The 141,165-nt window shown below is 57.6% G+C and overlaps 2 protein-coding genes across 5 annotated transcripts in view; one reads left to right on the top strand and one right to left on the bottom strand.

The window, feature by feature from the left end:
- The window catches only part of AGPAT4 (1-acylglycerol-3-phosphate O-acyltransferase 4), a 78,786-nt gene extending 37,834 nt beyond the window's left edge, over positions 1-40,952 (top strand). For all 3 annotated transcript variants that reach the window (XM_045843538.1, XM_045843537.1, XM_045843539.1), the window contains exons 3-9: positions 18,770-18,939; positions 27,919-28,080; positions 28,406-28,559; positions 29,911-30,013; positions 31,679-31,754; positions 37,635-37,833; positions 40,538-40,952. In XM_045843538.1, coding sequence (XP_045699494.1) covers positions 18,770-18,939; positions 27,919-28,080; positions 28,406-28,559; positions 29,911-30,013; positions 31,679-31,754; positions 37,635-37,833; positions 40,538-40,632 — 959 coding nt within the window. In that variant the 3' untranslated portion in view covers positions 40,633-40,952. The remainder of the gene's footprint in view (positions 1-18,769; positions 18,940-27,918; positions 28,081-28,405; positions 28,560-29,910; positions 30,014-31,678; positions 31,755-37,634; positions 37,834-40,537) is intronic.
- A 5,638-nt stretch (positions 40,953-46,590) lies between these two features.
- MAP3K4 (mitogen-activated protein kinase kinase kinase 4) lies at positions 46,591-130,723 on the bottom strand. Of its 2 annotated transcripts, XM_045843077.1 has the most exons (27): positions 130,379-130,723; positions 101,320-101,510; positions 94,128-95,491; positions 83,667-83,909; positions 81,473-81,619; positions 77,251-77,408; positions 75,709-75,825; positions 74,300-74,399; positions 74,109-74,192; positions 72,842-73,102; positions 71,381-71,530; positions 69,270-69,431; positions 68,651-68,784; positions 68,067-68,145; positions 67,245-67,311; positions 63,759-63,855; positions 62,877-62,969; positions 59,635-59,735; positions 58,934-59,014; positions 56,063-56,254; positions 54,906-54,976; positions 53,661-53,777; positions 52,762-52,921; positions 51,031-51,153; positions 50,350-50,456; positions 48,676-48,855; positions 46,591-47,131 (listed from the first exon to the last, which is right to left on the bottom strand). In XM_045843077.1, the coding sequence occupies exons 1-27, from the start codon at positions 130,507-130,509 to the stop codon at positions 47,111-47,113; spliced, it is 4,731 nt and encodes a 1,576-aa protein (XP_045699033.1). In that variant the 5' UTR covers positions 130,510-130,723; the 3' UTR covers positions 46,591-47,110. The 2 variants fall into 2 exon arrangements, with proteins under 2 accessions (XP_045699033.1, XP_045699034.1); XM_045843078.1 differs by lacking the exon at positions 62,877-62,969.
- Between the last annotated feature and the right edge of the window lie 10,442 nt (positions 130,724-141,165).

Below are 141,165 nucleotides of genomic sequence, written 5' to 3'. Positions count from 1 at the left end.
CCGTGCTTGTGCACGGAGGGAGAGGCTGACTCGGCGTCGGGCAGACGGCCAGAGGGAGGGGCGCGAGAAATGATGTTTAAAACAGCGGACGTAAGCCCTGGCTGGTGCGGCTCAGCTGGAGTGTTGTCCCGAAGCTGAAAGGTTTCGGGTTCGATCCCCGGTCACAGCACCGGCGTGTGCCATCCCCGGTCCGGGCGTGTACAGGGAGGGGGCAACCGACGGGTGCTTCGCTCGTGCATGGGTGTTCGCTCTCTCCCTTCCTCTCTCCCTTCCTCGCCCTCTAAATGCAATGAAAAAAAAAAGTCTGCTGGTGAGGACTTAAAATAAAGCTACAGAAGTAAAAACTTTGGACAAGAAAAACAGCCTTGTGGACTGGCCAGAAGGTGAGGAACGGGAGCTAGGAACGAGGCTGCTTGGAGGCCCCTTTGCCCGATAGTGTTCTGAGAGGGGGGAGGGGCAGAGGCTCGTCCCCTGGATAAGATCCCCCTCCCCCCTGCCTACCTCTTCCTCCTGGGGGGCTCCTGTTTGACCCGGAGGGACTTGAGGTCGACCAGCCTTCCCAAGACCTGGGACTGGCAGCTCTGAAACTGGGACGGCCCCAGGCAAACTGGCAAGTCAGCACCTTGACTTTGCCCAGTGCGCGTGCGCAGGCCAACCCGGCCCCGGAGCTGCGGACTCAGCCAGTGCTCATTTTCTGCTCCCGGGGGTGGGGGGGTGGGGGGGTTGATGCTAAGTCAAGGGCCACACATGTTACAGCCATGCACGCCCCCAGGTACGAATTTTACATTCAGTCTGGCTTCTGTCCTCACGATTCCTCACGTCTACCCTCAAACGGAGCTTCTCGTGACAGACCCTCCAATGTGACATTGTCGTATGGACATGCCCTGAGTACACACCACAGCTACACACCCTGTGGTCCGTGACGTGGCCCCGCAGCTGGTAGTTCTTTCTCGGTGGAAAGAAAGGAGCTGTAATAATTCACTGATAGTTCTTTTTTTAACGAGGTTGTCCTTCAGAGGGCGGACGTGCCCGCTGGCACTGCACTTGGAGGTCATGTTCGTGCTGCACACGGGACCACAGAGGCCACGGCAGCACCGTGGATGTGGCCGTCTCAGGTCACGGTATCCAAACAACCGGGTTGGGGCTTGTGGCCGTCTTTCTGGAATCATAGAGGGACCGGAGCACCCGGGGAGGGGTGGCGCCTTCCCCAGAGGCACCGGGCAGGGGCAGGGTACGCAGCTCTGAGGGGCACTTTGCTAAGCCCCTGATGGCCGGGACAATGGGCGGTCACCGTTCACGGAGCCTGTCCCCTCCAGCCCTGGAGCGAGCAGAGTCACTCCGTGCCCGGCCCCCCGGCCTCTGCCTCTGGCAGGACCTGTCCTCTCACTGCTGTCAGGCTTGTGACCTCCCTGGGGGCAGCCGGGTCGCTGAGGGTCACCCTCCTGCAGCCGGCAGCCAGCACTGCCCCGGTGCACTGTCCCTCCTCTGAGGGACTGAACGAAGGAGCCAAGGGCTCACACTGCGGGCCGGGCTGGAGCCCTTGTAACACGCAGACTGTGCCGCTGGGCCCTGAAGATGATTTCACGTAGCCTGCAGGGTGGGTGACTGGGAGACCCGGACGGACCCGGGGCATCTTGCTATTTCTAAGTCATCACTATTTAATGGGCCCAACCCTGTTTACTGATTACAGGTCTAGTTTCAGACAGGAGACTAAGGGTCGCACACGGGGGTGGAGACGCGAGACAGTGGTAACTCATTCCTGACGAATGTGGTAGAGACCCAAGTACTGTATGCAGGACTGCGGAGGGGGGAGAAGTTAGTATAGACTAAAGCAGTCAGGGGGCTTCAGCGCAGGAGTGAGGTCAGCCAGACCCCAGAGAGCAGGGCCTGCGGGTGAGGGTGAGGGGAGAGACCCAAGGGCCAGCAGGCCGGACTCCCGGCGGCCTGGGGCCGGGGACCGCTCGCTGAAGCACAAACCGGGACTTCGTTAGCGCACAGAGGAAACCACCACAGGGGCGTGGCGAGGGCCAGCGCCCACTGTCTCGGGAGCTCAGAGGCTGGCAGACACTCCGTCATCGTTTTTCGGGGCGGACGCCCCTGGTGCTTTGCTGCTGCAGGTGCACTCTCCTCGCCGAGGGCGGGGGGCGGGGGGGGGGCGCTGCCTGCAGCTCGGACCTGCCCTCATCGCACCTGCTCTCATGAGGCGGAGGGGTGTCCCCGCCCGGCTCCCCCACCCCCGCCCTCACCGGGCCCAGCCGGCGTCCCCAGCCTGCCTGTATCGCCGCCTTCTGCAGGGTCAGCAGTGCCCCACGTCAGTGATTAAACGCGGCCTCTGTAAACCGACGACACGTTATGTCCGTGCGCACAGGTCGTGTCGCGCCCCGGGGCACCACGCTTCCCCGTGGGGCCGGTCGTGCAGGTACAGTCGGGGTGCTGCGTAAGTCTGCCTTGGGCGGTCCCAAGTTAGCCTCGAGCCATCGAGGGCGGTGGGGCAGGGCCACCGCGGAAGCCAGCACAGCTCAGCATCGGGGCTTCCCCCTGGGGGCGCTGGTTGGGAAACACTGTCCAGCACCGCTCTCTGTGCAGCCGCTCCGGACAGGGAAGAGTCCTGACATGACCTAGTCCAGGTCCCACGGCCGCCCGGAGTGTGGCTCTGTCGCCCGAAGAAAGGGGGACCCGCCTGGTCCACACGGACACCGGTCATCTCGGAGGGGTCCAGCAGTGGACGGTCAGAGCCCGTGTGGGTGTCAGCAGAGCACGGGCTCCAGGCTGAGAGTAGCTGGGAGGGGAAGGGCAAGGGACGGAGGGACTCGGCCTTGTCCTCGGCCCCAGGGCGGTGGGAGAGAGGCCCATGCCCTGTGATAGCAGCAGCGAGCCCCGTGGGAGCGCGGGTACACGGGCAGCGACCGTGCCCTGACCCGGCCGTTCCGAGTGCGCTCCAAGGAGGATGCCTTGGAGCAAGGACAAGGTTACAAAGGAGCCCTGTCCATCGGGAGGGATGCACACTCTTGGTAACCTGCTGAAAGCAGCAGCGAGCCCCGTGGGAGCGCGGGGACACGGGCAGCGACCGTGCCCTGACCCGGCCGTTCCGAGTGCGCTCCAAGGTTACAAAGCAGCCCCGTCCATCGGGAGGGATGCGCACTCTTGGTAACCTGCTCGAGGTTACCAAATTCCCTTTCTGTGTTTAATCCCCGCCGCCGACAGGACAGGGGGCAGTGGAGAGGCGAGCAGATGTGAACCGCGAGCAGGTTGACAGCCCTTCCCAGCACAGGGCGTCCTGCCCGCTCCTCCCACTGCGCGGTGTGTACGGCGCAGCCGCGTGGCGGTGACAGCAGAGGAGTGAGTGGGCGTGTCCACTCCCAGGGCGGTGCATCGGCCACTGTGTGTTGGGACCGTTCGAGTTTGAGCCACCAGGAGAAAATTTGGGAATTGCGGGGTTTTTGGAGGTGGTTCGAGTGAGGGGACCTCCGAGCTCCGGCAGGCCCCGGCATCTCACAGGAGTGTTTGGCTCCGGGGCCGCAGACTAGACTGTTTGGAGACCAAAAAGAGCCCATCACGGGTTCAGAACACGCTCTGTGCCCACACTGCGTGGGGAGAGACGCGGGCCCGCGAGGGGCGTCGCGCAGAGATACATCCGCGGTATCCCGGGAGCGGTCTGGGCATGCGCGCTGCCGGCTCCCGGCGCAGGAATTGCAGGCGCGGAGGCGTCACGGCCTCAGGAGCCGGCGCTCCCGAGCACGTGTGCCCGCTGGGTTGTGCAAACACTAACTCACAGCTGCACGGGAACCCAGGTCCGTGAAGACGTGATGAGAATGCGGGGCTGCGGAGACTGCAGCAGTGGGGTCTCGAACAGGATTATCTGTGTGTTGGGCTGTATTGGAAAGTCTCATTCAACATTGCTCACCGTGCACTCGGGGCTGCAGCAATGACGAGTGTCTAGATAGTCCCTTCCGGGGGGGGGGGGGGGTTCAGTCGGTATTTAAAACATGTCACGAAGGGCTCAGCTGTAGCCTCACCGAGGGAACAGCGGTGCGCGTGGGATGCAGACCGATTGCCCGCAGGTGCGGGCAGCAGACCTGCGGCCTTGATCTCCGTGCTGTCCCAGGAATGCAGACAGCTCAGAGTCGCCGGCGCCAGCCCACAAAGGCAGTGTGTTCCAAGACGCCGGCTTGAAACGGGATACAGTACAGTTTGGAATGCTCGTGCAGTCGCGTTCCCAGGGAGACTTGCGGGGGCACTCCTGGGGGCAGGGGCAGGCACGGCGCTGCAAGCCCGGGGCTCACCAGGCCTCGGGCAGCTCCCCTGAGGCACGGTCGCTGGAAGCTGACTGGCGGACCTCCGCGGTGGCCTGGGCACAGAGCAGAAACGGGACCTGAGTGCCGCAGGCTCGGATCCCCTGGGGCAGACACACCGGGACCTGCAGGGCCCGGCCTTGCCGGCGGGGCCAGCCTCTGCCTCCACGCCCCCTGCATTCTGGCCTCCAACCACCTCCAGGCTTCTCCGCGGGTCTGCTCGGCCCCCAGCCACGGCCTGGATTTGACAGACTTCCTCCGTTCACTGCACCCACAGCTGGGCCTCCGACCCTGTGCGAGTCGGTGGTTCTGCCATGGAGCGCTGCTGCCTGAGCAGCCCGCACGGCCCTGCCCACGCGTGGGCTGGTCGCAGTCTCTCCTGCCTGCACCTCCAGACTCCCCGGCCCGCTGGGCCCAGCGCCTCACCGGGCCTCAGCTGCCTGCAGGCTATCCGGATTAGTGACGGGGAAGCAGAGGGATTCCCTCCTCCCTTCCTCTGTCAGCATCATCCCGTGTCTTCTAGTTCAGTTTGCAGAAACTTTTCCTCGTGTCTCAGCAGCTCTTCCCACATCGATGAGGGATGATGAAACCCTTCCTTCCAGCCCCAGAGCAAGGCTCACAGGAACACAGCGGGGAGCTGGTGGAGGCTCCCAGGCCGAGGCGGGGCAGAGCCCATCATCGACCTTTCTGTGCAGCAGTTCCCTGGGGGAGGGGTGCGGGGCGCACCTCAAGTTTCCCCCTTGCCGAGGGCTGCTGCGTCTCATCCTAGCCCCTTCCTGACCTCTTACTGCCAGGCCTCACGCTGACTGACGGGCTGCCCAGCTTTTCCGTTGGGTCTGCATTTCTGTTTCCTTCCCACGCCGCCCTGCCCTGCCGGAGGCACGGGGTGATGGACACCCGGCCAGGGGGGCGTCTGCGGCGTGCCTCCACTCGCCTGTGTTCCCAGGGGCGGTTCTGCTGACAGTGTTGCATCTGATCAGTCATTCCGTCCTGTGGGGCAGCTGTACTGTGCACGCTGGCCTCTGGTTGCATTGTTCCAAGTTACAAATGGATAGCATTCAAATTCACTTTTGCTCCTATTGTAAATACTTGGGAAAAGGAATCTTCATTTCAATCAATCAGCGCCAAATAGGTTCATCTGGAGCATGTAGAATTATTTTCTCATGTTTTCTAAATTTTTCCCCCCCGTAGCTATGAATCTTGAAAATCTAAGCGAGGAACTCTTTCCACCGAGTTGCTCATTGCCCGCATTTTTCTGTTATTGTCGTTCTGAGTGAGTTCAAACTTGGCCTGTGGGGGCAGGAGTCGTGGCCTTGCTGGGTTTTGTCCTAACACTTATGTGTTGGGGGAAATCCCCTCACACCTGCAGGTGTGGACACTGTCGGCGCGTGCGTGTCCGTCCGTGTGCGTGGCACTGAGCTGCTGAGGACAGAGGAGCTCCAGGTGGGAAGAAAAGGAGGTGTGGCCAAAGTCGCCGACAGGGTGACCCCCGAGAACAGATTCTGAGGGCAGTTCCGCGGGGGCACATCTCGAGAGATTTGTCTGAACGTCAAGGGGCTCACTTTTTAGTGCCGTGGTGGGTTTGTGGTTGGGGGTTAGCTAACAGTCACATAGAAAAGAAAGACCGAAATATAAAATGTACACCTACTTTTCAGGAAATCTGTTTTTAAACTAACTCCAATAGTTTCTTACTGCAACCGGCGGCCGGCCTGCCCTGGCCGTGAGCAAGGCGAACAGGGCTGTGAGCGGCGGCAAATGATAGAGCTGAGGCAGCGACAGCCCAGGTCCCCTCGGGCTCTCCCCCTTCTCCCTCCCGCATACACACACGGCGCACAAGGCAGAGACCCTCAGGCACCCCTGGGTGGTTCTAAGTCTGGTCCCCCATTGTACTGCAGATGCGTGCCCACCCCTGCCTGGGGGCACTCTCGTCACCTGTCCCCGCACATCAGCCTGGTGCCCAGCCCCTTCCTGCAAGGCTTCCGTTGCTCCGCCAGCGGGTCACCATCGTTGCTCTGAGTGACGTCACATTCACTGCGCCCCACATTGGACCCCCACTCCGTCCTCACCCGCCTTACACTAGTCTACCCTTCTTTTTGTTTTTGACCAGAGGACTCTCACTGTCTAATGGATTGAATGGGTTGGCCAAGAAGGTCGTTCAGCTTTTCTCCTGTAAGACGGCTCCAGTAGTGCTCAGTCGTCTTTAACTTCATCTGAGACAGTTTTGTTAGATTCTGTTGTGACAGCTGTCACACCAGCATGCGTTGCTAAAGAGCTTAATCAAAATTGGTGAATTTTTGTGCAGCCATTTTAATATTAAAGGTGGAAGAGGATACACAACATTTTTGGTGTGTTATACTTTATTGTTTCAAGAAAGGGGAAAATGCAACCGGAACACAAAAAGGTGTTCCGGTGCAGTGTGTGGAGAAGGTGTGGTGACTGAAGGAACGTGTCAAAAGTGGTTTGCAAAGTTCCACGCTGCAGATTTCTCGCTGGACCATGCTCCACGGTTGGGTAGACCAGCTGGAGTTGGTAGCGATCCAATCAAGACATTAATTGAGAATAATCAGTGTTCTTCTATGCAGGAGATAGCCGACATACCCAAAATATCCAAGTCAATAGTTATTAGTGAACATGAAAAATGTGTCTTTTATTTTACAGAAAAAAAAAATGAAACAAACTTTTTGGTCAACCCAACACTAATTTACTTAATGTTACAAGTTGGCTGTTTATCGTCATCTCTCCCCTTCCCCCACCCACCCCGCCCCCCATCTCTGGATTCGAGCTCATTCCAGGAACCTCTGCCTCGCGTTCACACGCGTGTCTCAGCCGTGCACGGCAGGGCTGGGCCTCCAGCAGCGCGCATCCACATTTCCTGAAAGAATGGACTCGTTGCATGACAGTTGTTTTATCTTCCTACGGTGTGTGTTTACCCAGGTCTGTAGCATCACAGTGGCACAGCCTGGTGTCCTGAATGACAGCGGGTACAAAAATTGCCGGGAGACTGGCCACGTGACCCACCTGTGTCAGGAGCAGACAGGGGCAAGCCAGCCACCGGGAGCCACAGCACAAAGGCATTTTAGCAGTTTTGCCCCCAGAGGATTCCTTGAATTACCGATCGATTGCTCACTCCTCTTTGCAGGGGACAGGTGAGCTCCGCTCACGGTTATTTTGTTGGAGACGCGGGACTCTCACATTCACACCTGCATTGGAAACAGTGCCTGGACAACAGCTTTGCGTTTTCTGGGAACGCAGGAATTCCGGGACTCTTCTGTTGAGTAGCTCCAAGGACTGGCTCCCGGCCCCTGCTGTCTCTCTCTCTCTCGCAGGACGGCTCGTCTCTGCTGTTCCGTCTCTGAGCCGTTCCCTGTCCTGTGCCTTCCGCCCCGCTCACCCGCTGAGCTGCTCACTTGGCTTCAGGCTTTCCCAGCTCCAGCCTGTCCACAGGGCTCCTCTTGGTCCTGTCCCCTGTGTGCTTGCCGCGACTTTCTCCTTCCCATCTACTGCCAGCATGTCTGCAAGTGCCGGCTGAACATTCGGTGGTGGCCCCTTGACGATTTTGTGACAATCCCACACCGTGGCCATCTGCGTGCCAGCGTGTGTCATTGGTCTTTTCTCATTCAGGCCGACACCTGCCAGGTTCCTGGCACGAACAGAGATACTTCTGTTTCATCCTGGGCACCAGGGTACTGTGAGCCCCTAGAGTCTGTTTACACCCATGTTAGCAGGCTTTTGGGGACACTGAGGGGTGGAGGTGCAGGTTCCCTGCCATACCCCACGGACACCCTGGACGGAGGGAGCGTGCCTCGCTCCTGCTGCACAAAGGTGGCGTCCAGACCACTCCCCCCACCAGGCTTCCGCCACCCAACTCTGGCTGGGAGGCGGGGTGTCCTGTCCCATGGGGCGGGAGCTCCTTACCGCTGGAGGCTGGTGAGAGTTTCAGCTCCCGGTCAGCCTTCCCGGACACCGTCCGGTGGGCGAGGGAACTGCCACAGGCCCCCCCACTGGGGCCCTGCAGGCGGGGAGTGGGGTCGGGCTGCAGGCTTCCCCGTGATGTGGGGTTGGAGCAGGGCAGTCAGTGTCCGAGGGTCCCCTGTGTTGTAGAACAGCCCTCCCCCTGGCCCTTCAGCCAAAGAGAGCAGGGACTTGTGGGACTTGTGTTTCATGTGCAGCCCGCCAGCATCTGCCGGTAGCCGGCCACCAGCGCGCCCAGCCTGGGATGTGTGGCAACACGCATGCGAACGCCAGGGACCTGGCTGCCGTGCCCGACCTCCGATCCCCGCAGCCCGAGGTGGCCCTGCCTCGGTCCTCGCCTGTCCTTCTCTCTCTGAGTGCTGGCCCCGGAGCTGGCGGGGCGGGAGCCAGGGCACCGCTCCCTCCCGCCCCGGAATGGAGGCCTGGAAGGGCTGGGTTAGTGTCTCCCCTTTGAAAAGGAGGCCAGAACAGAGGGGGAGGTTTTATGTTAGCATGTTCGTCGTCATCTCAACTCTTCCGACGGCTCTTTTCCTCTGATCTGTTTTCCAAAATTGATTTACCTTCCACTCATTTTGATTTTTGATTTTTTGTTACCTGCCCATAGGAAGGTTCACGCCCTTTTCCCCCACCCTGGGAGCACTGTTGCTTCTGGCGTTAGACTGGGCGTTTTCCTAGCTGGTCTTCCACGCCGGCTGGGGTCCTTCTGAGCAGCGGTACGCTGGACGCGGTCTAATCGCCCGCCGAGAGGTGCCACCGGGCTCGGCCCTCCTGGACGCACGAAGCTCTTTCCGGCGTTTGACCCGAGAGCATCCGGCTCGGTCATTCTCGATGGCTCCTGGGTCACTGCAGCCACTGCGCAAAGTGGACTCGGAAACACCCACCCCCCACACCGGCAAACAGGAGGTGCGGCCGCCCTTGCCTCCTCTTCGGGCTGGTTCCGCCCATTTGGCTTCACGGCCTGAGTTTCTCTGGCCGAGCGGAGAGCAGCGTGGCACCCGCCCCGCGGTCGGTGGGCCCTCCGTGCCCGTGGCGGGTGGTCGGGGGCCGGGGGATCGGTGAGTGGCGATGTCTGACCCGGGGCAGGTGGTACCGCAGGGCCCCTCACGCTTTGCTCCGGACACAGCGTGTGGGTCGCACGGCTCCGCTCAGCCACCAGCGGAGAGCCGCCTTGGTTTCTCTGCACTGCTCTTCCAAAGACGGTGAGGGGTGGGGGCTGCCGAGTGTTCTCCCCAGGTGTGTGGTCAAACCTGAGCATCTTTCCAGTTTGGGGGAGATCCTGTTTTCTTTCTTTCTCTCTTTTTTTTTAACCTACAACTGAAATTAACTCCATACACGGTAGTGCCACGGGGTGGGGCAAGAATGAAAAATCGTTTGTGTTTAATTCTGGAAACACAGAAGCCCCGCCCCCCTCACCAGCCGGGTCCGAGTCTCCCCCCGGGCCCAGCACACGGCACACACTTGGTCTTCGGGTGGGAAGGGAGCTTCTCAGCAGGTGCTGATGGCAAACAGCTGGAGATCTGTTTTGACTGACATTTCGTTTGCTTTTTAAGATCCGATTAGCATGTGTAAAATTTGGGAGCATTAAGCTTAATCATGAGATAATAAGATGATGAGATCTGAGTGCTGTTTCTAGATCAGCTTCTTTGCCGGCAAAGACAGAGTTTGGGTGTGGGGGCGGTTAAGGAGTGACTAAAGTATTTACTTTTCAGGCTGGAGCCAGTTATAAAGTTGAACAGTGAATATTCATATTAACAAATTAATATTCATATTAAAACGTAAATATTAAATGGGAGGCATTCACTGGCATTAAATCCGATAAAATCATAGGCAAAGGGGCCGGACCAGCTGGAGGACCTTTGGGAGGGCAATGGCTGAGACGTCTCTTCAGACCGACTCAGGGGTCATTTTCTCAAATCTCGGACCTGTTTAAAATATACTCTGCATTTATATAGAAAGATAGACAAAATGTTAATAAGCAAACACTTTTGATCCCCTTTGAATGTACGCATTTACTGGTGTGAAGATGAAATGCACCTAACCTCTCTAAATGCACCTGAGAACAATTTAAACTTTTAAAGTGTATCTCCCAGCCTAATATACTTAGAACTGAGAAGGTCAAGTGAACTCAAGAGTCTGAACTTGTTTTTCAAACAGGTAACGACCTAAAGCCAAAATTAAACATAAGCATCTTTTAGGTTTGAGGTCACAATCACCGTGTGATCATTAATTACTGTTTATTTATGCTAATGATATGCACGTCTTGGCACCACAGCAAAAAGAGTCCCTGATTAAGTGCCTTCCCGGTGAATTTAGGTCAAAAGAAGGGGAGAGAAAATACACTGAACAAAAGATCTCTCCAAGAGGCAGGGGTCTGAGCTGGACAGGAACTAACGGTGACCCCACTGCGGGCCTCAGGCCGGTGGCCTCACGAATTCCGGCCAGTGGGCACTGTGCCGGCGGAACTCCACACACTCGCCCGTGCACCGTGCTGGGTGCAGGCTTTGTAGGAGGGAGAAAGACACAGCCTGACACCCTAGCAGAGCCTCAGTCTAACAAGCTGGTGGGGGAGAGAGCACGAATAGACAATTAGGATGCAGTATGTGTCCCAGTCAGCAAATGCTGTGTAACAAACTGCCCCCACACTCAGTGGCTTCAAATGATCACCCCGTTACACCTGTGGGCTCTGTGGTTGGCGAATCGGAACAGGGCCCACGGGAGAGGCCAGACCCTGCTCCTGCGTGTCTGGCTCTCGGCGGGAAGACACGGAGCTGGAGGCTGCAGCCAGCCGCCGGTGGGTTTACGCCCCGCCCTGGTGGGTGGTGTCCGCTGGGAGACAGGCCGGCACGTCCGTGGTGCGGCCAGCTGCAGCCCCGGCCACGGAGTCTGGGCTCCCCTGCGGCACGGCAGCCTCAGGCTGCAGGATTTCTTAGCAGGCTGTTTCGGGCTCCCAAATGAAGTGTCCTAGCCCGGGGGGACCAAGGTGCTCTGTCTCTGACGCCCTGGCTGGGAAAGTCCAGTGGTGTTCCTACCGCACTCTCTCGGGCACGAGCAAGTGAGCGGCCCTCCCAGAACGAAGGGGGAGCGTGATTCGGCGTCCTGATGGGGCCGTGCCATGTTCCGGAAGAGCACGGGGCAGAGGAGGCGCCGTTACAGCTGTTTGGAAGATGCAGTCTGTTGCGGGATGGTCATTTCAAATATGTCTTTGGAAGTCCTCCCTGTGAACCGTGCGCCCTAAGTCCTCTGACTCTCCAGTGTGGGCGGGGCTTAGCGATTCTCTTCCAGCAAGGAGAGCCGTGGGAAACCATGATGCTCGGGGACTTCTGAGGCGACTCATGGATGACCAGCGGCCAACCCTGACTGACCCTCTGTCCGATGGGACCGTTCAGAGAATGACTGCAGCTAATAGTGAACTTGAAGAGCTGAGACCAGGGCCCGCCGGCCCTAGGTTGGGTGCAGTGATTCACCCACCCCTCCCAAAGTCAGCCCCAGCCTCGCCCTGGGTGTGTTAAAAATGCAGGTCCAGCCCTGGCTGGCGTAGCTCAGTGGATGGAGCGCAGGCTGTGAACCAAAGCATCGCAGGTTCGATTCCCAGTCAGGGCACATGCCTGGGTTGCAGGCCATGGCCCCCAGCAACCACACATTGATGTTTCTCTCTCCCTCTCTTTCTCCCTCCCTTCCTTCTCTAAAAATAAATAAATAAAATCTTTATTAAAAAAATGCAGATCCAGACCCTGCCCCACACCAGGCCTAGGAATCTGCATTGTCCCGCCACCTCTAGATGGTGCGAGGGCACGTGGACATTCCGAAGCTCCGCCACAGAGGACAGAGGCGCCCACCCGTCCCGGGCCTCACGGGGGGAGCTCACGCCTGGCAGGTCTAGGCGGCAGCCTGGAAACCGGAGTGGCTAAGAAAAGACACAGAAAGCCACCTTTCCGGGTTGTTACAAATGACTTTCTGACTTCTGTGTTCTATTTTTAACCCGAAGTGCTCTTTGACTGAAAATAAGACTAAAGAAAAAAAAAGTAAATTAGTTCCTGTCATTTCCTTTCCGTTCGGCACTTCAAGCATCTCCCTGGGGCCGCAGCCCTCGTTAATCCAGTCCCGGGAAAATCAGTCCTTTTCCATTAACGACGTCTTTCCCGTCCCCTCATCCGATTAGACGCAGAATTAAGTCCCCCTCGAAAAGCCCCCGATCCCCGCCTCCCTGCCCGCTCATTTCCCCGGGGAGGACCACGAAGACCCGCGTGGCCGAGGAAGCCGCGCTGAGCAGGGAGACGAGGTTTCCCTGCAACGCCGGCCGCTCAGTTGGTGTGACAGCTTCCCCAGCCCAGCTCCGACCTGGGCGGCCGGCCAGACGGAGACCGGGAAGCCCGGAGCCGCCTCGGCAGGCAGGGGGCTGCCGTCCTGCTCCCGCTCGCGGGAGGGGGCGCCTGCTGCCCAGCCTCGCCCCGGCCTGTCCCCCAGGCCGGACTGTGTTGCGTCTGTGACGTGAGTGACCTGACCCGTGACAGGAACCATCGGCCTGAAATGAGGCGCCAGAAGATCTCTGTGTTCACGACGTGGGACGGGCCAGGAAGTCGGGCCAGACGGGACACTGTCTCGGAGACCGAAGCCCTGTGACAGCAGCACGCCCCGGGGCCCGGGGACGGATGGCTCCTCCTCTCAGTTCACACGTGTCCCTCGTTTGTCCCGGTTCCTTACCAGGGGGGCGGGAGGGGTGTCTGCACAGGGTCCGCATGATGAACGGGACCGTTGGCGAGGACGCACGGAGGGCTTCATCGTCCCGGAGCGCTCCCAGGCAACCCGGGGCGAGGCCGTGCCGCCCCGTGACACCTGCCCGGAGGCTCCCCCTCCGCCCCTCCCCTCGGTCCCAGGGCCCTCGGCTCGGGCCCCGGGGGAGATGGGAGAGAGGGAGAGAATGCAGGTCCCCCCCTCCAACGATGTTTGGGGCTTCACTGCAGCTCTTTGGGGACAAAATGGCTTATTATTTACGATAAAACTTTCCGAACCAGACAGCCCACTCTGTTACTGACTGGCCTGTCAATGCCTCACTACGGCGCTGGCACTCAGAGCTTCATTGCACATATTTCATAACACGCATTGAATGCCTTCTGCGTGAGCAGTAACTACACGAATGTCCGTGCCGGTGTTGTTCCCGCTGTTCTGTCGTGGTTTCCTTGTAGAAGGGAGGCACAGCTTTCCATGGCCCTTCCTGGCCCAGAACGTCTTAAGCTTTTCTCTTTTCCTTCCTTTCGTAGTTCTTCCTTCCCCTCTGCGCCCAGATTCGTCGCAGCTCACAGCTGGGCTCCCGTAGGGACACTCTCGAGAAGTTCTTCCTTTGCCTTTTTCTCCAGGAAACCCGGGGCCACGCTGGTGTTCTCGGAGGCCGTGGCGCCGTGTGTGCGAGAGTTCACATAGCGCACGTGGGCACAGCCCTGGGCCCTCTCCCCACCCCGGGGTGACGACCGCAGTCACTGGTCATCGTCCTCTTGCTCTTGGCCAGCCACTGTCATCAGCCAGGGGCTGGCTGTAGCAGCCAGGTCCTTTAAAGGATATGTATCTCCACACCCACAAAGAACCTTCACGGCAGTGCCCACGTGAAATAGCCAGGTGCTACGGTGTGGCCGGGTTGACACGTGCAGCTCACAGCCATCACACCAGCTGTGGCTGGAGCCGGGGCAAGGTGCCCACATGCGGTTCGAGCCCTTACCTGTGGCCTCGGGAGCCCTGAGACTTGAACAGGGGAAGAACTGGGGAGGGGTGGGCGTGGCCAGCTGCCGGGAGGAAGCAGTCCCCCAAGCAGCGCCTGCCCGAAGGGGTCACGGTCACAGTCCTACAGAGAGGTTTCTGTGGGTTTCTGCAAGTCTGCTGAGTAGTGCTAAGAAGCCAAGTAATGGTTTTTATAATTTCTCTATAATTACCAAGCTAGAATCTGTTTAAAACCCGCATAGTTAGGCGCGCCGTATCCAGATGTTCGACGCTGGGCCAGTGGAAGCTGTTTACAGTGCAAACCCTCTGTGCCAAAGGCTCACTGCCCCATGGATTCCACAGACCAAGCCCAGGACCTCAGAGCAGGAATCCCAATTAGCAGTAGTTCTGGTAGACGGTGGACTGAGGATTTTCTAGAGCTTAAAATCATGGATGATATGGGCAAGGTTTTGTCTTTAAACAAGCTATGGACTGTTGTGTTTGTTTGAAAATGTATGCGTGATCCGTGCAGGTCAGGGCCCCTGTTAACCTTCACAGCCTTGGCCAAAGTAAAGGGAAAAAGTCATAACGGACAGGAAATGCCAGGCCCAGCTGTGAGGTGCAGGGACCCGTCCTCCGGCCCTGTCGTGGGCTTCACTGTTTGACCCGGTGAAGCGCAGGCAGACCCCAGCAGCATGGCTTCCGGGGGCCTCTGCAAGCGTGGGGTGCGAGCGAAGCGCAGCCTGACCATTTAACCCGTGCCAGCCTTCCAGGAGACACTGCCTGGCACCGTCACGAGGTGAGTGCGGCTGCGGCTCGGCCGGCAAACATGTTCCCGAGAAGCTGAGTGGCCTTGGGAAGGCCACTAGCTTCCGCTGTGTCACCTGCCGCATGGGGAGTGAATGGCCGTCTCTCCAGCTGGCCGTCAGGGTGACACAAGGGGACGTGAGAGCCACAGGCCTGCCCTGGGCACTGAAGCCCTGACTCTCAGCGTCCAGCCCTTCCGAAGCCACATGCCTGTTGCCGTGGCGACCGCCGGGTTGATAAGCACTCAGACTGCCAGATTTAGCAAATAAAAATTCAGGACCCCCAGTTCAATGTGCATTCCACATAAACAGTGAATAAATGTTTAGTATGCATGTACTCCAGACATTGCAGGGCTCATGCTTTAGAATATCTTTTATTTGGTTTTGCACAAGAGGCACTCATGCTACAAAGTCACTGGTAGTGGACCTGGTGTTCAGATTTCCCTGTGTGCTCCATCGCTCCGTCGGGGACTCAAGAGGGACAGCATACCGCCCTCTGGACACACTGGTAGGAAGTGGCGCTGGAACCAACGGGTGTCGGGAGTTTCAGAGCCGCCTGCTGACCTCGCCGGTCCCAAGTCTGAGAGGACTGAACAGTTTATATGTTGCCCTCGACAATTAACAGCTGCCCTAGCAAAGAAGTCGGTCCTGTTTTAGAAAGAGCAAAACTTAATATCCCGTGGACTCCTGGGCCGAGGGCGGGAAGCCGTGTCTCGTGTGAAGAGGAAATGGTTTTCAGAAACACAGTTTCAGGGCAGTCTCTCCTTCACGTTTCTGGCCCTAAAAATTATTCTGGGGATTGTTTACAGTTTAGCATCTTATTGTTTTTACCCTTTTCAAAACCACAATACACGTCTTTCTCAGTGAGTCATGAATTGGAACTATGAAAACAAGCCTAACTGTATTCCGATGAGGGGAAGGTGAGGAAAGACATGAAATAGATGGAAATTTAGAACCAGTATTTACCTTAAGTAGATTATAGTAGTTTATTAATGGTGCTTTTAACATTTTTTAAAAAAATTGATGGGTGTGAAGACCCTACTGTTGTCAGCTGGCTTTTGACTGGTGTGGATCTCTGTGAATGTTCTAGAATGTAGCCGAAACTCGGGCCACCTGCCAGGCGATGGAATGACAAGCATCTGCTGTCATGTGTGTGAGCCCCGGACAACAGGGCGGGCACTTACTGTCCCCTGGGCACTGACACTTGGAGTCACACCCCCACCCCCGCGGTGGGATTGTCCCCATGCCAGACCGAGGTAGGGGGAGACCCGCTCCCCCAGGTCGCTCTGCCGGGAAGGGAGGGGCGAGGCCGGGTCCTGCCTGTGTCACTGATGCGCATCAGAGCCCAGTGAGACACAGAAGGATTTTGCAGCAAAGAAAGGAAGGGGTTCAGGACATGGCCCGCCCTAGAGCCACAGGTGAGCTGATGCTCAGAGCCCTGGCCGCCCCCGCCCCCCCATGGCTTCCAGGGGACGGGTGATGTAGGGGAAAGGTCACCCACTACCATGGGGACTCAAGGAGTGAGGGAGGGTCCTGGTTAGGGGTGTGGTCCCTGCCGACGGGTCTGCACTAGGGGAGGGGTTCTCGAACTCCATGCCCATGTCCACGGCTCCCTGACCCGGACCCGGACCCTGGCTGCTGTGTGCGCGAGCGGCTGGGCGCCAGAGCTGCCACTCACTACTCACCCTCACGTTTTCATTCCAGTCTCTGTGCGGGCCGAGTGCCCGGCGGGCCCCTGGGACGGAGGCGCAGGGCACCGCCTGGGTGTAAGGACTGGGGAGGGGACGGAGAGAGATGACAGCCCGGAGCTGGAAATGTCTTCATTTGTGCATTTTGGGGGGCTTTTCTGACGACGAGAGGCTTACTTGTTCACCTAAATAATTATCAGTGAGAAGTCACATTATAAAAAGCTATTACAAACACATAATTACATGTATGCCTAATGTGAGCGAGCTCGTGCGATTACACGTGTGATCGTAGAATGACTAAGATTAAGTAACGGTCATTGCAAAAGTGCCGTTTCCCTCCGTCGCCCCGCCCGCGTCCGCACGGAGGTGGGAGGCTGGCCGCTGCGGACGCGTGTGGGCCGGCGGGGGGGCTGCGGTCAGTGGTCAGGTGCCGAGGCCTCTCCTGTGGGAGGCGGGGCCTCCCCACCCGCCTGGCGCTCTCCTGGGCACCCCCACCGGGCGGGCCACAGGGTGGGGGGGGTGGCGGCAGTGCTCCCGGGCTGGGCGGGACGTGGCCGGAGGGGCTGGTAGGGAAGGAGGGCCAGCCGGGCCGCGGAAGGCCTTGGCTGTGGTTCGAGCACTCTCGGGGCGGGGGGTCCTCCGGGGGGCGTGTGGGCTCCTGGGGTCCGGCCCAGAACGGAGCCCCAGCTTGACACCATCTGTGTCTGCAGAAACGTCCGGTCCGGGGACAGGGCGGGTCTGGGGGTGACAAGCAGGAGCCGCCAGGCATGGACACCCAGCCGGCGGTGTCCCTCCGCCTCTCCCGGCTGCCCTCCGCTCCTCGGTCGTCCCTTCCGTCCTCGTCGCTGGGCCGGCGGCCGTGGCGGCCCCGGTCCTGGGACTCGTGGACTGTGTCTCCTGCTGAACCTTCACGGCGAGCCTTTGGGCTGGGTCTCTGTCTCGCAGAGAAGGGCCTGCACACTGGCCTGCCTGCGACCTCCCGGGCGTCCCCCCCTCTGTCCCCAGCCGCCCACCGCCCCGCCTCCGTGCGTCCCCGCCCTCACCTGTGGCCCGGGGGCAGTGGCAGCCGCCGTCCCGGGATGGGCCCCGAGCGCTAACTCAGTAGATGCCGGCGTTGCCAGTTTGCTCCTCCTCGGCCGCCAGCACACACTCGGGCGGGCGCCCCTCTGCCATCTTCCCCTCGTGCCCCGGCGTGTTTCCTGTCGCACAACAGCGGCCACGACCAAGACAAGTCCCGGCACAGACGGGGACGGGGACGGTCCTTAGCACCCCCAGGCTTGCTTCCTCCATTGCCCCAAATCCTCGGCAGCAGATGGGGGTTTTGCACTGAAGGTCGCTCCTTGGGCCACGCACCCTCCCTGGCCTCGACCTGACTGCCCTGACGGGAAGTTGTTCCCACACAGAGTCGGGGCCACAGCTGACTCTGTGTGTGTGTGTGTGTGTGTGTGTGTGTGTGTGTGTGCAGGGGGTGATGCATGAGTGAGCCCTCTGCTAAGTGTGTACCCCACTAGCCAGTGGTGAAAACGGGGGACAGCCTACCCAGAGGGCTCACACCCGTCCGCCCGCCCGCCTGCCGAACACCCTCGGCCTGAATGATTCCTCTCAGAGCCGCTCTGTACCTGTGGTTGTGGTCACCAACGTTTGTCCAGCCGTGCTTCTGGACACTGGGTACACACGGGCTCTTCCAGACCATGCCTGGTTGCCCTCCGGGTAAGGTCCGGTCGATCGCTGTGGCCCGGAAAGAAGACTTTCCCGTCTTCACCGGCTCCTAGAAAGACTGCTCTCATACTTGCACGCAGGCCCGAGGTGCGGGGACTCAAATTGACTCCCACCCTTCAGGCGCTGGGGCGTCTACCTCCTCGCGGCCTCGCGTTTAGCTATTTCTGGGGCACCCGAGTGTCGTGAATGGGGGAGAAAAATTGGGTACTCAGTGTCCTTTGATGGAGCTTCTAAGTATCCCAATCAGTCATCTCCCAGGACATTAAGGATTCTGTCTGCCATCTCGCTGCCTTTCGGAGCTCCGCAAGCACAGGGCACACGGACTCCTGGCGGATTCCTGATGGATCCACCCCCCCCACCCCCACCCCAGGCCCTTCCTCAGGGAGGGCCAGCCGCTTGTCCTCTCACCCTTCCGGCCCCTGCAGAGGAGTCGCTCTCGTTTTCCCTCCTGCTCCGAGACCCCTTCTGGGACGGGGGTCTGGGGCGGGTGACCCACCCCTTCACCCCCCGGAGGCGCTCTGTGCACAGCCCTGCTCCCCGCCAGGCCCGGCAGGGCGGCCCCGGTCTCGGAGGATCAACGTGTGTCTGCCGTGGTCTCTTGCAGAGCTGGTCATGCTGCTGGAGTGGTGGTCGGGCACCGAGTGCGTCATCCACACGGACCCCCGGGCCTACCCGCGCTTCGGGAAGGAGAACGCCATCGTCGTGCTGAACCATAAGTTCGAGATCGACTTCCTCTGCGGCTGGAGCCTGGCTGAGCGCTTCGGGGTTCTGGGGGTAAGTCGGGCGCCCCCGTGCACCCTCCCAGCACCATTCCCTGGCTCACACCGGGACGCGCCCTCTGCCCTCTCGGGCATTCAGAATGTGCAGGCGCCGGAACGGGGTTTCTGCCAGATCAGGCGTTTTTAACCGTCTGCCCTTCCCTCCAGCCCGGAGGGAAGGTGAGCCCCTCCCTGCGAACAGGGACAAGGTCTGTTCCCTCAGCCGTGCCGCGCGCCAGGCATTGTACACAGAGTCCGTCCGTTCCGTCCTCACCGACACATCTATGAGCCGGCGATACACACCCTCCGTTTCAACTGTGTTTTTATTTTTTAATCCTCACCCGAGGTTATGTTTGTGGATTTTTAGAGAAAGCAAAAAAAAAAAAAAATGATGAGAGAGAGGAACATCGATCCGTTGCCTCCCATGCGCAGGACTCGAACTCGCAACCTTTCGGTGTAGGGACGACCCTCCAACCCACGGGCTCGCGCGGCCAGGGCGCACCTGGCTTTTCAGAAAGCTCGGGGTTAGCCCGTGTGCTCAGGGTCCCGCGGCCGCCCGGCAGATTTCGGTGTGAGTCCACCTTACCTGACGCCGCCGCTCCACATCCTGCACCCCCCGCCGTCTGGTTCCGCGGCCAGCCGGCGGCCCTCGCCTCTGAGCTTTCATCCCCGGGGCCTGGGAGAGTCGAGAGTCGGCTCCCTCAGCGAGAGAGTTTGAACGGCGGAGCTCAGAATACACAGGAAACTCCGTTTCCCTCCACCTGGTTCGACCCCTCGCCCGCCTCTGGGTCTGGGTCCCCAGCGTGGACGGTGGTCGCCTTTAGGGGCTCGAGGCAGCGCGGATGCGGGTGACGGGTCGAGTCGCCCGCGGGGTCCGGGGGTGCCAACAGGAGCCACGGGTGCCTTGGCCTAGGGCTCCGAGAGGCTGTGGCGGCAGGTCCCTGACGTGGGGGCGACTCCCCGCAGACAGACGGGAGGGCTGCTCTCCTCGCGCCTGTCTTTGGGGGCCCCTGCGGGGGACATCGGAGTGTCGGGGCGCAGGGAACGGAAGACCCAGCGAGCAGATGGGGCCGGAGCCCGTGGGGCCGGTGCCCGGAGGTCCTGGTGCGCCTGGGCCCCGCGGTGCCTTGGCCGAGGGGACGAGATGCCCGTGGGACTCGTTTCGTGAGAGCTTCTCACACACGCGTATTTTCTTCAACTTGGAGCAAACGGAGAGAGAAGGACATTTGCCACGAAACACATCCCGCTGACGTCTGCGGGACAAACGATGGTCGTCACTAGGCAGTTTCGCCACCCAAAGGCCGAGAAGGTCTTAGTTTTCCAGGAGGTACAGCCGCTCCCTAAGTCACCATCACCACCCCACAGCTCCTAGCAACCTGGGCGCCCATGGGTGCCGGCGCCGAAAGGACTTCCAGGAAAGGGCCGGCCCTCCAGCCCTCCGGCCCGCAGTCCCCCTGCCGGTGCTCTGGTCGCCACTCCAGCCCTGACCCGGTGTCTGTGACGTGGGTGTGCTCGCACACATTCCCGGGAACAGACCCGAACACGCCCCTGTCGACCCGTCTCTGCCGCGGCCTTCACTCCCCAGGGGCACCCGTGCCGACAGGGCCTGGTGGCTTCCTCAGACAGAAACCAGACGGCTGAGGCCACGTGTAGAAGGGTGTGCGTGCGTGGCCGCTGCACCTGGAGCCCGTTCTTGGGTGCGGAGGGGTTTTCAGGGACTCCGCCCAGCGCGATGCAGGCAGGCCTCAGCCCCTCGGCCGGGACGGCGCATCTGCCCTGCTCGCCTGCCGGAGCCGGGGAGCCCTGGAAGCCGCAGAACTATGGTGAGGGGACAGAGGGGCCGCACGTGCCACTGTCCCCGGTCCCCAGGCACTGGACAAACAGCCGGGGCTGGGGCCGCACGACCTCTGCCGAAGCAAAGTGCAGAGTGGCAGCGGGTGCCATCAGGGAGGTGCAGGGAGAGTGGGGGGACCTTGCCGGGGGCCGGGCAGCTCAGGGGGCAGCCATCCGACTCTGGGCTCCAAGGGACACGTCCTCTCCACGGGCCAGGAGCAGTTCACCCTCTGTGTGTCTCCAGGAGCAGCCGGGGTCGGGCCAGGGCGTGGCCACCTCCCAAAGTGACCCACCCTTGGGAGGCGTGGGAAGGCCACCTTGTTATAGTCGCGGTCCAGCAGCACCTTGTGTCTCCGATGACCTTCACGCAAGTCACCCGCGTCATCTCCCTGCAAAAATAACGCGTGACGGTGAGGCTGCCCCGGGGTCAGGAGGGCTTGCTCTGCGAGATGGGGCGGGAGGCAGGTTCCTGACGGGGCGTTTTCCTTCTTCACCTGGAGCAGCCCAAGCGGAAGTGCATTTACACTGGAGCGAGTGGAGTCTGCATTCTTGGGGCGTCCGGCCTGGGGCCCGTGGGCCGCAAGCAGCCCAGGATGGCTACGAACGCAGCCCAACACAAAATCACACGTTTACTTAAAACGAGAGGAGATTTTTTTTGCCATGCATTTAATGCGTGGGCCAAGACAACTCTTCTTCTTCCAGTGTGGCCCAGAGATGACAGAAGGTTGGTCACCTGTAGGTTTCCAAGGGCCCATGTGGTCCCTGCAGGCTTTGGTCCCCTCGGAGCAGTGCCTTCACGGTGCGGGCCAGATCTGTCCTGATGGGCTGAGGGCGATGCACAGACAGGGAGAGCGTGTCTGCCTCCGTGCGCATGCTCCCGGACCTGCATGTCTGCTCTGGGCCCGCCCCCCGCCCCCAGGGCCTCTTCTCGGGGTTCCCCCCTGACCTGGCACCTGGCCTGGCTTCCCCTGGGGTGCGTGCTGCAAGAGAGAGGAGGAGGCACCCGGGGCCGAAGCCACAGCCTTCGAGTAACTGCGTGGGTCAGACTCTGTGCATGAGAACAGGGTCCAGGAGCCCTCGGGGCAGGGGCACCAGGAGGCAGGCTCCTGGGACCAGCATGGGGCGGCTCACACCACAGTCAGCGGGAGGCTGACATGTTCCCTGCTCAGGAAAGGTCACCGAGGGGATCCGTTCCAGCTCTGCCTGGAGACAGGTGGCATTGGTGCTGCGTTTCTTTGTCCCTAGAGGCGAGTAGTGTGACTGTCCCTAAGCGGAGGGCGCTCCGTGGGGTGTCATGCACTGCAGGCCGCCTTCGGCACCGGAGGGTGAGAGCCGCGGTCGGTCGTCATGAGTCCTCGGGATGCGTCTCCAGCAGGAGTGCCTGCAGGTGTATGCTGCGGCAGGCCCCGTGCTGGGCGCTGTGCAGATGCCGCGGTGGACTGAAAGATGCAGTCCCCTCCGTGCGAGGACGGCAGAGAAGGGCGCTGGGCCTGCCGCACAGCGGGGTCACCGAGGGCCACGATGAAGGGGGCGTGTGTTGGCTGCAGGACACAGGGGTGGGAGGACGGGGGTGACACCCAGCTGGCCCCCAGCGGCACCCAGAAGCGTGAGCACGGGCCTCACCGAGAAGTCCCGGGGAGTCAGACCCGCGACGACCCACCCTGCTGTTTCGCCGTCTGGACTCCCGGCAACGCGTCCCGTGAGCCAAGCCGGTCCCCCGCTGCAATGCACTCCAGGCGCTCGCTGCCCTGGCGTCCTCCACTCTTCCCACCACCTCCTGCACACTGGCAATGCCACCAACGCCCCCCTTGTCACACCCGCCGCCGTCCCCCCTGCCTGTGCTGCCATCGAGCCATGACCGTGTGTTGGAGCCCCACAGTGGAGACGACACTGGGTGGGGAATGCCCCCCCATTGTCCCCTGCACTCGGGGAGCCCGACCCCCCACCCCGCCCTGGCATGTCTTCTGCCCTGTGGCCCTCGTCCTGGGCCACCCCGGGAGGGACTCGGGCTGCCCTTCGGAATAGAAGGGGTCACCGGGGTCTGCGCCCGGGGACAGGGAGTCTGGGTCTGTGCCCAGGGACAGCGGGGCCTGTGCAGGGAGCACCTCTCTCCTCTGTTTGGTTCTGGAGCCCCGACCCAGCGGCCCGAGACCTCCTGGTGGTCCCCACACGGCCCTCCGCTCCCCGCCCCTCCTCTGCACCCAGGAGGAGGCGCTGGTGGGGAGACGGGAGCCGGACCCAGAGCCAGAGTGCCCAGGACATTCTGCCGGACTTCCACCAGGATTCACGTTTATCTCCAGTCTGCGAGAGGTGGATTCTCTGGGCGTTCCACATTCCCTCGTGGCCATGACTCACTGTGGAACGTCATTCATTCTGTTTCCAGCTCTTGAGACTGGCTGGGTGGTGTCGGGTCTCCGAGTTTCCCCCCGCAGCGTCAGCAGAGGGAGGAGGCACGAGAAAGACGCGGCGTGAGCAGAGTCGGGCCGCGTCTGCGTTCCCCTAGTTGGCACGAACTGCGTCTGTCACCTTCCGGTGTGCACGCACACCCCTGGTGAGTCACGCTGAGCTCCGGTCTCGTCCCCTGCACTCGCTGCGGTGAAGGACTGCCAGCTCCGGTCCCAGCCAGCTCCCGTCTCGGCCGCTCCGTCCCCGCCCCTCCTCCTGATGGAGAGTGCCTCTGTTCAGCCACCGAGTCACAGAGTTTGGGGCAGAGACGTAACACAGACGTCGCTGGCTTCCTGTTCCTTTCTTCCCACGAGACTTGGAGCAAGCACCTCGGGGCCGGGGATGATCCTGTCCATCTCTGGGCACCAGCACCCGGCACACGCCCAGCACAGGGGAGGGATTTAACAAATACCCGTTGCACAGACAGGACAGTTTCGAGGTTCACGTATCACGTGTCCCAACAGAGGCTGAGCTGCGGTCGGCTTGCTGGCCCCCAAGGACCGCTGGCTCACACATCTGCGACTGTCTCTCTAGCTCACGGTCAGGAAGAAATTCAGAGGTGACGTGTGGATGTTTCAGCCCACTTCGTATTCGAGTCTCCGAAGTTTCACTGAAGATGCCCCATTCAGATATTTTGTGTGTTTAGTGGAAATAAGTAAACCGGGCGAACCCAAGTGACTGACGCGTGACCACGCTGGTGACGCTGCAGGAGCGGCCACCGGTTTGGGAGGAGGCCGCAGCTGGAGGTGGGGCCGTCTGGCACACGAGCGTCTCAGCCCCCGACAGTGCTCCCCGCCATCCCTCGGGGCGGTCAGAGGAGGTGGGGGCGTCACGGAACGGGGACTGATGGGCGTGCCCTCCCCGTCCCAACCATGTCACGAACCCACCACCAGCACTTCATAGTTCCATCCTGTCAGTGGGCGGCGGCCCTGTTAGAGCCGTCCTTACCCGGAGGGTCCCGATCCCACCCAGCGTCCTCACAGAGACGAGAGCCACGCCGTCTCGGGGTGGAGTGGGCGGGGTCTCCGTGCTTTCTTAAAGCAGCTCTTTCCAGCAGCCTCTGGCCACTGCATGGGGGTTGACCAGTTGGCTGGTGGTGCCAGCTCCAGGGTTCGTGACAGATGCAGCCTGTTGCTGTCACCACACACGGAAGCGTGGCTCAGGGAATGGGTGGAACTCAGAAACGTTCAGCCGTGTGCTCACCCCGGGGGGGTAACAGTGGCTGCACATTATTTAACACCCGTGTGTAGGGTCTCAACTCCGTGCTTCAGCGTGTTTCCATGTGTTATGAAACCTTTACAGCCACACGTCGAGGTATGATTGTCCTGGCAACACAGCCACAAAAACTGAGGCTCGGGAAGGTTAATGTCCCCAAAGTCACACAGTCAGCTGGGCCATGGCGGAGCCTGGTTAAAAGAACCAGGACCGTGTTGATTCAGAAGCTCTTCACGAGGTCCTGGTGAGGGAAGGAAGCCCAGCAGCGTTTCTGGGACTTGGGAGCCCTCGTATTTCAAAAACCTCGCGTATCACGCACACGTAACCCACGTCAGGGCCTAGGCCTAACGGTAACACCCGGGAGTGTGAGGCGGAAAGACGTCTTAACGCGACACAAAGGCAGAGACAAGCCTGGTTCCCCTGCCGGTCCCCCTGGCGATGCAGAGCCTCAGCTGGGCTCCAGAAGAAGGACGTGCTGACGCCGGCCACTCCTTAGAGGTGACAATGTGAGGGGGACACGGAGAAGCGGTTTTCTGATGGACTCCAGGGCCCTCTAGTTAAACCTGAAGGTTGCTCCTGCTGTGACCACCGGGCTGGAGCCCCTGCTGTCCCTCCCGTTTCACCCTTTCCCCGTCACCGGGAGACCGAGCTGCGGCCACAGGTCCTTTAAAGAGGCGGCGTTACGTAACGAGCGTTTCCGCAGCCACTCGTGCTCGCGGGAAACCCACGGAGGCGGCTCCCAGCCCTGGGCTGGCAGACGTTGGCTGCGACAGCTCAGAGAGGGCATAGTTCAGCCTCGGGGAGCCACGTTGGGTCGCCTGTCACCACGACTCGCCCGTTGTCGTGTGACACCTGCCGGAGGCAGTGCGTGCGTGAAACGGGCCCCGGGAATGCAAGGAAAGTGCGTTCACGAGCACAGGTGGCGGGGCAGACGGGCCCTGGGGCCCAGGCGCGACTTCGCCCTGCAGCGGCTGCGGTTGCTCGGGCGGCTCCCCTGGGGGCATGCCGGTGGCTTCCAGTGAGTGGGCCTAATGAGGCAAAACGGTGACAGGCGTGTGGGCCCTCGAGCTCCCTCCCTCGGGGCCGCACTTGGACGCACATCCCTGTCAAAGCCGCCGTGTCCTCTCGGCGGGTCAGCGAGGGTCCACCCCTGAGGCCCCCGTGGCTCACGGAGACGGAGCCGCGGGCAGGACCCGCCCGAGAGTCCTCTTCCCCGGCAGGCAGGGTGGTGTGGCGACAGCCGTGGCCCGGAGCACGTGGTCCCCTCGTGGCGATGGAGCGGGTCATCTCTCACAACTTTAACAGTGCCACGTGTTATTTTTGGAATGAGTTCAGGCACATGTCATTTTTAAAAATAGCCTTCCCCTATGAGGAAGGCGAGTCTAGTTCTCCCTGGTGAAGATTCTGGGTTTTGTTTCCATCGCAAAGGCTGAGAGCAGGGAGGCGGCAGGAGTGACGGAAGCAGGGCCCACGGGGCCACCCCTGCTGGCCGAGGGGGGCTGAGGGGCTGGGCGGGGGACCTCCCCACCCCCCATGGCCGGAACCCCCCAGTGCACACACAGGGGATGAGCTTTTAAGTGGCCGTGGCGGGGGGGCCAGGGCACGTCCCAAGGCCGTGTGTGTCCGTGCACTTGAGGGACCGGCCTTTCCTTCTCGTTACGGCGGGAGACCGCAGGATGACGCGGCCACCTGTCCGACCTGAACCCCGAGCTGGAAGGCCAAGGCTGAAGACAGGGGAGAGTCCTCGCGGTCACGTGGCTGACGCAGTCCCAGCCGTCCTGCAGGCCCCGGTCGGCTCCAGGCGCCACGCACCTGGATCGGGGGCTTCCGCCCTGAGGACGTTCCTCACCTCAAAGGACCGCGGGGCTGCAGCCGGGTCCCTCCGTGGCGGCGGCCCCGATGGCCTCAGCATTTCTAGGCTGTCGTCTCGGGGTTGCCGCGTGACCAGCAAACCATGTTCACGGCGGAAAACCCAGCCAGGCCTCCCGGCCATCTCCCCTCTTCTCGGGGATCCGAGTCTTCCCAGAGGCCCCAGGACACTCGAGACCCCCCCCCCCAAGCAGACCTCTGAGCCGCCTCGCCCAGGACCGGGTCATTTGTCCACACTAAGTTAAGGGGCCCAGGGGACCCTGGGCTGCCCTCACTCGTGGTCACCCTGGTACTGGGCATGTTGCCTTTGGAACTAAATGGAGAGTGCGATCAAAGAGCAGGAAACGGGGGCTGTCGGGGCGGGGCCCGGCATCTGACCCAGGGACGCTCGTTAGTGTTTGCCGTGGACTTCGGCCTCTGACAGCCCGCCCGGCCTAGTGTCTCGGCTTCCCCTGCTGCAGCTGTGTGACGCTGGGCAAGTTACTTGACATCTCTGAGCCTCCATTTGGTTGTCTGTGCTCGCACGAGGGGAGCCCTCGCCTCACTCACGACGAGCCCTTGACCCATGGGTACCGCAAGGCTTGGTTCTCGAGAGAATTTGCCTGTTAGATTTTTTGGGGGGGGGACAAAAAGCCATAAATAACATGGAGACACTAAACCTGAATGGTGTCTGTTTTTTCTTCCTCCTTTGGGGAACACATTGAAAAAAAACGGTAAAAAGAGCAATGGCTGTTTGCATCTTCTTCCCATCTACACAGGGGGCATGCGTGGCCTTGTGCCTCTGCGAGCTGGGACTTTGTGACTGTCGCCGAGGTGACCGGGAAGAGGAGGGAGGGCCATGCTGGAGCATCGCTCTTCTGGCCTCTGGGCCCAGCGGGTTCCATAACCAGACACCTGTCACCAGGAGCCCAGCTTGGGCCACCCTGACTGTCCATGTCACCGCCTCAGTCACCTGTGCCATTGGCCAGGGATGGCTATTTCACGGAGCATCTTGGCCAATTCCAAAATTAGGGGTGAAAATATAGAACCCAAATCCACTGTTACAGAGCTGCTTCAGTGTCTCCCCTGCCTGCGCCCTGCCCCCACTGGATCCTGGTCTTCCCAGTCCGGGGGCAGCCGTGCAGCCTGGCGCAGCTGGCCGGGGGCCCGTGCCAGCAGCCCGGGGCGCCAGCCTCGGCCTTCGGGAGATGCTGGCAAAGGGACACGTGGTGAGCCCCCTGGTGGCCGGGCACCCCTGTTCCCTCGTCTCTGAAAGGAGGGCAACGCTGGCCCTGCAGAGCACGCAGGTTGCCTGGGGGTCGAGGGAGTTGACGGAAAGGGTTGGTAAAGTGCCATTGCAACTCATGACGGGCTCAGCGCGCAGAAGCGACGGTGACCACCCGAGACCCTTAATGTTCCTGACCGCCCCTGGTGCCCACCTGAATGCCCACCCTCCCCACCCCACACGGGGCTGACTTGGCAAAACCTTGACCTCTGGCTGACCAGCGGGGGTGCCTCTTGCTGTCCTGTGCTCCGGACTGCCCCCTCAGGCTCTCCCGGTGGCAGTGCATCCTCTCTCTCCGGGGGAGCGAGAGAGTGCGATGCCCACTGTCCTTTCCCTGACACCCTGCCCCGGGCCCCTCCTCCGCTCCAGGGCTCCAAGGTCCTGGCCAAGAAGGAGCTGGCCTACGTCCCGATCATCGGCTGGATGTGGTACTTCACGGAGATGGTCTTCTGCACGCGCAAGTGGGAGCAGGACCGCATGACCGTCGCCAGGAGCCTGCTGCACCTCCGCGACTACCCCGAGAAGTACTTCGTACGTAAGGCCCCCGGCAGCCGCCACCCCTGCACCCGTCGGCCCGTGCGCCCGCCCCAGGGTGCTCTCGTCACCCCCCCCCACACACACACACACACACGGACACTCACACACACACTGGGCAGCGCCCAGCTGTCGGCAGAGGTCGGCGGCATCCGGGTTCACCGGGAGGGCAGGGGCAGGCACAGCTGTCAGGCCGTCCCCCCTCTGGCCACGCCCCAGAGGCTTCTCCGGGAACACGCGTGGCTCGGGCGCGCGATGGGGGGCGCAGGGCGTGTGCGTGTGGCACCCGGGGCGCCGTGTGACCCTGGCCTGTCCCCGGCAGTTCCTGATCCACTGCGAGGGCACGCGGTTCACGGAGAAGAAGCACCAGATCAGCATGCAGGTGGCCCAGGCCAAGGGGCTGCCCAGCCTCAAGCACCACCTGCTGCCGCGCACCAAGGGCTTCGCGGTCACCGTGAGGAGTCTGAGGAACGTAGGTAAGGAAGACCCCGGGGCGCGGCCGCCCCACTGCAGCGAGGGCCACGAGCCCACACCCCGACAGGCACTGCACTGCTGGGTCCCCGTGGGGCTCATTGGGAGGGGAGGGGGCGAGGATGGCGTGTGCACACGTGGTTAGCCAGGGCCCCCCCACCCCCCCCACCGCACCTGGGGTGGGAGGTGTGGCTGCTGCCTGCACGCGAGCACACACAGGCGCTCACACTCACACTGAGGCAACACTGCCCCCCACTGCTCAGCACCGGTACTGCATGGCTGTGCACCGTGGGGAAGCCCGGGCTCTGGCCTGGGTCCGCGGTGGCCCCACACCCGTTTTTGTGTGCATTGCCTGCTCATCTGCTGGCCCCACTGCCCCCAGAGGATGCACTCTGTGACCCTGTCATGTGTGGCAGCTGGCCCTCTGCGCTGGGAGCCCTAAGTCCCTGTAGGTGAGAAAGAAAGTAGCAGCCGTAACTGCTGCTCAGCCTGTCCCTCCAGGTCAGAAACGCCATTCTTTGCTCTTTTCCTGCCGGGGGACCAGCTCTCCCCCCCAAAAGGCCCCCGTCCCTCCTCTCCAAAGGGGCCAGAAGGGTGGAGCTGGGGGGTCTGGGGCGGCTCAGCCTCCCCCGCAGCCTCCTGGTGTCTGGCTGTGGTGTGTGGGTGCAGCTGGGTGCTACCCCAGAAAGAAGAGACGCAGCGGTCAGCCGTGGCTCTGTCCATACAGCCTCACCCTTTGGCCTGGCCCTCAGGTCTCCCCTGCGCCCTGGGAGCCCCCCAGTGCTCGGGGGTTGGGGTCAGAGGATGGGGTGTGGACGGCGAGTGGCCTTCTGTGGCACTGCCCCCCCCCCACCGCCAAGCGTCAATGCCCTCCCTGTTTTTTGGCCACACGTGAAGGGGCCATAGCTCCATGCCATATGGACGCCCATCACCCTCCTCCCGTGCCTATGCCCTGGTTTAAATCGCCCCTCGAGGGCTGTGCTGCCCCAGCCTAGACACGCCCTGTGAGAGCGCACTTCCGACCGACCGGTCGTACTGTCGGCCCGTTTAAGCACTGGCGTTGGCTGCTGGACTCCCAGGCGGGACATCGAGGTGCCGCTTCCCACACCCCCGACCTCAGCAATGCCCTGGTTTCCTCCAGCCTGAAGCCCTCGTGTGCTTTTCTGGCCCCACAGCGGGGCGCACGCGGCCGGGGCACTCGGTCACGGGCAGACGGCACGGAGGAGAGGCCGGTTGCCCCCGGCTCGGCCGCGACCCACTAGCACCCGATGACTGTGTTCCAATGTGTGTGTCTGCAGAACCGGCCTCGGCTCACACGCTCTATACTGCTTTGTATTTGTTTTATTTTTTTTATAGTTTCAGCTGTATATGACTGTACACTCAATTTCAGAAATAACGAAAACCCCACCCTGCTGGGCGTCCTGAACGGAAAGAAATACCACGCGGATTTATACGTCAGGTGAGTGGGGGCGGTTCCCGTCTCCGCCCGCAGCCCCCCTCCCGGGGGGGGGGTTCTGTCCAGTGTCTTCCCGTCCGCAGTCCGCTCTGCGCCGAACATCTCTGAGGTCTGCATTATTCACGTTGTGCGCTCGAAAGGCACACGCCCTGTTGGGGACACTGGGGTGAGCTCTGCCCCCTCCTGGTCCTCTCTCGCCGACGCCTCCAGCTCGTGGCACCCAGGCTAGGCAAGCGGAAGTGGGTGTTTTGCCATCATTTTAAGACCAGGTGTAAAGGGGTAATTTCCCAGACCCCCCCGTTGGACAGAGAAGCGCATGCGCAATTCCCGGGGAGGCCTGGACGCCGAGAGAACCGCCCTAGTGGTGTCTCACCCACGGGCTCCAGTCCAAGCTGGCAGGGCTTTGTTGGAAACACCTGGCAAGGTGTTGGACAAACCAGTTCCCTCTGCCTGTTTATCGGTTCGAGAATGTCTGGCCCCGGAAACCAGTGGAAGAGGACATCGGACAGCGAGGGAACGGTGACTCATTCACACGCTAACACCCCACGGGACGGGGCTCAGACTGGTTTTTTTAATGACTCGACACGCCCACTGTGGGAGAGCTGGCCACGTGTTCCGTGACATCCTGATGATGTAAGACCCCAGAGATGCTGAGGGACAGCACAGCGTAAGGGAAGTCCAGTGGCTGGCCACCCGCCCGGGCTGCGGGGAGAGCTGGACCTTGCACCAGCAGGCGGCAGCCTGAGTTACATGGCTTTCTACCTCGAAGCAACGCTGGTTCCCCCTTAAAAACAGGAAAGAAGCATCATAATCATTATTGTTTTCTCCACCGATGCCGCAGTCAGCTGTCTGCCCTGTCGCTCTGTGCAAGGAAGGCCCGGGGACAGGAAATGCACCCTCCTTCCCAAAGGGAAGTGAGGCTGCCCCCTGGGGTCTGACAACACGCGGCAGGCACTCCGCTCAGGGGGCCAGCGGGGCCGGGGTGTTTGGGGGGACCCAGAGTGGTCAGTATGCAGGAGGACCTCAGCTCCACCAGGCCCTGCTCAGGCCCCTGCCCCCTGGGCGTTCAGGTGCGCGCTGGGGAGGGGCACCGCAGCCCTGCCCTGTCCACCCTCGGGGGCATCCACACCTGAGCCCTTGCCAGCACCCCAAAGGCTGTCTCGAACCTCTGGGCCTGGGAGGGTCCCCTGGTTTCTCCCACCCTGGGGGGCGTTCGCTCCCCAGGACACAGGCCACGTCCCTGTGCTCTGCAGAACCCTCACAGACAGTCTGCCCCAACGCTGCCCCGAGGCCCTGGACCGCTGATGGGGGCCACCTGGCCACCAGCGTCAGGTCGTTACCTGGCGGGGAAAAGTACCTGCACGTGGTCAGCTGGACTCGGTGCTTCCCCGGCTGCCTCGTGGGGAAACCGAGGCAGCTGCCCTTGATGGGCCTCTCTGTGGGGGGACGTGAGGGGGTAGAGCCCACTTGGTCCTTCTGCCCTGGGCCAGGATTTCGCCCCGCCCAGGTTCCCCGTGCAGATGGGGCCTCCCCGTTTCCTAGCACCTGAATTACCCCCCTCACAGCCCCCACGACCCAGCCACCTGCAGAGAGGCCGGAAGTCCGAGGCGCGTTGGGAGGGCGGGGCCTGGCGCCGGGCTCCTGCCAGCTCCGCCCTCTGCCTTGCAGGCGGATCCCCCTGGAGGAAGTCCCGGAGGATGAGGACGCCTGTGCGGCCTGGCTCCACCGGCTCTACCAGGAGAAGGTCAGTGCGGCGCGGCGGCTCTGCGGGCTCCGAGCACCCACTTTGGGGGGCAGAGCGGGTGTGTGGGGGGGCCTTTCCCTCCGGGGGCGAGGTCTCACGGCCCCGTTAGTAACAGCCCTGGAGCTGACCCTCGGCTCAGCAACAGGGCAGAGAGCAAAGTGTGCTGGGAGGGGCGCCACTGAGAGCGCGCAAGCACGTCACGGGTTTAGTGGGCAGAAAAGGCCGCGATGGCCCCGGCAGCCCTCGCCCGGAGGCAGCGTGTTCCTGGGGTGGGGTGTATCCCTCCGCGGTCACAGGGGCTTGCTGGCGCCTGGGTCCGCAACCCGGCTGCCCGTGTGGTCTCCAAGCACCGCCGGCACGAGCAGGAAGGCGCCCACGAGGTCCAGCTGGGCCGGTTCGATCTCTGCAGGGCCCCCCCCGCCCCCGGCCTGGGGTGGCCCAGGGCCCCCCACCCCTTCCTCCCTCTGAGCACGGCCTCGTCTCTCCCTGGGTTCTCTCCTCTGAGACGTGCGCAGGGCAGAGGGAGCCCAGCCGTGCTGGGCCCGACCGCCCGACCTCACGAAGGAGGCAGGTGTGGCTTCCACCTGGCGAGGAAGGCATTTGGTCGCCCAGGAAACGCTGAATTCTGGCCCGTCGTGCACGTGAGGCCCAAACGGGCTCGTTATCTAGAACCAAACACATTCGGCGGCTCTGCCGCCCCTCCCCCAACTTCCAGACGCCCCGGCTGCTGGGGCACGTGCTGTCTTCTCTGCCCGGTCCTCGCTCGGGACGTTCTGGGCCCCCTCGCCGGGGGAACGAGACCTCGAGACCGAGCTTGAGGAGGTTTCGGGGTCTCGGTCCGATCGCCACGGCCCGATGAAACAGAGACGCTCTCTCGTGAACGCACTCAGTGTTCTGCATGAAGCTGCGGGATTCTCGCAGCGAGCTGCGGCTGTCTTCCCCAGGGGAGCGATTTTCCCATGATGCCTCTGGCACGCCGCTCCGGAACGAGCCCTTTGGGTCTCTTTTCTGGGTGGTTCTGGGCACAGCTCTCCCGTCCCCTCTGGCACCAGGAAGCAGGGACTAGTCACGTGTCGGCGGAACACGTGGCCGCGTGAACGCCTGGGCCTCGCGCTCCGAGACTGTTCGCAGGAGGCCCGGGCGGCGCTAGGGGATGCGTACTTCCTCCCCTAGGGGGGCTGCCTCGCACCCGGGGCTGCGAGCGCCCACGTTTTTAACGAGGTTCCAGGCTCTCGGGGTCCCGTGCTGCTGCTGCTGCTGCGCGCCTGGGCCCGGACGGAAGCACGATGTGAGTGCTTCCCCGCCGGTTCACTCACGAGGCGGCATTCTCCTCGTGCCGGTTTCCCGTGGAATCATCGAGGGCAGCGATGCTCGGCAGGTGCGCCGCCCGAGTTCCTAAAACACGCGGCACCTGGCTGGTTAGTCGGGGGCACCGAGCTCTCCTCCCTAGAGTGTCAAATAGAAAAATGACAACAGCCAACGCAACGGTAGCCACCTGGTGCGAATGAATCAAAAGGATACTTTTTTTTGTCAGATCAAAAAATGTATATGTTAGTGTGCCACAGAATTTTAGTAATTAGTTTACGTGTGTTGTGAGATGACAATGGTTGAAAATCGCTGGTCTAGGTGATGTAAAAAATATCACTATTAGCAAAAACAAAAATATGGTCAGAAAAGGCCTAAGAAGTGAATCCTTTTGTAAGGAGCCGCAAAAACCAACAGCAAATGCAGCCCTGGAACCCCTCAAAGCTAAGGGGCTTGTTGTCCACTGGCGCACCTGTGTGGAGGCGGGAGCTTATTCCTGATGGGCCCACCTGCGTGGAGGCGGGTGGAGCGTGGTGACTGCGCAGGGGGCCCTGGGCTTTAGTGCAGGGGCTCCCCCCCCCCCATAGTCTCAGGATGTTTTTCTTGCAACTGCATTTGCATTAAAACGACAGCCTTCAATGTGGAAGAGGCTCCCCAGGCAGCCACCCAGTTCACAGCTCTCAGGTTAGTTAAATCAAGGTCTGGAAAAGGACATGATTTGCCCACGTCTCCCAGCTCTTCCCTCAAGGCTGGGGGCTGGCGGCCAGGTCCTATCTCCCGACGAGGGCCCGAGGCCCGGGACGGCTGCCCGTTCCCTGCGAACGGACCCAGGGGGCTGGCTTTTCCCTGTGGGCACAGCCACTGAGCCGTGGGTGCATCGGCTGTACCTCCGGGAGGGAAGCTCTGTCGCTCCCGGGCCCGCCCTGTTTTCCCAGGAGCCTCGGTGGGGCTGGGACCTCACGTCGTGCCCCGGGTGTTGGTGCCTGCCGAGCTTGCTGCCGTGGGGTTCCGTTTAATCCTCACGTCCCTTCCGTGCCCAAGCGAAGTGCCTGCCAGGTGCAGGAGGGGTGGTGGGCGCCAGGAGGGGTGTGCGACGTTGCATGCTCGTCCGAGCAGCGACACACACAAAACGAAACCCGCTCTCTCCCACCCGCATTCAAACACTCTCTTCGACAGGACAGCCCCGTTTCTGAAAGCAGGGCCGGCCTCTAGGTGGAGCAAACTCGGCCTTAGAGGTGCGCGTGGGGCCCCTGCTGGCCAGGGGCCTGGGCTTCAGGGAACCGTGTTCACCCTCCCCTGATCCTCAGGGACCCAAGTGGTTCCCAGGTCGACTCCATCCCAGGTTGAACCCGTAACCCCAGAACCACCTGGGGACGAGAAAGGGGTTCACCAGAGAGTCCACCGTAAACTCCTAACGGGGCAGGTCCCGTGGGTGCTCGTGCCTCAGAGCTCCGACGTTCAGTGAAAGGTTCGGCCAGAGGTCCGTGTCTGCCCTGGGCTAGCCCTGCCTGTCGTTTCTAGCAGCTAGGTCAGCGCACCTCTGAAGGAGCCACCCTCTGGAGCACAGGCGGCGAACACAGGCCCGCGGGCAGAATCCGGCTGGCACCTAGTTTCTACCCGGCGGCAGCGCCGAGCTCCTTGCCCCTGGCTAAGGAGCAGTTACATGTACACAGTAGTTACATGTACACGGTCCTCAAGTTGCACTCCACCCTTGGAAGGCCACCGCGAGGCTGACATGGCCCCCGGTGACAAGGAGTTTGGCACCCCTGCTCTAGCAGCACGCACTGCTGTTACCTGGGATAATCCTGCCCCCCAGCCCCGCCCCCACTTTCTCCCACCTGCCCGTGAACTTCCCTCCCTTCCCTCCTTAATCCTAAATGCGTGACAGCTGTGGCGGCACACCGCCGCTCTCCGAGGCGCCTTCCGTCTGCGGGGATCCTGCTTCCAGGCCCGTCCCGTCTGCAGGCACCTCCTCTGCAGGTCTGGGCGTTCTCCCCTCAGCACGCCTCTCCCCAGGCCTTCCTAGTGTAACTCCTCGTTTGCAGCTGCAAGCACCTCCTGGCGGGCAGCCTGCAGCCTGCGGGAGGGGTCAGGCAGGAGCCGCTCGGTGACAACTTGAAAATGGGCTGCCGCCGGGCGTGCAGGGTCCCAGGAGGCCGGGGTGGCTCCGGGGTGGGGGGGGACGCAGAGCCCGGGCATGGGGAGCAGAGGCTCACAGACAGAAATTCACTTCTCTCAGCTCTGGAGGTGGGGTTTAGGAGTCTGTGCTCAGGGAAATAGCTCAGTCTAACTCTGGTCACAGCCCCAGTCCCGGCTGCTGTGTCCACACACGGTGGACAGAGGGAGGGGGCTCTCTGGGGTCGCAGGACCAAAGTACTAACCCCGGTCATAAGGGCTCCACTGATGCAGACCCCGACCCTCGAGGTCCGTGGGTTGTGGCTGCGCTGGACAAATGCACACGGACTAAAAGGGACGGCATGGCCACTTTCTGAGTGAGAGAGGGGGCCCTGATCCCTGCCTGGACAGGCTGTTGTTGCTTTTCTGGATATATTACATTGGGGATGGTCCTCATTTACCATGCACAGGTTCCCTGTAGGGGATTACCTTTTACAGATAACAAAGGAAAGAATGTTGCTAATTACTTCAAAGAGAAGGATGTTGCAGACCAAGGGGAAAAGTGGTTTAGCTGGTTACACTCCATACTTGGGAGATTTAGCACAGATTTTAGGGAATTTCCTCAGATTCACAGTAAACATTTGCTGCTTCAATCCAGGGTGAGGAATTTTAGCAAAACCAAGCCTCATAGCAGCCCAGGTACAGTGCAGGTCTGATTCCCCACAGGAGAAACTATCTGTGGGCGTGGGTCCTGTGTGCCCGACCTTGATTCCCACTGGCTTTTCCAAGTGGGAGCTGGGCCACATCCCCCACGCCACGCAGAACGGTCCCCTACACTCCACCCTCCTGGCCTAGTCACCTTCCAAAGGCCCCACCTCCTAACACGGTAACCTCAGGACTCCAGTGTCAGTGCGTGAGTTCTGAGCCCGCTGCGCCCCTTCACTGGCGACCAGGCTCCTGGTGGCCCCAGCCTGGGCCCAGCACAACCAGCCTCCTTTCTGGCAGGGAGGAGACTCTGGAGGCCTGGTCGGAGGCAGGTGCCCCCCCAACAACACCCCCAGGCATGCCCACCAGTCACTGCCACTTCCACATAAGATTTCCATCCAAGTGACCAGCTCCATCTCCCTCAGTCCTGGGGGCTGGGGGGCAGGCACTGGGCACACGGCCACATTGGCCAGCAGTTGCTTGATTTCTGGTTTCCCCGAGAACCTCCGTGCTTCCCACAGCTGCTGTCCTCCCGCCCTTGCAGAGGCCGCGGCGGTTGGGGGGCCGGGCTGGGGAGGGCGCAGGCAGCTCCGAATCTCTGGGGGAGAGGCCAGAGGTTCTTCTAAAATGGCCTGTTTCGTGGACCAATTTAAAAAGGAATGACTCTGCGTGGTATAAAAAGCATATTATTCCGTTCTCACTGATTGGGAAAGAGAAAAGTAGGATTGATGTGCTTTGGCCATTTCCATCTCGGCACTTGAAGCAGGTGGAAGCTCGTTTCCCAGACACGGCCGGGGTAAGCCGGGGTCAACCGGGGTCAGCTGGGGTAGGCCAGGGTAAGCCAAAGTAAGCTGGGGTAAGCCGGGGTACACCACTGGTGTGCTGTCAGCCCAGGGTGCTCTGACGCCTTCGGCAGGAAGAAACAGGGAACCCCCCAGGGCCGGCCGACTCTGATCCAAGAAGGCTGCCTGGCCCTGTCCTCCGAAGGCTGGGACCCACTCTGGGGCGGCCTCGTCCTGGAGTCGCAGCCTCTGCCCTGGCTGCCCTGGCCCCGCCCGGCTGTGTGGTCAGCGGCGTCAATCACCCACAGGCATGCCCTGTGAGTCCCACCCTGGAGCCCCTGCAGAGCCTGGCCTGGCACCCTGGTGCCCCTTCCCACCCACCACACCCAGCCTCCTTCGGGGCCTGTGCTCTGCGGTGTTTAGACACCGACAAGCATTATTTCTGGAGTTCAGTGGTGGGTGGGTGACCGCTTTGGCCTTCTGGGTGGTCACTCAGCAGTCACCTGCTCCTGAGGGAGGGAGGAGGCCTGGCCAGCAATCCTGTAGCGTGGGCCTGGCCTCCTCCCTGCGCCTCTCCCCCCACCTCTCCCCCACCACCTGGAGCCCACGTGAACCCGTGCGGGAGGACACCCACAGGGTGGTGGGGTGGTGGGGTGGTGGGGTGGGTGCCGCGGGCTCCTGTCCGAGGCGCAGGTCTCCACCCTGCTCTGGCGTCACCCAGGGCGGGACTGGGGCAGCGTCCCTCCACCTTCCCCGCCAACCCGTGCGGACGGCGCTCCTGCCCAGGAGGCTGGGCCTTGGGCTGCTCGCCTGCCCAGGCAGGCAGGGCAGTAAGCAGCCGGCGAGGGGGGGCGCCGGCTGGCCTGGACTCGGTGAGAGGCTACGGCGGCCCCCTCAGCGGCGGGGCCTCGGGTGGGGCCCGCGGGAGCCGGGGTGTCCTGGGAGAGCGCTGAGAGCCCCCCTCTGTCCCCAGGACGCCTTCCAGGAGCAGTATTGCAGGACGGGCACCTTCCCCGAGACGCCCATGGTGCCCCCCCGGCGGCCCTGGACGCTGCTCAACTGGCTGCTCTGGGCCTCGCTGCTGCTCTGCCCCTTCTTCCGCTTCCTGGTCAACATGGTCAGCAGCGGGTCGTCCCTGACGCTGGCCAGCGTTGTCCTCGTCTTCTTTGTGGGTGAGTGGCGGGGCAGGCCACAGTGCGGGCCCGGTGGGGACAGGCCAGCCGCCAGGGGGCGGACTTCACTCCCGGCCTCGTGCTCCCTCCCCCGGGTCTGCAGGCCCGGGACTCCCACCGGCTGTCCAGCCTCTCGCCCCCTCCCCGGCTGTGGGGGTGGCCGTGTCCACTGGAGTTGGGCCCCCAGGGCAGGTGGGTGGTGACTGGCGTCTCCAGGTCTTGGCACACACGGGTACAGAGCCACAGCCTTGGTCTGGGGACTTGAGAGGGGGAGCGGCTGAGACAGGGAGTCCCCGGCCAGTGAGGCCACGCGCCCCACGGGTCCGTGCAAACCGGCAGATGGCAGCCTGGTGTTACAGAACGCAAGGGGCCACGGAGGCCGAGGGCAATGGACTGTTACCGAAAGGAACCCCCCAGGTTCGTTATGTCCGCCGCCTTATAGGGAAGACATCTCTCAATGCCATAGATTCGTGAAAAGGAAAGGAAATGTTTGTTTAATGCTATACAGACTTAAAGTAGTGACCTAATGTCTTCATCAAAATCCCAAAGTCCTTTAAAACACCCACAAACACACACAGTCCTTCCTTCCTTCCCCCTTTGCCCAGTCTGGGGTACCGTGGCTCAGGCAGCCCCCGGTTCTTCCCAGTAATCCGTCTCGGCTGGTAGGCCTCCCTTGGTTCCCGGCACCATCAGCTGTGTCACCGGGATGTCTGCTAGAGCCGGGTGGTGGTTCCCCCTTCTAAACCTGCGGGGGTCCCCACTCTGGCAAAGCCGCATGGTCCCCCCTCAATGGCTGCCACGTCTGGGTTTAAATCCCCGCGCCAGTCCTCCTCTGCAGCCCCATTTCCGACTCCGCCCACAATCAGCTACACCTGCCAGCACTCCCCTATCCCTCCAGCTTCCCTGGGCTGCCGTCACGGGTCTGGGCAGGCGTGACCCCATGTCATGGAGCCAGTCTTCTCCAAGCTCCCACGCAGGCGCTGTAACTTGGGGGAGTTGCCTTCCAGTTACTTCTTGGGGGGAAGTTACTTCCATCCCCCTGCCTCAGAGCATGGCCACAGCTATTTAACATGGCTGTGTGAACAGTTAAAGGTTATAGATGTGTTAAATGCCCGTGCCAGAGGTTAGCTGCAAAGCTGTTGCTACGTAAAACAGCCCTCAATGGCCCTGCTCCATGTGTCCCTTCCCCCAACCCACACCTGTGGGGAGCGGGTGGGGGGGGTGGTGAGGACATCCTAGTATTTCCTGGACACCCTGAGTTCTGGGGCCCGTTCCAAATCCCTGTTTGGGGTCCCCCCCTCTTGGCTGCACCCTGTCATACTGGGGCCAGCTCTGGACGGACGGAGCCCCGCCCCGCTCCCGTGCCGGGGAGATGGTGAGTTCACACTGCGGGGGGTGGAGAGGAGCTGAGGCAGGGGCTCGGGGCACTGGGCTGCCCCAAAGCCCCTGGGAGCCCCCTGGCCCAGTCCTCGGTCTCGGACATGTGCGCCCACACACGCTCACCCGGAGTCGCCGCTGACTCTGTCCCCTCCCGGTGGGTCGTGGCCGCCCCCGTCCACCCCACACACACACCGACCTCGCTCCCCTGGATGGAGCCCACCATAGTGGGGCTGCAACAGGCGAACCGGCCACTGTCCCCGAAATGGACCCCAATGTTGCCTTTCCCGTAACTGATCCATTTTAATGGTAAAAGTTAAAATAGCACCACGAGTAGGGGAAGCACAAAGACGAGGATGCAGAAACCCCTACTGACGGTGGTCACCCGGGCTCCTGGTGGGGGGGGCAGAAGGGGGACGCAGAGCCCGGTGCCCCCTGAAGGAGGCTCCCTGCTGTGTGGTCAGGGCCTGGGCAGAGGCTGAACATGCTCCCCAGGGGCCCTGGGGGCTCCCCCTCACCAGGGCCCGGGGCCCCGAGCCCCTGCCTCGGCCCCTCTTCACCCCCCGCAGTGTGAACTCCCCGTGTCCCCGGCACGGGTGTGGGTGGGGGCTCCGTCCATCCAGAGCTGCCCCAGGCTGCCATCTGCCCGTTTGCACAGACCTGTGGGGCGTGTGGCCTCACTGGCTGGGGATGCCCTGTCCCAGCCATTCCCCCTCGAGTCCCCAGCCCAGGGCTGTGGCGCTGTACCCGTGTGCGCCAACCTGTCCACCCTCACACCTGCGGTGCGGGTTGCTGCCGGGCGCTCCAGCCAAGCGAGGTGTGCTCCTGCACCTGGGCTGCCGGCCGAGCCTGGCCCTGCGAGGGGCAGCGGCCCCCCGCGTCTGGGCGGTCGGGCCTGCGTCTCACGGGGGGCTGAGCCCGTCCACCACTCTCATGCTTACCCTACAGCCGTGTGGGGCTGTGCTCCACGCTGAGCTGGAGTCTGGGCAGCCGCGCTCTCCAGGCTCCGGGCGTGTGGAGCGCCCCGAAGGGGCCCCGGCTCCCACCCTGCAGCCTCGGGGGTCACGGGGGGGGCAGGAGTCCCTGGAGCCCAGGTCCGGAGGGCGGGCTTCCCCGAGGTCTGTCCCCGGCTGCCGGTGCTGAAGGAGTCAGGCCTGCCAGCCGAACAGCCTCGTGGTTCCTCTCCACGTCCCCAGTCCAGCGAGACCCGGGCCCCAGGCCCCCAGCCCCGCGCTGGTGCCCGAGACCGACACGCAGACCCTGCCTTCTGCGGAGCCCCCCGCCCCCCTCGGCGGCTCCTCCTGACGCCCGCCCCCCGTCTCCGCAGCGTCCGTGGGGGTGCGGTGCATGATCGGCGTGACGGAGATCGACAAGGGCTCTGCCTACGGCGACGGCGACAGCAGGCAGAGACACGGCGACTGACTCGGGACCACGCGGCCGCCCGAGGGGACCTTGGGGACCTGGTGGGGCCCGGGGGCCGCGCTGGGAGAGCCCCCGCTGGGCGCGGGGGGTGTGGTCTCCACACCACCGGACGGGGCTGGAGATGGGCTTAAACCTCTTCCTCGCCACTCGCTCGCGTGGGCTCCGGTTCTTTCTGCGTGTGTGTGCGCGTGTGCGTGCGTGTGTGTGAGAAACAACGCAGCGCAGTGAGGCTGGCTGACGTGCAGCCTCGGGCAGGCCTGGCCCTGTGATCGCCGACGTGGGTGCGGCGTGGGGAGGGCAGCCGGGGGACTGTCCCCTGCCTCCTCCGGCCCTGCTGTCTGTAACCCTGACGGCCAGAGAGAGAGCGAGCGGGGAAGACCCTGTAGGTCAGACGACTAAATTATGCCTCACAAAAACAAAATTAAAGTGTTTGGCTCCTTCAGTGTGAGTGAGCACAGACGCACCCCCCTTCCGCCCTGCACTTGCCGTGGGGCCGGGAGTTGGGGCCTGGGGGCTGGCCAGCAGAGGGCGGGCTCACTCGGCATGTGGAGGTGCCGACCACTGACAGCACACGTGAGGCCGGGGCCCCGAGAGTTTGAGGGGGGCGGTGGGCGCTGGGGGTCGGCTGGGCAGTCCCTGTGGTGGGCAGTGATGGCCCCGTAAGGCGGCTGTGGTCTTCCCAGTCTCCCTGCCTCGGGGTCTCTCCTCCCTGAGCCTCGGAGACGTGCCCAGCTCCCTGCAGGACCCGACCTTGAAACCCGGGCTCTGCAGCCTCGCAGAGCTGCTCTTACCTCCCCGCCACCCGGGCAGCAGGCAGACACGGCGCGCACCGACACCACGCAGGCCCCCCTTGCACGTGCACCGCACAGGCCCTCCAGGGGCTCCCCGGCCGGGTCCGACTGCAGCCGGCCGGGGAGCCGGGGGGCCCTGGGCTGCTGCCTTCCTCCCGGAAGCCCAGACTCCTGCTCCGGGGAAGTTCTGCTCTGCGGCCCCCGGTCTCTGGACAACGGCCCCCACGCAGGACTTCTGCCTGCGAACTCTGCCGTCGGCAGACACCAGACGCACACCCAGAAGGCAGAGCGGCATGTCCCGGAGGCGAGCAGCAGGGACAGACACGGTCCTCTGACCGAGGGGCAGCGGCACTGGGACTCACGGGGGCTCACGGGCACGAGCGCTGGCGGGAGGGGCCTGTCCCCGGAGCACCTGCGCCCAGGGCAGGCCGGGCCGGCGGAGGCGGGAGGAGCGTGCGCACGGCAGCTGGCCGGGCCCGCCGCGGTCAGAGGCGTCTTCCACTCAGAGCCGTGCGCTCAGGCGTGTGCTCAGGTGTGCGGGCGCGCCCATCACAGACCCGGGTGCCAGGGCTGCAGCCTCCCCCGCACAGCAGAGTGTGCCGAGCGCCCACGAGGACCTCCGTCTGGGTTCAGGACGGGCGGGTCACCGGCACCCGCCTGCGGCCGTGAAACACAAACTCTGGCCGAGCTGTGGGAGGGGCTACCGGTGAGTCCAGGGCCTGAGCCCGGACACCCACTAGTGTCCCCGAAGGCAGGGTCGCCTCCCATGAGAGGTCGTGGCCCAGGCCGGATGCAGCCATCCACAAAGCACACAGGACAGATGCGGGGGCAGGAGCCCGGAAACGGGGAGCCCCCCAGGCTGCCGAGGTCTGCACCCTGTGGCTGCCTCGCACCTGGAGGCGGGGCTGTTCCACCCTGGGGACCCCGAGGCCGTGGGGGTGCCGGCCACGCTCTGAGCTGCACCCCCACCCCCACGGGACGAGCTCGGAGCAAGGCCTGGGCCCAGCTGCCTACGGAACGGGGGTGACACCCCCTCGTGGCTTCTCTGGGGAAGCCAGGCCACCTGTGTGCACGCACTTCCGGACCCTAGCCCGTGACAGGGGAGGGCAAGAGGCCACCTCCATGGTGCTGCTTCCCAAAATGACCAGGAATTTCCTCCAAGTGCCCCAAAACTCGCCGTTTTCCTCACGGCCGTGCTGCCATTTGACACAGTGCAGTCTACGTACTAACCACGCACTCCGCTACCCACTGCCGGGCAGTGCAAGGGGCCCACGGACATCTCGCTCTTCCCCGAGTGGGCTCTGAGCCAGACAAGACCCAGCAGGGAGAGACCCACGCATGCGCACACGCGACGCCCCAGGGCCGTGTCCAGGGCGGAGGGCGGCGGCACAGTCTCCCAGTGCCTGGGGGGAGGCGTCCTTCCGTGCTGTCTCCAGAGGGACACGCCGGGGTGGCAGCCTTACCCCCCCCCACCCCCAGCTCTCAGTCCCGCTGCACGGGCCGCGGCACCTGGGTCACCACGAGCTGGCTCCTCCTCCGTGCAAACAGGGTGGCAGGGACAAGCCCCGCCCCCGCTGAGAAAGGGTTCTAGACGCGGGGCGAGAGCTGGCTTCTGTGTCTGGAGCCCGGGACTCGTGCTGGCCTTCCTCACTGCCGCCGGCTGCACGGACGTCAGTGGCCGGCCCGGCGTCCCTCACTGAATTGTGAAGCAGTCCCCTCCCCCACGTGCGGCCTCTGCCAAAGAGTCTTTCAGGGACGGCAGGCCCACTGCCTGAAGCCCTCTCTTCTGGACTCTGCTGCGTCTGCTGAGAGACACGGTGCCTGCACGGGTGAACGAGGAGTTGGCTGCAGCGCAGTAGGGAGATTCCCTAAAAACACCGTCAGAGATTTAATTGGAAACCATTTTTAAAGCATTCTTTTTTGGCCAGGACGAGTGAGGCTCAATCGACCTCCCTGATGAACATGCCAGACAAAGGGGTGGGGGGGAGCATGGCAGGCAGTCTCCCCAGGCCCCCCACCCCTACCCCCTACAGGCCCCTGCGCCGAGGGGCGCTGTCACCACCTCCGCGCGAACCGGTGCACACGCCCGTCTCTCCCCGTCCCACAGGGTGTCGCAGAGACGTGCACCCAGGGACGGCGGAGGGCCGGCACGCTTCCCTGTGTCCCTCGGCCCGTGACACGCACGCGCCGCCACCCTCAGCATCCGTCACCAGCGGGCGTCTGTGGACAACCGCCAACCATGGGAGCCGCCACGGCCTGGGGGAGACAGCAGAAGGGAGCACTTCCCCCCGGGGGGCGTCCGTGTCCTGAGCCCAGGACCCGGGCCCCAGCGGGCTCAGCGGAGACTGCCTGACGGGACGCTGACTGAGAGGCTGTAACAACGAATTCCTCCTGCCGTTGTCTCCCCACCCCCTTTCCTGAAGCAAGAACAAAACCTCCCTCAAGCCCAGGGTGGCCGAAATGAGCTGCAGCACTGCGGACACGCCCGGCCCCCTGGCTGTGTGCGCTGGGGGGGTGGGGGGGGCGTGTCCAGGCCAGGCGCTTCTCCGCCCCACAGCCTGTCCTGCAGCAAGGTGGAGGCTGCAGGCTCATCACAAAGCACTTGTCAAGCTCTGGCCGGTGCAGCTCAGTTGCCCGGAGGGTCACTCCCGTAAACCAAAGGGGCCAGGGTTCGAATCCCGGTCAGGGCACCGCCGAGAGTACGGGGCCAGTGCCTGGTGGTCAGGGTGCATGTGAGAGGCAGCCGATCGATGTCTCTCCCCCGCCTTGCTCACTCTCTTCTCCCCTCCCCCCCCAGCTCTCTGAAATCAGTCAGCAAGGCCTTGGGTGGGATTTCTTATAAGCATTCAGGAAGCACCTACTCAGACTCCTCCTGCATCTAGAAATGAGGTCCTGGGGCTGCATCAGGAGGGCCTCACGCTGAGTAAGACTCATGCAGTCTCTGCCTTGAACGTATTTCTTCTACAGAGAAAGGCGCAAACAGCCGCGTTTCTCCCGTGGGAGTGACTCAGTACTCTTTCAGTTTCTGGCACCGGCTCGTCCTGTTGACAAACAGGCCGTGACTGCTAGGGACACAGAGTCAGGGCTGCCCAGTAGCAACCCTCTGGGTTTCTGAAGTGGGTTGAAACTGCACTTTCCCTCCTAACGGCCCAAAGTGCCAGCCGCAGCCTGGGCGTCGCCCACCACGCCGGGAAACGAAGGGACGGCATGAAGGAGTTTCGGGACGCCGCTCCAGCCGTGCGTCTGCACAAGGCGAGGAGGGAAAGGGGCAGAGTGTGTGCACAGAGCCGACCTGGCAGAGGCGCGCACAGTGTGAGCCTCAGGTGTGCGCGGTGCCCCTGCCCCGCCCGAGGGTGCGGCGCCCAGAAGACGCCGGCTGCTCCACGGGACCCCTGCGGCCACAGGGCGGCCGTGGTGGACGGAGCAGCGGCTCCCCCGCCCCGTCTCATCCCAGGCGACGGGGCAGAAGGGGCGGCCCCACCTTCGCAGCGGCCCCCCCATCCGACACCGCGCACAGAAGCGCACTAGCAGGGGGCAGACCTGCGTGTGGGAGCCCAGCCCCCAGGACTCGGGGAGGAAACCGCAGGGAGCGTGTCCACGACCGGGGGGCAGGGGGCGACTCCGCGGAAGTGAGCTCGAGAGCACGCACGTGGGCCACCGAGCAGACCACGGAGATGCCGTGGGGAAAGGGAGGACACGCCACAGGCTGAGGGAACACGTCGGCAAGTCACGCACCCGGGGGAGGACCCGAACGCAGAATGTATCCAGTTTTCTCATGGCTCGATCGCCGGACGCACAACCCGAGTGACAGACGGGCAAGAGGTTCGACCCGACGCCTCGCCCGAGAGGGCAAACCCACGGCCACCGAGCCCCGGAACACCGCTCGCCGCCGTCGGGGAGACGCAGAGCGGAGCCGCCACCCCGCCAGGCGCCGCTGCGCGGACAGCACGGGCTCCCATCGGAGAGGACGGCGGCGCCAGGTCCTGGCCAGGCTCCGGAGCGGCCGGGGCCGCCTGTGCGGCTCGTGGGAAGCAGGTCGCACAGCCCCTTTGCAGACATTTCCTAAAATACCGAACCCAGCCTCCGCCAGGCCCAGCAGTCCCGCTCGCGGGAGAAACGAGGGCAGGTCCACGCAGAGACCCGTGCATGGACGTTCCCAGCAGGGCTCTTCGGGACGTCCCCGAGGAGGCGGCAGGAAGTGGACAGAGAAGACGTGGGGCCGTCCACGCGCGGGGCCGGCGCTCGGCCACGGGAAGGAGGGGGCGCCGGCACGTACCACAGCGCCAACGGGCCGCGGAGCGACGACTCGGGTGACACAGGCAGACGCACGAGGCCACCTGCCGTCAGAGCCTCCTTACCTGGGCGTCCAGAGGCGGCGAGTTCCTGCCGAGACGGGCAGTGGCTCGGTGACGCCCCCTGCTGGGACGGGAGGTTCCTGCGGGTGGCGGGCACGTTCTGAGACAGACTGTGAAGACGACGGTTGTGCCACAGGAACGACACGAAACGCCATCGAAGGACACGCTTCAGACGTTATGTGAATTACGTCTCGAAGGCTGTTTGAGGAAACTGGAAGGACACAATCCGTTCCGCGAGTCTGTATGAATCCGCGACGCCAGCCAGCGTCCTCTGGGCGCCGGTCCCTGGGGCAGGCGGGCGCAGAGCCTGTGGGAGCAGCTCCTTGTCCGGAGAGTCGCCGCCACGTGGAAGGAGGGGGTCCACGATCTTGTAAACGGATCTCAGGAGGCCGGCTCTGTGACTGACCTTTAAGAAAGTTTGGTCGAGAGAAATCAAAGACCACCCCAACGGACGGCAGGTGACTGGAGCTGTTTCGGGGAGCTGAGCGCGCCAGCACTTACCTCCCGAGAAGCTGCTCTACGGCCGCGTGGCTCTGGCATGTGGTGTTACCCCAGCCCGGCGCCTCCGAGTCACGGGAGGACACCCGGGCCCCCAGTGCGGGGCAGCGGGGCCAGGGCGTGTGCCCCCTGCCCACTCGCTGGCCGACGGAACGTCCCCTCTAACCCTCTGCGTGCCCCAGCACTGGCGTCCCTCGCCCCTCCCCCCCCACGGTGCCCCCTCCGCCCAGGAACACGGCGCTGCAGGGAACGGCCTCTGGGTCAGGTCCCGGTGGCCCTCAGCTGACAACCACGAAAAAACAATGCAACTGCGCTTTCCTAAAATAAACCATTTATTGAAAAAAGAACCTTTTCCTTAAACTGCAAGAGTCTGCCTTCTGCGGGACAGACCCGCGGCGTGCCGCTACCGTTGCCGCCGCCGCCGCCGCCACTGCGGACGGGGAGCTTCACAGTGCACTCGACAGGCGGGAGGGGACGGGGAGGCCAGGACGGCTGGGACGGCGGCACCGTGACGGCAGCGGCTTGGAGACCCGCGAGGCCCAAACACAGCGCCGACGTCCCTGGTCTCGGGGTGACGGAAGCGGCGGTCCGTGTACAGTAGAAATGGCACTTAGCACGCAGCTCATTACCGCGGGGGCACCGCCACCGGGAGGCCCGCGCAGGCCACACCCACAGGAGCAGCAGGAGCCGTGAGCTGGCCACGTGTGCAGCCTTCAGGCCCGGACGGCGGGGGGCCCGCGCGGCGTCCCGGCGGGCGCCACGTACGTACTACATACAGCAGTGGTTGAGGGACTCCCCGCCCCGGGCGCCGCTCCTGGGCCGCGGCGGCCCACCTCACTCCTCGTCCGTGCAGACCTGCGGGGAAGGCGAGCAGACAGGTGAGCACCCCGGCATGTCCCGTGCCCCCCGCCCAGCGTCGGGTGCCCGGGGTGGGCTTCGCCGACACGAGGACACAAGGGCTCCGGCTGGTGCCGAGTCACTGCCCCAGGAGGGACGGCGGAGAGCCCCGTGAGGGGGCACGTGGGCGGCAGCACGTCAGCGCGGACCGCACATCTGCCTCTCAGCGCCGACCTGCGTTCCCACTGTGCACCGACCGTGTATCTGCCTCTCAGCGCCAGCCCACATTCCCACTGAGCACAAACTGTATACCTGCCTCTCAGCGCCGACCTGTATTCCCACTGTGCGCCAACCGTGTATCTGCTTTTCAGTGCAGACCTGCGTTCCCACTGTGCACCGACCGTGTATTTATCTGCTTTTCAGTGCAGACCTGCGTTCCCACCACGTGACCAGCCCTGCAGCAGGTCCAGGGGTGCCGCCACCCCCAGGCCCCATCCCCCCCTCGAGGCGGGGGCTGCTCCCGGCCCGCTAGTGTTCCCTCCATGGCCCCATCCTCCCTAAATGCCCTCCCAGCAACACCCGGTCCCCAAATCTGCACCCTGCCCCAATTCTCCCCAGTGCCAGCCCAAAGCACCCAAGGCCCCTCAGGCACCCCCGGCAGCGGTCCCAAACCCACCTCATCTCCCTGACCTGGCTGTCGGCCAGCGGGCCTCTGCACCACGCTGACTTCCTGTCACCCAGTGACCCCGGCCAAGCGCCTGGGAACCAGCCGAGATTCCGCCCCTCCACTCACTTCACAGTGAGCTCTCATGGCCACTGACCGAGTATCACCAGGGACGCACACCTGACCCCCACTCCCACCCTGCCGGCTCCATCGGCAGCTCCCCGAGGGGCCTCCTGCCTCCGTCCGGAGCGACAGCTCCAGAACACCCTTCGACCGCGTCCCACTCCCGAGAGCTGCAATCCCTCCCGCGGCCCTGCCGCCTGCCCAGCCTCACCCGTCCCGCACTCCCCCCGTCCCGCGCTCCGCCAGCGCCCACCCGCGGCGCCCACGCCAGCTCCTGGGCGGTCTGGCCCTGCGCGGTGAGCCCTCCGCGTGTCTCCCACTGTCTGCCACCCCCACCCCTTCCTGACTGGGCTGACCCCTCCCAGAGAGCTCCCAGCGTGCTCTGGGGGAAGCGCCGCGGGCTCCCCGGACCCGACAACACAGCACACGCCCCACGACCCCGGCTCCCACCGAGCGCCCCGTCGGCACGGCCCCATCTCCACGGGCTCGGTGGTGGGGACCCGTCACCAGCCGTCACTCGCAGAAGAGAACCGGCTTCCCCCGGTCCGTCCACTCAGCATTCCCTTCAGCTGGCCCGAGGGGGCCCCCCCCCCCGCCCACCACCCAAATGGATCAGGCCAGAGAACCACAGTGAACATTTTCAGGGAGAAAAAGCCACGGACAAGACCCCCAGGCAGAAGTGGGTGCCCCCCCCCTTCAGCTGCGGTGCAGGCGCTGGGCACTCAGACACTCGGGCCCCCAGGCCTCCACGAGCAGCCGCCCGCCGCCGCCGCACCTTGACGAAGGGGTGGTCGAGGAGCTGGCTGGCCGTCCACCGTGTCCCGGGCTCGCTCTCCAGGCAGTGGGACAGGAAGTCCTTCCCTTCCGGGCTCAGCCTGTCGGGGATGGGGGGCTTGTGCCCCATCCCCACCTTGTACATGATCTGGAAGTTGTGCTCGTACTCGTGCCAAGGCCTCTGAGGAGAGAGACACCAGTGGTAACTAATGCTGCGTGTCCAGGAAGAGGTGCCTCCCCGAGCTCGTCCTGGACACCCTGACACCAGGGGCACCCCGACGTCCTGGGCGGGCAGACTCTGCCCTGAGGGCCTGACGGGAAGCACCTCAGGCGCTCAGGGCCCGCAGTCTGGTCCCAGCTCTGCGGGTCTCCCGCCGCAGCGGGAGGGCGCCTCAGACCCTCTGACCGCAGCCCAGTCGAGCTCTAGGTGCATGGCCAGCACATGGCACGGCCTGCCTGCCCCACCCCCCGTCTGGGGTCAGGTCGGGCCAGCACTGCACAGATGCCATCACCACACACACACAAGCGGCAGGGACAGCGAGGTGGAAGTGCCAATAAACCAACTCAACAGCCATCTCCAGGGGCGTGGGATGCGCTGCCTTGCTGAGGAACGAGCACCGCCTTCTATTAGCGCAAAGCTTCACAAGGGTCGCAGGGACGGCCAGACTCTCGGGGAAGAGACCCAGGGCAGCACCCCGGCCCGTGCACCCCTACCCACCGGGACGCACGAGAACCTGTTCTCTCTCTCTGACGCCGGCCCGGCCGCAGTGACGGACCCCGAGGCCACCCCTGCATGGGAGTGCTCACGGGGACGACGCTAGCTGGCCCTCCCTGGGCACTGACGTGCCGTCTTCCACAGCTGCAATTACAGCTGCGTACTGATTTAATTCCCGGCTTGTCCACCTACGAGGTTTCTAACACTGCTTTATAAATGATGCCACACACACACACGCACAGCCTTTGCACACCTGTGTAACTGTTCACTAATCGTACCTTCATCAGAAGGTAAACTTCCAGACATGGTATCCCACAGGACAGCGACACTGCCTGCCAGTCCCCCCCTACCTCCCCCGCACCCCCGGCAACCACGGGTCTCGCCCCGCCTCAGCGGTCCGGCCTCTCCTGGGAGGGGGTCCTGCAGTGGGGGTCGTGCCATCGGTGTGTGTGGGGCCGTTTCAGGCGGCCTCCTCCACGCAGCACCGCACTCTGAGGGTCCCCCCTCGTTCTACAGCTCAATGGGTGTGTTTTACCGCTGCGCAGCCCTCCCCTGTGCGGAGCGCTGCCGTGTGGACACCCCCAGAAGGACAGCCTGGCTGCCTCCAATTCGGGGGGCAATCACGCATCGAGGTGATTCATGCGCCAGTTTTGGTGCAGACACAAGTTTTCAGCTTCACATTTCTCTTTGTAGCTGCTTGTTTTACTCCATGTTTTAATTCAAGCTTCATGTCTTTATTTACTTTTCAGAGTTCTTTAAATGACATATCTCATAAATATCTAACTCCTCGTGGTCACCTGTCTCATCCTGACTGTATTTCTGACAGGTCACATTTTTCATCCCTAGTCACGGTCCGCAGCGGAAGCCGTGCCCACAGCGTTTCTGATGATGACAACCCCCCGGTCACGCCCCGTGCACGCAGGTGCCTCCTGCAGTCCCTCCCCCGTGGCCTCTGCTCACCTTGCCGGTCACCATCTCTATGACCACACACCCCAGACTCCAGATGTCGGCCGCACGCCCGTGACCCTCGCCTTTCGCACGAGTGATGACTTCCGGAGCCATGTACGCTGTAAAAGTCACAGGTGGGGGGTGGGAGGGCTTGTTGTCAGCACAGCACCCGTCAGAGCCGGGCAACCACACACTCTCCACTCGGACAAACAGTAGCATGTCCAGGGGGAGCTTTTTCTGAATCACATCATGGGAGGGAGGGAGGGAGGGACACTGGAAAACAGGTATTTCACATCAGTTCCCTGAACGGACATTTCAGGGGTCCAATCATCTTCTGAAAGAGTTTTGAACATGCAAACTTTCAGACTAATTGCATTCACAACGGAAACATAAACTTAACCTGCTAAGAGGGTGTAGAAGTCTCCGACGCTGGGCTAGTTCGAGCAACCCAGCCGAGAGACGGAGTTTCTCTCAGGGGGGAAAAGGCAAGGCCGACCCTCCCTCCTTGCGCTCTGGGGGAAGTCAACCTCCCAGCCTGGCCCGGGCTCCCAGGGGGCCGACCGGAGTCTGCAGACGTGCGAGCACACGGGAGTCCAAGCCGGGTCGCCTGCAGGTCGGTGCCGACGGGAGGGGCCAAGGGGAGCCCGGTGCCCGGAGAGCAGTCGGCACAGGACAGACGCCGCCAGCGCCCACCTGCGGTCCCCAGGGTGCTGTTCACTTCGCCCGGCATGGTCTGCGCGTTGTTCTTGAGCTTCACGGAGCACCCGAAGTCTCCCAGTTTGATGAGCCCCGAGGAGGTGAGGAAGATGTTGGCACCTAGTGAGGAGCGGGCAGCCGTGAGCCTCTGACGCCCCAGGCGGGCGCTCCGAAGTTCACACGGACGCCCCAGCGACAAACGGGCGACGCAGGGCTTCCCAGAGCTCGATGAACGAAACGCAAGGGTCAAGGTTTTAAGCTTTACTCACAAATACTAATGCAAAGCAAACGAACTTGAACGTCAGTGCAGATTACGTGGGCCAATCTTTCCGAACTGAAACGCAGGTACAGGTTCTGACGCTAGGACCCAGAGGCTCTCCGAGATGCTGACACCCGCCCACCCGCCCGTGGTGGCGGCCCTTGGAGGGGAGCGGCAGCCATCAGGGCCGCAGAGCAAGACACAGCGCGGTGGTGAGGACTGGCACACAGCACCCCTCAGCACCACGCCGAGGCCCACCGACCTCAGACGGGCTGGCGAGTGTCCTGTGACTGTCTCCCAGCTCGACGAGCGCGCGCCTGCCGCGCCTGCGCTCTGCTGCAGTCTGAGGCTGCCGTGCACCGGGGCCACCGTGCCTCTGCTGCAGCGTGCCGCCCTCCCAGGCCACCGTGCACCGGGGCCACCGTGCCTCTGCTGCAGCGTGCCGCCCTCCCACCGGGCCACTCATCCCTGGTCCCCGCATCCCCGGGTGCCTCCTTCGGAGAGCAGTGCTGAGCAGCCACACGAGGGGCTGTGCTTCCCGAGTTGACCGTCATGGCTCGTGCTCCCAGCACAGGTGGCCCCCCCCCCCGGGTCTCCCAGGGCTGGCCTGGTCATCTGGCGCACCCATGCACATCCTCGGCCACGCTGAATTAATGAGAGCATCACAAGGATGCAAGGGAACGGACATGATTCAAGGGATCCCTTGGAGGAATTCTCTTTATGGCCACTGCCAATGCCACGAAGGTACCACTTCGTGACAACGGACAGCAGCTGAGTGTGGAGTTTGTGGGAGAACTGGAAATCAGCAACACCAGTGCCTGGCTGAGAGCCAACCAAGCAAACGCCAGAACGACCCCCGACAGCAGAGCAAGGTGGACGGAGGTGGGCGGGCAGGCAGCACGGCCACGTGTGCGGCAGGTGCAGGGGGCGGGGGCCGACCCCACACCCAGGCCCCCACGGGCTCTGCTGCCTGGCAGCAGTCAGGCCGAGTCCCGAGGGAGAAGGAACGTGTTCAGGCCGGCCTCCGGCTGTGACCGAATGGGATCCCCCAGTCGGGGGCCAACTAGAGACAAAAGTGATCTGTTGCTTTATCACCAAGACTCCCAGGCCCAGAGATCAGGGCCTCGGTGTGGGAGTGCTTAAGGCACATGCACGCGGGGCAATTCCGAGGCAGAAGCACGGCTACTCCCCTCACGCCAGGAAGCGAGGACTCCGAAACCCCGCGCCCCTGCGGGAACCTGTCCGTCTGGAGCAGAATTCTACACACGGCAGGGGCCCGCCGAGTCAGCCTGTGAGGCCACGCTCACCTCTGACCTCAGCAGAAAGAGAGAGACAGGGCCGACCCGCTGCTCACAGACGCACCCACGGTGTGCCACGCGGTGTCCCCAGACTGGCCCCTGGGGGGGGAGTCCCTGAGGCAGGCACTTCCTGGGGGCGAGGCGCCTGGGGGCGAGGCGCCTGGGGGTTACCTTTGATGTCGCGGTGGACGATGCCGTGCTCATGGAGCACGTTGATGGCCACGGTGATCTGCTTGGAGTACAGCCGGATGACGTGCTCCTGGAGGCCCAGCCTGGACACCTCCTCCAGCGTGCCCTCGTCGCAGTACTCCATGAAGATGTACATCTCTTCCTGTGGGCGACCGACGCGGCCGCGTGGTCACGCGCACGCCCAGCGCGGGCACCGGGGGCGCCACGGGCCGTGCCCACCGGGACCACCTCTCCAGCGGGCGGCTACCCTGCCGTCCTGACACAGTGCTGCCCCCCTGGAGGCATCTCTGCCTCCCCCCAGTGCTGGCCGCCGGCCTCCGGCCTGGGGCTGCACAGCTGGTCAGTGTCCACCCCCCTCCCCCCTCCACAGTGGAGTCCGCCATGGGGCCTCCCTCCACATGCGGCGGGCGGTGAGGGCTGGAACCCGTCCTGCCCACGCGAGAGTCTGAGGGTGAGGGCGGCCCCCGTCACCAAAGCCCGCCTTCCTCAGAAGCCCAAGTCCTCCTCCGCCCCCTGCGGTTCGCCTCTGAGCCCGAGCGGGCCGACGAGACGGACGGCCCGATTCTCCCATCCCGCCGTGGTTCCCGAGCACGCACACACGAGCAGAGGCGGGCTCACTCCCCAGCACACTCGGCAGTGCATGGCTCAGCCAGAGCCGGAAAAGGAAGGAGGAGCGGGCGGGGCCTTCTGGAAGACCCTCTGCTGGGAGGGTGGGTGTCGGCGCCCTGTGGTGTGGGGGAGCGGCCCCCACCACCACGCACACGTCAAGAGGGCCCCTCCGGCCTCGAGGGGCAGGGCTGCGTGGCCCACAGAGGTCCCACAGCTGGGCCAAGCTCCTCCGCAGGGGGAGGGCCCCCCCGACCGCTCGCTCGGAGCCTCACCCTGTGCAGCTCCACGCCAAAGTACCGGACCAGGTTGGGGTGCTTGATGCCCTCGAATATCTTCAGCTCGTCCGCGGTCTCCTTGATGGTCTTATGGTCGTTCGGCTGGAACCGAATCTGTGAGAGGCAGACTGTTGATTACTGCTGGCACCGTCTCGCACTCGCAACGGGCCAGCGCTGACCACGAGGCGGCACGGCCGTCTCCGGACACGGGCCCTGCGCCTGCTGCCGGCGTGTCTGTGCCTCTGCTCCCAGACGTCCTGTCCCCTGTGCTTTCGAGCGAATCAGGCAGGCCCGCCCTAGAGCGTTGGGTGCGGCCACAGCTAGCGGGACCCTTTCACAACTGCACACTGAATCGGCACACACTCGCTGCACGTCCAGGAAGCAGTCGCCGCCGTTCAGGTTCATGGCAGGACGACGAGCCGAGACGGGATTCTGTCCTGGAGCTGACTGCCGGGAGGCCGGAAGGAGGCCGTAAAGGCAGGGCGGGAGGTGCCAGGCAGGGCCAACAAGAAATGCCGCAGGCACCCGGGACACAGGGCCTCAGCCGGGTGCCGGGTGTGTCTGCTGCTCACGGGGCTGCCGGGGGCACTAGCAGCCCCAGCAGCCCCAGCCTCTTCCCCCACCAGCCCCGCTCCCCGCTCCCCGTCCCCCGCTCCTGAGCCTCGAGGTGCCTCCTCCTCAGTGACACCAGCCTCGGTGTCCACACCGGGCCTTCCCCAGGCTTCCCCTGCCCGTCCCACCCCACCTCCAGCTGTGGACACGCTGCTGTCTCTGCAGTGGGTCACAAATGTCCCCTTCTCCCCCGAAAGCCCCCCAGGAAGATGCCACCCTCCGCGTCCTGGAGGCTTTCCCCCAGCTCCACCTCTGTCTCCCTCTCCATGGTGCTGACCACACCCGCAGGGAGGGGGGCCCCTTGGGTTCTCAGCCCCTTCCTCTCTCAGCCTCACACGGCTCTCTGCAGTGCTGAAGCACACGCCTGGGCGGGTGGCTCAGCTGGTTAGAGCAGCATCCCGATGCACCGAGGCTGCAGTTCAATCCCCAGTCAGAGTACATACAAGAATCAATCAGTGAACGCATAAATAATTGGAAGAACAGACGATAGTTCTCTTTCTCTCTCTTATAAACCAATAAAAAAAATTCTGTGCTAGCAAAAAAAAAAAAAAAAAGAAAGGCGCTGCAGCAGCCCTGCGCCCCGAGACCCTGGTTACCACCGGCAGCTCTCCCGGCCCTCCGTCCACTCACCTCCTTCATGGCCATCAGCTCGCCCGTGTCCACGCTGATGCAGGTGTAGACCTTCCCGTACTGCCCCTCGCCTGTGAACACACACACACACACACACACACACACACAGAGCATACAGTTACCACGCCGGGCCGCTGTGTCTCACTCCCGTGTGTGCTCGCCCTCCTCGTTCCGCAGCTGCCCTCCTGCTCTGTGACCGCACTCGCCGAGGCGGACTGCTCAAGACCCAGGCCTTTCCGCGCGCTCCCTAGTATCCGAGACCCAGGCCCTCCCTTCACTGCACATGTGTGTCAACAGAGCAGGAGTGACTCTGGGAAGTCCCCAAGGAGGCATGAGAGGGTGAACACGAGGCCCCCTGGCGTACGCTTCACAGCCCCCGCGGCCCTGGAGGAGGCCGGGGCCAGCAGGGCGGGGGGTGGGAGGCAGGGGGGAGGTGGGCGTGGGGGTGGGCAAAGGGCGTGGCCAGGAGGAAGCTTGGCCGCCACCTAACTGCACCTCACTGCTTCAGGCCCAGGGGTGTGTGGGGTGGAGAGTCTGCTGACACACCTTCAGGGGACGTTAATTAAGGGGGCAGAGGGCTGAATAAGACAGATGACAATCAACATAATCAAGAAGTGCTTGACTGCTTCCAGCATTTTGTGCTCTGAGAGCAGGTTCCGGCTTCCCGAGGCTCGCAGAGCCCCGCATCACAGCCGGTCTGCCTCCCCAGGCCCCGGTGCTCCAAGGGTAAGCAAGTGCACGTAGGCGGGGGAGGCTCCTTCTCACCCCCAGTCCACCACCCGTGTTTCAGAAAAGACCGTCCTGTCTCTACCTGCACCTGGTTTCTCTTCAGCACGTGCTTGTGGGGAGAAGATGCAGGCACTCGGACTCAGCAAACGGGCACAATTTATGTGGCTCCCCAGGGCAACCTCTGGAGTCATCAAGCCAAACTATTCTAAAATCTAAAATCTCCCTTTGTTCACCCTCAGAACACAGTTTACACAGGAAGCAAATAAACAGCAGCAGCAAAAGCCCTGAACCCTCTGCAACACGGGCGGGGGGGGCTCTGCCGCACGTGTACGAGAACGGGTCCAACAACATCACCCTTAACCTAGAGAAGCGTAGCTGCTGCTGCTTCTCGGAGACGGTCTGGGCGCCCCGCGCCTCAGCGGCCTTACCGATCTTGTTTCCTCTCTGCCACTTGAAGGTCACCTTCCTCAGGCCAACGTGCATGACGTTATCGTAAGACTTGGGGGTGTCGCACACTTGACCGATGATGTTCTTTCTCCTCATTTCCCGATACCGCTTTTCCTCGAACAGCCGGACTGACTTCTGGATGGCCTCCATGGGTCCTTGTCTGGAAGCGGAATCTGCAGGGAGAAGCACGAACCCGGTGGTCCTGGCCGCCGTCGGCAGGCCAACTTCCAGCAAATACCAACAGCAGCACGCGGCAGCACGCCCTCACAGCGACGCTGGCGTGGCCTGCTCAGGCGCACCGCGGGTGAATCGCAGCCCACCGCAGTCCAACGGCCCCCCGGAGCACGCCCCGCACTGCACAGTTGCGCCCTCCACACGGGCCAGTGCGGGCAGACTCCAGCGCCCCCTCCCCCGAGGCTGCGGTCGGGCTGCAGTGCCAACCCGACTGCTCAGCCCCTCCTCTCTCCAGTCCCTCGCGTTGGCGGGATTCCCTTACTGAAATGGGAAATCTGACCCTGGGACCTCCGTGCCCTTCCCATGGGTCGTGAGGTCCTGCCCAGCGGGACCCCAGTCCCCTTTCCCAGCTCACTGTGGCCAAGCGGCTCCCTTCTCTCCCCTGCGTGGGCTCTGAGCCAGTCGCACTGGAAAGCTCTAGGGGGCACACCACGCCGGTTCTCGCCTCCAGGCCTCCGTCCCCACTCTTCCGTTTGCCTGAACGACCGGCTCCCCATCCCGGGGCTGGTGAGGTCAGCCCACCACGTGGCAGCTGCGCAGAAACACGGCGCCTCCCCCAGGAAGCCCTCCCCGAGGAGCAGGCCATGCGGGGCGCGAGCTCTGGCACCAGAGGCCTCAAGTACACCCCGGCCCCACCAGGTCCCCGGTGCTGGACAGCAGGCGGGTCGGCCGACTTCGCTAGTTGTCAATCAACTCCCTGACGTGCGACAGGAAGGAAACACCACCAATTCCCAGAGCTACCGAGACACGTGAAAGAAGCCACGCACGGCCCCGCAGAGCGCTCGGCGCGCCGGCCAGGGTCCAGGCACACACCAGGAAGCTCTCCCGTCGTCGCACGGCTCCTAACTTGCCCCCAGGCTCCACACCCCCGCTTCTCCAGTTATTTCCCCAGAGTCTTTCCCGCGTGGAACACTAAGCCGCCGTTCCGCGGACCGTGACTGCTCTGTTTGCCGCCTGGCGCGGACCCTGCGCTGTGGCTCTAATGCCAACCAGACACCCCACTCGCGGGGCACAACCCACCACCTGGCGAGGACGGCTTTCGACGCATCTCCCTTCCAGCGCTCCTCGAGTGACTCCGCAAGACCCCCCTCGGACGGAGCCTGCAACTCCTGGCAGACAAAGGTCCCTGGGGCCCGGGAAGACCGGGCTGAGGACTCCCCAGATATTTAGAACCTTCTAATGAGTTTCTTAATGCAGCCAGTTCCTAAAACCAGGGACTCCTGGTTTTGAGGGAAACAGGTTCCCTCTGTCTCCACCACTGACACGCCGGCTTCTCTGAGCACCGAGCACAGCCAACTCCACCGTAAGGTGTGTCCAGGAAAGGCTGTTCTTTTCTAACAGAGAAGAGTCCTCGGGATTTCCCAGTCTCTAACATTTCAGTGTGAACAGGAACTCTCCCAACAGTTTCCAAGTTCACCTGACCACCAGGTTCTTGTGTCAAAAACCAGCACAAAGACCTGGTCTCCATGGGAACCACCAGCCACTGGAGAGAGCCTCTGTCCCGTCACCCAGGCCCAAGCCCTGGACACACACCCCCCCACAGGCCTGTCCGCGGCTGCATCACGGCCGTCTCCTGCTTCTGCCCTTCCTTTGCCCGCTCTCTCGCTGCCTCCCACGCAGCTGCACTTCTCTCACTGACCTCCCCCCCGCCCCCATTCAGGCACCCCGTCTCCCACCTCCCCTCACCGGGGACACACCAACTGCTCGAGAGGCTTCAGAGGGGGGGCACCCCCTCGGGGACAGGCCCGCCACGCGGCCCGTCACTGCAGACCAGCCGAGATCGGGCCTCCCCACACCGCTGCGATCTCGCCTCGCTAGCGCCTGCACTCTCTGACCGCCCCGGGCCGGGCCAGTCTTCAGTCCCTGGGTCTCCTCCACGTGTCCCTCCTTCCGTCACTCCTTCCTGGGCCAGCTCCGGCCTCCAGGGCGTCCCTCCTGAGCGCTCTGGCCGCGGCAGACAACTATTCCTCCGACCAGTCGCACACACCTCACAGGGGTGTGACGGTGGGAAGAGGACTGGCCTGGGGCACAGCGTGGGACGCTCTAGCCCGTCACTCACCGCCACGGCCAACCGACCTGCCCTCTCGGAAACTCTGTATCACTCGGGGACAGAGAGCGAGGTCTCTTCTGCCCACCCGTCAGGATGCTGTGGTGACAAGTGCGCAGACACATGCGGGGGGTCACCCAGGACCAGACCAGGGGTTTTCCTGCTAGCTGTTCCTTCGGTGAACAGTGACTGATCACCTACTTCGTAAGCTAAATGCTCTCTCTCAACCTCTTAGCCTAAAAAATGAAGTCATTCATGTGGTAAACACATTCTACTGTGTACAAAGCATTGTGCTAAGGGTGCTACCCAAGGTGACATATAAAATCAACGGTCTTGGCACTTAAAAAACACAGATGAGTAAAGCACGTCCCTGGCCCCCAGGAGCTTGAGACTGGTTGTGAGACACAGGAGGCGCACGTGGACGCAGCCCGTCCAGAGCGTGCGGCCAGACGCGTGAGGGAGAGAGAGCAGGGGCCGCCAGCGGGGCTCGGACCCCCACAGCGGGAGGGTGTGTTCTCTCACCCCCCCCACCCCCGCGCGCAGGCGTCCCAGGCCCAGCGCACCCTCTTACCCTTCGTCTGGCTGATGAGCGTCCGCAGCTCCCAGCTCCTTCGCGCTGACCCGCCGCCATCACCCTTCGGAAATGCTGGTTCTGCAGAAAGTGTTTTTTCGTACATGTTACTGCTAATAAAACGAACGCGCTTATTTCATTGAGCGCAAGACTGAACCAGCGAGCAGCCACAATGAGTTACCACCAGCCTGTCCTTTCTGCTGACTGACTACAGTTCAGTGGGAGTGCGAGAAGCTGTCTCACCAACCAATCCCAGAATATCGCACCCAACTAAGAAGCTGTTGGTGGGGTAACAGAACTCTAATTACTGACAAACTTGCACAAGTAAACACACTACAGCACAGAAACAGGAGGACCTGGGGACCACACGTGTGCAGTCCTGCCCAGGTGCCTGCGGTGACAGTGCGGGCCACCATGTGTCCTGGGCAGAGACGCTTTGGTCTGTGTAATAATGAAACCACAGCAAAGCATCCACAAACAGTCGATTTCACGTATTTGAAGTGAACAAGAACGCTTGGTCACTGGAATATCACGAGTAATGGCTTTTTAACAGCAACAAGGGGAGGCCTAGGAGGCCACACACAGCTAAGAGGCGCCTGCACCAACAGCCGACGGGCTCAGCCCCCGCCTCGCCCCGCCTGTACACGTCACAAGTCGTTCACAGCGGTGCCGGGGGGACAGCGGCCTCCCTCACCACTCACCGTCTCGCTCCTCCGTGGGGCTGGAGTGACGGCTCAGGGACCGAAACTGCAGCTCGGCTGCGATGGAAGCCAGCCGGTCGTTCTCGGGGACGCTGGAACCCCTGCGCGGACATCGGTAGAAGCGGAGCTGTCAGTTCCGTGGGGCGTTCCCAGAGCGGCGGCTCTCCGCTGAGAGCGAGCGAGTCCCGGGGGGCAGCTGGCCCCCAGCGGGTGGAGGACAGCGGGAAGGACAGCCCCAGAGACTCACCCACTCAAAATCAGCGGGGCTGCTTCTGGGAGACCCTCCCTGGGAGTTCAGGAGGAGAGCAGTTGTGTTTTCGTCCCTCCCCAGCCAACCCAGGAAAACCTGACTGCCTGACCCACGGTTCGAAGTTAAAAACAACACAACCCAGAGCCGAACTGCACCTATGGAAGTGCTGGCGTGTGTGGGGAGTTCCACAGCTTCGGCCCGCGGGGGAGAAAAATAGCTAAATCCGGTTAACATTAAAATGACCATCAAATTACACTTATGAGCTTAAATCTTAAAGCACTGAAATCACTACACGACCCGAAAGACTTCAAGCCTCTTGGTAAGAGAGCAGAAGGGAAGACCGAACAGCTTCTCAAGCAGCAGCCAAGCAAAAGTGCAGGAGGGCAGGAAGCTTAACACGTAGAGAGCAAGTCAATTCGCTGCTTTTCCAGAAGAGAAGTTCGCAGTCAACCGTTCAGCAATCCAGGATGAATCCATAAAGAGCAAGACCCAAAATTAAGTAAGGGAGGTGTTACGGATTCTAACACAAATCACCCAAAATGCACACGGCACGGGTTCATGGACGAGTCTGGTGTGAGGCTTCCGAACGGACGCGGCGTGAAGCATGGTAGCATCTGCGCTCCTTCCCGCCGCCCGCGGGGCGGGGCCCGGGCCGCACGGCCTCAGACGCGGACAGGCTGCGGGCGCGCGGTGCCTCTGGCCTCCCCGACTCGCAGATCCGGGACACTGCCCGCTACGTCTGTGACGGGGGGCATTCCCCACCACCGCGCCAAGAAAGGCTCGGCACCACTCCGCGGGAAAACCCCTGACGCCAGCGTGGAGACAGAAACGCTTTCTGCTCCTAAGCGCTGCTGCAGACGGGCGACTACGGAAGAGGCGCTCCACACCTCCGCTTCCTCCCTTTCCCAGAGACGACACGAGTCCACGGCCTCAGAGATCTTCGCCAGGACAAAAGGCAAGGAGTATATTTAAATGAAGCTGTGTGATGGTGAGTTTTTAGTAACTACTGTCGGGGGGTGGGTGCAAGAATGGTTGTCGAGTTTGACAATTTCTGGGGTGTAACAATTGGCTTGCAGAATTCCTAAAAAATTAACAATCGGCCCTTGCCAACCAGTAAGAGCCAGCTCCAGCAAGCAGAACGCTGCCGAAAAGGTTTCACACACATAAGGGAACTGAAGCTCAGGCCATTCTCCGAGTCAGAGCCAGTCGAACGGAGCTAGTTACAGGCTGCGGTGGGGCAGAGCACAGTCCCACCGCGGCTGCGTCTGTCAGGCAGGCAGGGGCTGCGCACAGACCCAGTGTGGGGTGGGGGTGTGGGGGGAGGGGGCAGGGACCCCGGCCAACTGGGGGAGTCGCGGGCATCGCCCCGCACGGTCTCCCCAGGCCCACCCCACAGGCGCCCAGGAAGGGGGCTCAGGCGCAGTGAATCGAGCCCACGTGAGGCTTGAATGCAGGAGCGAGACTCAGCCGTGGGCCGCGCACGGCTCCCCGTGGCGCCGCTGTGTCATCTACGTCGTGGAGGCACTGCCGTAACAGGTACAAACTCCATTCCTTTGTTTTAAAAAAAGGCCTGCAAGGTGGCATGCTATGATGGCAGTAAAACTTCTAACTCTCAAGGACCACCCCAAGGACACACACATTCACGACGAAGAACGCTCGTGAAACGCTGCGCACGTGGCGCTGGGAGCCTGCCAGGCCAGGCCCCAGCCTGAACCACGCTCGCCTCCGTCTCACACCGCTGCTGCCTGCACACACACCCGAGACCGCAGCTCGCCGGCCTTCAGGGCCCGGGACGGCCTCCCCGCCCTGGCTCCGGGGGAATCTCGTGTGGACTCGCACGCCGCAGGCGCTGCAGTCCCCGAGCCTGTGCCCCTCAGCCAGGCGGCATGTCCCGGGGGGCACCCCACCCCCTCTGTGTTGCCCTTATAAACGGGACAGGTCCAGTGAGCCCACAGGGACATGGAAGCATGTGGGATCACAGGCCAGAACATGCTCTACACATAAAAATAAAGAGGGTAAAGGAGCAATTTTTTTCAAAGTTAACTGTTATTTTTTTTTTTAGTTGAATGCTTAAGTTGTAAAATACATTGGTATTTTTTAGGTCATAGATATTTATCACCAAAAACAAGGAGTATTAGTTATTTTAATGAGTGAGAAAAGTAGAAATGCTTGCAGACATTTTAGACTGCATTAAACAAGCGTGAACACATTTCAGTCCGCTTTAAACCCTGGACTCGGTGTCCCCTTCCGCCAGCACCACACTGCCGCCTGCTCCGACCGGGTCCCCCACCAGAACTGCCGTTGGAGCCCACCACCCACCACCGCCCTGCCTGGAGGCTGAGGGCAGAGCCCTCCGCCAGCTGGAAGGGCGGGACTAGGAGCGGCCAGGTGTCCCTGAGAGGAAGTGTAGGCGACCTCGCTGAGACCTCCTGGCAAAAAAAGGGGGGGAACCCGGAAAACCGCCCTGACCAACACAGCGGACTTCCTGGACGGCCCTGCGGGTCTCTGGAGCCCGCCAGGCTGCCGCTGCTCTGTCGGGTCTCGACCTGCTGTCCCTGAGACGCGAGCCCCGGGACTCACTTTCCACTGGACCAACCCCTTCTGGTCGCACCGGTCGGAACCTGCCCGGTTCCCACGGAAATGGCTGGAAAAATGGCGCTTCCGACGGCAGTGCACAGAAGCCGCCTCTGGACTGTGGGAAAGGCACTGTCTACCGAGCTCCCCGCGCTCCCCGGCTGGGGACCAGCCCTCCCCGACTCTCTCCCCAGAGGGTCGTTACTGGCCGAGACCTAGTCCTGTTGGTTCCATCAGCTGCAAAGCAACACTAAAACCAGGCAGATTATCTCCCCGTGCGGGCCGCCCCAGAGCCGAGGGGCCGTGCCCCAAGGGGGAGAAACCCCGCCGCCGTGCCCCGGGACGCGCCCCGGAGCCGCGGTCACCGCGGAGGCGCACGCGAGGGGCAAGGGGCAGGACACCGGCGGGGAGAGGCTACCTGGCGTCATGGGCACTGCCGGCGGGTCTGGGTGGCACGGAGTCGCCGCTGGGGGCGCCGTGGCTCCGCGCGTCCGAGGGCACGCTCCGAGTGCTAAGGCGAGAAGAAGAGCTTCAGGCACACAGACGGCGGGAGGGGGCGGGCTCACAGACGGGTTTCAGCGAGAGAGAAAACAGGGCAAGTGAGAGGTACCTTAAAACGCGACATGTAAACTGTTCACTGAGATTCAGGTCTAGGCTGGAAAAATCATTTTTAAAAAACACCTAATTTCAAACTCGCTGTTTTAAAAATAGCTGTGGCCTTTCCTAGCAAACACCGTTGAGTAAAACTGACTTTTACGAAGTGGAAATCGGGGGGAGAGAAGGCGCCCCCTCCGATAAGACGCAGAAGCGCCGCCACACGCAGGGCCCGTGCTCCACGGGCACCAGGGCCTCTGCGCTCCTTTCAGCGCGCCGGCTCGGGGTCACAGGCACACACAGAGAAGCCAGGGAAGACGGGAAAGGCCTTCCCGGTCTCTGCCACTTCTTCTAAACGGGTGCTCGGCATTGTTTCCCAAACGCTCGTTACGCTGCGCACGCCGTATGCGCTTCTCTGAGGTCATTTTCCAAGAAAGGAAAGGAAGTATCCCGAGGCTGGAAAGCATTTAGTAGCTCGAGGTGACAAGCCGAGAAACGAAGTTATCTGGAAAGGCGCAAGTCCGACTTAGACTGGCGCGCCCCGTTCTTTTGCAGTTGGGGCACTGACACGGACAAGAGCTTTCACACGGCGTGTGAGTCGGGGCACGGAGAAGCAGTGGTCAGAGCAAGCGCCCAGCAGGCTCCGAGGTCCGGCATGCGCGTCAGAGGGGTCCCCAGCGCCAGTGACAGGGAGAGCACCAAATACCTGAATCCCTCCGGGGCTGGGATGATGAGATGGGGGTTGGGAGGGTCGCTGTGGCACCGCGGCACCTTCACGGGGCGGGGGCTGTTCCGATGGATGGCTGTCGGTGAAAACGGCAACAAACGAAACTTGTTAGAGGGTCACTAGCAAACGGCCAAACCAGGCGATCATACAAATGAGACATGACTTAGTTCTGCTGGTGACCAAAACAAGCCTTTTCCGTAAGAAAACCATACGACACGTGCCAACACCGTGGAAAACGTCACCTTTCAGTTATGTTGTACGTTCACCCTTTTCTCCGTCAAAACCAGCTGTGCGAGCCCCAGGGTGCAACGCACACAACAGACGACGGGACCCCTTTCAGGGACGGCCCATGGCGTGGTTGTCTCTGAAGCAGAGGCGGCGTGGTGCCCGCCGAGAGGCAGGAGCGCCTCATCTACACGGGCACAGAGCCTGGGGGGTGGGAGACAGGGGAGGGGTCAGGGGAAGGGTCAGGGGAGGGGACAGGCCACAGGCCCTGGGCCGGGGAGGGGTCGCTGTCACTTTCCTGAGAGCGAGGACTCCTATTTCATTCCTTTAGACCAAACCAGGAGGACAGGGCACAGTTTGATTTGGCTATTTCCTTTCCAGAACATGTTTCCATCCTCTCTTCCTTTAAACAGTCAGGTAGAAGGTAAATATGGATGAAATCTAAGAAAAACTTTAGAAAGTGACCTCACTGGTAGTTACAAAGCTGCCGACAACGGCACTGGCCAACAACCGAGCGGCACCAGTAATGGACGCGCATGACCTTCGGTCAGTTTCTCCCCAACATGGCGTCCCCCCGTTTTCAACCGCGTTCACACCTCCTTAGTTTTCTTCAATGTCCTGTGCTCTCTTCCCATGTCAACAATTCTAGTCTGCATGTTTCATTCTAAATGCTGTATCCGAAATGGAAATATTTCCTTCTTCATGTTTTTTATTGGATTCTAATAACATTACAACACAAGAAAGACAGAGGACCCCCAAAATGGAGCAATCTGAAAGGAAAACTTGCAAAAAAAAAATGAAGCAATTATTTTTAAAAATTTAGGAAATCTTCACCCCTGGCTCATTACCTCAACTACTACAATAATAAAGGGAATAAATCCAATAATAACAAAGGTAAAAAGGAAAAAGCAATAAATATAATTGGGTGCAGATGGTGGTATCTTTAATTCAGCAAACACACTGGTAACCACTGGAAAATCACTACACCATTTCCCCATGCAGGTAAAAGACACTCTGTTAAAATCCATGCACACAAGCTTAACATTCTCCACAGATGAAACAAAACACTTAAGAGTATGTACATCTAACTGTTATAAAAGTGTGATACCTCACCAAAAGAAAACGCAAACGGCCAATAAACCCAAAATATTCCCTAGTGGTGAGGACTTGTTACAGAGATATTTTTCAGGGAAAAAACTAACAGAACGAATGTCCACGAGGACGCGGAGGAAAGAACTGCAGCAGGGCCCCCACGGCAGACGCGAGGCAGCCACTGAAGAGAAAGGACCGGATCCACACCTGGTGACCCAGGGGACCCACAACTGTCAGGTAGGAAAAGCAGAAGATGGATAGTCAATGCGATCCAATTTTTATACAGTGAACAGCAGGAAAACCACCCCACAAGCGCATGTGACCATATGAGCAGAAAGGGAGGGCAGAGCATCTGTGTCATTAAATCCTAGGGCACCCGGAACAGGAGGAGCTTACGCTGCAGGCTGTTGCCGTCAGCAGCAGGGGCAGAGCAGAGGGGGGCAGAGCAGAGAGAGGCAGGGAAGGGCAGCGACCACAGAACTGGCCGCTGATGCGCTCGCACTTTCCCTCGCTTCCCTTCCAGCAGCAGCTCTGCATCCCGATTACGGCCCTACCTGCAGAGACTGCCCCCGCCTCCCAGTGCTGCCCTCTCACCGCACCCTTGCTGCATTCACCTGCAGAGACCGCCCCCGCCTCCCAGTGCTGCCCTCTCACCGCACCCTCGCTGCATTCACCTGCAGAGACCGCCCCCGCCTCCCAGTGCTGCCCTCTCACTGCACCCTCGCTGCATTCACCTGCAGAGACGAACCCTGCCTCCCAGTGCTGCCCTCTCACTGCTCCCTGGCTGGCATTCAGTTTTCAGCATCAAAAGGGGAGGCTCACAGGTGATGAAGGACCAGCCCCAGGTCCCTGGATGGCCAGGCCATCTGGCTCTCAGTGCCAGGCTGTCCCCAGCACGCCACAGTGACTACGAGGACAGAGCACATGCCTTGAACCTGCAGGGAGCCCGCTGTCCTGCCGGCAGTTTTCAGAGAGGTGGAGCGAGTGATTATAGGTCCCGTGTGAGCATGAGTGCCTGAGCACTGCGGGGGTGTAAGAGTTCTCTCCTTTTGTAGTATTTTTCTACAGTGAAAATTTTCCTGCATGCACATTTTTATATTTTTACAAACTTTTTCTACAGTGCAATTTCCTGTAATAAAAATGATCCCTAAGTAATAAAGTGCTTAAAAAAACTAATTTTTGCTGAATTGCTGGTCACATATTCTCAGAGAAATACTTTAAGAGATCACAAAATCATTGATAATAATATGTTTAATCAAAAGTCTGGTAAGAATAGAGCATGTTTTATATAAAATGTTCAAATAGCTTTGCAAACGATAATGTCATTTCATGGGGGCCTTTGGAGATAAAGAGATACAAATACACTTAGTGAATTTTAGAGAGAAAGAAACCAAACATTAAAACCAGGTCTACTCAACTTTCTGGAGCTAGAAACTACCCTTTAAGATACAGCTGCTGCTCAACTAATTTACCGCTAATGAACTACCTTATTTTGTGTAACACATTGTTCAGAATTTCTAGGTTTTCAAATTTGGGTGCTGACTACACACGAACACAGTTTTGCTTTTCTTTACCATGTGAAGACTGGGGTAAGACACAACCCTTTCCCGAAACACGTGTGATTTTAAAACGCCAACACAATGCGAACCTGCACATTAAGTGCAGTGCAAGTGCATCGCAGCATGAGAACCTGATTTTTCTCTTTTCAGCAAAAACACTGACTGCATTAGTGGGGAAACGGCACTTAGGAAAGTGGTGGAGAAGGACACCTTCACCTGAGAGGGAGGGAGGGGCAGGGCCTTGAGCTGGCCCCCCGAGGCAGGGGGGCCCTTGCTCCTCAACACACAGCTCTTTTGTGGCTGAAGGGAAGGCTTCAAGGAAGGAAGGGCTTCAAGGAGGGGAGGGGGGAGGGGAGGGGAGGTGGGGAGCCTCGCTGGCCAGCGTGGAAGACCTGGGCCGGCATTTCCCGCTTTCCCTGGACGTGGAGATCCGAGCGCTCTGTGCACCCTCCCCATTCCCCTAACTCTCACTGTCACTCCCCGAGCATCCTAAAGGACCGCAGCGACGAGGGGCGGCGCCCACCCCGCCCCCGCCCCGCCCGCAGGGCCTGGCGGGAAGCGGGAGCTGCCGCCTCACCAAGGTACAGACCTGTGACGGGGCTGTGCGGCTTCCCTATCACGTGGCCGATGCACTCGTTCATCAGGGCCTGTAAACTCTAGGACCAGAGCAGACAAGGGCGGGGCAGAAAGGACACTCTCCGTTACACGGCCAGCACGAACGGGTCTTTCAGTGTATTTAAAAGAACATGCTACCCCTCAGTAAATATCTTCTGAGTTAGTCTAAAACACAACGGGCCTGAGTAAGGACTAAACACACACTGCACGTAACTCAGAACACTGCGCCACTCCGTCTCTGTGCGGGACAGCGGGGGTGCACCCCGTGTTCCGGGACACGGCAGCGTGCACAGGCAGGGCTCCTGCCGTCGCCGCCCCTCCCCCCCCCCCCCCCGGGTTGGAGGTGACATGAGCACGTTCACGTTTCGAACGACTTTCTCATCTGATGGGATTTACGGAAGTAACAGCGATATAAAGTCTAACGTTCCGTATCGCGCTCTCGGACGAGGCACCGTGATGTGAACGAGCTCGCCCCGGATCCTCATCACACGCTCAAGAGCAGCCGCCCAGCCCGCAGTTAACGGCGGCGACCCTGCGGGGCGCTCCGGGGGGCCGGGCCGCAGCGCAGCCGGGCACCGGCGTCAGCCAGCGCGCCCGCACCGCCAGGTCAGGGAGGGCCCTGCGTGTCTTCCTACGCTCTCGACGGCTCTGGGCTGTAACAACTCGGCTCTCAACGTGACCGTTACATAAAACATACTTTAAAACTACCACCAAGCATACAAACACACAATCAAGAACAGACAGCACTCTCGGGTTGCTTGTTTTTTAAAGGAAAGAACTTCAGAGCACACCCTACCAGGAAGTCGTCCTCCGGCAGCCCCGAAATGAAGGCGGGCTCGATGGCTTGCAGGAAGTCAAACCCCTGAGTCGCCCACCTGTGAAGAGGAAGTTCACCCGTCACACGACCACCAAGAAAATGTCAGAGCGGTTCTGGTCGACGCAGCCCTGAAACGCGATGTCACTGGCAACTTACTACCTGCCACGGGACACCTTTTTTGTCTTTCTGTAAGTGCCTGGGATTGAGCTGTGTTTACAGCACGTTTGGGGAAGGACAGGCGAATGGCTTGTGAACGAAGGGACTGGCTACCAGCCTGCTTCCCTGCACTCTAACAACAGCTTCAGTTTCACGGGGGGAGGTCAGCAATCAGAGAGATCTGTCCGGGGAGAATGTGAACGCCCTTAAAGATAAATCATCCGGGAACAAGTTAAAAAAGACAAAACAAACAAACAAAAAACCTCCCTGACTACTGAAGAGTTTTCAAAATGCTCCTTTCTGTGTCATCTGCTCAGAGACACGCCCCCCCCCCATCAAACGCAAGACAGAAGTCCCGCCCACCCCACACGTCTCAGGAAGGACACCCCCCAGGGTCGGGTCGTTACCGGGGCCTGGTGCCTCTCCCACTCTCGCACTTCGTGAGCACGTAATTCATCCACTTTCGGGCAAAGCTGATGTATTTCTCTCCGATCTTCTGTCTGAACACTCCAGACATCAGGCGAACAACTTCTTTGTGATACTGTAAAATGTCACGTAGATCAGAATTAAGAAGAAAACCATTATACAAACACCTAAACACTATAATGCCACAACTATCTAAAATGATTTTATAGAAACAAAAAGCAAAATCCAATTAAAAATGACATGTTCTGGGAACAGCACGAACAGCTAGAACATAATGTCTTCAACTACGCTTTCACCAGTGTCTGACCCACGGATTTAAATTAAGAACGTGCTTTTTGGATATCGAACACCTCTTACGAGACGGTTTCTAAATATGAGTAGGTAGCTATCACCACAAAGTAAACACCCGGCAGCTAAGGGACAGTGTAGGAGTAAACCGGCATTTCCAGCACCCCGCAGCAGCGCAGGGCGACAATCTCGACTGAGCTGTGACGACAACCAGTGGCCAGCTCTGCGTGCAAGACCCAGGGCGCTCCTGTGCGTGGGTCACAAGGCAACTGCTCGGTGGTGACTGTGCTTTTCCTCTTGCTCCGTACCTACCTCGAACCCAAAATTGTACCCCTGAATCATTGCTTCGCGGTGGTACTGCTGCAACGTGGCAGACTCGGCTTCGTCGACTTCGGCATCAAACTCTGAAGCGAACATGTGGTCCACTCGGTCAATGGCATCACTGATTCTGTTGCAAAGCTCTAGGGCATCATTCTAAAGAGTCCCAAACCACAATTAATCCAAAACGAAGCAAATCACACAACACTTATGCGTTTTAGAAGAAGGTTTTTCTCATCACCCACCACACAGACATAAACCAATACAGTATTTCTCGGCCACAGTCGTTTTGGTTATTCCAAAGGAGTGACCAAAACCAGAGGAATTATATCACTTTCATTTTTACTAGGCATTCTTTAACATCTTACGAAATGCAAGAGGGAAAAACCCATTTAAAGTAACACCTAATTGCAACGTGGCCTCAGAGCAGATGCATAGCCCGTGGACTGGTTTCCATGCCGACCGCCAGCCAGTTGTCCTCTGGGCGGCGGTTCCCGGGCAATCGCAGTGTCGCGCCCAGCAAGCACGTTCCCGGCGCATTTCTAAATGAGCTCCGCGACACAGCCACGTCGTCCTGTCCTCCACACCTCCCTGCCGCCCCCCACCCCCGGTTCTGGGGCTCCCAACTAGATCCCACCCCCGCCTCGGGGGACACTGGTGTTCCTGGTCGTCAAAACTGGAGGAAGAGTCACGTCTACTATCATCTCTTGCGTAGGGGCCAGGGGCGCTGCTAAGCGTCCTATAATACACCAGACAGCTCCGCAAAACAAAAAATTGCTGATCCAAAATGTCAACAGTTCCGGCTTTGTCGTCTCACTAAGCAATACGACCACAGCCCCAAATCCTTTCCCCTCCCCAGCGAACATGCCCCTTCAAACACATGGTCTCCCTCGGGTGGTCCCCCTACACGTCATTCCAAACACTCCCCGAATCTTCAGCAACTCCCTGAGGCTCAGAGAGTAAAATCTGAGATCCCTCCGCAGCCTGACCTCGCCACCTGATGGCACCAGCCTCATCTCCCAGGACCTTCCACTGAACACGCCGAGACCACGCAGACTCTCTGACATTCAGTGAGCAGTCCCTGGGCCTGGCCCGTGGACACCAACGCCCGCACGCTCCGCCTGGGAGCCCCGCCCCGGCGAGCAGCTTCTGAAACCCTCCGCGCTGCAGCGCCCCCTGCTGGCTCGTCCTGGGTGCCGCCAGGAGTCTCCAACCTCCCCCTCCCCTGCAACTTCGTGTGACACTCGGGTCCTTAGGCTACAAATTCCTTACGCTCAGGAACGACCAGTGTCACTCCTAACACCTGACCTCTAATCCTGCACTCCCCAGAGCCCCCTGATTCACAGTAAACAAGGAGAGTCCCTTGCCCTGGTACCAGAGGGGAGGACAACCTGAAGGAGGCGACACTGGTAGGTGAGTAAGAGCAGTCAGAGGGTCTGGAGAAAACCACGCCCATTGGACTCCCTGTAACTGTGAGAAGCGGGGCTCCTCGCAGAAATCAAGCCTCACGTGACTGGGAAGACGTGACTGACGGCATGCGGGACAGCGTGGACAAGGTCAAGACCAGGGTGTGGGGCAGGATCTGGGGTGTGGGGCAGGACCCGGCAAACGGCGAACCCAGGAGAGGAGCTCACGAGAGGCGAGGGCCCAGCCCAGGCCCCCTGCAAACCCTGAGACCCGTGTGCCTGTCTACGGCTGGCGCTCTCTGTCCCAGTTCATTTGGCCGACGTGTTTGTCAAATGAAAGAAGGAATAAATCTTCTTTCAGACTGTATGTTACTGGAGAACCTTCAGTAAACACTGCCGAAGAATAAGAAGTTGGATTAGGAATGAAGAGACCTAAATTCCAACGTCCACTTCTCTGCTAGTCGACCATGTGACCGTTGTGAGTCACACAACGTCAGATTTCCCCCCTTTCTAACCCCGAGGCTCCACGATCCCAGGGAAGATCCAGGGACTTGCTGGTTTAGGCTGAGAGAGAGGCGACCTGGGCAGAGAGGGGAGGAGGGGAGGACAACTGAAGGGCACCTCGTCACAGCACGCTTGTTCCGCGGCAGGGCCTCCAAACATGATTGAACCCGCTGCGCGAGGGCTGACGAGAAGTACCTTGAGCTGCTGCAGAGCTTTGGCAATGACGGGCAGGCTGGACGTCTGCTCCTGCCGCAGGGTCACAAGCCCCTCGACGGACTGCTGGAAAGCCTTCCTCTGAATCACCAGGTTAGACGACTCCATGACGACCAGCAGCAGATTATCCACCTGGAGGGAAAGCGAGCACGGGGCTAACAACAGGCCCGGTCACGGCCTCCCCGCTCGAGTCCGACCCCGTTGGAAAGCAGTGCCCACCGCAGGGCTGCCGGGCGGGCAGCCGTCCGACCAGGAAGCTGCTGTCCAGCCAGGCTGCTCCCGAGCACCGCGCTGCGGTGGGCACCGGCGTCTGGGGCCTTCGGCACAGCGGTGACGAGTCCTGGGGGCTGAGCCACGCGACGCCCCTGAACTACCCCAGCCCTCCAGGCAGCTCAGCCCGCCTGGAGCCGCGTGCATGTGCGTGCGTGTGCGGGAGCAGCCCGGCAGGTGGAACACGCAGCAGCGAGAGTGGGGTGGGCCGGGGGCCTTGACCGAAACTGCAAGAAACCAGCCTTCACTCTGATTCCTGCGGGAGTTTGGGCAGATCTGTGACGTGGTCAGATGCGCGTATGGGAAAGACCGTTATGGAAGTAACGGAACCAACACCAGCAGAAGTGAGGGGCGGGGAGGCGAGAGCCGAAGCAGGGAAACGGGGGCGGGGGGGCACCGCGGCAGTCCGGGAAAGGGCGACGTGGCGTGGCCGTGGGGATGGCCGGGGCGGCAGACACGGGGACACTGACCGGGAACACTCTGGGCTTGCCGGGGCTGCTGACTGGCCACAAGGGCCGGAGGCCGAGCGCACGTTACCCCCTCACGCCGGCTCAGACGACCGAGTGGACCGAGTGGCCCGCGCCAAGACGGGGCGCACCCAGAAGGGGCGCACCCAGAAAGCGCGCACCCGCGGTCGTGGTCTGGGGGCTGGGCGCTCAGCCCAGTGAGGCTGAGTTTTGGGGGCCGGTGAGCACCGGCCAAAACTGCTCTATAGCTGAACATGGGACATAAGGAGCTGCTCATGGTTTTACCTGGTGAGTTATGGAATCATGGGGACTCTGCTAGGTAGGCAGGTGACAGGCTATTCCACACAAGTGAAAACTAAGTAGCCAGTAAACCAGAGTCCCTGGAGAACTGGAACCACAATTTCAATGAACAAGGTCATTTCCTTTAGATCGTGGGTGTATGGATCTAAAGACATGGCTGAACTAAGATAAATAAAATAGTTCAACTAGTCCAGTATAATTTAGCATACTCATATACTTAGATGGACTGTTTAGCACAAGCAATGCTACAAAACTGTTTGTTGCCACACCAAGGCCTACTTTGGGGAAGTGTGTGCTTGAGACGCCCATGCAGTTATACCGCCGCTGGGGAGCTGCGAGGAGTTCGTGTTCCGTGGAAGAACTCCCGAGGGGAGAAGTGCTGGGTGGGACCCGGAGGGAGGCACACCTGCATGCTTCTCAGGGTGTCCACGGTCTCCACCTGAGGCACGATCCTGACCGGCGGAGCCTCCCACGTGGCCCAGCCGTCCTCCGCGTCCCGCGCGCGGTCGCCGTGCTTGGCGAGCAGCAGGTAGGCGTCGATCAGCACGTCGTCCTTGGCGGAGTCCTTCCCCGCGGCCGCGTTGAGCAAGTGCAGCACGATGGCCTTCTCCTCGGCGAGGGTGTCCGGGACAAACAGCTGCAGGCTTTCCAGGCCAGGGATCTGCACCTGGGGCGGGAGCAACCCAAATCTCCAGTTAAGAGATTTACAGGAGCACTGTTAAAAAGCAAACCCTAGAACAAGACAAGCAGGCCCGGGCAAGGGGGCAGAGGGGCATGAACTGGAGCACAGGGGGCTGCGGCAGTCCCGTCCGTCCGTGCGACTGGGGACAGCCCCACCGCTCCCTGTCTGCAGGGCCTCCTGGCGCCGAAACCTGCAGCAGCAGAGAAAACCTTCCTCCAGGTGGGCGGGGAGGGCAGCCGGAAACCACCCCGCCCCGCAGCAGCTGGGGACGGCAGCAGCTGGGGATGGAGTCTCTAAGCGGTGCTGCTCCCAGGCAGCACGGCCCACTGGCCAGCAGTGGGCCAGTGGGCGGGGGGCCGGGATCTTCGGCACAGACTCCCGCTGAGTCTGCGTGGGTGGCGTCTTTGAAAGAGGACCCCGCCCGACGCAGTGTCGAGGGAGAACTCTCACGCGGAATACACCGTGACGGTGCCCCACATGTCACCCACAAGTGTGGGCGGGACACACGGCAGGCGTCGACCCCAGACCCCAGTAACAGCATCACACAGACGCTCTACCTGCACTAAATCTCAAGGAGCTTAAATGGGGGCGGCGAGGGCGACTCAGAAAGTGGCTCTGCTGACGCTGAGGACGTCAGAAATTCATGTACAAGGTCTGAACTATTTAGGAAACGTTGAGTGTGAGAAACAAAACGACAATTTAAAGGCAGCATATTATTTTATACCTATTTATTTTATTTTACCTATGCACGTCTAACTAATTTAATACAATAGACAGTCTGAGTGAATATTTGCTTATTTCATCTGTATTCTTAAGGCGTCAGTAAGTCCAGTACAAAAAACGAGGTCTTCTAGTCTTATAACAACTGGGGTCAGCGCGTGGCCCGGAAAGCCAAAACACTTACTATCGGGACCTTCACGACACAGCTGTCCTGCCTGAGGGCGAAGTAAGGAAGACCACGTATTTCCACTGCACCCCACTGAACACTCACCTTAATGTACTGCTTGGACTTCAGAACATCCAGGAGGTCCCTGACTGGGGCCGAAAGTACGAACTCGGCGGCTACTTCCAGATCCTAGGGCCACAGTTACAAAGAAACCTCTTTAGCGTTGACTTTTTTAAAAAAGTGAGAAAAAGGGAAAGGAAGGAAGTCATGGCCCCTGACGAGGGCTGTCCGCTCACCTTCCTCAGCATCTTGGCGAACCCCAGGGCTTTGGAGGCCCGCTCCCTGGCCTCGTGGAAGAGCTCCTTCAGGGCCCGGCTGGCCTCTATGACCGACCGCCTGCACAGTGGGGGGAGGGGGGGGAGACCCGGACGGGGGACAACAAACACAGACTGAAGATTCTAGAGACGGAACCGCGTCCGCGACACGCAGAAGCCTGCTCCACACGGTCTTCCAGAAAGTATCTGTGTTCTTTCACCACGCAGGGCGCACTTAAGAGCCTTCGAGTAACAGTAAGCTCCGTTTTCCACAGAGCGACTACAGTGGTTTCCTGGCGTGCACACTCTGGACGCCCCGCTCACATCCTAACGGGAAGGGTGTACGCCCAGTGGGGGCCAGGAAATGTTTAACGACTGGCTCCGCCCACAAGCGTGTCCGCGGCGGTGTCTGCGATCCTGGGGTGCCGAGATGCCGCCACCACGGGTCTCAGGCTGCCAGTCCGGCAGCACTGAGCGGTGACTCAGGGGAGAGGCGGGCCACCGACCGCCTGGACCCAGGACGAGCCAGCCCCCACACCCACTGCGCGTGAACCGAGTTTCAGAGCTGCCCTCATGGACAATCAGAGCGTCAGAGCCGTTCTGTACGTGGCTGCACCATCTTAGTTCTTGAATCCCCACGTTTAGTGTAGCCCTCCACTGAGCCAGCCCCCAAAGCATCGAGGCCTTCGACAAAGGGTTCATTCCATTTCCCAGCCGCTCAACGCCGTGCCAGGGGGGCATCTGTGTGGTAACTCCTGTCTCCGTCTGCGGCCGGAAGGCGTCCCGAAGCCCGACCCGCGCTTCTCCTCGGGCTCCGGACGGCGGGGAAAAACGTTTCGACTCCAGAGAGGTCAGTCCCCCTGCGCACCACCTGAGGTCGAGTCCCGTGACCCTGCTGAGCCGGCCACAGAACGGCTCTGTGGTCGCTGCACGTGCCGCAGGGACGGCCCTTTCACAGGGTGCGGCCCGAACACAGCCGCAGGGAGCAGAGGGAATGCAGCCACGGCTCCAGGCGCTTCAGCCTGGCGCTCCACAGGAGGCACCATCGAGCCGCAACAACAGTAACCGTGTAGCCAGTGTCCACTAGGGGCACTCACGGGCTGCTCCAGGGGTACAGTTACAGACACTCTGGGAACTCGTGGGTGAATTCCACTCCACTTGCCTCCAGCCAGCCGAAACTGTGTGCCCTCTCACTGTTTCGGTCGGGCTAAGTCAGTCACCGCCCACGAACCCACGCCCAAAGAACCACGTGCAGAGAAAACACAATAAACCCCTTTAGGACCATCACCTGGGTTCACCGAGTACGACAACTCAGCCAGATGCTCGTCTCCAAGAAGTAAGCGGGGGCTGGGGTGAGGGGAGGGAGAGAAGGCAGAAGGCGCAGCGCCCACCTGATCTCGTCCGAGGCGCAGCTGTCGTCGGCGCCGGTCCAGAAGGCAGCGCAGCGCTCCCGCAGGCCCGACTCCAGGAAGCCCCCCGTGGACTTGAGCAGCATGCCCGCGATGTCGCTGCGGGGACAGGGCGGCAGCGTGAGGGGGGGTGCAGGCCTGTCCTCAGGACCCTCCCAGTTCTTGAGTGAGGAGCCGGGAGGGTTGGCGGCTGGTTAAACAGTTTGAGAGCAACGACTGAGAACTCCTTAATGTAAACTCTCTTTCCCGTGAAAAGGCGGGACTCCTGAGGCCAGCATGAACCTACCTACCTGCGTCCTAGCACCATGGTTTTTGTTAAAAACCTTAAAACCTCACATTCCAGCCATGACGGCTACGTAATTATGACACAAATGTTATCCTCACCCTAAACAAACGTTCAAAATGACGTAAAATCAAACAAAGTATGTACCCACGACTAGATCTCTTCTTTAACTCTTTAACTCTCGCCCCAGGACACGCTAACTGATGTGGGGGGGGGGGGAGAAAGAGGCGGAGAAACTCCCATCGCTGCCACCTCCCACCGTCAGGGGCTGCACGCACAACCCAGGCACGCGCCCCGACCGGGGAGCGAACCTGCGGCGGCCTTTCGGTTTACGGGACGAGGAGGCTCCGACCGAGCCACACCAGCCAGGGCTGGCGTGAGTTTTTAAAACTTTAACAAAATGACAGTGTAAGACAACAAAGTGAATTCCTCACACGTAACTGTCTTTAGAACTTTCCCTCACGATTAGCTTTTAGTGGCCAATAAACATGAAATGATACTACCTACAGCTGATGGCTCTCAGCTACGGATACAAGTACTGGATCGTAAAATCTGAGCACATGGTATGCGGGAAACGTATTTACACGTTTCACGTTGACTGGTGGTAGAGCGCACAATAAAAACTGCCCGCAAACAATGTGTGTTGTGAACGCCAGGGTCAGGGCGTAAAGGCGAGTGTGTGACACGAGTCTGTGTGCAGTGGAAGTGCCGCTTACCGCCCTGTCCCCCCGTCACGGTTCTCCTGTTCCGACGTCGAACCTTCCGTCACATACACACGGGCTCACGCGGAGTAGGTCACCAGCGCCTCACTCCCAAAGCAGTGCGATGGAAATACCCTCCCCCGCCCCACGTACCCTGAGGCCGGAGGCCCACAGGCCCTCGGGGTCCTGCCCCGTCCCACGCGAGCCCGAGAGGGTTCACTCCCAGGCAGGCTCCAGGCACGGTGACCCTCTGGTCCGGGGCCGTCCTGTGCACTGCAGGACACTGGGCAGCGCCCCTGCCCCTGCCCCTGCCCACTAGGTGCCAGCAGTCCCTCCCAGCGCTCACATTCAACACTGGCGTCCCAGGGGGAAGGGAAGAAACCCCCCTGGCTGATGGACACAGGCGAGGGGCGCAGAGACACGAGCAAGAGCCGTTCTCACGGACTCAACCTCAAACACACACGAGAGCGAGCTGGGGGCAGGCTGGGAGCTGGGGGCGGGGAGGAAGGCAGACGGGGGCTGGGGCCCCAGGGCTCCTACCAGAAAAGCGTTCCAGCCTGGGCCTCTCCTCCGCGGATGTAATGGGTTATTTCTTTGGTGAAATTCCATTCTTTTTCTAACAGGTTTTTTAAGCTATGGGATGCTTGAGGCAACTGCTGCAGCATTTGGATCCAGCTTCTCATGTAATCAAAGTACACCTTGAAACACAAAAACGCACAGGGGACGGTTTGAGCACAGACTTCCGCGACTCCCGGGGCTCACCTCGGCACCCCAGACGGACGCCACGGGCGGTCGGTAGGACGGGCCGCTCGCTGGCGCCCGGGCGAGGCCTTCTCTCAGTCGCTCCACTCGCCTCCTCGGCAACCTCACGCATTCCTCGCAACCCCTTGGGGTCACGGAGAAGACACCCGAAACGCTCACACGCGTGGAAAAGCGCCATCGAGTGCATCAGCGATCAAACCAGAGCCCCCAGAAGCGCCGTCACCGACACCAGTGACTGAAGACGCCACTGCTCCTGCAGGGGCTCGTCTGACCTCTCGGACTTCAAACGGCGGCTTACGTGTGGGGAGGAAATGAACACACTCGCACCACTGCTGTGACACAATTTTTCAAGCTTTATGGCATAAATTATGAGCTATACCCAGAATGCCCAGCTTTTCTGGAGTGGGGTTTACGGCCACCACAAGCCCTAGTACAGCTCTCCCGTTCCTGAATTCCTCTCTTGATTTATCTGCTGCTCCGCGCGGTTCTACCATCAAGTAGTTTCTCCTGCGACACTTCTCCGCGCGTCCCGGCCACAGCCCGCCGGGGCCACCGTCTTACAGCACACAGAGGCCGGCTTCCCCGCGCCCCCACTGCCACCGCAGCCACCGCCCCAGGCAGGCCGGGTGAAACCACGACGAGGGAACGCCCCGCGCCCTCCAGACTTGCCCGCGAGGCTTCCCGGGGAGCCCGCGGCCACGTGCTGCCTGCCCCCCAGACTGCACTGGAGGCCTCCCCTGTCGGGGCGGGGGGTTCCCTCCATCGCTCTGCTTTCAGTTCGAGTGTCAGGGGGCTCAGAAACCCTCTCCCTGACACGTACCAGTCAGGATGAACAAACGTCAGCGCTCTGTCCTATCAGAGAGGGTATTCTGTCCCTAAGAAATGATACATCGAGGAGTTAATGTCTCCTCTGTTTCTTCACCCCTGTCTCTCCTCCCTCCTCAGGGGCTACAAGGTATGACTTCAGTGCACCCCCTTCTGGTGTTCATGCTTTTTAAATTAACCTACCACACGCAGTGTGTGATAACTCCATCCCATAAGCTACGGGCATCCCTGTGTGTAAGCGGTGGAGGGCGCGCAGCAGCCGGGCTCCCGCACATGCGCCGGCCCGTAGGCCCAGGCTGGTGCCCCTGCTGCAGCGCAGCCTCCCCTGGCCCGCCCGTGAGCTCCACCTGCACTGGCAGGGCCGCCCAGGGTCTGCGCCTCTCCCCGGCGACAGCGTTCACCGTCGCGGTGCTACGTTCTCGCGAGTGTTTAACCACCACTTTCCCATCACTCCTCGCCCGGAGGGGGCACCCGGCGCCTGTCGCGACGCCTGCCTGGCCCCAAACAGCGGACGCGCACAGGGCAGCACCCACGACGCCTGCAGGGTGAAAACGGACTCTCTGCACCTCCGTCTGCCCCTCCCCCTCCCGAGAAGCCCCAGCTGCACGGGTCTGAGCCCTCCCCCCTGCGTCTCCTACGAACGCCGCACCTGCACCTCGTCCAGCGCGCTCACGTTCTCCTTCCTTTCAAAGTCTCTTCCTGCGGTTCCTCAAATCCGCCGGCCACGTGATCCTACGCTGGGCGCTGTGTTTGCTGTCTGGGTCACTTCCCAGGCCAGGGCCCTGGGCTGAGCCGCCCACAGCCTCCACGTGGGCTTGCTGCCTCGAGCAAACGCTCCCCAGGTCGCCCCCGCAGACCCACGTGCCCGCAGGCCCCCGCTCGCAAGGCAGGAGGACGGCGCGGCACGGAGCAGACCTCCAAGGCACACCTGTCGGGCCAACCGGGCGAGCGGCCCACAGCTACTGTCCTCGCCTGGGCTCCTCCTGTCTTGCCGATGTGCCACCTACGACAGGACCCCCACCAAGACAGCCCCGCCTCCCTCCCGACCGTCCACACCCCTGCAGACCACAACTCAGACTGACCCCCGGATGGCCCCCGCGTCTGCAGCGGAAGACATGTACCCTCACTTCCGTCTAAACTTCAAAGCAAGTAATGGTAACAGCCTTTCTGGGGGAGAGGGGTGAATATTTAGTCAATCTCTTCCTTTACCAAACAAGAACAGTTTTTCTTTACTCTTTGTTCCTTTTGCTGTTTCTGGTGAGTTTCAAGAAAAGGGTGCCATGGCAAACACAATCTGTCTACCCACAGGCCACTGTGTGGGCTGCCCAGGTCCCCAGACCTGCCCCTGCACTTCCCCACTGAGCATGCTCCGGGCACAACTGTAAAGGCAGTGATGATTGCTAGTGTGTTCCCTCGCAGGTAATGTCTCCACCTGTGAAACGGTGGAGAGAGACTAAAGAAGGTCATGCCTCACACAGATAATTCGCACCAAAGCGCAAACGGAATCCTGGGCATTCCTGGTTCTGACGGGCTGCACACTTCGGTAGTCCACGCGACCCGGCCTTCGGCTGCCTCCCGGGCGCACCAGGTCCCCGGGACGGCAGGGCCTGGAGGGCAGACTCCGCCTGCCTAACCCCGGCCGCGCCTGTGCCTGGGAGATGAGGTGATGGAGGGGGGCAGGGGGGCCTTTGGGAAGCAAAACTTACTTTCTCACCCTAAACCCCCGGCTTACTCATCCACAGGGAAAAGTCAGTCTGCCTGTTGCTTTTTACAGTCAGTTGTCAGCGATAAAGACTGTTCTGACATAAGAAACTCTAGTATTTTTAAACACAGCCACATGTCACACATTCTGGTCTTTCACGTATTTTCCCAAACAACTGGGAAACAATTTCAACGCCAGATGGGACCGCCCTTCCCAGTCACACTCTCCTGCCCAGTCTCCTGCGACAGAGGCTGAAAGGTCGAGGGGCGGGTGCCCGCCCGTGCCACAGCGGGGGGCCGTGCCTCAGTCTGGCCGCTGGCACGCGGGAACAGCCGCCGGCTGTTCAGCACTCGGCCGGCCGGCGCCTCTCCCCTCCGCCTTCTCCTTCCTTCCAGCCCAGGAAGCGGGGTGGCACCTGGATGCGCTCAGCCATCCTGAGGTCGGACAGCGAGGTGTCAGGCAAGGATAAAAGCGCTCCGAAGGCCACACACCCAACAGCGTGACCGTTTCCTTCATTAGCTCACCAACCTGCCCCGCTGGGTCATCAGCTGGGTCTCCCTCCATGGAGCCCACCCCGTATCTGTGGCATGTGAACACTCATCCAGACGTGACGGAAGGCGAAAGGACTCCCAGATGTAGCCCGTGGCCTGTAGAGCTTTCAGTTTAATTAGGGGAGCCCGAGAACACACAGGTGCCAGACCGTTAGGTACTAAGCAGTACCTAACCACAGTATCTAATCACAGCTGCTGAGCGTTCAGAGAGGTCTAGATAAAGCACAGTAAAGGCTGAAACTGTCAACTAAGCTTTCCAGAAAAAAAGAAAAACCTGAAAGTCGCAGAGGGGCAGAGAGGGAGAAGGGCCGTGTTGAGCAGGGACAAATGACGCGCATGGAAGTCCAGAGGTCAGAAAGCACAGGTATGCAGAATGCATGCGAGAAGCGTGGGGAGCTCTATTTAGGAAGAAACACAAGTAAGTCTGCGCCCGCCAAATCACATGATTTGAGCCTCCTGGAATGAGCCAGGTTCCGCAGTGAACTCCGGTCGTCTCTGAGATTCCGCTTCCTCGCTCTGCGAAGCTCCCGGACGCCCACCTGGCCAGTGCAGGCGGCTGGTCTGCAACCGCCCCCACCACCCCGCCCCTCCACGCAGCTCTCCCTCCGCGCACTCGCCGCTCAGCGGGGAGCACCGCTCTCGCCCAGGTCTCGGGCTGAGCTTCACGGTGCTGGTCCCAGCCCCCAGAGCCACGCGAGGCCCCGCGGCGTCCCAGGCAGAGCCCGCGCAGCAGGGACAGACGCCTCCGCAGGAGGGCCCGACCACGACTCCACGTCAGGGCCACGCCGCCACAGACGCCCGGCCAAACTGTGCACCGGGACAAGCTGGCAGGACCACCGGCTGCAGGCGCACGCACACACGCACACGCACGCACACACAGCGGAGCAGGCCGGGAGGACGCCCGCCCGCCCGCCGTCCTCACCATCAGCATCTCCTGCAGGTCCTCCTCGAAGGCGTCGATGTCGCAGTCGGCCTCCTCGGGGCCGTCCCGGACGCCCAGCAGCATGAACTGGTAGTACTGCTTCATCAGCAGGCCGCCCTTCAGCACCTCCTTGCACTCGCGCACCAGCTGCGGGGGGCTCTGTCAGCCGGGCACAGGGCCCGCCCGGGCCGCGTGGCGGCTGTCCCGGTCCCGCCTGAACCCTCAGAGCACTCAGGAGAACGGGCCTCGGCTCGGAACAACCTGAAACCCTGTCCCAACTCGTACACACGTGCCTCAGTAGTCTCAGGTGGGTGAGAGCAAGTAGTAAACATAGAGCATTCAGTATCTCGGTGAGAATGCAGAGAAAACATCATGTAGACAAAAGCTGATTTGCTAAAACATACCTTCCTACCAATAAATTTACATTTTTAATTTATTTTTATTGTACTTTCCCCATTACCATTTAGTCCCCTTACACTCCCCTCCCACACACACAAAAAATTATATAGAAAATAAATCCTGTAGAAAAAGATGTACTTTTCTACTAGTTTATATAAGAAAAGGCATACAAGAGAAAAACCTCCGAAATCTGGTCACTTTTAATCATGATAAAGATTCAAATGTACTTAGCACAGAACATGGTGGCCTCTATAATAATTTAGCCTCCTTTACCTACTGTGATTGGTGACTTTTACTATCAAACAACTGTAATAATCACACACGCAAACCAACCCAAGATTCATCCTGTAACCGGACGGGAGCCCGGGAGGTGAGGACACGAGAAGAGGAGCAGACCCCCGTGCGGGCCCGGGACGGGAGGCTGGAAGGGCGCAGGAGGTGGCCGTGAGGCCCCTTCATCCATGACCGGGGGCGCGGGACGCCACACCCCCCCGGGCAGCAGGGGCTGCGGGCACAAGCTCACTCACAGTCACGTTATTCTAACAACAATTAGCAAAGACACAAGGGAGCCTCGGGGTGGGTGCCAGCGAAGTAAACTGGTAGAAACTTTCTAGAACCTAAAAATGTATGACTGCTAGTCCACTTTTGTGTTTTATACTCAAGAAATCATCAGAGATGCAGAATACATATTATATAAAGATACAGTTACCACAATGTTATTAAAACTATCAGTACTAAATAAACCGTGATGCACCTATACAGTAGAGCATTATGGCGCCCATTTAAAATCTTGTTTTGAAAAATATTAAAGGGTAAAAACTCATACCTACATATTTTTTATTTTTAAACTTCTATGCATACACTTTAAAGTATGTACAACATGTACAGGAAAACAAACGAATGGAAATACACCAAATGGTACAGAGGCTACCCACTCGCACCTCCACAAACTCGGCCCTGCTGGCCCCGCCCTCCGCCTGCCCCTCCTCAGCCGGCACCCCTCCCTGCCGGCTGCACCCCTCCCTGCCGGCTGCACCCCTCCCTGCCGGCTGCACCCCTCCCTGCCGGCTGCACCCCTCCCTGCCGGCTGCACCCCTCCCTGCGCTCCAGCCCGCCCTGGAGCCAAGGAGCGCCTCACACTTCCGTCTCCAGGGTGGGCGTGTGCTCTACAAACACACAACTGTTCTTCGCACTCTGTGATCCTGATTCTGTACAGGGCGAATGTCTCGTGAAAACACCACTACAGAACAGTGTTCTGGCGATGGTTTCGTCACAGAGCGTGGACACTAACACACTCGGGCGTCACTCTGCTGGACACGACTGCTTCCAGGCACGAAGCCCGCCGTCCCGCAGAGCCGGTGCTGTCGCTCTGCGTACACCACGCGAGTGCCCGCACTGCCAGCACGAGACCGAACACCTGCCCTCAGAGTATCCGAGGGACCTTTATCGGCTCACCTGTACCTTAAAGAGAACGGAACAAATGAATCTGAAGAACTTGACGTGAGTTTCCCGTCTTCAGAGACCGATGCCAACAGGACACGGAGGGCCCCCTCGTCACCACACTTCCACGGCCTCGGGACGAGGGCATACGCACAGGAGGACTGGGCCTCGGCCCCGTGTCTGAGGGCTGCGTGTGAAGAGCACCTGCGGCCGCCCTGCAAGGAGCAGCCCGAGAACACTCGCACACACTCATTCTTCACTATCGGCAGCAGTTGGGAAAAAACCCCCAAGAAACGTTAGGGCCTGCAGATGCGACAGTAATTGTAGGTGCTTTTCAACAGCCCCCGACACCGACCTGCTTAATGCTCAGCAGGGAAGGCTCTCCGGCAGGCCTCTGCTCCAGCCGCAGCTTCAGGCACTCGTGGATGACGTTCAGGAGGACCCGGCAGAGCACGCGGAAGGCGGGCGCGAACGACGGGAGGTCCATGGACGCCAGCTCCTCCCAGGACACGGGGCTGCACTTCGGCTCCGGGGCAGGCGGCGACCCGGACAGCTGAACGTAATCGGAGCCCCACATGGGGTCTGGGAACTCAGAAAACTGGGACAAAAAGTCGACAGAAGTCAGAAGAGCGTGCTCGAGGTTATCGTCACAAACTACCATTCTCTGGAGTTGGCTGACAAATCCATAAAAATCAAAACTGTACAGGAAAAAAAATCTTTAGGATAACTTCACAGTTCAGTATAGACCCAGAAAGTTCTAGAAGTATTAAAAAACTGGAATGAGGACTGAAAGTAAATTGTAATTATCTGTCAAAAAGGCACAGTAGAAATAGAATCAAGTACATCTTTTTCATATTTTTATTAAAATGATCAGAACACTTATTTTTAAGGGTATATTACATATAGTATTGTTCACAACTATCCCTAGACTGAGAAAACCAGAAAATTATTAAAATTTGAGAAAAAACTATAAAGCCAGGTAACCACTTATGTAACACAAAAAACAGTGGACCCAACACATTTTTTGTCCGTTTTTTCTCCTAAGCTATTCCAAATGACACTGATAGAAAAAGCCCCTAAAGCTGACTCGGTGGCCCCACTCAACGCCTGCCAGCCGATGTCTCCTGGTGCCCCTGGTGCCGCTAGCCCGTCCTGCCTTCGCCCCTTGAGGCGTGGGGTCTGGGACGCCCCCGCTGTTCTGAAGCCCCCGCTGTTCTGAAACCTCCGGCAGCATCGCGCTGACCAACCATGGTCAAAGACCTTGTCTCCTCCTCTTCTCGGGAAAACCAAAGCCACCCACACTTGAAATTCTCAACTTCCCTTCGACGTAAACCGGCGCCGACTGACAGGGGCTCTGCCTCTGGCTGTCAGTCAGACCTGTGTGCTCCCTGTCACTCCGGGGACTGGGCAGCTCTCCCCCAGCCACACCCTGGGACGTCTGACCCGAGTCTGGGCGTTCAAATTAACGCCGACGCCCGTCCCACAGCAGGCGGAGGTTTCTGCTCACACACGCGGCTTTGAGCACGACGACCTGGGGACGTGGGAGGGGCGAAGTAGCACTCGGACACCCCGGGTTTGAACAGTGAGAGTCGGTCCGTGTGAACCTGCGGCGCACGGCGTGCATGCGTGTGCGTGGGGGTTGCTCGGCCGCCCCTGCGAACTGAGACAGGACTGGCCGTGTCGGCGGCACGGAGCGACGCCAGGGCCCCCATGCGGGGCGGGCGTGGCGTCCTCAGCCAGAGGAGCGAGGCCACGGGGAGATGCACCGGCTCCCGGTCCGGAGCGGACGCATGGAAAGCCCCGGGGCCTGGCACGGCGGGCAGCCAGGGCGGCGGCAGAGCCTGCTCACGGGGGTGGGAGCGGGCTTGCGCCAAGGGTGCCATGGCCACGCAGGTTACGGGGTACCGCCACGGAGCGCAGCAGCTGTTGAGTGGGGGTGGGCGCAGCGACAGGGACAGACCCAGAGCAGAGGCGGCGGCCCACCGGTCACAGAGCAAACAGAGCACTGTAGTCCTTCTTGGAAAAACAGCGTGTGCATGACACACAGAGACGCATTTATACTCACACAGGAAAGTCTATTAGATACAAACCTACTACTGCTCTGAGCAGCGGTAGAGGACAAATGATAACTTTGCTTTTTCACCTGCTTCAAAAAAAATGAGTAAAACAAAAGCAAGCATACTGGTTTACGAAATGAAGAACTAGGATCAACACAGACTTTATGTTCTCCTTCAACAGTCAGCTCCCACGGCTCCGGACTAGGGGGTCACACCGCCGACTGCAACGCCTGCGGGGCCGGCACAGTGCCGCGGCCGGGAGCTCGGGCGGGGGGCCGTGCGGAGTGAGCAGTGGCGGCTCTGTGTTCACGGGAGCCCCCGGGCGCTGCCAGGTGGGCAATGGGGCCCGCGGTGTAGACAGGCCTCCCCGTGTGTCAGGGAGAACAAAAATTCCAGGCTTCCACGGGAAATCTTCTCATTCTTAAATGCGTGCCCCTAAGTCAAACCTGTTTAAAGCTCCGGATGGGGCAGAGGCAGCACGTGCCACAGTTCGGAGCACGGCACACAGCCGGTCCTGGGCTCGCCTCCTGCTCCCGCGCTCCGCGACGCCAGCCTGGACCTCCGCCGAGCAAGCAAGCGAGCTCGCAGCAGCCACCACTGCAGTCACAGGCCCCGTCCTCTGCTGGGAACTGCACCACAGCTCCTCATCTCCCGTGTAAGTGTGCTTCTTTCAGGAAGCACAAACCTCAGGCAAATGAGCCGGCGTGTGCCTGCTAGCGTGCCACCCCTCCACTAAAAGGCTCATGTAACTTCACTGGTGAACCCAGACAGGTGATGGCTGGTGCGGATACAAACCCCCGGCCCCGGGAAACACCGTGTGAAGGAACAGACTGTGAGAGGGGTGGGGGAGCCCCGCTCCTGGCAGGCTGACTCGCGGCGGAGGACGCCGCAGCACCGCCGGTCTGGCTGCGCAGGAAGCAGGCTGCAGGCCAACCGTGCCAGCGCCTCCGCCCCACCTTGGGAGACTGGGATCCGCCTGCACCCTGGAGGGGGTGGGTACGTGTACCCGTCAAAAGTCCTGGTGCGGTTCGGACAGCGTTAGCCCAACACAGAGTCTGGGGTCCCCAACGCCTGGGTGTGGCTCCCTCCAACAATCCGCAGCTCCTGGGATTAGGGCAAAGTCACCTACGCCCCTCACTTGTAAAACACAGAAATGAAAATGCCACGTCACTCAGCTACTGTGTGGGGCACGGGTAAGACTCAGTCACGGAGCTGCTGCTATCACACACGCGTGTCCGAGCTCCTCCACACATGGTCCCCTCTGCACAGAAAGGGCGGCCTCTTCAGGGACTCTCGGGCTTGTAGAAAAAATTAGCACGGCTGCTGTTAGATCCAAAGACACATGCCGTATCACTGGCCACTAAACTTGGCAATAATCACATAATCATTTCTCATTCAAAAGAAAGTAATTAACAGAATTACCAAAAATCCCCCTAGAATGTGAGGCGATATGCAAAGTCAGACAGCTAATTTTTTCGTGTATTACATTCAAATATAAATTTCCATTTTATCTTTCTCTTTGTCTGAAAATACATAAACCTCATAAGGTAAATCAAAAAGGAAGGAGCACAGATGAACCGTACCACAATCTGGGGCTCACACGTTTCAAGGGTATTTGGCAGTTTAAATGCACAGACCCCCAGACTGCACAACACGGAGCGTGAACTCCGCAGTCTGTGTGCTTAGAACCCTCCGGGACCCCGGAAGATGCCGGGAGAGAGTGCAGGCGGAGATAATGAATCTGACCCACTACCAATGCATGACTCAACCTCAGGGAAGAGGGTAAAGGGAACAGGGGCTGACCTCACCAACGCTGGGAAGCTGTGTTCTCTAAGGCTCAAGACAGAAAGAACGGACTCAATTCCCTGCACTCTAGCTGGTGAACTTGCTCCTCTCAGGGGTGCGGGAGAGCAATTCTGAAACTACCCCACATGCCCACCAGGGGCGCACCAATGCACACATCGCCAGCAGCAGCAGGGACGGGAGCCCCGGCACTCACACAGAAAAGGGAGGAGGCTGGGACAGAACCTGTGGTGCTGGGTGCAGCCGAAGGCACCAGCACGAGCTCAGGTGACAGAGACAGACAGAGAGTCAACATCGACCTGCACACGCACACAGGCTGGAAGACACGCACAGCTGGGGACCCCGTCTCTACTCACTCTGTCCCTGGCAGGGCCTAGAACCAAGGACACCCCGCAATAACGAGCACAGGCAATGCCCGCATCTTCACTCCTAAACACCCTTCTCCAGCAGGAGGCACCAGAGTTCCTTAGAGAAACTGCAGACTCCAGGACTGGGACAGGGAAGGTTCGAGATGATGCCAAAGCATAAGAAAGTGCTCAAAAAGCCCACGGAAGGCGACACCCCACACAGAGAGACGGGGGCGTGTCTACAGGACCCAGAAGCCAAGGGAAAGCGCTCCAATGGATAAGCAGAAACAATTCGAGCAACTAAATAAGTAACAATAGTACTGGGTGCTAACAGCAGACTAAAATCAAATAATGGGCATTCATACGGCTAAACGGGAGAGAGGAGGCGAGTCCCCCACGCGGAGGAATCACAAATAGCCAATAATACACGCAGATCCCCCCGCCCCTTGAGTGGGAGCTGAGCTGGGGGACTCGCTTCCCAGGAACACAGTGTGGAAAGGGAAAGTGGGGAACCTATGGGGGGACCTGGCAGACACCACCTTAACCCAGGGGCCAAGGTCAACCTCCCCGGTGACAGCACAATGCCACCAAGGCACTTCATCCAGGGCATTCGTGCCCAGGCCCACACGCCCAGTCTGACCATGAGAGAACAGCAGACAGGACCGGACTCAGCGACACTCCGTAAGCCCCGCCCAGGCTTGGACAGAACATTAGGGCTATGTCTGATATTCACAGTAATAAAGACAAATTGCAAATAGCTATTTTAGTACCATGAGTTGCAATTTTTTTCAATTTAGAATTGTGAAATAATAAAATTTTAGAGGAAAATTGTTTTATAAGGCATGATTACAAGCCAAGAGAATTAAACATAAGATCGTATGTTATTTAAGCTCTAGTTACAAGTAACTTAATCATAAGGAGTAAGAATATAAAGACAAAGACAAAAAATCAAATATCGAAAGCGTATTTCTTATTTTCTACAAACCCTTCAACTATATTCATTACTATTATCCCATAAGCCGGAAAAACAGCACAACTAGAAGATACATGCTGAGTATAATCTGAGGCTGTTCAAAATATTTCTAACAACTAAGAATGATGATAAAGTCATTATCAAACCTAAGGAGCATTACACTGCTTAATATGTCCTTAACATACACAATTATTTGGTAATTAAAAGGTAAAATACATTTTAAAAGCAAAAACATAGAACAGTCTAGCCCATACTGACTTACAGAAGGCTTCAAGGGAGGGAAAAAATGTCACTAACCTTCTTGAAAATAACAGTTGATATCGGACCTCTCCAGCGTTTCACTATTTACACAAATGTAAGTAAAGCCTCTTTAAGCCTCACAGCGACCCTGTGAGGCAGGCAGGACGGTATTATGACCGTCTCACAGACGCAAAGACGCAGGGCCAGGAAGATTCAGTCCTCCACCAAGTTACGTGGTGAGAAGGAGCTGCGTCAAGGAGCGGAACCGGCTGTTTGCCTCCACAGCTGTGGACACTTCCTCCAACACACTCAGGGAGAAGACTAAAGCAGAACAAGCCCAGAAGGGGAGTGCACACGTGTTCACACACACACACACACACACACCCCCACACACACACCTCTCCTTTTGGAACTGTACTCCTGAAATGGGCATAAAAACAAAGTCTTCCTTTCCCACTGAGTTCATCATTTCAGAGCCTCATCCTTCAGTAATCTGGAGGATTACTCCAATACAGAAAAATTTCTACTTCAGCTCTCAGTTACTCTTTCATTACTTGACAAACACAACATTTTACAAACCAAAATTTAAAACAACAGAGTCTTCTGTACTCCATTTTTTTTAATAAAGATTTTATTTACTTATTTTTAGAGAGAGGGGAAGGGAGAGAGACAGAGGAGAGAAACATCAATGTGCCCCTCCGCGAGGGACCTGGCCTGCAACCCAGACATGTGCCCTGACTGGGAATTGAACCGGTGACCCTTTGGTTCGCAGGCTGGTTCTCAATCCACTGAGCCATACCAGCCAGGGCTGTACTTCATTTCTTTTTTTAAGAAAACAATCTACAGGTGATTTTAATAAACAAGTCTTTAATCACACACATATTAAGCTTCGAATTTGTATGTTTCCTTTCTTTCACATCAAGGGTAAAATAAAACCTTTTCAGTCCCGTCTTGCTTGGTCAACGGAAGGAACGCACCTCTGCCGGAGGTCCCCCAGCGCGGCACCCTACTGCTGCGTTTCTGAACGCAGGTTCTAGCAAAACGTAGAGCGCTCGTTCTCGGTGCTTTTCTCGTTCCAGCACACCTAAGGGTGCAAAGCACCGCGTCAGCAGCGATGGGTCCCTGTCCCAGAGGGCCTGGGGGAGGGGGAGAGTGTGGGCAGCAGCACCAAGGCTGGCCCCTCTCCCACCAGAGCCACCGAGGCAGAGCCGCATGAGACTGCCACACCTCCTCGCTCTCACCACTGCACAACCAGGGCTTCACGGTACACACTCAGCACAACCTCTGTCTGGTCCAGGCGTCCTCGTCGGAGGTGAACCCTTGAACCGAGAACCTAGACCACAGTAAGGCGTCCCGTCTGAAACACAGCACAGCTGCTCATCACAGCTCTGCGTCTGCTCCGCTGACTGTGACGCTGGCGGTGTAACAAAACCTCACTGTAAAACAGCTATGTGCGGGCTAACGGGATACAACTCATTCGCTATTAAAAAAAGATGTACATAAAAATACCATTCAGAGTTAAAAGACTGTTCAAAAGAAAATCACGGTACAGACTTACATTTAAGATTTCTAATCAAAATAAAACTCAAAGTAAACTAAGCTCCTATAGCTACAAAGTGTCAACTTATTCTGCAACCATCTGTAATTAAATACTGTATTAAATAATTAAATACTGTATTATATGATTGCTTGACCAGGCCTCCTAGGGGCCCATGACCCATCAGTTTAAAAATAATTTTTTCAGATTGTGTAATAAACTGGCTTGTTGCTTTTTTTTTTAACAGACACAGGCACACAGCGACCAAAATGTAACACTGCAGCCTCACACAGGCAGAGGGCGCTCCACGATCCCGGCCCTCCTTTCTCAGCCACGAGCCCGCGCACACCAGCCCTGGAGAAGCTGCGCGCACCTGCGCCCTCCAGGGCAGCACCCGACGGTGGCCCTGCAGTCGCGCCGCCCTGAGCAGCGGAGAATCCCTGCGGGTGCCCCCTTGCAAGGAGCCGTCCTTCGGCTTGTGACGTCTTGAAATTAACTTTCTTAACTGTCAAATCGAAAAGTATACAAAACCAGCCCTGGCTGGCGTAGCTCAGTGGATGGAGCACGGGCTGCAAACCAAAGTGTCGCAGGTTCGATTCCCAGTCAGGGCACATGCCTGGGTTGCAGGCCATGACCCCCAGCACCCGCACATTGATGTTTCTCTATCAACCTCCCCTCCCTCTCTAAAAATAAATAAAAATAAAATCTTAAAAAAAAAAGTGTACAAAACCCAACTTCAAACCACTTCCTCTGGCAGGCAGGCTCCTTTCACAAAAACCTTCACCAGCCGAACACGTCTCTGAAAATAACTAAGACTGAGCTGACGCCGCGTCACTGGAGGGTGGTGAGCAGGAACGGCATGCTTAGACAAGCTTTTGTAAAGCTGAACTTAGCTGCAGCCGTGGAAGATGTTTTGGAAGGTAGCACCAGTGAAGAGGCGGTTTCAGTAACTCGGGAGAGAAGTAAGGGGGGCCAGGAATAAAGTAGAGCCGGTGGGAGAGAGGAGTGGGCAGAGGGAGGGGGAGAAAGCAGAACCAACGGGACCAGGTGTGTTGGGCAGCCAAGCAGAGGGAGCCGGCAATTAGTTCGCTGGGATTTCAGCCGGCATGAGAGAGGAGTGCCCAAGAGTTTTCCGACTTGTTTAAGACTACTGCCAGCTGTGTTCCAGTTTCCACCCGGAAGAGTAGGGCTAAATAAATAAACAAAATGTGTACAGATTCCAGAGGAAAAGTCAAATCTGTTCTTACTCACAGGCCAGATTATTTAACGGAAACCACAAAAGACACAATAAACAAATTATTAGAATTAAAAAGAGGCTGAATGGGAGGATCCAAGATGGAGGCATAGGTGGTCGCGCTGGACCTCCTCGCGCAACCAAAACTACGGACAACGAGAATTTACAAACAACAAACAACCAGAACAGAGAGAAAGGAACCGAACGGACGTCTGAATACCATGCATCCATTCCGGCAAGGAGGCGCGGAGTCGGAGGCCTACGGAGAGGGGTCGGGGGTCCCGGCAGGAGGAAGCGGTGGCTGGCAGGCACGGGGCGCGGGGCGCAGACCGCAGCCGACGGACCCGTGGCAGACCCTGGGCGCGGGAGGCAAGGGGCAGACCCAGTGAGACGCACAAGGCAGCTGGCCGTCCGCAGCCGCATGTTCTCACGCAGAACTTATCGAAAACGGGCAGCGCGACCCAGGCCGCGCCGGGAAACAAGGCCTGAAGGCACCGACTGAAAACACCTGTGGAAGGTGAGGCCGGGAGGTTCTCTCAGCCTCACAGGAGGCTCCTTGGGGAGACCCGCAGAGTCCGAGAGGGTGCACAAGCCCACTCACCCGGGAGCCAGCACCAGAGGGGACCAATCTGCTTGTGGGAAGCGGCAAGGGGGACTGGAGTCCTGGGGAGAGCGGAGCGGGGGCCACTGTCCCCTCTCCGACCCCACCCCCACCTACAACGTCACAACCCAGAGACTGAGGGGCCCCGCCCGGGTGAACACCTAAGGCTCCGCCCCTCATACGTAACAGGTGCGACCAGACCAAAAGAAAAAAATGGAATAAAATAAAAAAGATGACTCAAACAAAGTTAAAAGCGCCAGAGCCAACTTTTTTAAGTAACCGAGAAATAGTCAACCTATCAGATGCACAGTTCAAAGCACTGGTGATGAGGATGCTCACAGAATTGGTGGACTTTGGTCATAAATTAGATGAAAAAACGCAGATTACAATAAGTGAAATGAAGAAAAATGTACACGGAACCAAAAGTGATGCAAAGAAAACTGGGTTTCAAATCAATGGAGTGGACCAGAAGGAGGAAAGGAACAACCAAACAGAAAAGAATGAAGAAACAAGAATTCAAAAAAACGAGGAGAGGCTTAGGGACCTCCAGGACACCTTTAAACGTTCCAACATCTGAATTATAGGGGTACCAGAAGGGGAAGAGGAAACACAACAAGTGGAAAAGTTATCTGAACAAATAATAAAGGAGAACTTCCCCAATTTGGCAAAGGGAATAGACTTCCAGGAAGTCCAGGAAGCTGAGAGAGTCCCAAAGAGGTTGGACCCAAGGAGGAACACACCAAGGCCCATCATAATTACATTAGCCAAGATAAAAATGAAGGAGAGAATTCTAGAAGCAGCAAGAGATAAGGGGACAGTTACCTACAAAGGAGTTCCCATCAGACTGTCAGCTGATTTCTCAAAAGAGACCTTGCCTTGCCTTGCAGGCAAGAAGGGGTGGAAAGAAGTACTCCAAGTCATGAAAGGCAAGGACCTACATCCAAGAATACTCTATCCAGCAAAGCTTTCATTTAGAATGGAAGGGCAGATAAAGTTCTTCTCAGATAAAGTCAAGTTAAAGGAGTTCATCATCACCAAGCCCCTATTATATGAAATGTTAAAGGGATTTATCTAAGAAAAAGAAGATAAAAAATATGAACAGTAAAAAAAGACATCAAACTCAATAACAAACACACCTGAAACAAAAGCAAACTAAGCAAACAGAGAACAGGAGCAGAACCACAGAAATGGAGATCACATGGAGGGTTAGCAACAGGGGAGTGGGAGGAGGAGAGAGGGGAAAAAGATATAGAGAATAAGTAGCATAGACAATAGGAAGAAAATAGGGGGAGAGCAGGAATGGTGTGGGAAATGTAGAATCGAAAGATCTTATGACACATGGACATGAACTAAAGGGGGGGAATGTGGGTGGGAGGGGAGTGAAGGGGGAGAATGGGACAACTGTAATAGCATAATCAATAAAATGTTTTTTAAAAAAGAAAATAACTAAGACTTCCCTTGGACCTCCGTCACCAGGGCTAACCCTCCCCAAACAGCGTGCGCCTTTTTCCTTCGATCGTTCTCCCAGGTCCCTACACCTCACGTCTCCTCAACATCCGGTGGCCACACTGGACACGCTCTCGGAAAAGGAGTAAGCTACTGTGAAGAAGAAGGGAGGGAGAACTCCACACACCCATGACCTTGGATGCCACATTCAGGTAAAAGCGTTTCAGCATCTCGTTGGCTTTTCACTGACTCACACTCAGCTGTGGTCGCCCAGGACGCGGCTCCCTCCCTTTATTCACACCCGGTCCGTTCCTCTCCAACCCACATTTCTACGGCTGCATTTCTCCCCTCCACACACCGCCTTACACCTAAGTCACCAAACTTTGTGCAGTGATCCCTTTCCCCACTTACCACAACGAGACAGAAATGTTTAAACCCGCACTTAAAAAAAAACTGCAGCTTACGCCCTCACACCCTCGAGACTGTGAAGGCAGGCAATACGCAACCCAGCACACGCTGTCACTTACAAGCAGCGAGGGAATTAGGGACAACAGCGCACGACGCCCTCTGGGACCTACCTCCACGGGACAGTCACTCTTCACCAGGGCTACCCGTGCCCTCTGCAGGGAACCGTCCATCAGCTTGTGGAGTCTCAAAATGAGCTTCCGCAAGCCCATCTGCTTCAGCGCCTTGTCCACGAACGGTCTGTAGATGGAAGTCAGACAGTGTCTGCGGAAGCCCGCCTCTGCGCTGCCGTCCGCGGGCCCCCAGCCGCCGGCATCGTCCTCCGACGCAACCCTCTGGAGCTTCTTCGGCGCGCGGCCCTGCGGCGGGAGGGGGCCCGTGTGCTCCGCGGGCTGCCCCGTCTCGGGGACCCTCGGATCGGGGGCCTGCTCCTCCCCACTCTCGTCCGCGCTGCTTTCCAGCTCTCGCAGGTCCCCTTCCGGGTCGTCGCCCTCGTCTTCCGGCTCGTTGCCTTTGGACGACCTGGGGGAAGCGATCTCAAACACTGGCCAGCCAATGTCTGACAGGTTCTTGATGCCCAGAACAGTGCCCATGATCCTCAGCTTCTGGTTCAGGTCCTTCGTGATGTTCAGCCACAGGCAGAGTGCCTGCACCCTGTCCTGGAAGTCCTTCGCGGCGTACTTCTCGTAGTCCTTCTGCAGGGCCTGCAGCGACGGGTAAAGTGCTTCGATGTACTCCAGCAGCTGCATGATCCGCTTGACCTGCTCGAAGGACACCCTCTGGCGCCGCAGGTGCTCGTGGTACGTCGGGTCACCCGCGGCCCTGGTCCCGGGAGGGGCCCTGCACTGCCCTTCCAGCGGAGCCCCATTGAAACTGGCCCCGTTTCTGACAAAGGCGTAGCTCCCGTAGTTAACCTTGAAAGTCAGGATTTCGTTGATGATGTCTGGGATGGCCTGGCGGGCCGTGTACAGAAAGAGGTCCTGGTCGTTGATGGTCCGCCCCGCGTGCCAGGCCTGCAGCTCTAACCAGATCAGCTCGTTCGAGCGGTTAAACCAGAAAGTGGACGTGCTCTCCTGTCCCCTCTGCTCCCTGTCCTTCTTCTTGGAGACCGAGGTAAGCTTGAGCAGAAGTCGTAAAGTCTCGAAAAACTTCAGGCGGTCCGCCGGGCAGTCGGTCCTGGAGGTCTGCCGCGCGGTCCGCGCGATGGGCACGGGCACGGACACCGGGAGCTTGGCGTGGCCGCAGCCGAGGCTGAGGTAAGGCTTGTTGAGGTCCACGTCCGGGATGGGCTTCTTGGGCAGGGGCCCGCCCACCGCGTCCAGCACGAAGGAGCACTGCGCACTCTTCTTGTGGTCGCGCTCCGTCGTCCGGATGGCCGCGCGCATCTTCTTCTCCTGCTTGTAGCTGTGCTCCTCCGCGTTCTCCCCGGCCTTCCCCGTGTCCCTGTGCGGCGGCTGGCTCGAGGCGCTCGTCTTCTCTGTTAAAAAATAAGCATAACAGTACGTCACTAGAAAACACAGAGCTTACTCTCAATATTTTCGATAAAGCTGACAATCACATGCACTTGCATATCTTCAGGCTGTTACTGGAGAAAAAAATTACATGATACGCTGAAAATTAAAAAACAGGTATGTATCTAACACTCCTCTCTACATTTGTAGAAGGACTTGACCCACTCTCCCTGCGGCGTTAGACTCGCTCCGGCGTAACATTCGCCACCGCTGACCCGGCGCGGCTGTGCGCCTCGACGCCACCACGGGGCGCCACCGCCCAGCCCATCACGCCGGCACCGACCACCGCCTGCCCGGTGACGGGGCAGCCGTGCGGCAGATGTCGCAGAAACCTGCTTCAGAAAACACCTCGGAGTCCTCCCTTTTCCTCAACCAGACGAGTTAACTCAGAGCAAATCACGGGTCTCCTGGGTCGCTTCCCTTGCTGGAACAACGAGGGAGAGGAGGGAAGAATGCTGAAGGCACTCCTCGCAGGAAACTGAAAGACAGACGACGGGCAAAAACGACACCTCGGTTTACTCTGCTCCCCGGTTTCTTCTCGGCCACGAACAAACAGGCAACGGCATTTCAAACTCGACGCTGAGAAAACCGAAGGCCGCACCAATTAACCTCGTGCAGTCCGCCCGGCCCGTCGTCCCGGCACGCTTCACGCACAGTGAACGCGAGGAAAGCAGGCGTCACGCTTTTCCCTCCAACGACGGCAAAAAACTCCTTCAACTCCCGAGCTTTGAAATGGAAGCCCGCACACACACACACCCCTTCCCCTTGGCCCTTCCGACACGGTTAAACACCTACACCTTCCCGAAGCCCCTCCTTCTGCCGCTTTCCAGATGCCGCGGTCTCGGGGTTCTCTTCTCCCCCAGAACCACTGCTTTCCAACTGCGGCCTCAGAGCTCTGCTCGCTCCAGAGGAAGCCCGCGTGTTTCCAAGCGCCCCCCCCACCGGAGGAGGCCTTCTTCCCGCCTCTCCCGGGGGGCCTGCCTCCCCTCCTCCTTCCCGGCCTGGCAGTGCCCAGACCCGCAGCACCGCCCCAGGCTCCCCTGCGCCCTGCACACACGCACGCTCTGTGTCACTGACTCTGGGACACGCGTGTTGTGTTTGTACACCTCCAAAACTAGAGTGTGTGTTGTAATGAGTGGTGACATGACTTCAGTTTTAGAAACATTCACTAATGTACTTCATTTACATTTTCATACATATATACAGATACACATTAAAGTAGTATACACCTAAATATTAAGTATAAAGGAGTTCTTCCAATAAATAACAAATATTCTAAGTATAAGAATATACTACGTCATCAATTGTAAACATTTCTTCTTAGTACATATTATACAGTACGCCTTGAGATGTAATGAAATAGTGTATATTTATATGGGTTACAGACTAATGCACTCAAAATCAATTAACCAAAGAAAATTTGTTAAAGACCAAGCTACCTCCTAATAAATTAGTTTTTTAATTGAATTTATTAGAGTGACACAGGTTAATAAAATTATATGTTCCAGGTTGCAATTCTATATTACATCATCTGCACACTGTACTGTGTGTTTACCACCCCACATTAAATCAAATTAGTTGTGAAATAAGAGTTTTAAAACACATATTCCTAGGAGCACTCCCAACTTGATTCACCGTATATGTAATTGCCTTTATGATTCCTCAAAAAGGATTTTGTCTATAGGGACTTGTGCTTATTTTAATATGAAACTATTAGATTGGGAATATTTTTAAATGATGCTATTTTTAACAGCAGTTTTAATCTATTTTACTTCTGAATGTCTTAAAACTTTCTATACCGTCCATTCAAGAAACCTCCTCACAACTGTCCTGTTTCCAGCTAGAAATGCTTACCAACCAACCCTCGTTCATAAAAAACTTGCCCAGTCAGCCCTCTGCCTCCCTGCTGCTGTTCTGTGCAACAGTGTTCTTTATACCTCTGTTAACGCAGGACACACACATCAGTGGTTACTGGCAAGCAAGGTAGCAAGTGCTTCCAGATTTAACGACCATATATCTCACCGTTTGAGACGCGCTGTGTCTCTGAAACACTGAGTGGTATATACATGGTGTCACTGCGTGAGGCTGGGGGTAAAGATAATGATACACTGAATCTGACACGCCTACAGGACACTGTACGTGACTGACTTACGCGTCTTAAACTCAGGAGAGAAATTTAGACACACGGACTGGGCCATCATCAGTCTGTAAGACGTCCTTTAGTAACAGGATAGTGCATGAGAACATCCAAGAACAGTGTGCAGAACAGAAGCAGGGCAAACCTGGGACGGCGCATCAACTACTAAGTGCTTCCCGATAAATGCCACAGTCCCGCCTCTATGTATATAGACAGGTATTTTAGGACGCCTAGAAAACTAAACGTCATTGATTACCTACAAATTTTGGTAAGCCTACCTTACTTCAGCAAAAAACGGTATCTTACACAACTTTTTGTACTTTTGTGTTCAGAAAAGCAATGGTTTAGTATCTGGATCAACAATGTGTGTGAAGAGCACTGTCTGGCCTTCGGGACCTGCGAACGCAAGGTGCTCTGGTCCCAGTGAACATTAACCATCACTCGGGTTCTTGCTGACATTCAGATCCCTGGGCCCGCTCCCCGCGTCTCCAAGTCAGCGTGGCTAGAATGACGCCACCTTAGGGGGACACTGTTTTCGCCAGTCCTCTCACTGTCAAGGTCGGGCTTTTACAGAGACTGCCATAGCCCTCACCCCAGCATCACGACGGGAACCACCACTGAGCGCAGGCAGTCGGACAGGTGTCAGGGCTGGGACCCTAACCCATCCGCACCGCCACGCCACCCTCACACAAAGCTGCTCACGGGGCAGCACAGGCTGACCAAAGAGAGGGTGGGACACCGAGGAGAGGTCACAGCAGCCTAACTCACCTGTAAAGGCTCCGAGTGAGACTGAGGACTTGACCAAGGGCCTTGAAAAATGGATTCTGCTTAACCAAGGGTAGCAAGGAGGGCGAGAGGGTATTTTAAGCCAGAGAAAAGCATAAAAAGAGAAAGGCAGACAAGAAGAGAGTGGCTGCTAATTTATAGATTTAATTTTTATGAATAGTAAAAATATCTAAAGAATCGTGTCCATTTAAACAGTTCACGACAATGGCTGCCATCTGCCATCACACACACAAAATAGTGCACAGCAGTCACCTGCTTGTCCTTGTGTTCCTTCCGGGATTCTCGAGGCTGCCTGCACTTACGAGGGAGGGGCTGCAAGGCCCAAAGGCTGTGCAACTGACCACATGCTGGACCCCCCCAGTTCTTGCACGCGGGCAGGAGCGAGCGGACAGGCGCTCCAATCACCGCACAGCCACCCCTCCTGGCGCTAGGCCTGCCTGTCCCCTGCCACGCTGACTCTGGGCTGGCCCCGAGCAGCCAGAAGAATGCGGCCCAAGTGCCGCCGTGCAACTTCCTCGGCCAAACCCTAGAACCCCCACCTTTTCTAAATTCCTACAATACACACATCATCTTTTGAAAAAGGACACAGTTATTTAGGATTTTGGTGTCCGGCGTCTTAGACAGCTACGAGTCGGGGTACGGGGCATCCGCTCCTTTACCTGGAAAACGGCAGGAATGGAGCAAGTCGTCTCTGAGACCGCTTGCAGATCTACACACATTCTGTAATTTCCCGGAATAGACGAGTGAAAAAGTTGAGGAGGGAGAGCGACAACCTCCCTCTTCCTTCCATCGCCCACGCAGCCCACAAGGACAGAGGAGGTCGCCACGTGCACAGGGACTGGCTCTGTGCCCGCCGCGGCAGGGGCGGCCAGTCGGCCACCGGGCTGCGTGCACGGGAGCTGGGCCCCTGCTGCAGGCTAGGGGACCGTGCACGTCGGGGACCAGCTCCACGCCAGGTCCTGCCACGCCCTCGAGCCTCCCGGCCTGAGAGAAGCCGCTCTACAACCCCTGGCCTCGGCTCCTGCACCTACAGAAGGGGCACACTGCACTCTCGACCCCCGCTGCAAACCGGTGGGAGCCCCCAGGGGTGGGAGGGCGGAGGAGCTCCGGCGCGCCTCGCTTCGCCACCGCAGAGCGCACACGCGCCAACTGCCACGCTGCTCCCGTGGCGCCGTCTGAGATGCGGAGTTCCGTCTTCTCAACTGGATGGAGAAATTTATGGGAGAAAAGGAACAATTGATTTTGAAGATGAGAAATTGCAATGGAAAGCTATTCATTTCCACAGGGGTCAGCGCAGGCCGAAGTGTAACCCCTGTGGCAAACCAGGCCGCAGAGGAAGGAGAAAGAACACCGCCCCTGTGAGAACGACAGAACGACAGACAGGGCTCCCTCAGGAACCCCCCTGGGACACGACTCCACGCGAGCAGACAAGCACAAGAGAGCCCCTCCCTCTCTCTCGCCCCCCTCCCTCCTCGAGGAGCGGCCATGACAGGCACACGGAGGGAGCGTGCCCACTCACCACGGGGAGGGAGCACCGTGGGGACGGCCGTGGGGCGGGGAGGCCGGAGGGACGGGGAAGAGCGTGGGCTGCAGGAGCCAGAAACGGGGCCGGGCCCGACGACAGCAGCGGGCCTGGGGCGGGGAGAGTCCCCAGCCCTGCCCTGTGCACGCGACAGACGGACGGACCCCAGGAGGTCATGCCATCGGTCGATCCATTTTAGGACAAGGCTGCTGAAACTGACAGGGAAATTCTAACACCACAGGCCCCAGTGACCTGGGTCTCCATGCCCGAAAGCAGGGTCCATGGAGGCGGCAGGCGGCCGTGACCTGGTCAACCCCTCGGACGAGAACAGCTGTGGCGCGCCAGGAGAAGAAGTGAAAACGGAGAGCGCTCCCAGCTTCCGGGAGCTGTGGGGTCCCAAACACGGGGGAAAGAAGAGCTCAGCAGCTGCCCACGGCGACGAGGCGTGGTGCACCTCCTAGGCAGTGCGCTGAGCGGGAGAGAGGGCCCTGCGCTCCAAGGGCAGCCTCATGGTCACGGGCAGAAAGCAGGGGTCTCCAGCCACCCAGGGACTCCCGGGGAGGAAAGTCTGGCGCTGACCCCCTGAATGACCCGCTGCGCTCGTCCCGGCTGGGGGCCAGAGCCTAGGCGCTTCAGCCCATGAGACCCCCCGGGAACAAGACGGCCATGGACAACAGCAGCGTGGATGGAGGCTGTGGGGCAGGGGTGGGGGCTTCAGGGCATAAATGGAAATGGAAAACAAGAGGAAGAAAGAAAAAAGAAGGCCCCTGTCTCGTGCACCCGCAGCCACCCGGGATGAGTGTGTCCATTCGCCCACCCTTGGCCTCTTCCACGAGCCCTTATTCCTCTGCACTCAAAGGAATGCAAGCAACTTGAACAATTACTTGGGTTCTGGCTGCTGTAGCTCAGTGGATTGAGCACAGGCTGCGAACCAAAGGGTCACAGGTTCGATTCCCAGTCAGGGCACATGCCTGGGTTGCAGGCCAGGTCCTCAATGGGGGCCACACGAGAGGCAACCACACATTGATGTTTCTCTCTCTCTCTTTCTTCCTCCCTTCACCTCTCTAAAAATACCATAAATAAATAAAATCTTAAAAAAAGAAAAAACAATTACTCAGGAGAACCCTTTCTATCTCGGGAGACTTAATTTCTCCTTTACTAATAAAACAGCTAGTGGTAAAAATGAAAAACTTGCATGGAAAAGCAGCATTAAAACGGAAATGAAATAAGAGGAACGCCTCACGCTAGGGCGGAAAGGCCTGGGCAGTGGGTGCTGGTGCACAAAGCCTGCGGACCGGAAGCACCCTGGGTGGCCCCCGGGGGGGGGTCTCTCCACGCGCGAGGCTCACCTTTCAAGCTGGAGCGGCCGGCAGGCCTCCCCGAGGCGTTCCTCTGGTGCTTGGCCGACATGCGCTTCATCTGCCGAGGGGTGCTGGGCGGGGAGGCGCCGTACAGGTTCTCCGTGCTCACTTCCTCCGGGAGCTCCTCCGCCTCGGACTCCGAGCTCCCGCTCGCCGGGAGCCCCCGTGGGCCCTCTTGCCTGTGAGGGGCAGGGAGCAGAGGGGACACTCAGGAACACCGTCACGGGTGAGTTTCTCCTAAGAACGCTTCCTACAGCCTTCCCGTGGCCGAGCCCACCCGGCGCCACCGCCAGCCCTTCTCTTCCCTCCACGCAGGGAGGCGAGGATGGCCCACGGCCGCGCTTACCCACGGGCAGTGACGCACACTGTCTGTCGCCTGGAGGCTTCCTTGTAACACGAATGAAGTTTAACACAGAGCACTTACAGGCTAAGGGAAAAAGAGCCGAGAACTAAAGGACACACAGCGAGCGGAACCGAGCGGGCACCAGCCGAATGGGTGCGCGGGCTGCAGAGCCCCGCCCTGGGCTTCTGGGCGCCTCCCTTTGAAGGACGCCAGACAGAAAGCATGGGGACACTTCGAGGGAGCCGGGCGGCCAAACGGAGCGGTCAGCTCGTCCGCATTCTCTGGTCGACACCGCAGTGCCGGCGGGGGAGGGGGGACGGGTGTGGGAGGAAGGAAGGACGCTGTGCGAAAGGAGAAGAAATTAGTTTGTCTTCGCCTTCCAAACGCAATTCCCCGTTACTCTGTCCTCTGCAAACACTGCCTGCCAACCCCTTGTCCTCAGCCACTTCTCAGAGAACAATGCTGTGGTATCACTGCAAAGCCAGCAAGGTGAAACCCAATGCTGTAAACTGGGAACGCATGCAGTTCCAGAACAGCAGACTAGGAGGAACCAATCAGCCATCAAGTTCCTTTCAAACATTTATCAATCTGAATATTATTTATAAAATACAGTTTTATTTTTAAAATATTTTATTTATTTATATTTAGAGAGGGGAAGAGGGGGAGAAAGACAGGAACATCAATGTGTGGTTGCCTCTCACGCACCCCCGACTGGGGACCTGGCCCACAACCCAGGCACGTGCCCTGACTGGGAATCGAACCAGCGGCCCTCTGGTTCGCAGGCCAGTCGGTGCTCAATCCACTGAGCCCCACCAGCCACAGCCACTTCATATTTTATAAACCTGACAACTATATCCAGGATACATCCAGTTTTTTTCCTGGCAGTTTATATCCTGATATAAATCAAATCTATTTCAACAATTTGAGGGGGAAAAAAACACTCTAAAATGTATGATACCATTATATGGAATCGGTCTGACAAATAAAACTTTAGAAAATAAATTATCTTTCAAAACTGAAAATGCTGCGCTGTTACACGGATGCCCAGTGCTGCGATCCGGGAAGAAGCCCCGTGACGGGTCAAAGCTGAGTTTTAACCAGACAAAACTGCTCCCGAGACTCTGCCGTGCCTGCCCACACCCATGTGTACACCCGTAGCACACGCAAGTAAAACACCCTGAAAGCTAACGACAGCCAATTAAACCAGGAGGAAACTCAGAAATAAGTTTTAAAGGCACCTACTCCCTCAGGCTATCTTATTATCGAAGTCTCACAAGTCACACAACAGACATTTGTGCTGGTGGTCATTAGCACAGCTTTTGGAATGACTAACAGCAAAGGCTTTGTGGTGTGAGGGGCGACTTAGGTTCAAACTCTGCCTGTCTACGTTACTAGCTGCGTGGGCCTTAGTCCAGACATTTACAATCTCGACGTTGCACATGTACCAAATAAGCCTAAGAAACACTTGGCCTCCACGCCAGAGACTAAATCCAACGGCGCGTGCTCAGTCAAGGAGCGATAACAGAGGGAGGTGGCCCCAAGTAAGTGATCGATGCCGCTCGCCCTCCAGGCCTCGGAGCCGCCGCACCCGCTCGCCAGCCGCCGAGGGGACCCGAGTTCTTCACCGTCTGCTGGGCACTGAGAGAGCAGTTTGCCGCTGAGTTCAGCAGCATGCAAGACCGGAAACCACTCTGACATTTTCAACAGTTTCTGAATTCTTTCAAATTCAGTGTCAGAACTCTTTTCCTCCAATTCCCCCTTCAGGTAACAGTCAATGGTAAGAAAGGACTTCGTACTTATTTGATTACTTTTGTATCTCCAGTGGTTTCCAGCACAGTGCTCAAATCCACTCAGCACTTCCCACAATGAGACGTTTCACATATCAGAATGGCAATCACCGGAGAACCAGAGCACCGACGTTTAGTCAGTCGGCTACCTCGGACCGGACAACAGGGGGCACCGGAGGGACAGAAGCACGGAGCCGGGCGTGGGGGAGTGGACACGGCCTCGCCCGGGACAGCCTCTGCCGCGCAGGAGCGCGCACTCAAGGGGCAGAAGACGCCCCAGCCTGACTGGACCGCCCTGCACACACGAGGAACTTTCTGAGACTAACGAGAAGACTAACTTAGAATTCTGCAGGTTAACGTTGTAAATAGTTCAAGAAATTCAGGTGTGAGGATTCAAATAAATCAGGAGAACGGAAAGGAAGGCTCCGCGGAAAACGCTGCCGTATCAGGCAGGCGGGCGCCGGAGTGGGGCGTGTCCCGCCAGCTCACAGCAGTGGCAGTGTGTGTGGGCGCAGGAGGCAAAGAAACACCCGTGGACGCGGGGGAGGGTCTCCTGAAGAGGGACTGAAGCGTCTTCGCCTCCGTGAGCCACGTCTCCTACCGGCAAGCACCCACAGCCACGACCTCAGGACAACTTATTTCAGGTACATGCCCCTGGTCTAGTCCACACGGAGACAAATTTTATGCTTCAACAGACCAAAAGAGTCTAAGAAAGTATGTTTAATAAAAATTTAGTTAACTTTTACGAAGAATTTAATTTGAGGACACTAAAAAAAAAGTTTCATACTCTCCTCCAACTGCGGACAAAATATTGGGTTCGCTAAAAGGTTTTATGGTTTTTCTATACAATAAGACATGTGGGGAACCGCCCTGCCTGGTTTCAGGAGCTGCAACCCCCCCACGGCTAAGGCTGAGGGAGTGAGCTTCGGACCAGAAGCCACCGACGAGACAAAACTTATCTCCCTGACAGGGGTGCCGTTTCTGCTTTTTCCATAACTGGCCCCCAATACTTGGTCAGTTAGCCAATGACGGGTAAGATTCCCCAAGGAGGGAACAACCTAAGACAGGCATGATCATGGGGAGGCCCCAGGGAAGGACTTGGGGGGCCACAGAGAAAGGGGTGCTGGACCCTCGCCCCTCAGCTTTGACAATGCCTGAGTCCTCATTCTGTCTTCGAGAAGTCTCCCAATTTCTTGGCTATCTTGCCTCCTCTGCCTGACTTAATCCTGAAACAATGACAGAGGGCGGTGCAGCCCTGTGCTGGAAAGGGCGGGTTCCCCAGGTAATCAGGCCTGAGAAAGAATACGTAAACTCCTGTGAAACCTGCTTTGCTAAGAATGCTCTTAATTAAATCTTAAAGGCCCAAGCAGGAAATGAGTTTGTTTCCCAAAGTTTTGTAGACTTTAAGCTGATAGACGCTGACTCAGAATGAGCCTTAATAGTTCTCTGCATGCTATCTATCATTTGATCCTTTCTGCCTGGCAATGATTAATGAGCTGTACCTGTATTCCTGTGCAATTTAAAAGCCAATAAAAACCTGTGAAGGGAAGAACTGGGGTGCTCTCCCCTTGAGAGAGTGGTCATGCCGTCCCTTTTCCTCCACAGGACTCAGACGTCCGTGTGAATTTATCTCGTGTCTCATCCGTAACACCGCAGACACTGCAGGCCGGTGTCTGCATCAGAGACACATTTTTCATTGTTTGACAGTAACTGTATTGATTCGGGTATTTTGAGCATGTTGTCTGTCTCCCACGTGGTGTAACACCGACTGTTCTCCACGTCTCAGCTTGATGGCTGTCAACTCCAGCTGGTCTACGGGACCGTGGGGCACCGTCCAGCAAGCAGTCCACAGCGCGGAACTTCACAAACCACTTCTGACATGTTCCACTGGTCACAGCACCTTCTCCACACACTGCACAAACGGGGTTTTTTTTTTTATTTCAGTTGCGTTTTTACACCTTTCTTGAAACAATAAAGCATAATGCCAAAAACGTTGCATATTTTCTTACCTCTTCAACACTAAAATGGCTACACAAAAATTCACCAATTTTGATCATTTTTTAAATGCATGCTGATAGGACAGCTGTCACAACACAATCTAACAAAATTGTTTCAAAGGAAGTTAAAGACAACTAAGTGCTACTAAAGCCTTCCTATGGAAAAAAAACAAACAAACTTTTTGACCAACCCAGTATTTCTCTACACATGGAAAAAATTCTTTTGGCTGTACTCTCCAACTAAAAGTAGAAAAGTAAACCCCTGTAATAACTGCGTAAAGGCTGAAGATCTCATTTCAAATGTGCATTTATTACAATGCAAAAAGTCGCCTATCTCAGTCTTTATCCCATCACACAGACACAAGAAACAACTGCTGAGTTCAAAGTTATTTCCACATTATTTCATTATCCTAACAGCATACATAAAGAATCACACAGAATACACTCAAAACGGATTAAAGACTTAATGTTAGACTCAAAAGCATAAAACCCTAGAAGAAAACACAGGCAGTAAAACCTCAAACCTTTCTTGAGCAATACTTTTTTTGATGTATCTCCTCAGGCAAGGGAAACGAAAGAAAAAATAAACAAATGGGACGACATCAAACGGAAAAGTTTTTGTACAGCAAAGGAAGCCATCAACAAAATGAAAAGACACCCCACTGAATGGGAGAAAATATTTGCCAATGACACATGTGATAAGGGGTTAATATCCAAAATTTATAAAGAACTTATACAACTCAACACACACACACACACACACACACACACACACACACATCGATCCAATTAAAAAATGGGTAAAGGATAGGAACAGACACATCTCCAAAGAGAACACGCAGGTGGCCAACAGACATGTGAAAAGATGCTCAACATCACTAATCATCAGAGAGATGCAAATAAAAAGCACAATGAGACACCATCTCACACCTGGCAGAATGGCCGTCATAAACACATCAACAAACAAGTGCTGGGGAGGACGTGGAGAAGGGAACCCTCGTGCACTGTTGGTGGGAGTGCAGACTGGGGCAGCCTCTGTGGAAAACAGCATGGAGTTAGCATGCTGTCAAAAAATTAAAACTGTAACTGCTTTTTGACCCAGCAATTCCACTTCTGGGAATATATCCGAAGGCACCTGAAACACTAACTCGAAAGAACACACGCACGCCTGTGATCCCTGCAGTGCTTACAACACCGAAGACGTGGAAGCAGCTCCAGTGCCCACCAGCAGACGAGCGGATGAAAAGGCTGTGGTGCACTCACACAATGGAATACTGCGCGGCCATAGAAAAAGAAGGAAATCTTACCCTTTGCAACAGCACGGATGCACCTGGAGAACATTACGCTAAGTTAAGCCAGTCAGAGAAAGACATACGATATGACTTCACCTACATGTGGAATCTAATGAGCAGAATAAACGAAGAAACAAAACAGAAACAGACTCATTGACACAGAGAACAGGCTGACAGCTGTCTGAGGGGAGGGAGGCTGGAGGGCTGGGTGGAAAAGGTGAAGAGATCAAGTAAAAAAACCAAACAAACAGAAAAACAACCCTCAGAGATCCAGAAAACAATACGGCCAATGGCCAGAGGGAAAGGGGTAGAGGGGGTACAGGGGCAGCGGGTGGGGACACGCGGTGATGGAAGGAGGCGCGACCGGGGTGGTGAACACACGGTACAATACACAGACGCTGAGTTGTAGAACTCCACGCCTAAAACCTACGTAATGTTACTAACCGATGCCACCCCAACAAATATAAATAAATTTAAAACGTTTTTCAAACAAAATTTTTGGTCTTTCTTTTTTTTTTTTTTCAAAAAAATATTTAACAGGCACTAAATAAATCTGGTACAAGTTTAAAGAAAGGAATCACATGGAAGTGAAGGCAAGTACTGTAATGCGTAGTATATTAAAGCGAGAGAAAATATCATGTATTTCACCCCTCCTTACTCATTAGGCATCACAGCACGGGAGGCAGGAAAAAGCACCACGTGGTGCTGCCAGTCACCACACTTGCAATTCATAATCACAACGACCCTTAGGACAAGCCTTACGTGAAGGTGAAGCTATACATTTAATGCTTCCTTAGGATTTCTTTAACTCAGCCCAATGGTACTCATACTCATTGGAAATATCCGTTTACATTCCATCTAAGTGACTTACTAAAACTTAATTACGTATCAGAACAAAGTCCAACCTTATGTAAAGGAATTATTTAAAAGTCTAGCAACCAAAAACAAAATTTACAATGTCTGACATCCTACCAAAACTTACCAAACAAACAGGAAGATATAACCCAAACCAGCAAAAATAGCAACAGAAATATACCGGGAATGACCCAAGTGGAAGCTATAGAGATAAAAAATATATCTGAAATGAAAAACTCTGGATGGGATTGAAAACAGATTAGGCACAAAAGAAAAAACACTGGTGAACCTGAAGACGCAGCCACAGAAAGGGTCCTGAGGGGTCCGGGAGAGACAGGCTGGGGCTGGGACGGGAAGGAGCAGCAGCACGGCAGGAACCAGCGACACGAGAACAAACTCCGTCCCACAGACCCGCACCCGTAAACCCACCTCTGCCCACCCCCATGTGTGCCGCTGGGATCGAAATCAAGAAAGGAAGGCAAGAAAAAAAAATCTTTGAAGAAATAAGGGCTGAAAATTTTCCCAATTTGAAGAAAACCGTAAGTTCACAGGTCCAAGAAGCTCAACAAACTCCAAGCAGAAGAACTGTAAGGAAACTACCAGTTTTTGAATAAGCACATCACAACCAAATAGCTGAAAACCAGTGATGAAGAGAAAAATGTCAGAAGCAACCAGGGAAAAACAACTTAGGTTAGGAGATTTAGCTAAGAAGAAATACATAATGAGAGGTGGGAGGGAAAAAAAAAAATCAAGCAAAAGTTTATTCTTGTTTTCTTAAAAAAAATTTACATAGAGTCTAGAAAAATAAATACTAGTGGTTAAGTTCAAAAGAATTTGCTTCCATTAACTAACCAAAAGCATCCAAAGCCTCACTGGGTATTAGCTCATGTGAAATGAGCTCATGTGGTCGGCTGACTGGCTCAGAACGTTTCCATGGACACCAGTTATTGTGGATGAGGGGAGCGGTACAAGGGCTACATCCGCCGCCCTGAAACATCTGCCTTACTCGTGTTTAAAAACTCACAAATGTGAAAGGTCCTTCTAAGGCACTAAACTTCTAAAAAAACAATGTTTCGCTCTTCTAACAGAAAACTTTGCTAAAGTACTACTCACTTGACATAGAACCTAAGAAAAATATGTCTTGAACTCAATGCAAGAGGGTTTGGTGCAGTTTTTAAAGCAAACTTTTTGCTGTGACAAGACACAAACTCTAGCTGGGGTTGAACACTGCTGCTCTGACACTGCAGGTAAACCACATGGCGGCTGAAATAGCTCATCTACAAAATGAAGTTGGACTAGGTCAGTTTGAAAATATGTGGTTTTGCAAAAGCCCTTAAAGATTAACTCGATCCAAAGTTTTTTAGCAAAGTCCTTAGAAATAAAGTATTTTACCCACTTGCGAAGCACAGCGCAGCACTCACCCGGGGAAGACCCTCGCCACCACCCCCACCTCCCCATGGCCCTATTCTCTGTGAGGCAGTAAGTGGAGGGAGACTCCTGCCACTGGGGGAAACGGGAAAGAGAGAGGGGCCGGCCGAAGTGTGGAGTTTCTAGGTTTCTTTCCTTGGGAACTCGTGCAGTGTACGCGAGAGGGAGCTGAGCTAACGCTGAGCCTGCACGTCGGGCCGCCCTGTGAGAGCCCATCAGGCCACCGGTGAGCCAGCAGGCCTTCCTGCACACCGGCCTTCCTGCACACCGGCCTTCAGGCACACCGGCCTTCATGCACACCAGCCTTCATGCACACCAGCCTTCAACGGAGCCTGTGCGGCCCAGCCCCAGGGAGCTGCCGTCAAAGCCCAGGCCTCCCCCCGTCGCTGTCGGACGCCCGCACCGACTCAGGGAGCGAGGCCCGCACACACTTGCCTGGTGAGCCTCGGTTATGGCTTCCAGACACTTTTGTTTCTGTTTTTTACTGACGTTCATCTTTTTCTTTAACAAAGGTGGATATTCGTTTTAGACGTTTCCAATGAAAACCAACAAGAAACTGTCCCAAACGGACCGGAAGCCCACGTCGCTGTCTCTCCCGTGACTGCGACGCCGCCTGGCGCCGGTCCCGTGCCCACCAACGCCTGCTGAACGCATTCGTTTGCGAGGTAAACGACTCACCTTTGCTGTGGCAGGCTCAATCACTGTCTGAGTTCTATTACAGTCCAATAATAGTCCACTGTCTGAGGAACGTGGTTTTTTAAAGGCTACAAGAATCAAAGACTGATCATTTCTGACAACAGTGTTAAGTGACACTGCAACCCCAGGTGCCAACGCCCACGGAGGGTGGGCGGTAAGGAGTAAGGATGCGGAATTACAGCCACAGGGGCCGAAACCCCTATGTCGCCATGCTCATCAGTAAGAATACAAGTTTTAATCATATTATTATAATGAGCTGCCTTGTAAACACTTTCATTTATTAGAAGCCTCCTTATCAACTGTCACTAGGGCTTGTGATTTGTGAGTTTTAAGTATACATATGTGTGTATATGTATATATACGTGTGTGTATGTGTGTATGTGTACATATATATATAAAGCATTAAAAATGAGGCACGCAGATACAGACGCTGGGACGTCTGTGGTGGGGGTCCCTGTGGGGGTCACCGTGGTAGCCCTCCGTGAACCAGGTTTCCCGCCATTCCCACCCTCCGCAGCATCACCTACCCTTGAACTTAGAATGCCCCTGCAACCTGCTGTAACCGTGGAACGTAGCAGCAGTGACGCTGGGCCAGCTGGGCCTGGGCCTCAAGGAGGCCACCTCTGTACCCCAGAGGGAGGGACCTGGCCACCGTGTCAAAAGTCCAGCCATCCCGAGGCTAGTGGTTGCCGAAGCCCAGCCTAGCCAGGAGGGGAGACTGCGGGAAGGGGCTGCGTGAAGGGGGCCCAGCGAATCCGAGCCTCGCCGAGCTCCCAGCAGATAGCCAGCGCCTGCTTGCCAGCTGGTGGGGGAGGCCGTTTTGGACCTCCCAGCTGTCCCTGGGCCCAAGCTGCCACCGTAAGAAGCAGAAGAACCTCAATACCATAACAGATAAGAAGTGGTTTTTATTCGAAGCCATGAAGCTTTGGGACGGCTCGTTAAACTGTGACAGATCACTGACACCCACACAGAACTCCGACACTGGACATCCCCTGCAAGGCCACCAACAGGTTCGAAGCCCTCACTACTCTGACGACGGCCACGGCCGTGCCTGTGCGCGCGAGTCCCTGAAAGAAGCCGCAAGTCAGCTCTCCGGGGGGCACTGCTTTGGGGCGTCTGTGGGTTTTCTCCCTGAACTTGAGCAGTTCTCTCCTATACCTAACTTGATGACAGTTTTCTTTTTGTGACCTATCTGTAGACTTTCCAAAGCATCCCAGATTGGTTTATACAGCAACTACAAGTCTCTTCTGCACAAACACGCCATATAATCGTAGAATAGTGTACTCAATTACGCAATTACAACGAAAATATACAAGAGAGCTAAAGAGACCCAGGAACAAACCAGCAACTCTTGATAAGCGCAGGGCTCCGCTGGTGGGAACAGGAAACCTCAGGCACCCCAGCGAGCAGCCGCTGGACACCACTCTCACGATGCTGGGCGCACTGGCTGGGCGCTCTTCAGGCGAGGCGGGCGGGCCAGGTCTCGCCACGCGGCGGGGAGGTGAGTGGACAAGGCCTGCCTGACTTGGGCCTTCCGGCAGAGGTCGTTTACTTTACTCACGGGTTTACGCACCATATACCCTTTCTAGTCCTCACTGCAAAGAACACATAAAGACAGAAAACCAATATATAAAGAAAAATGACCCCAAGTGGAGAAATTTTACTCCATCATTAGGAATAAAAACAATTAGAAGCTGTTTATAAAATACTTCCAGATGAAAACTTTCAGAAAATATATGTATAAAATTATATAAATGTTAACAAAAATTTTAAAGACTTCGTATTATCTCCTACTTTGGGTTAACCAAAAGACTACCCAAAAAGAACTAAAGCAAAAAGAGAGAGGGGGAGGAGGAGAAATGCTTTGGGTATTTAAATACATGAGTCATACTACAGATAAAAGACGATTACTTCTGGTATTTCTGCAATTTTGCTGCAAACAGGTGAGAACTTAAGTGGACAAAAAGTAAGACATTTTTCAGGTGTGCTTTCTTACTTTCACTAGATCTTACCACCTCCAAAGAATTGCGTGAGCGTGTCGCTACCCAGAGCTCTGGAAACCAATGCTGGATTACATGCGCCACAGACCAGCAAGGAGACGACCCCCTGGAGCAAGAGCCCTCCCCAGACGCACCACCTGGTGCACCGGCAGAGTGCCGCAAAGAGCACAGGTGGGAAGGAGCCCTTTCAGGGCAAGGAGGAAACATAAGCACTGCGTCAGTCTCACTGTGGACGCGCTTCGCAATGACCTGCCAACCACAGGAACAAACCCCTAAAAGAGGAAGCAAGGCAGGACAAAAGCAGGGATCCCACCGGAAGGCTGTCTGAGGAGCAGGGGCAGACGGCTCGGGCTGTGCAGGTGGAGAGCGTGGGGCCGCACCACGTGCACACACAGCATCGGAGAGTGTAGAGAAACAGGAAAGATGTTTAAAACTTCAGAGGTAGTAAAAAAAAATTCTGAACTCCCTCGGCCTCCCTTCTTTCAAATGAGAACTCTCTGTAGCTCCCGAGTTCTAATCAAATGTATCTGTGGGAGGAACCCTCGGCGCCGTGCACCACCTCCCGGTCCTTCTCAGAGATGAGGTAGCCGAAGAGCCGCTTTCTGCAGCGAACGGACGCGCCGTCTGAGCCTCCTCGGCTCACGCCGTCTTCCTTCCTAGAGTCTGGACTTAAAAGTGGTTCACCCTACGTGTGCCCTACGACACACACGTGCACTCAGAGGGCGGGCCCACCCGCCAGGAGCACGCACCCGGGAAACACGCATGCGCGGGAATCACGCACGCGCGGGAGCACGGGAACGAAAAGCGGGAGCAGCGACGGGGGCCACGTGGGCGGCGAACCTCCCGCCCGGCTCTGCCTCTGCCGTCAGCCAGAAGAGCTCCCTCGTCTGGGATCAGACCGGGGCTTCCCAGGCCTGCTCCAGGGGAAGGTCCAGGCCTCCGGGAGAAACGACCACTGACTCGGGCAGGACGGCCTCGGGGCAGGGCGGGGCCCAGAGGCTGTGACCGGAGCCGGAGCCGGAGCAGCCGCAGTCCCGGCAAGGGAGGAAGCGCTCAAAAAAAATCCCAGAACCAACCCGCGGGAGCAGTCCACAGGACTCGGGGGCAGGGCGCCCGCTGCCGCAGCTGCGAGGATCTGAGCCACGAAGCGCAGGACCCGGCGGCACCGGGTCACACCCCGCCCCCCCAGTGCACACGGGAAGAGTGACTGCTGCAGGAATGCAGGGGCGGGAGCGGAGACCAGCCTCCCACACAGAAACAACCTGGTGTTTACGCAGACAGTCCCCTCTGGAGGCTGCAGAGTCGGACTCCTGACCCCTGTGACCCCTGCGTGTGGGCTGCCCCCCACCCCCGTGACTCATACCGAGGAGGAGAGCGTGGGGAGGAGGAAAAACGAGTGACCTGGGCGCGGAGAACCCCGGCGCACACCCTCCTACCAGCTGTCCGTCCGGTGAGCGGGGTAACCGGCGTCGTCGGTGACAACTCACGCTGAGAGCCCAAGTCCCTCTGCCATGACCAGGACACTTCACCTCTGTGGCCGTCCTCCCAAAATCCCCAACTCCAGGAAAACCACGCTGAGAACGGCAGACAAAACCGAAGGGAGGGGCAGTGCGCGAAACCCCTGACCGACGCTCTTCAAAACCGTTCCCACCATCAAGACGAGCACGTCTGAGCACAGCCGGGGGCCACGGGGACTCGATGTGATGTGCGTCCTGGGTGGGGTCTGAGGGGGCAGGAGAAGAACACTGGGGGGGGGGATGCGAATGCAGCCCAGCTCGGGAGATGACGACGCATTGACCTTGCTCACCTGCGGTGGCCGGTGCACACGGCGGTTTGGTGATGGGAGAGACCGGGCCCGGGACACAGGGGAAGCCTGTGCCAGCTTTGCAAGCGTCCCCAATCTGAGCCAGTCTGAGGTTGAAAGTTCACCTTAGGAGTTAAGCTAATGACACCACATGGAGTAGTTCCATGACAATGTTGGGTAAATCTGGTGTCACTCCACAAGGATAAACGACCAGGAGCCAGGACTAAATGGAAAAGTGCAATGTTAACTATAAAATCAAACAATTCTTTTTGACTGTAACTGGTGATTGTGGCTTTAAAGGTTTTTTAACTGGTGGGCGAGGAAATGCCACTGACAATGGCGGCTCCGACACCGGGACACACACCGGACCCCTCCTCGTGCTTCGGTCAGCTGCAAGGCCTGTAACCCAGTCCCGGCACCGACCGCCTGCCGGGCAGCACGCTACATACCATCACACGCAACCTCGTTCAGTCCCGGCAGGGCCTCACGCCACCGCCTCGGGGAAGGATTCCTTGCCCAGGAGGCCAGCCCCACCGACCGCGAGAGGCACTCATTACTAAACACCTGTTATTACGCACCAGACACCCAGGCACTTTGCAGATGTTACCCACTTGACTTTCCAACCAGCCCCACAGGCACCGTCACCCTGGGTGAACCCCTGGGTCACAGAGCACCAAAGGGGGGCGCAAAGGCGATGCGCCTGCCCCACAGCAAAGTGTCGGCGCAGAACCGGAGTCCCGGACTAACCCGGGCCCAGCCCCCCATGCCCAGGTCAGCAGACGCTGCCCTCCCCAGCGACAGGCACCAGACGACTCCCCTGCCTGACTTAACCACACCAAGCCCAGACGGCCTCGGCCGCAAGGAAAGGTGTTAGACTCGGGAAGACAGAGCCCAGCTCCATGCAGGCCTGGGGAGACCTAGCTCGGTGACAACTTAAATGAGAAAAACACTGAGGGTTTTGTACGGCCTACTTCTTTCTGAGTAGCAAGTAAAAAGTCGAACTCAAGTCCTCTCCCCTTGGGTAGCTACCGTATTTCCAGACCATAAGACGCACCTAGGTTTTAGAGGAGGAAAACAGGGAAAAAATTTTTGAAGCAAAAAATGTGGTACAATATTTAATAACATAAATAACGTAATATTTCACCAATGTAAATGTAAACAGAACTCAACAGCAGCATGAACCACCAGTATTCCTCCCAAATTGGGGGAGGGGCACATGCACCCTGGAGTGCGTCCTATAGCCCGAAAAACACGGTGCTTACCCTCCCTGCCAAGTAGGAGAACTGCCCGGCCGTCCCTAACACCCCACCCTGCTGTCTGGTCCTCCGACAGCACGCAGGCCGCTGGGGGAGTGGAGGAGACTCCCCTCTACACAAAGCACTAGAGAGGCAGCCCGGACACAGGCGTGCGCGCAGGCGCGCACACACACACACGCACACACACAAATCTTCAAAGCACAGCTCTTCGGGATACTACAAAGGACGACTACAAAGCACACCAGCAGGCAGGGCCAGCCTAGAGAAGGGTTTGGGGTGGGGGCGGGGGTGGCTGCAAACAGCCACTTCTCCCAGGAAGGACGGTTCAGAGGCTGCCTCACAGCTCCGAAGGCCCTGCCCTGCCCTGCCCTGCCCTGTCCTGCCAGGGAGGGAGGGGGAAGAGCCGAGACGGCAGGGACAGCGTGTGGCCAGGCCCTGCGACAGGAGAGCAAGGCCCAGGAGAACCGAAAGGCCAGTGACCGGAGCAACGGGGCAGGCAGTTCCCGGGCTGCACAGCGCCCTTCTCCCCAACAGCAAGGTGCGGCAGCAAGGGCAGTGCCAAGGGGGGGACGGGGTGCACCCAGCTTTCCCTTTCAAGTGCTCGCCCCAGCCCCCGACACCGGCAGACGGGCGCACAGACCCACACCAACTTCCGACACTGCTCGGGCACACTCACACGCAAGGCTCCCCAGACACCGCCCTGCACAGCTCTTCCGCCCGCACTCGCCACACAGACAAGACACATCACTGCCGGAGCCGGCGGAGACGGAGAGCTTGCCTCTGGAGGGGACAAGGCCTCTGGGGTCGTGAAACCCTTGGAAATGGCAAGTCGACATCCAGGAGGAAGCCGCTACCCAACATCACAGATGCAGTTGGAGACACACACAAGTAAGTAAGGTTTGTCTCGAAAAATGTAACTTTCTTCGCGTCCAAAACCAAGTAACTGGGGAAATATTTAAATGGACTTACACAAACTTTAGAAGGCAAACACAAAGCTCCTATTTCTAACGTCACAGTTGTCCTCACCGAGGAGCACGCACCTGGGGTCCGCGGACGAGGATGCAGAGCCGGGTGAGACTCGCTGGGAAGGCGGGCGGCGCCCCGGGCCGTCCGAACACAAACCCCAGGGCCGTGTCAGAGCCGTCTCCCGGCACATAATTACATGCACCGCGTGCACGACATCAGGAGTGTGAAAACCAGTCAAAGCACGGGAACTGCATTACCTACTGTCTCCGTCATGGGGACCCTGAGCCTCCGGAAACCGAACGTGGATTTTCACCGTCCTGCACTGCTCAGAGTCCAGGGCCCACCGTTCATCTCCACCAGACGCGCACACGCAGGCAGCCTGGGACGCAGCAAAGGTCAAGCAGCACAGCCCCAGGCACTACTGACCACACGCTGAGCAGGGTTCTCTTTTCCAAACACGTCCTGACGTGTATCGGACACGCACAGGAGAGATGTGTCCTCTGCGTGTCTAACTCACTCGGAACCAAGGCTCAAGCAACGAGACCACGTCCACGCTAGCCAAGCACAGAGACAACCCCCTCCCAACCACACAACCCGCTTTACACAGAACCAACTGCTAAAAACCACGCAAACGTCAGGACGGTAACCAGATCAGATGGCAATTTTCCATCCTGTGTGATGCAGCGCCGGTTTTCTGTTTGGAATGGCACTGTCCTCCACGCTCCCCTGTAAAATGGCTAATTAAAATAAATGAACACTTACTTTCATAACATGGGTAATCTGGGGATAATCAGGGAAAGCCCTGAAACGGTCCATCATCGGGGCCGTGAGTAAACACGATGCAGCGGAGCCTCCGGGCAGAAGGACCGCGAGCAAAGGTGGAACGCGACTGACGGCCCGGCGGGCCGGAGAACAGGGGACGGCCCCCGCAGGACGCGGCACCGGAGGTGTGAGCACGGAAGAGACGCTGCAAGAAGAAAGGTACCTGCAAGACTGACCGCAGGGTAGAAGCAAGAGAGGAAGAGATTTAAGCAGAAACTTTCCAGCGATGGTTTCCTTTATGCTTGTCCTCACTGAACGTTTTGAATCTATGAGTTCACGGTGCTCATTAAATGGGAAACATTTACAGCGATTACTCCTTAAACCACTTTTCCCGGCTGCTTCCCCTTTCGGAAACTCCAAGCGTGCACACGCACACACACACACACACACACACACACGTGCTCTCGGATCCGGCCCCCGGGCCCTGCGCATCTCCGCCCAGCCTGCGGACTGCGGGCGCCGGCCCGCCGCAGTTCCCACCGCTGTGTCCGCAGTCCGGCCACTGTCTTCTGCAGTGTCCACTCTGTTGGTAATCCCACCTCATGTATGTGTCACCTTGTGTGTTTCATTTTCAGAAGTTCCACTTTTTATGTCTTCTATTTTTCTCCAACGTTCCTGTTGTCCTCTAAATACCTGAATATAGCTGTGGCTATTTTGGCAATTCTTTCCTCTACTTTCAACATTCTCACATTTCTGAGGTGTTTCTGCTGACTGATTCCCCCCCGGTTATGGGGCCATCTCTGCCGGGTCACTGGCCGGCACGTCCAGCACTCTGTGACTGGACGCTGGACACTACGTCCTCCCTGCTGATTGTCTGGGTGCCACCGTCTTCTTCTAAAGAGTGCTGGACTTGGCTTTTGCAGGCTGTTAAGTTACTTCCAACTGCATTTTATGCCTTGAAGACGTGTTTCCAAGCCTGGTTAGGGCGAGTCCAGGCGTGCCTTCGCCCCAGGGAGCAGGGCGGCCCCGCTGCCCAGACGGGGACCTCCCTCCCGAACACCGAGCGTCCAACGCGGTCAGCCCGAGGGACACCTTCCGCCCGAACCAACGGGACGCGGCGCCTTCGGCCGCACGTGGGCCGAGACCCTTCACTTCCCAGCCCCTAACGGCTCCTCGCCGAACCTCGTGGGCTTGCCGTCCCGTGCGGGTGCGTGCGGCACTCAGCGGCTCGTGGAGGCCGCAGGGAGACGCCTGGCTCTCCTCCCACAGCCGGCGCCAAACTCTTTTCCACCGGGGGCCACGTCAGCCTTGCAGTTAGTTGCCTCCGAGGGGCCGAAATAATTTTAGGGCTGTATATATATATCGGAAAAGCAAGATTTGACTTTCAAAATGACAAACTCCAGACGAATTCCACAATGTATCTATTTCATTACAGGGTCCTATAGCAGTTTCTTTATAGCATTGAGAGGGAAAATTTGTTTAAAAACAAAGATAAATATGAAAAAGTAAACATCATTTCTTTTTAGAGGTTAAAATATTTACGGATAGTCAAATCCAAACCATTTATTTTGTAGGAACTTAACCTCTGGGGCCCCAGTTCCTAATTTACATAAGCCCAGGAAGATTCTTTGTGAATCAGAATTTTAAGGAACAGAAAAGATCTAAAACTTAGGATTTAACGGATAAAACTGATGCCACTGAACTACCCAAATATGCCAGAAACGACGTGCTCCTCCACTGAAGGCGACACTGAGGACTGAACCAACCCCACTCCCAGCACCTCCGCGAGTGCGCGCCGGAGAGCCGCCCACAGCTCCACTCTCGTCTCCACCGCCGAGGAGGGGATACAACATTAACACGAACGAACTGCCACTAAATTCTTCTGGCTTGGCCAGGAACATCCGAACAGAAGTTCTAATACATTAAGACAAGAAGCCACTCAATTTCGGAAAGCTTGCGTTGAGTTATACAATGTATCCCTCGTCTACAAGAAGAATTTTACCTAACTACACTGTGTCTGAACAATTCTTTACAGCTTAACCGAGTGTTTGCTGATCACCAACACTTGCGTGGATGTCCCCCCGCCCCCCCCAACCCCGTGACTCCCCGGCAGCGCTCACAGGGCCTTTCACGGAGCACCCTGCTCCTGGGGCGGCCAAGTACCTTGTTCTTGGAAACTTTTACTAACAGGAATAGAAGTAACAGTGAACCTCAAAATACTGAAAAAGTGTTGTACGCAACTGAAAAATTCTTTTTTAGAGACACCGATTTACCATCAAAATTGAAGCTGAATTACTGTATTTTGCTATGTCGAATGCATGCTTTTTGCCCAAACTTCTGAGGGAAAAATAAAGATCAGCTTTATACATGGGTACAGTGATCACACGCCACGGGCATAATAATCCTGCGTACAATGCATACAAAGCGTGGGTGCAATGTACTGTAGTTACTTTAAACCGCCCCTACAGTAAATATTTACTAAGAGCTACCATGTGCTAAATATTCTTCTGGGCAAGCGTATACAAGTGGTTAAGAGATAAAGGCAATGAAAACAACCCCAGAAGGGACTAAGGTTGAAGAACTCACCTTCCAACCTGCTGCTGCTTCTGACCACTGCCAAGCACCAGCAATCAAGGCCGCGTGCCCACGGCACATGACGGACACACAGACCCAGGACTGGGGCCGAGAGGCCAACATACGTCTCTGTGGTCAACTGGTTTCCGGTAAGGGTGCCAAGAAGATTCAACGGGAGAAGAGTCTCTTCAACAAAGGGTGCCGGGGCAACCACAAAGCCACGTGCAAAAGAAAGAAGCTGGACCCTTAATTCACACCACGTACAAAAGTTAGCTCAAGATGGACCAAAGGCCTCCAAGGATAAAATTCTTAGGAGGAAATGGGTAAATCTGTAGGAACTCAGATTTGGCAATGGATTCTTAGAATGGGAGAAAGTATTTGCAAATCATACAAGTATATACAATAAGGGACCTTTACCAAGAATATACAAAGAACTCTCATTTAATAATAAAAAGAAAATAGCCCAATTAAAAATGGAGAAAGGATCTGAATATATACTTCTCCAAAGAGGATATACAAATGGCCAACAAGCGCCTGAAAAAATGCTCCCTATCATTAGGAAAATGCAAATCGAAACCCTGAGACGGCACCTGACAGCCGTTAGGATGGTTATAACCCAAATGTCGGATAATAACAAGCACCGGCCACAATGCGGAGAAAGCAGGACTCTGACACACTGCTAGTGGGGGTGTCTGATGGAAAACACACATGATCCAGCAATCAGACTCCTAGACACACGTCAGGAGGTGACAACCTGTGTCCACACACACACACACCTGTACACACGGGGTTACAGGAGCACTACCCACAGCAGCCACAAGGGGGAAACAGCCCAGTGTACCAAGTGAGGGATGGATGAACAGAACACAGTTGGCCCACTGAATGTACTACTTACTACTCAGCCACATAAAGGAACGAAGGACTGATACACGAACAATATGGATGAAACTTGAAAACGTCATGCTAACTAAAGGTCAGTCATACAACACTACATATTAATATGTAATGCTCACAACAAACAGAAAAACAGATTAGTGGGTGGGTACTCAGGGCCGCATGGGCGGGGGTTGGGTGGGCAGTGGGTGAAGGGCACAGGGTTTCTCTTCTGAGCTGACCAAAACCGACTGTGCCGACGGCTGCACACAGCTGTGAACACGCTGAAACAACCGATCCGGACACTAAAAATGGGTGACTTTGGTACAGGAATATACAGCACATGAATTATAAATCAGTGAAGCAGGTTTATTTTTTTTTTTGCAGCATACACCCCAATATAAACCAGGACCTCCTGATGTGTATAAACCTGTTTTTAAAAAATAACTACAGGCAAGACCTCTACTTTCTGATATTCTAGAAATGCAATGGTTTCATTTGTCTGGAATTCAAATATATGAGGTCTATCTGGAAAAAGTCCAGCCATTGTCAATATAACAGGAACAGTTTGCACGGCATCGATGAGAGCTGGCAGCCAAGGCCAGTGGACTGCAATGCACACGCGTGAACAGTGACGACTTCACTGCACTAGTCAGTGGGGGCGGTAGACACTGCTGAGCGCACGGGTATGCTGTGTGGCCATCACATTCAAAATGATTGAGCGAGTAGAGCAACAACTCTGCATCAGGTTTTTGTGTTACACTTGGACACTTCTCCGTGGACACTATTCGGATGTTCCAGAAGGACACGGCTACGGGCAGCTGGTGGTTGGCAGCTTCACTACAACACACCTGCTCATGTATCATGTTTCGTGCAGAGTGTTTTGGGGGAACATCGAGTCACCCAGGTGACTCAGCCCCCCTACAGCCCTGATTTGGTGCCCTGTGACTTTTTGGCTTTTCCCAAAATTAAATCACCTTTGAAAGGACAGAGATTTCAGACCTTCAGTGAGATTCAGGAAAATACGACAGGGCAGCCGATGGCTACTGGGAGATCTGTGTGAGGTCCCAAGGTGCGTACTTTGAAGGGGACTGAGGCATCATTGTCCTGTGTACAGTGTTTCTTGTCTCTTGTGTCTTCCTCAGTACATGCCTCTATTCTTCCTAGTCCATGGCTGGATGCCTCCTAAACAAACTTCATATGTATTCTTTACGGTCAGTATAAGCTCTCAGCACCATAACACAGAGAACGGCTATCTCACCTGCTCCTTTCTTGAAGGAATTGTAAACAGCAGTAAATCTGGGAAACCGGTACAGATTTATGAGTAACCAAATTAACACATTTTAGTCACCTATTATTCAAATCCTTGAAAAAATAATCGGGAAAGCACTAGCAAACAAAAGGGACTCGGAAGGCAGGCAACCCTACATCCAGGAAAAGAAGGGGTGACAGGGACCTTAAGACAGGCTCTGCGCGAGCCCTCACTGCAGCGCCAGCCCCACGAGGAAGCCCCCGTCGGCGTGTGAGACGCAGCGCCCAGCACTGCAGGAAGCGGGAACCGTGTGTACCAAGCCCAGAGGAAAGGGTGCTGCTTGGCTTTTCATTAGCCAGCAATTCTCAAAAAATGGAAGCAAAAAGAAGAAAAACGTGCCAAGAACCAGTAAAATTATTTAAGTCATATCAGTGATAGTTCTCTGGATTAACTTATTAATTCTATCAACTGATACATATTTAGTGCCTACTGTATGCATGGCTACTAGGAAAAATTCTACCTATAAAAGTGCTGTATAAATATACAAAACTTGTATTATAAGCTCCTTTATAACGTACGGTGTGTGTAAGCTATGGTAGTTTTCCATGAAAATGGTCCCCCCAATGCTTGCAACCAGGCACTCAAAACAAGATGACCCTTTCTGGCCTATTAAATTAGCAAAGACTTTTTGTAATACTCAAAGCTAGAAAGAGAATATATAGTAAGGCAGGCACTACTTGTGGCCTATACATTTGTGCAGTCTTCCCAGAAGGGAATATGTAACAATGGACAGTAACCCTCCCTTCTAATTCTAGGTTCAGGAGGTGATCTTACCAGAGCAGCCAGGTCAGAGCTGTGCACCAAGAGGTTCGGTGCCGTGCCACCTAGAACGGTGAGAAACTGGGAGTAACTTCAAAGGTGTCCAGTGCAGCCATAAAATGAAACATGATGGAGCCATGTTACGTGATGCTTCATATTTGTACTAACGTGGCAAATGCGCACAATCAGTTCACATAATAATCACACCCCCCTCAGCCTACACTAGTATTTAAATCCCTCACCACACTTATCGCTAAGGAGGCAGCGCTCAGAACCGAGCGCCACAGACTCGGAAGTACAGCAAACACCCAAGAGTCCTGGCTGCGTCTGTTCCGAACTAAGAGAGCTCTTAACGACTCACTTTTTGCTTCTGAAAAACGCACTTCTGCTTCACAAGTGCACCGTAACCACCACGTAACACGTGATACATTTGAATGATGGCACACGGGTAGATGGCAGAAGTAAATTTATTAGCATTTCTGCACCAGATCATGAATTAGCAGGTTTCCACTCACTTCCTAATCTCTCTTCTCCTTCACTAGATTTTAAATTCCTTGAAGGCTGAGCACATTTTACATTATGCTCACATATAGTAAGAGTTTTACGCCTGCCTAGGGGCGTACGGAAAGGGTCAAGAGATTAAGGGCTCCTTTGAACAGCTCCGACAGAAAAGAGGAAGGACCACTGACACCAACCGAATCAAGGCCAGAGGTACAGGAAGCCAGCACGCTCGGACACTGTGTGTGGGTGGAGACCCTTAAGTCCTAACAGGCAAAGGGCTCAGCAGGGCTCAAGCTTAGCGGAGCCTCCGACTGGGCCACTGTTGAGTGGCAAATCTGTGTAGGGCTGCAGCACAGCCTCTACACTAATGTGACTTTGTAACTGGAACACACAGCCCCCCCAATGCTAGCTACACCTGAGGGTCAGGAGACCAGGTCAGAAGCTCCCGGAGCCTCACTGAGGCTCTCAGAGGGTCTGCCCGGCAGGTAGCCAGGCAGAGCCCACGTCTTTTACCTCCCCCACCGCGGCCCCACGGTCTCGGTTCAGCGCTGCCTGACGCCAGGCATGCACTTCATATAAGGGTGAGTTTGCAGCCCTGGCCAGCGTGGCTCAGTTGGTTGGAGTGTCGTCCTGTGAACTGGAGGGTCACAGGTTCGATGCCTGGTCAGGGCACATGCCTGGGCTGTGGGTTCAGTCCCCAGTCAGGAAGCATGCAGAAGGCAGCTGATCCATGCTCCTCTCCCTCTCTTCCCCTCTCGCTAAAAATCAGTGTGCATGTCCTTAAGTGAGGATTTAAAAAAAAAAAGAGGGAGTCTGCAAAGAAAACGAATAAACAGTACTGGAAGCTCAGTGGGTGAACGGGATGAAGCAGTGAGCCACAGCTAACTGCTGGTCAGCACAACCCAGGACGAGCCCGTCACTCACCCTAACGCAGTCAGGCTCATGACCACCCCTCTGTACCAGTCCTTCCTCAACACACACACACACACACACACACACACACACACACACACTGCTCGGTTTTCTGTTAAGTAACACTTAATATTCAAAGAGCCGAGTGGAACTCGAAGAGCTTCTTTCACAAAGTAAAAGCTCAGTTCTGGGGTTGAAGCTTCATGGCGAATGCTTCCGATGTTTCCAGAAGCACCCCGGCTACTTTACTTCTGATGTCCTACCTCTTCGGAGGCGTGAGCTGGGAAACACGGAAGGCAATGAGACCCCACCACTAGTCAAAACCACTGTTAAGTTCACACACGCATGCACGCACAAGGAGGAGGAATGAGTTCCTTTTGTTTTGGGGGGGTTTTTTTTTGAGGACTGCTCTATTAAAAAAAATTTTTAAGACACCTTAGCGTTTTAGAGAAAAACGAATAAACTACCTAAGGTACTCATATTCCAACCCCGATTTTACTCCACAATGTACACTCATCTCTACAACTCTTGTGTCTCACAGACGGCAACCAAGAGGACCACCTGGAGAGACTTACTCTCGTCTTCAGAAAATAACAGTCTTTGAGGACGGAGTATTCAGACCCCAACCTTGTCTCACCTCTTCGAAATGCTTCCTGACCACTCCGCGGACGAGCACCGCGACGGCCCTCCCAGCGAACTCGCCGGGGACGGGGGGCAAAGCACACCAGCACCGTCTTCAGTCTCGGTGGAGCCGGGCTTCTTGGAGTAGGAGAGACAACCCACTTGCGGGTGATTAAATCGGTCTAACGGGTCACGGCGAACGACGCTTTCTAACAGCGCAGAACAAGAATGACCACCGGAGTGCATCGTGCATTACAAGGTCAAACACTTCCGCACGCTTGTATTCCGGCTGTGCAGCAGACATGCTATCACAAGGCACGTCTCGCGCTGCAGGGCACAGCCAGCCCGCGTCACCGTCACCACCACAGAGGAGGCGCGGTCTCCCCGCCCGCTGCAACTGACGGCTGAGCACAGAAACAAGCAACAAGGAATCTAAAACAGTATTAAGGCAAAAAGTTTGCACGATGAGCTCAGAGGACATTGCAGGGTGGTTTCTTTGTTCCTTTTTTTCCCCTGAAAACGATTCTTTCATCGCTGCTCTATCCTGTGAAGCCTAATTAGTCCAGAAAATACAGCATCCCCCGGCTGCTCGAGTGGGCCCGCGAGGACAGGCTAGGGAGTCCGGCGGCAGAGGGGCACCACTGGCCTGGGACCCCACCCTGGGGGGCAGGGTGTGACGGGAGGAGAGGCAGGCGAGAGCCTAGGCACGGAGCGGCCCTGGGGAAGCACGGCCTCTCCAGGCCGCTTTCTCGTCCGTCTCCACAGCACATGGGGGGCCCAGAGGAGCCCCCCAGCCCCTCCAGCTCTCTCCACTCCTGGAAGTCTCTGCAGGAGCGGCGGCTGCGGGCTGCACTAAACAAATGTTAAAGTCGACCAGCCATAAATAAGACTTGCTGGCATTAGTACATGCTCAGTTCCCGATCTGAACAAGAACTAAATACTTAAGACATTCAAAAAATCAATCCTAAATATTTTCTGACAAAACCAAGTTACATCTACAGTTTTATGTTCCCACACTTATAAAAAACTTTAGGACTGCTAATGATACAATGAAAATAATGCACGTATTAAGTTTTCTTCCAAAATATTCCCACTGAAAGGTTAAAAAGGCTGATAATTTCTACAACTTTACATTTCTAAACCAGCTGTCCTCAAATATGCCTTCTTCAGAACATTCCACCATTCAGCTCTTCCCTCAAACAGCCTGCTCACATGAAAGAAAACCTCCACCTAAAACATCCATTCTGATCATCCTCAACGCTTAGTACCCACCTTTCTCCACAGCAGGTTTATTTCTCCTGAAATTATGCTGAAATGAAATCCACTTACAAAACACTTTGGACAAAATGCCTCATATACTCATAATAGCTTTCCCTTCTAATTTTTTAGATATTATTTATGTATTTTTTAGAGAGGAAAAGAAGAGAGAAAGAGAGGGAGAGAAACATCAATGTGCGGTGGTTGCCTCTCACACACCCCCTTCAAGTGCCCTGTCTGGGAATCGAACCGGCGACCCTTTGATTTGTAGGCTGGCACTCAACCACTGAGCCTCACCAGCCAGGACACAGCTCTCCCTTCTACTCGATAAACGTCTGGCATCCATATAACCCATGAGATTACTACTTCTGCTAAGGTTTGCAAAATAAGACAAGTGACCATCCTTTCGGGTCAAAAACGAATTTCCGTTTTGGCTATGCTGGCAGGGAACGAGCGTTTGAGGACAAACTGTGCGCGAGCACCTGAGCGCGAGGTCTATGGGCGGTGTGGGCGGTAAGGACGTGCAGACCACAGCTGCCTTCCAGAGGGGCAGCGTCCCTGTCTGAAACACGGTGCTTTCAGACACGCCTCACAAAGGGGCAAGCATGTCAGCACAGCATATGAACTGAGGACAGTTACGATTCTAAATAGCAGTGCTATCACTATAAAAGACCATCATAAAGTCAGCCCTTTATTACTGCTGCTGTTTCCAACCTACAAACTGTGTTACCCAGGACAAAGTAAACAATTAAAGAAAACCAGCTGGATCGTCAATTCAAGTAGTTCATGGATACTGAAAATAAATTTTAAGGAAAAAAATTAAGTTAATTTAAAATTTGGCAACAAATTTTCTTTGTATAACATATGAAGTCTCATCAATTTCAATTTGAGTAACAACTCAAAGTAATTCAAAACATAATTTTAATAACTGTACAGAATTCTAATGTGGTTTAAGTTTTCATTTAATTTCACCCAGTTAATTTCAATCCAGAAAAACCACACATCACAGTCTTTCCTGAACACAACATTCGCCAGAGTCAAAAAGCATCTTATGAAAACAGCGACCACTGACATCTTTGCCACCCCTTGCACAGCACTACGCCGGGATCTCGGGAGGGAGGGAGGGCGCCAGGGCATGCGTGGTGACAGTCAGGGGACCCCCTGAGGTTTACCATCAGTAAAAATCGGCCACTCAGTTTCGCAAACGTCTTCAGGGGACAAGGAAATAATGTATCTCAAAGTGAAGCAGGAAAAGCACAGGGCAGTCGCAGACTCATCAAAGTGAGACTGAAGATTAAACACAGAGACACACCCACCCGCCCGCCCCAGGGCAGCCAGCAGCGCAGGAAAAACAGAGACTGACACGGTCACAGGCCGCTAGAAGCGGCCGCGCTCCCCCCTGCTGCGCAAACACGACTCCTACCCACTCCCGCGCTCCCTTGCTGGAGTCGTGCTCGCCACTCGACCTCTTGGCGACACCGGGGCTTTCTGCTCGCTGGCCGAAGCTGGGCGGGGGCGGAATGGAGACGCACAGGACCGGGCCGTGCTCCCCTACCCTGCCGAGAAAACACCGGGCAGCGAAGACCCGCGGCAGCCACTGGCCGGGCTTCTTTTCTGACATCTCTGTGTCCTCCCCAAAGACACAACTTCCAACGACTTACCACCGACCGGCGGCGTGGAAGCATCTTTGAAAAGAACACATACCACCCAGGGAAACGAGAAGGCGTCGAGACAGAAGGCCGTGAGGGAAGAGATAATCGCTGAAGAATGAGGAATTAGGTAACAGGAAGTTGCGAGGGCGAGCGTGTCCAGTGAGCAGCCCAGACCTCGTATCCGCACTTTTCAGGGGGCTCAGAACGAAATCTACAGGACGCAGAGAGAACCCACGGGAAGGCAGTGGAAGCAACTTCTAACAATACAATTAAAGGGAACCACAAAGTCCCTTTCGAGGGACAAGCTGTCCCCACTTCAGCATGTGAGGGAGCTTCTGCCACTGTGGGACCTTGTTACTACCGCCCCGTGTTCCTGCTCCTCTGACCAGCGCCCGCGCGGCACCTGCCCTCGGCACCCACCCTCGCACTGGCCCTGAGCCTCGCCCACCTCCGACAGCGTCCACGGCAGCGCCACAGGTGGACTTCGCCAGGGAGAACGGGTGACACCCAGTGCCGAGACTGAAGTAAGTAGGCTCAAAGGGGACAGCCACCATGAAAGAAAGATCCCCTCGCCTAGGAGGGAAAGGATGGTAAGTGCTTTTACAGGAGTGAAACCCAGGATTTTCAAGTGGACTCACAAGAACCATGCTACATAAAACAAGTAATAAAGTCATTGGTTTAAAAAAAGTTATTTTTAAGTTCATGCAATGTGCTTGACAAGGTCAATAAAAGAGAACAATGAGGCTGTTTTTTAACACAAATACTTGAAATGAAAGAAAGGCTGGAGTCAACGGGAGCAATGTTACATCAGCCTTAACCTCCAAGTGAAGTACGCATTCAAGAAATGAGAAAAATAAACTGTTTCAAAGTAGTTTTAATAGCTCTCCTTGCAATCTCAGGATCTCCTACAACTGACCCAGATGCTAGAAAAAGAAAATTGGAAGGAATGTCTATTTCTGAGTCTAATCACCAACAAGAAATGCTGCTCTCCTCGTCAAGAATCTTTATCAAAAACGGCAAGTGCCCACAGCTGGCAACAAGCAGGAAAACCCTCCTAGAGCCCTGCTGCCTCCCAACCTGCTCTGTGCTCCTCAGCCGTTGCACAACACTCACGTCAACACGCACGGAGCAGATGTTCTGGGCTGGCACCTGCCGCGGCGGCACTCTGGCCAACAAGTGCAGGCCTGCGCTGTGCAGAAACTGTGCGCCGGGGCGGCCTTCCTAGTCGATGGCGCGCCGGCACACGGCACAGGAACAAAGATGGCAGGTGGCGCCTTACTCTGGTCCGTCCCCAAACCAAGTGACCAGGTAGCACAGGCAACTACAAGATCCGTCTCCAAAGTGTTACACCGTGGCATCTGGCACAGTCTGAATGTGCAAGTTGAGCGTTTTAAAAACGGCTGAACACATAAGCAGGAGAAACCCAAATAAACAGACGCAGAGCCCTGGAAGCACCCTCTGCGGGAGACCCGCAGGCAGCCTGTCAGAGGTCAGCTCTGTGCGGGCGAGAGGCGGTGGTGACAGCGAGGGCGGGTAAAAGGGAGCACAACAGCCCGCTCAAGTCATCTGCTTTACAGAGCAGCCACCGTATAATTAACTGCACTTGTTGCTAAGAAAAATATTTCTGAGGTCTTCTTGTTCCGTACACTGCTGTTCACTTCAAGTTGGATGAAGCCCATTACCCTGACCTATTTTTATTATAACAGAGAGAGAGGAAACCTGGCTGAAAAAATACAGGTTTCTTTCGATCGTTGGAGAAACAGTCATTTGTATGGCACAGAACCGCTTTCCTCTGCCCTTTTACTCTTTCCTAAAAATATTCACATCCATCTTATCCCCGAAACTAGTTACACAGAATTGTGACTTCTGACTTCACCATCTGGATAATGAAATCACACGGCTCCTCGGTGTGATTTCTTGCTGGGGGTGTGGAGTGTGCAGCCAGGTCTGAGTTCACGACAAGCCGTGAACTTGGACCAGATCCTTGACCTCTGGGGCTCAGCTTCCTCACCTGTGAAAGATAAATCGTTGCAGGACCTGCCCCATCGCGTTCTTATAAGGATTAAATGGGTTAGGCAAAGAAAGTGCTATACTTGCGTCATTCACTAAGTATTCATTATTACATGTAAAGAAAAACTTAAGGAAGTCAAAATGATTCAAGACTGAATTCACTAACAAATTTACTGAATAAACTTTCTAACAAAACTCCTACCCATGCCAGATGCACAGAGAAAAGGAACAAAACGAATCTTCATTCCACCATGTGCCACTACTTAGAGAAGCTAGTCCTTAAAAGGTCACCCAAGTGCCTGAGGAGGGTCTTAGAATTAAGGAAAATAAAAAGGGACCTTCTTCACAGCCTATACAAACACTGGGTCACAAAGCAAGAAAATGATTCCTGTCTTCCCTTGTAACTACAACTACAGAATTTGAAATTCCTCTGAGCAGGAAAAAGACAGAGAACACCTAGCGGCCCGATTCCTGGACGGCAGAGCCAGGCGGCGGACGGCAGAGCCAGGCGGCGGGCGGCGCGGCGGGCGGCAGGCCGGGCGGCTGCGGCAGCGTTCCCACTGCGGGGCCAGGGGGCAGCAGTCTGCAAGTTCACTGGGGATGCGAAGGACGGGTGAGAGGGCATCCGCGCACACAAACACAGGCACAGAAGAGGGGCATTCCCACTTAGCGTGGTGAGTTTGAGCCCCCAATCCAAACACTTAAAGAAGACATAAAGTTAACTAATAGCGTGTCTAAGGAACAGAATGCAACAAATACTTCGGGTACCAAGTTCCACCTTAGGGCTTCCCGCGGTAGCAAAGTTTTAGACAAATCAAGCCTTTACTTGTGTGCACGTGTGAGCCCGCTCTGCACAATGCTTCCACTAAAGGCCGGTCAAGTGCCCTCGGAGAGGTAGCCCCGCCTGCCCGTGTGCAGAGTCGAAGTGGGTGGCCTGGGGGACAGAGAAGGGCGGGAGACCCCCGGAGAGCCAGCCAGCGCGCATGGGCTTCACTGGCGTCCACTTCCAGACTCGAAAAGGGGCGGAGGGGGAGCGCGTAAGTTCGGCACGGATGCAGGCGATTTCGGCGCGGCCCCGGTTCGGAAGCCCGCGGCCGGGGACGCGGTGCCAGTGCCCGCAGGACCGAGGGGCCCCGCCTTGCTCCTCAGGAGCAGGAGCACAGCCGCAGAGAAGGCCCCCGAGCTGGGCGCTCGGGCGGGGGTCGCTGGGTGGCCCCGGCCGCCGCGCCCGGGTCCCAGCACAGCACCCCGCCCCTCGGCCCGGCCCCGGAGCCTGGATGCAGCCTCGCCACCTGGCGGGAAGCAGAGCCCCCACGCCCCCTCGGCCTCCGACGAGCTCCGGCCGGGACGAGCCCCGCTCCGCGCCGGGGCCGGCGGCAGCCGCGCTCACCTCGCCGCGCGGTAGCGCTCGGGCTCCGGCTCGGGTTCCGCCGGCGGCGGCGGCTCCTCCATGGCGGCGGCGGGGGTGACGGCGAAGGCGGGTGGGGGGACCAGCGCGGCGGCGGCGGCGGCTTCTCTCATCCGTGCGCGGAGCCCCGCATAGCCGCGGCGGGCAGGGAGCTGCAGCCTAGCGCGGGGGCCGGGGCCCTGAGTGCGGGGGTGACGGGCTCCGCCTCCGCCCCTAGCCCGCCGCAGGGGCCGCTCGCGCCGCGGCCATCTTGAGAACGGCAACCGGCCGGCGCCGGGCTACGGCGGGCGGCGAGGGACAAGCCTCCCCGGGCGGCGGCGGCGGCGGCGGCGGCGGCGGGCGCGGGGGCGGACGGGCGGGGGAGCGGGCGGGGGAGCCGGCGAGGGAGGGGCCTCCGGCGGCCGGCGGCGGGGGCGCGGCAGGGTTAGTCCCGCGCTGCGGTCTCGCCCCCGGGAGGGCGCGAAGGGCTGTGCGCACCGGGCCCCAGGTGGCCGCGTGGGGCGTGTGCGGAGGACCCCGCGAGCGCCGGCGCGGCCTCGAGGAGGCGGCGACGGATGACTTTTAAGTGCTTTGTAAACTTCAGCAAGTGGATCGCCGCCAAGGGTGATGCCATCCTCAGAAATAGGGTTCGGTGGAACGCGGGCGCTCACGGGTCCCACGCAGGCCAGGAGGCTTTGGGGGGGGTCTGAGAGTCCTGGGGCGGGGAGTCCGCTCTGATGGAAGCGCAGTCTTCACTGTGCATGGGAAACTCAGTTGTTTGACACCGTTAAAACAAAGATTCTGGAAACGCCCAACAGGAAAGTTAGCCTCTTACTCAGAGGGCAGAAAAAGGGTACTGATGTAACCTCAGCGTCGCAGGCTGGGCGTCCGTCCTCCAGGTGCGCGTGCTCCCGCAGCCCAGGGGAGAAAGCCGTTGGAAAGGCGATTCCATAAAGCACACGTCCCCACACACGCGCGCACAAAGAGATGATTTCAGACACTACAAACACTGTATCGTGTTCTCTTAGCACTTGAGCTTCACGGTGTCAAGTTGCAAATATTTGTAAAATTTTCCATAAGGGTGAAGTCCACGGTTCATTCAAAAAGAGCATCACTTAAAATTAAGTACATGTCTATTCATTCAAATGTGCTGGTTTTTAAAACCTCATTTGGTTGAGCTTGAATATGTAAAATACACATTTTTAACAAATGTTGGTAAGAAAACTGGCCAAGACGAAAAACCTTAAATATTATATTTAAAGGCCCATTGTAAAACTAGCTATGTTGCACTCCAGGTACATTACAGAAATTTCTCTGTAATTGAAGAACTCACTCGATCTATTTTCTTTGCCACGGTAGACTGTATTACATACATGGTGTGACAGGGCTGAATTTCAGAATTAGCATTCATTTTATTTTTTCAACATTCATTCCACAAACACGAAATTTGTGTGTGTGTGCCAGGAACTGTGCGAGGTGGTGGGGATACCGTGAGCAAAACACACACAGTCCTTTGCCAGCACAGCTAACATCCCAGTTCAGTGAGAGAAAGCAAGTAAATCTACAGCCTATCAGAATGGAAAGGAGAGGGAGAGGGCAATGCTATTTTACACAATTGGTGACAACAGAGTTAAATGATGCGGTCTTACAAATCGTCCCAAAGAAAATTGTAATACGTGAACACGCTGAATTTCACATTTTCTTTACAAATAGTGGCATGGCCAAATGATTTCACTTTATCCTCACTCGCAGAAGTATTTTCATGTTTTGGATAAGTCACTGTTCACAAATAGCTCCTGAGCCACTGTAAGCCAGGGGCCTGGCCTCAGCTCTGCAGGCTTGTAAATCTGTGATATTCCATGAGGACATCAGCATCTCGGTGAGGAGTGGTTTGTTGTCATTTTAATTTCCACTGGGGGGTGCTGTCTGTTTTGGCAGGAACCAAACAAATTTACATTTAATCGTGCAAGGAAGGCATCACGTGTGGAAACCTCCATTAACTAATACTAAATATTCAGTTCAGATCCAGGCAACTTTTTCTTCATTCAAGTTAATTCTGTGTACGGCATCAACCTTTTGTTGCTATTTGTGTTGTGCTCCTCGTCTGTGCCAGTCCAGCGCAGCAAGTCCGTGTTTCGGATGTCAAGATCTAACGCATGTCCTCCTGCCCCACACTAACCTCACACCCGCCGCTCGCTTGTGTTCTCCCACTGGGTGAGCCGCAGCCCCTTCACGCAGTCAGAGCTCCGAACAGCCATTCCCCCCGCCCCCGGCTACAGGGTCCATACCCCCCTGGAAACCAGTCACTTCTCTCCGTCCTCACTGGTTCAGACAGCTGGCGTGTCTCCCCGGAACAGCCGCCCCGTCTCCCGGGCGCCCTGCCTCCGTCTGTGTGCTCACGCCCCCACCCCGTCTGCTCCCTCACTGCAGTCACCATAACCTGCCTGGATCTCCATGAAACTCGTCCCTTGCATACCTAACTCATTTTATTGACGTCTCACTGCCGTCAGAACCAAGTCCTTGACAGACTGAGCTGGGCCGAGGGCTGTGCGGAAGGAGTCGCTGTTCCATCCCAGCAGCCCTCCCTGGCGGAGGCAGACCTGCTGCTCACGAGGCCGCATCCCACCTGGGGGAGCGTGCACGCGGCAGGAACGAGAGGCGGGCATTCCGGCATCCACTGCAACGATAACTTACAAACAGTTCTTCAGCCCCGGCCGCTGTGGCTCAGCAGGTTAAGCGCAGGCCTGGGAACCAAAGGATGGCCAGTTCAATCCCCAGTCAGGGCACATGCCTGGGTTGCGAGCCAGGTCCCAAGCTGGGGGGCAGGTAAGAGGCAACCACACATTGATGTTTCTCTCCCTCTCTTTCTCCTTCCCCTCCCCTCTCTAAACATAATAACATCCTTTAAAAAAATAGTTCCTCGAAGAGATAAACAGATTTTATAAACTATACGCATCATTGATAGGTCAGCTATCAGGGCATCCTTAGCATATCAAGGCTAGGGTATTAAGCAGAAAGTCAATTTTATGAATTTTTTGCAAGATGATTCGAAAAGATTCTTGTGCTAACTATGCTGTCAATAGGGTTATAGCTTTGTTATTTTTAAAAAACAAAGGCTATAGGTTTTTAAATCAGTATGAGCACGGTGCTGCATTGCACCAGACCACGCTTCTCCCGTCCCCCAGGATTAGTGACCCTGTGCAGAAGCTGAGACACAGCCCTCGCCGGCCCTGCCCCCTCCTGGCCAGGGGCTCCTGGCAGCTGGGCTGAGCTCTGCGGAGGCAGGAAGACAAGAGCGCAGACCTCCAGGCTGCTCTGGCCAGGGGTGGCGGACTCACTTCAGCCCCCGGCACACGAAGGTCCACCCAGCAAGGGAGCAATGCAGCCTCCCGCCCAGCAAGGGGAAGCCAAGCCAAGGTCACACGCATTCCTGTTCTCTCCTGCAGCCAGCCGCAATGATATCTACATGAACGAGTGAGACACCCAAAAATAAGTAGTTACCACACTGCTTAAAATTGTTGACACTACTACAGATGTCCTCATTCCTGCCCCTCCCATTTTCCCCGCCTCCACCCAGCCCCACCCCCCACTTCACCACATCCTTGTCTGCGTCCATGAGCTACGCGTGTATGTTCTTCAACGAATCTCTTCCAGCCCCTCCCACACCCCTCCCCGCACTTTTTAAACAGTGCTCAAAACACTGAAGTTTCATCATCCTCTGCTGAGTAGTGGGAAGTCACAGAAAACTTCCCCTGGTTTTCTGAGAGATAATTTGCCTCCTTCAGTTAATTCTCCACCAGGCTACAAATCACCCACTTCAGAGACTTTCTCCTCTGTACAAACAAAGGGTCTAAAAGGAGCCCCCGAGGGCTCCGAGTCCTTAAGCAAAGGATCGAAAGCTACCGTCTTTCTTCATGGTTAGAATAGTGTGCGTGAAAGTAACCGAGGGAAAGGCCGCGGCCTCCACCCGGTGAGGAGTGTGAGGGGCGCCAGCCAAGCGGCCTTCCACAGGGAGGGGGGAGCCCACCTCGCCCTCCATTTCCTTCTCTGCTCCCCCTCCAGGATGCTGCTATTAGACCCCGCTATTGGGTCAATAGCTGGCTTTAAAAAATGAAATCCCTGAGGGAGCTCACTCTTCTTGCTAGACAAAAACGTCCGTCATTCCCCACCAACACGTCCACAGAACGCACCAGGACCTCATCCTTTCGTTTCTCTTTCCGAGGCCCAGGTGCAAGTTTAGAGAACTGGCAAGCCGCCTGCGGCAGCTCCTGAACTGTTTTCAGGTCCCTTCGAGTCAGCAAGCGCCTGCTCTGCCCACCGCCCGGAAGCAGGATCGGAACCTCTAGACTCGGGAACCGGTGACTCACCCTGCAGTGCAGCTCCCTGCCCTCGGCCAGGGCCTCCTGCTCTGTGCTCCCACGTGACAAAGTCAGTTCTCCTTCCACACGCAGCCCGGGCTCCCACCCCCCTCTCCGAAGACTTCCCTGAGCGCCACCGCCAGCCTGCCCCACCCCGACAGCAGGAGCCCTCCTGGACGACCCCACGGCACGTGGGCAAGCCCTGCGGCACCGTCCACCTACCTACCTATCTTCGTCTAGGTACTCGGTGATCACATGTGTGCTTCTTGCCCTGTGACCTTCTCAAGAGCAAGCAATATTTCCTGCTATCACGACATCTTCAGCGCCTAGAGTAGCAAACACCCTGTAGAGTAGTGCATGTTCAGCAGCCTGCCTGTTGGAAAAACGGACTCAGTGAGTATCTGAATGGATGGGTGGGTCTAACTGGGGACATGAGCCTCAGGCAGGCACATCACTGCGATACAAGCAGACTCAGAAGCGTCACGAGGTAGATCTTAAAAAACACAAAGGCTGTTGTAAAGAGACAACTAAGGTGAACGCCAGTAAACAAGAAAAGCTACGCAAAAAAACAGGCACTCAGGATGAGGGGTAAAAGCCATGCTACCCCGTGTGGAGCCTGCGGTCACCAAACCTCAGAAGACCAGAGTTAACCTGGGTTCCTACGCCCACGGCGGGGCATCTAGCGCCCCCGTGGCCGCCAGTGTGCGTGCGTTTAGCGCCCACAGCCACGAGGCCCTCGCGGTGCGCTGGCTGGAGTGGGCGCGCAGTTGCCACAGGTGAACACTGCGGTGGGGGTTACACACTGATTCTTACTGAGATCCAACGTGGACAGACGTCAGACACATTTTCAGCCAAAGGACTCATAACCCAAGGCCAAACATGAGGTCTACAGGATGGAAAACCCAGTCGTCCGAAGTGTGCACGTTCACAGTTCCGCTACAGCGCAGCATCCTTCCGTCGGAAACGTCCCCTGAAGCTTCCGAATCTGCGTGTCTTCTCAGAGCAGGACTTTTCTCTGCATCGGTCACAAAAGCATCCAAGGCTTGAATTTCTTCATTCCACAAAGCGTCCTGTTCCATGTTTTGCCAACTCCTCCTCTTAGGAAGGTACTGTTTGTCGTAATTCCAAACCTGCCTTTCTAACATGTCTCCCCCGTGCTCGGTGCACAGCTCCATAGAGGAAGTCTCTTCGCCATTTGAAAACGACTGGTTTTTGTGGTTCTCCCTCCAAATGGCAACAACAAAAGTCTTTGAAAATTTTTTCGAGCTTAGTTATCCTCTTCCCCGACTTTCTCCAGACTTGGCTAGGATAGGCTGGAGATAACTCCAGTGGAAGGTATTTCTTATAAGGGCTTACGTTATAATTCAGATTTGATTAGAGTGGTTCTGGTTAAACAGAGAATTTGAAATCATAACCTCAGGACATGTTTAGTTCAAATACATTGCCAAATATAATTAAAGGATATTTAACGAAGAATGTTCCATGGTGAATTTTTCTCTTTAAACAAAGGACATGATGTATTCACAGCGACCAGAATCACTCGCCAGTGTAAAAGCTTAAGTCTTGGTTATTGAGACCACTGCTTTTCCAAATGTGAAATGTACACCCATTACCTGGAGACTCTGTTCAAGTGTACACTCCCCCGTCAGCAGGTTCAAGGGGAAACCAGAGGGTCTGCATCTCTAACGAGCTCCCAAGCACCTAGGGTGCTGCCTGCGGGGGGGACCGCCCAGCGCAGAGGGGCTGTGTTACATCTCTATCATGCGTCTCTGCTTGGACGGATGACAGGCCTCTGCTTACAGAAAATGGCCAAGAAAAAAGACAGAGTGTTCATTTCAAGCAGAGACAACGGAGACCCCTGGCCAGGTGTGCTCAGCAAGTATGTGGTGATGCGGGTGTGGTGGGGGGAACTGTGTCCTTCAGAAGGGCATGTTGATGTCTTAACCCCAGTCCCTGTAAAGGCGGCCTTACTTGGAAATGGGATCTTTGCAGGTGTGTTTAAGATACAGGTTGAAATGAGGTCATACCAGAGTAAGGTTGGCCCCTCCTTCAATGCAAGCGACATCCTTCTGAGAAAAGCAGAAAAGGCACAAAGACAGGCACGCACAGAGGGAAGGCGATGCGAAGGGACACAGGGAGAAGGCCCCGTGACGATGCAGGCAGAGGGTGGTGCGATGCACCTACAAGCCAAGGGTCACCGGCCACCACCAGGGGCAAGGAAGAGGCAGGGAAGGACCCCCTACTCCAGGGGGAGCATGGTCCTGCCAGCACCTGGATTTTGGACTTCCAACTTCCAGCACTGTGAGAGCAGAAATGTCTATTGTTCGAAGCCACTTGGTTAGCGGAACTTTGTCACTCAGCCCCGGGAAGCTCACATGGCTGGGAGGACCCACAGCCACTGGGGAAATCACCGTGAGAGCAGTGGGCATGCGGCGGGAGGACACCAACATGACAACAGTTGTGAAACAAAGTGTCCACGTGCTTGGCAGGCTCATGGAAGAGTGCACTCATGTGACCTTAGAGGACCTTGTAAGATGCCTGTGTACAAAAGAAATCTGTTCACATTAGGTTCTAGCAGGATTATTAAAAGAGACAGAGGCTGATTTGGACAATAAGATATACGAGGTCTGTCCAGAAGGCATCCAGCCATGTACTATGAAGAACAGAGACATGTACTGAAGAAGACACAAGAGACAAGAAACACTGTACACAGAACAATGACGCCTCAGTCCCCTTCAAAGTGGGCACCTTGGGACCTTGCACAGTTCTCCTAATCGCCATCAGCTGCCCCGTCGTATTTTCCTGAATCTCACTGATGGTCTGAAATCTCTTCCCTTTCAAAGGTGGTTTTAGTTTTGGGAAAAGCCAGAAGTCACAGGGCACCAAGTCAGGGCCGTAGCGGGGGCTTGGTCACCTGGGTGATTCGATGTTTCGCCAAAATACTCTGCACGAGATGCAGGTGCAATGCGTGAGCGGGCACGTCGTCGTGATGAAGCTGCCAATCACCAGCGGCCCATAGCTGCGGCCTTCTGAGTCATCTGACTAGTTTCCTTGGAGGAATTTGCTTAACAGAAAATTTGACGTCGATCCATTGCTCTACGCGCTCAGCCATTTTGAATGCGACGGCCACACAGTGCACAGGCTCACTCAACGGCACCTACCGCCCCCACTGACGAGTGCAGTGAGGTCATCACTGTTCACGCATGAGCACTCCAGCCCACTCGCCTTGGCTGCCAGCTCACATCGCGGTCGCGCGAACCTGGTTACGCTGACAATGGCTGGACTTCTTTCAGGCAGGCCTCAGGGATCAGGGGGTCTTCCCTGTGGCTATGTGGAGGAATCATCTTGGGGGGGGGGTTGTTAAAAAACATTAGTGCTTGGGTCCCACCCCCGTCTCCCACATCTGAACTTAAGTGAGACGGGGCCCCAGCAAGCAAAGGCGAGGAAACCCCTCAGGCAACTGCAGGGCCCAGCCCGAGCTGGGTCCACTGCGACAGATGCAAGCCCCGAACTGCAGACGGGCGTCGGAGACACAGTCCGAGAGCACCCCTCCCCCACTGCCCTCCTCGGGGCCACCCCGAACACCACTGGGTGGCCAGAGTTGGGAATGCGGGGCTGAGATCACCCGCAACGGGCCCTCATGGGAAGCCGGGACCTGGGCACTGCCCGCCCACGTGGGTGCTGTGCGCCCATCTGGTTTCTTTTCCTCGCGGATCGTACACCTGTAAGCGGTTGTTGGGCGTATCTCGTCCAGTGTTCCAGTTGCTCATCGTGGGCGGGTGCACCCCCGCCCCAGGGCCCCCGCAGCACACCACCACCGCTAACTGGGGGGCCTGAGACAGCAGGACTCCGTTCCTTCCCAGTCCCGATGTCCGGGAGGGTGAGACCAAGGCTCCAGCAGGGCGGGGGCCTCCCCGCAGAGGAAGAACCTGTTCTTCGCCTCCCTCCCGGGCCCGGTGGTGGCCAGCCACCCCCGGCATCCGTTGGCTCACAGCCGCGTAACTCCAGCCCCCAGCTCTCCTGTCGCACGCCATCCTCTCTGGCTGCGTCAGTTCTCTGACAGGGACACCGGTTTCCTGCACAAGAACACAAGATTGAGGGTCCACGGACCTCCTCTGACGCAGTGACATCTGCAATTACCCCACTTCCCACTGTGGTCGCGTTCCGAGGTGCCAGGCAGGGCACGGACTGCACGGTGACACTATTCAGCCCAGCACGATGGTTTGGTGTGGTCCCAGCTCCTCCAAAACACCCCCAGACAGAAGTTCTCACTTGACTTACAAACTCCTGGCCAGAGGCTCGGCTCCCAGGTGCTCCCGTGCCCTGCACCACACTCCACACTCGCACATGGCGCTCAACCAGGTAACCAAGGAATCTGGAGGTGCGGGCTTCAGGGCCCTCCCAGGCCCCGAGGGGTCAGAGTCTCCGGGGTGCAGACGGGGAGCCTGCCACCCCAAGGCCCCTGGGTCGCCCCAGTGGGGTCGGGCCTCGTCCTGCATGCTGGGAGAAACTGCCGTGGGGCTGGCTGCACGTGCTTTGTGGGAGGAGCTGAGTTCAGTTCTCAGGGGGCCTCTTACTCAGGGTTCCCCGGGGAAACAGAACCAATGTGTGAGCTCCTGAGTCGGGGATGGATGGATGGATGGATGGATAGATAAAATTTAAGGGACTGGCTCATAAATTTATGGAGGCTGACAAGCCCAAACTCTACCACGCGGGCTGGCAGCTGGGGACCGAGGAGAGAGCAGACGATGCAGATGAGGTCCCGGCTTCCCACGGGCGGGAGTCTCTCCTGCTGGTGGGGGGGGGGGTCTCGTTCTACGCAGGCCTTCGACTGAGTGGACAGGGCCCGCCCCCATGATGGAGGGCAGTCTGCTTTACTCCCAGTCCGCCAAATGTAACATTAATCTCACTCCAAAATACCCTCCCGGAAATATCCAGAATAATGTCTGACCAGGTACCCGGGCACCGCAGCCCCGCCAACACGTAACACTAATCACAGCACAGGGGTCTCGCTGAGCCGAGCACTGAGCAGGGAGTAAGGGGGCTGCGGGGGGAGGTAGGAGCAAGCCGGCCACCCTGGGTTCGTGCATCTCCAAGCAGGACCCTCACGCCACCGCCACCGGCACCGGAGGTCTGTGCGGAAATGCAAGTCACCAAGTCCCATCCGGGGGTCAGGGAATCGGAACCCGGGGCAGGACCCAGGCATTTATAGTTTAAACAAATTCCCCAGATCATATTTGTAAGTAATGTCATAAATATTACATGAAATACACTGTATGTTTGCTAAACATATGTAACATCTCCATTATAAGTTAAAATTCACATATACAATAGTATGAACGTATTGTGTAAACATTACGTAAGTGTGTTTACATTACAAACCCTATCCGCCACTGTGGGAACCAGAGACAGTGGTCCTGTTAGGTCTTGGGGTTTTTTCCCGCCCGTGCTCTAACTGTGCACCTGCAACTGCAGAGCGAGTTGAGACACTGTATCGACCGGCGGACCGCAGCGCTGGAACTGTCACGTGTCCACTTTACCATGTGACTCATACAGCCCTACGTGGGCCTTTCTGGAAGGAGGCAGGAGGCGGCATTTGGCCAGGGCCTTGAGAAAGCCATGGGGTGTCACAGGTAGGAGGGTGGGAAGGCAGCGAAGGAGCAGGAAGGACAGCGAGCAAAGGTACCTGCGGGGCCTGGGGACAGCGGCGGTTCAGAGGACGTGGTGACAAGGGTGGGGGGATGGGCGGGGATCAGCAGCGAAGCGAGTCCCACGTCAGCCTGTTCCTCGTGCGGGCATCGCTCACTGCAGCGGGGCCCGGCGGGCCCCAAAGGTCCGTTCCCCGGGGTGGAGTCTTCACTTAGACCCCGGTGCAAAGCACACTGCCACAGCAGCAGGGTGGATTACGACGCAGCGGCAGTCCCCTGGTTTCCTAGCAGCGGCAGAGTGACGATGTCGTAGGGGAGGGTTTTAGCCTCTGTGCATGTGTCAAAGCCGTGGAAACCGACAGCTGAGACTATAAATCTCCCCCCCACAAAACTGGTCCGTCTCTGGGGTGACTCATTCTGATCAGACCCCGTCGGGGCCCTGTCACTGCGGGGTGGGGGACAGTGTGGCAGCAGGACTCCAGGGTGAGCCTCGGACTCCTAAGCAACTTCTTGTCCCTGCTGCCGCCAGGCTGAGGCTGCTGTCACCCTAGGTTATTGGCAGGGCGTGTCGGTGACCTGCCCCGACACCTGGGCCACGCGAGGCAGGTGTGTTGGGGAGTGCTCTGGTTACGTCATCCGGGTTCCGGGTTCCTCCTTCTCTTTGGAAATCGCTAAGACCAAGGTGCTCGGCAACATGAAATAAGGCGCTTATCAAGATGGAAATGCAGGCATGACACAAGGTGGAGATGACCCTGTCTTCCACGCAGAGGCTCCCGTGTGGCCC

The sequence above is a fragment of the Phyllostomus hastatus genome, unplaced genomic scaffold (genome assembly GCF_019186645.2).
Source record: "Phyllostomus hastatus isolate PE091 unplaced genomic scaffold, TTU_PhHast_1.1 phas_contig_40, whole genome shotgun sequence".
Taxonomy (NCBI): domain Eukaryota; kingdom Metazoa; phylum Chordata; class Mammalia; order Chiroptera; family Phyllostomidae; genus Phyllostomus; species Phyllostomus hastatus.
This window is presented reverse-complemented; position numbering and strand designations above follow the sequence as displayed.

Excerpts from the sequence above, each read along its gene's own strand:
- MAP3K4 (XM_045843077.1), bottom strand. The coding sequence starts at position 130,509 with ATGAGAGAAGCCGCCGCCGCCGCCGCGCTGGTCCCCCCACCCGCCTTC. Across the intron at positions 101,511-130,378 it reads GAGCGCTACCGCGCGGCGAG|GCAAGAGGGCCCACGGGGGC; the intron begins GTGAGCGCGGCT and ends TGCCCCTCACAG. Across the intron at positions 67,312-68,066 it reads TGCCGGAGGACGACTTCCTG|AGTTTACAGGCCCTGATGAA; the intron begins GTAGGGTGTGCT and ends CTCTGGTCCTAG.